General features: G+C 44.3%; 2 protein-coding genes, 1 long non-coding RNA gene and 1 other non-coding gene across 5 annotated transcripts; 2 read left to right on the forward strand and 2 right to left on the reverse strand.

Annotated features, from left to right (window-relative positions):
• Window positions 1-233: 233 nt before the first annotated feature.
• asb5b (ankyrin repeat and SOCS box containing 5b) lies at window positions 234-57,969 on the reverse strand. Of its 2 annotated transcripts, none has more exons than XM_067982518.1 (7): window positions 57,704-57,969; window positions 19,953-20,032; window positions 17,203-17,310; window positions 16,104-16,254; window positions 10,880-11,014; window positions 8,682-8,873; window positions 234-5,147 (listed from the first exon to the last, which is right to left on the reverse strand). In XM_067982518.1, exons 1-7 carry the CDS (start codon window positions 57,894-57,896, stop codon window positions 5,020-5,022), a joined length of 987 nt encoding a protein of 328 aa, XP_067838619.1. In that variant the 5' UTR covers window positions 57,897-57,969; the 3' UTR covers window positions 234-5,019. The 2 variants fall into 2 exon arrangements, with proteins under 2 accessions (XP_067838619.1, XP_067838620.1); XM_067982519.1 differs by lacking the exon at window positions 57,704-57,969 and adding an exon at window positions 41,376-41,534.
• Window positions 57,970-58,090: 121 nt separating this feature from the next.
• LOC137320752 (uncharacterized) lies at window positions 58,091-61,861 on the forward strand. Its single transcript, XR_010962640.1, has 3 exons — window positions 58,091-58,372; window positions 59,045-59,237; window positions 61,816-61,861. It is a non-coding gene; the product is annotated as an uncharacterized lncRNA (long non-coding RNA).
• Window positions 61,862-85,666: 23,805 nt separating this feature from the next.
• On the forward strand, window positions 85,667-108,802 carry spcs3 (signal peptidase complex subunit 3). Its single transcript, XM_067982520.1, has 5 exons — window positions 85,667-85,975; window positions 99,996-100,069; window positions 102,528-102,604; window positions 104,190-104,305; window positions 107,486-108,802. The coding sequence occupies exons 1-5, from the start codon at window positions 85,833-85,835 to the stop codon at window positions 107,616-107,618; spliced, it is 543 nt and encodes a 180-aa protein (XP_067838621.1). The 5' UTR covers window positions 85,667-85,832; the 3' UTR covers window positions 107,619-108,802.
• Window positions 106,635-106,724, reverse strand: trnap-cgg (transfer RNA proline (anticodon CGG)). The gene is given in 2 exon segments: window positions 106,635-106,670; window positions 106,689-106,724. It is a non-coding gene; the product is annotated as a tRNA-Pro (tRNA).
• Window positions 108,803-144,179: the final 35,377 nt, after the last annotated feature.

The following is a 144,179-nucleotide window of genomic DNA, read 5'->3' on the forward strand; positions in this document are numbered from 1 at the left end:
GGAACTCTCTCCCCAAAAAGCTACTGAGGCTGGGGGTCAATTGCCAACTTCAGAACTGAGTTTGATAAATTTTTGTTAGGCAAGGGTATTAAAGGTTACGGAACCAAGGCTGGTAAATGGAGTTAAGATACAGATCAGCCATGAACTAATTGAATGGCGGAACAAGCTCGAATGGCTGAATGGCCTATTCCTGTTCCTATGTAAGTGTCAAATAATGAATCATATCAGCTACATCTTTTAAACCATTTTTTATTCAAATGCATTGTGCCAATAGAATAATACAGAAGTTATTTTTAAGCAGTAAATGCACATGAACCCAATACACAGATTCCAAAATTGATAACCTTCAAAATGAAAGTCTTTTCATAGGATGTGCTGTTCAGACAGAGTGCCCGATAACTTTTAACAGACACCTTTATCACTATAATCCAGTGTTAATATATTACATTTTTTTGCATTTATGTTGTCATTTATTGATGAGTTTTAATTTGTACGTATGTTGTGTATTCACACATGCTGTCAGTATACAGGTGGAGAGTTTGTCCGTCCTGATTTTCTTAATATTATTATGATAATAGAGGGGAATTTCCTGGGTCTGGGGCCTGGTGCACTGAATCGCCTGGGCACAGCAAACATCAGAAAATCGGCGGGGTACCTTTACATACACGGGCTACCCAATTTTCCAAAATCGCTGCACCCATGTGATTCAGTGTTTCTCTGTACAGACCCGGGATAATCTCCTCTAAGAGCTCAATGGTTGTCCAGTTATTCCAACTGATATTTGGAGAGGAGGAGAATGTGGCTCAGAAAGCACATTTAAGCTCCAATGCTCTGTACCATAGAGTATTAGGACCCTGTTTGCGCTCATGATCTCCCCCCAGTGGAATTCAGTTGTGCCATCATGGATGATACTGAATGGAGGCGAAGCATTTCAAGGCTGAGATTGATAGTTTTTCGTTAGGAAAGGGTAGATCAGCCATGATCTGATTGAATGGCGGAACAGGCGTGAGGGGCTGAATGGCCTACTCCTGTGGGGAGAAAGACAGGGGAAATCAGAAAGTGGGACATCCCAGTAACCACTTAAACTGGAAAACAGGCAGGGGCCTGGGAGCAGATCTGGCCATTCTCTGGGCCAGGGTTTATGTATAGTGTGGGCAGACCTTTTAAAGACGGGAAGGGAGAAAATAATAAACATCCTAAAAAAAAACTTTTTAAAAATGAATGAGGAAGGAGACAAATTCCTACAACTACAAAGCAGGGTCAATTCTATGTAATAATATCACTGAAGCAGCAGTGGGAACAGTAGCAACTGCTGCTATGATAGAGCCAATTTTCCTTTGCTTTGTGCCCAGGGAATGATCAGTCCCCGGACACAAAGCAGAGGAAAACGGGGCAGAGGCCCCTGATGCTGGGTCTCCGTTCTCTTTACACTACCCAGTGATTTACTGAAGAGCCTCCTGGGAGGGTGTGGAGGGGGAGTATGTGGGGCGTAATGGTGGTGGGGAGAGGGATGTTTGCCTCAAGCAAGTGGAGCATAGAGCAGCCATGCAAATGAGACGAGACGGCATCACTGGAGCCTGAGGCCTAAATTCCTCCAGACACATTGGCTGGGTTCCTTAGGATGGTCAGCCACAAGAATGAGGCATTAGGCCTTGTGCCTGCCCCTCATCCCCTCTCAGATTGGAGGAGTTGAGAGTGCAGACAGTAAGGTCATGGAGGATCTGAAAAGATAGGCAACATTTTATTTATAAAACAAGCCCCTCCCCCTCCCCCATGGATCTGGATCTCTGGGCCTGTAGGTCTTCTGACTGCTGTTTTTGGCCAGCAGCCAGTAAGCCCCAAAGTCAGTGACTGTTAGTGCTGTTCGATTTCCACCCCGTTTCTGCCAGAGGTGGAACTGTGTGCCTGGGGCTCTATGGGCCTCGGTTAATGACCTGAACCCACAAACGTGGGTGAGTTTAGGTCATGTCAGGCAAGGCGCACTTCGATGGTGCTCCTTCTGACCCATACCCAGGGAGAGAAGAAAGGAAAATCATCCCTGATATCTCAGCAGTGGCGATATGAAACAAAGAAAGATTTGCATTTATATAGCGCCTTTCACAACCTCAGGACATCCCAAAGTGCTTTACAGCCGATGAAGTATTTTTTTGAAGTGCAGTCAATGTTGTAATGTAGGAAGTGAAGCAGCCAATTTGCACAGAGCAAACTCCCACAAACAGCAATGTGACAATGACCATATAATCTGTTTTTATAGTGATGTTGGTTGAAGGATAAATATTGGCCAGGACGGCAGCAGAGAACTCCCCAGCTCTATGTAAAATAATCCATATCTCCTATCGCCTAGGAAGTACTGTCCAAACTGCCCTCAGCTCTGATCAGTGCTAGCACTGGGGATAACTTTCTTGAGCGTTTTTAGCCATGTTGGTAGCACTCTTATCTCTGAGTCAGAAGGTTGTGGGTTCAAGTCCCAGTCCAGAGACTTGAGCATAACATTTAGGCTGATATTCCAGTGCAGTACTGAGGGAGGGAGTGCAGCCTACCTCAGTACTGCACTGGAGTATCAGCCTAGATTTTGTGCTCAAGTCTCTGGAGTGGGACTTGAACCCATAACCTTCTAATTCAGAGGCAAGAGTGCTACCAACATGGCTAACAACACTCAACACATTGTTTTGGACAGTACTTCTTAGGCGATAGGAGGTATGGATTATTTTACATAAAAAAACAAAGACAGAAAAAATTGGAAGTACTCAGCAGGTCAGGCAGCATCTGTGGAGACAGAAGTCAGTCAACTGACATTTGAGAGCTAAGACCCATCCTCAGGACTGGAAGTTATTTACAGACGAACAGCATTTAAAAAGGAACGGAGCAAGGGAGAAGGGAAACACAGGAAAAGAAATAGAATGAACTGTGAAGCGCTTGGATAGAGAACAAGAGATGGTTGAATGACAGAAGTGGCATTAGCAGGAGGCACATTAAGATAACTCAAAGAAATAAAAGGTATATACGAGACACATGGATAATTTTTCTCTCCTTGAGGTGAAACTAATGCATTCCGCCAAGCAACCCATCTGAGACTTGAAGAGACAATTCAACTGAGGCATTTGTGTTGGAGGGACTGGAGTCTCTGAGACTTGAACAGGTGGCTATCCTGTTGTCAAACCGGAGCAATTACCATAGGGCTGCCCTTTGTGGAAGCATCAGTTAGCATTCGCTTTCTTTTCTTTCAGTGTATGATTAATGGGTGCTGTCAGGCCTTATTATTAAATAGCCCTAAGCCCATCTATTTGTCTATCATTTTGTCCACAATAGTCGGGTAATTTGAATAAAGAATTTGCCTGAAAACATTGTTCAGTTCAAGTTACCAAAAGGTTCAGGGTGTTTATTTACTAACGCGCCATGAGTCGTAGGATGCGGGTTCACGCAGCTTATGTGTCCTCACATGGGAAAGGCTGTGCGAGCACCCAGTGAAGGCACCAAGTGGATTAAGGTCAATGCGGATTAAAATGGAGGTAAAATGGTGCTTCACAGGGAAGGAGAGTGGAAAATAGCAGAAGGTGAGTCACTTCAGGCCACTTTTACAAACCTTCTAATATTCAACAGAAGAGCAGCATTAGCAGAGGCCTGGGAGTAAGTCACCCCTCAGTGACGGGATAATGGATTATACAAAGGACCTAAATAAGAGAAAGTACATTTTTAAAAATATAGAAAAACAAAACTCTGGTATTTCCAGTATTTTGATGGTTGGCATTTGATTTGAACGTGTTTCAAATCACGAATAATTTTAACCTTATGCCAAGACAGCACTGGCATAGCAATAGGAATTCCAACTGTTCATGTGGTGGAGGTAATTTTAACCTAGCTCGCTGGGCGGGAAATCCACGGGATCGGGTGGAATGGCAGTTATAGACCCTGCTCAATATTACTCTCCATCGACTTCAACAGAGAGTAAAATCTGTGTAAATCCAGTGTTGCACTCGATTCCTTCAGTTTCTCGATGGGAGGGTTAGATTAAAGTTGCCCCCAGCTGTGGCAATGATTTAGCTTGTGTGTATTCATCTGTGCTGGTAACATCACTATGTTTGGGATGAAAGATTCAAGGTAATGAAGAAGGACTGAAGTTAGGTTGTGAAGGAAGTGAGATGGCCATGGAACTGTGACCAAAAGGAATTAAAGCAGGGAAAGAGGAATAGCCATACTGTGGGGGGAGAAATTAGTTTCCTGACAGCAACCAGCAGGAAGTGGCCATCTGGAATCAGACGTCCCAGATGCAGCTCGCTAGTCAGGGCCTTCTCAGAATTGGACGGCTCAGATGTCGAGCCGGGCCACAGGTAGGTCCTTTGCGGGGGGAGTGAGGGGGGGGGGGGTGTGCAGAGGTGGATGGGAGGGAGGGGTGCAAGCGCAGGCCGGAAGCAGTCTACAATATTGCTGTGAAGACAGGGGTAGACCATCCCTGCCCTTCCTGGCTCCACATTAAGTTAAGTGAAAAAACAAGCGGTCCCTTTAAGGACAACTGGTTGGGCCTCAGTAGCCCCTGAAAAAGTGAATGGAGCTTGTCCAGTTTTAGCTGAATTTGGCATTGTCATCCTAAAACAGGCATTATGCCCCAGGTTAGCATAGTCAAGAGGCCTAACGCCTGATTTAGGCGGGCGCCCCAGGTACTCAGAAGTCACCGATGCACTTCCGGGGAGGGGGTTTGCACCCAGAAATTGATGCCCCCCCCCACATGAATTATGAACCCAAACAACAGGCACAACGGGGACCAATTTCTCCCCCACTGTTCGCGTGAGAGAGAGGGAGAAATTCAATGACCTCACTGTGGGCTGGTGCGGGTCCAGTTTGTTTCAGAGTACTCCATAACACATTTTCTGCACAGTCTGTGAAGACAGCAATACATAAAGGCGTTACAACGATTTGCAAACTACATTGCAATAGTTTTAACAACTCTATATACAGAAAGGAGCAGAGTTGAAATCTTAAATCAGCTTCCCACACCGACTGTCGGAGTGAAAGGGAAGCAGTTTACTGATGTTGCAAAAAGTCCTTCAGTAGTTTCGGTAATTCCAGCTGTGGAATGAGTTGTAGGCGGGCTCTCCCAAGACAACCTCTAACACACAGGCGGCACAGCTGGCAGAGGGAGCTTGGCGTTGCTGTAATTGAAACATAGTGAGATGAAGTAGCAGCCAGAAAATAAGTTTCTCGTAGGTCATGCACACAATGTTGTAATATTAGGACACTGAAAGCCTGACAGTACTACTCAGAAATACACGAGATTGTAAAATGCGCATTCCCGATTTTCACCGCTCCACGATGGGCGGCCGTGCTTTCAGCTGCCTAAGCCTTAAGCTCTGGAATTCTCTCCCTAAACTTCTCTGCCTCTCACCTCTCTCTCCTCCTTTAAGACGCTCCTTAAAATCTACCTCTTTGACCAAGCTTTTGGTCATCTGTCCTAATATCTCCTAATGTGGCTCGGTGTCAAATTTTGTTTGATAATTGCTCATGTGAAGCGCCTTGGGACATTTTGCTATGTTAAATGGATTAGGCGAAGGCAATGATCTTAGGCCAGTAAGACCCTTGAGCTGCCTACTTGAAGGTGTGTGAGAGAAATTTGATTGATCTTCCCTCTTTCTACGTAGAAGGAAATGTGTGACCCCGGCTTGGCTCTTCCATCTGATAGTAAAGCCAAGATCCAGAAATCAGTGTGGGAGGGAGATTCCCTCTGTTACTAGATAGGAATGTTGATCATAGTACATTTTGCCCTACACTATAGGGCAAAATATAAATCAAGAAATAATGGGGGCTTGTAAAAAAGGTAATGCAATAATCATGGGCGATTGTAACTTTCATATAGATTGGACAAATCAAATTGGCAAAAGTAGCCCTGAGGATGAGTTCATAGAATGTATTCAGGACTGCTTCTTAGAACAATACATTGTGGAACCAACCAGGGAACAGGCCATTTTAGATCTGGTAATGGGTAATGAGACAGGATTAATTAATGATCTCAAAGTAAAGGATCCCTTAGGAAACAATGATCATAATATGATAGAATTTCACATCCAGTTTGAGAGTGAGGATCTTGGATCTGAAACTACTGTATTAAACCTAAATAAGGGCAATTACAATGGCACGAGGACAGAGTTGGCTATAGTGGACTGGGAAAACAGATTAGAAAGTATGACGGTGGACAAGCAATGGCAGACATTTAAAAAGATATTTTATGACTCTCAACAAAAATATCTCCTAGTATGGAGGAAAGACTCCACGAGAAGGGTGTACCAACCATGGCTAACCAATGAAGTTAAGGATGGTAACAAGTTAAAAGAAAAGGATACAATGTGGCAAAGATTAGTGGTAAGCCTGAAGATTGGGAAAACTTTAGAAACCAGCAAAGGATGACTAAAAAATTAATAAAGAGGGAGAAAATAAATTATGAGAGTAAACGAGCAAGAAATATAAAAACTGACAGTAAGAGCTTTTAAAATTGTATATAAAAGGGAAGAAGGTAGCTACAGTAAGTATAGGATCCTTAGAGGATGATACGGGGGAAATAATAATGGAAAATAAGGAATTGGCAGAGGCATTGAACAGATATTTTGTATCTGTCTTCACAGTAGAAGACACTAAAAGCATACCAATAATAGTAGATAATCAAGGGGCAAAGGGGAGGGAGGATCTAAAAACAATCACTATCACTAGAGAAAAAGTACTAGGAAAACTAATGGGTCTAAAGGCTGTCAAGTCCCCTGGACCTGATGGCTTGCATCCGATGGTCTTAAAGGCAACAGCTACAAAGATAGTGGATGCATTCGTTGTAATCTTCCAAAATTCACTAGATTCTGGAAAGGTCCCAACGGATTGGAAAACCGCAAATGTAACGTCCCTATTCAAGAAAGGAGGGAGACAGAAAGCAGGTGATTATAGGCCAATTAGCCTAACATCTGTCATTGGGAAAATGCTAGAATCAATTTTTAAGAAAGTAGTAGCAGGACATTTAGAGACTCAAAGTAAAATCAAGGAGAGTCATGGTTTTATGAAGGGGAAATCGTGTTTGACAAATTTATTGGAATTCTTTGAGGAAGTAACAAGTAGGGTGAATAAAGGGGAACCAGTAGATGTAGTGTATTTGGATTTCCAAAAGGCATTCGATAAGGTGCCACATAAAAGGTTATTGCACAAGGTAAGAGCTCATGGGTAATATATTAGCATGGATAGAGGATTGGCTAACTAACAGAAAAGAGAGTCGGGTTAAAGGGGTCATTTTCAAAATGGCAATCTGTAACTATTGGGGTGCTGCAGGGATCAGTGCTGGGGCCTTAACTATTTACAATCTATATCAATGACTTGGATGAAGGATGAGTGTATTGTGGCCAAATTTGCTGATCATACAAAGATAGGTGGAAAAGTAAGTTGTGAGGAGGACGCAAAGTGTCTGCAAAGGGATATTGACAGGTTAAGCGAGTGGGCAAAAATTTGGCAGATGGAGTATAATGTGGGAAAATGTGAAGTCATCCACTTTGGTAGGAAGAATAAAAAAGCAAAATATTATATAAATGGAGAAAGACTACAGAATGCTTCGGTACAGAGGGATTTGGATGTCCTCGTACACGAAGCACAAAAAGTTAGCATACAGTTGCAGCAGGTAATTTGGAAGGCAAATGGAATATTGGCCTTTATTTCAAGGAGGATGGAATATAAAAGCAGGGAAGTCTTGCTACAACTGTACAGGGTGCTGGTGAGACTACACTGGAGTGCTGCGTGCAGTTTTGGTCCCCTTATTTAAGGAAGGATATACTTGAATTGGAGGTGGTTCAGAGAAGGTTCACTAGATTGATTCCGGGTATGGAAAGGTTTTCTTATGAGGAGAGATTGAGCGGGTTGGATCCATACTCACTGCAGTTTAGGAGAATGAGAGATCTTAATGAAACATATAAGATTCTGAGGGGGCTTGACACGGTAAATGCTGAGAGGATGTTTCCCCTCATTGGGAAATCTAGAACTAGGGGGCATAGTCTCAGAATAAAGGTCGCCCATTTAAGACAGAGATGAGGAGAAATTTCTTCCCTCATAGGGCTGTGAACTTTTGGAATTCTTTGCCCCAAAGAGCGGTGGAGGCTGAGTCATTGAATATATTCAAGGCTGAGTTAGACAAATTTTTGATCAGCAAGGGAGTTAAAGGATATGGGGATCAGGTGGGAAAGTGGAGTTGAGGCCAGAATTTGAACAGCCTTGATCTCATTGAATGGCAGAGCAGGCTCGAAGGGCCAAATGGCCGACTCCTGCTCCTATCTCTTATGTTCTTATAGAATCATAGAGCACATAAGGAGGTCATTTGGCCCATCGCGCCTGTCCCAGCTCTTTGAAAGAGTTATCCAATCAGTCCCACCCCCCCTGCTCTTTCCCCGTAACCATTCAAAGTCTTTCCTTTTCAAGTACATATTCAATTCCCTTTTGAAAATTGCTACTGAATCTGCTTCCACCACCCTTTCAGGCAATGCATTCCAGATCATAACAACTCATTAAGTATAAAGAACATGGTTACAATTGTTGTGAGCTGCAACTGATGTCCTACCATTTCACAGCACGGTGTGTTGAGCAACAATGAGGTACACCCATCACAACACTTACACCCTCTCCTTCCTGATGTGGTATAGCATTTCAATTAGCAAATATAATCACTTTACCTTCGTAATGCAGAAGCAACCTATCCACTGGACTACTGGCGACAGCGACGTCAATGGGCCGCTTGGCTTCAGCATTTCTGGCACTATAGTCTGCTCCAAAGTCGAGCAACAATGTAACAATATCTGGATTGGATTGCCGGGCAGCAGCATGTAAGGGTGTCTCCAGATGTTTGCCTTTCTGGACATTGGCTCCTGCAGTTGGGATGCAAAGAAACACATGACACAACCTGTTTTCTTTCATTTGGGCAATGTACTTGGCCTTCATAGAACAGCAAAAGCTACAGTAACTCCCGAGTTGCAGCCCATGTTAAATAGGTCAAGCTCCTCCAGAACACCGGGGCCTCTTTCCTGTCACTGAAGCCAAATAGGAAAGATGAGCCCAAATAGGCCAACAAGACTTCTTCTGAACTTGTCATCTTATGAGCAATAGTCAATGATTCTTTCACACTTGTGGGGGAGACCAAAACTAGGGGCCATAAATGTAAGATAATCACCAATAGTATCCAATAGGGAATTCAAGAGAAACTTCTTTACCCAATGAGTGGTTAGAATGTGAAACTCGCTGCCACAAGGAGTTGTAGAGGTGAATAGTTCAGGTACATTTAAGAGGAAGCTGGATAAGCACATGAGTGAGAAAGGAATAGAAAACTTCTGACAAGATCCTACATGGCAGAGAAAGTGACTAGTTGGATCCAAAATTGGCTCAGTGGCAGGAAGCAAAGGGTAAAGGTTGTCTGGTGTTTTTGCGACTGGAAGGCTGTTTCCAGTGGGGTCCCGCAAGGCTCAGTATGAGGTCCCTTGATTTTTGTGGTATATATTAATGATTTGGATTTGGGCTTGGCCAAGAAGTTTGCAGATGATACAAAAATTGGTCGTGTGGTTGATAGTGAGGAAGGAAAGCTGTAGACTGCAGGATGATATCAATGGAGTAGTCAGGTGGGCAGAAAAGTGGCAAATGGAATTCAATTCAGAGAAGTGTGAGGTAATGCATTTGGGGAGGGCAAACAAGGCAAGGGTGTACACAATAAATGGGAGGATACTGGGAGGTGTAGAGGAACAAAGGGACCTTGAATTGCATGTCCATAGATCCCTGAAGGGAGCAGGACTGGTAGATAAGGTGGTTTAAAAGGCATACAGGATACTTTCCTTTATTAGCCGAGGCACAGAATATAAGAGCAGAGGGGTTATGCTAGAACTGCAAAAACATTGGTTAGGCCACAGCTAGAGTACTGCGTACAGTTCTGGTCACCACATTACAGGAAAGATGTGATTGTACTCGAGAGGGTACAAAGGAGATTTACGAGGATGTTGCCAGGGCTGGAGAATTTTAGCTATGAGAAAAGATTGGATAGGCTGGGTTTGTTTTCTTCAGAACAAAAGAGGCTGACGGGAGATTTAATTGAGGTGTGTAAAATTATGAGGGGCCCAGATAGAGTGGATAGGAAGAACCTATTTCCCTTAGCAGAGGGGTCAGTGACCAGGGGGCATAGATTTAAAGTAATTGGTAGAAGGATTAAAGGGGAGCTGAGGAGAAATGTTTTCACCCAGAGGAAGGTGGGGGTCTGGAACTCACTGCCTGAAAGGGTGGTAGAGGCAGAAACTCTCAACTCATTTAATAAGTACTTGGTTGAGAACTTAAAGTGCCGTAACCTACAGGGCTACGGACCAAGTGCTGGAAAGTGGGATTAAAGTAGATAGCTCTTTTTTGGCCGGCACGGACACGGTGGGCCAAATGGTCTCCTTCTGTGCTATAACATTTTATGATTCTAAGGATATGCTGATAGGGTTAGATGAAGAGTGGTGGGAGGAGGCTCGTGTGGAGCATAAACGCCGGCATAGACCAGTTGGGCCAAATAGCCTGTTTCTATGCATTAAATTCTAAGTCATTCTATGTAATGTAAGAATACCCCATACTTCAAAATTACAAATAACTAATCAGTTATATCTGCTAATTATTTGTAACTTTTTGTTATTGCAGTGACATTTAATCTTAAGCCCCACAAGAAATTGTGGAAATTGCTGCAATTGTTGAAGAACTGAATGGCCCCAGGCGGGCACTCTTCAGTAAATCAATTCAGGTCTTCAATGTTTTTCAAAGGGAACATAAAACACATGCATAATAATAATTAAATATCCCTCCTCCACCTCTCAGTAGTTATGGCAAGTAAATCCAAAATGGTAACTGAAAAAGGTCTCACCTGCATGGAGCAGTTTCTTAATGCAAAAAAACTGTTGATGGACACAAGCTACATAAAGGGGTGTTCCCTGGTGAGAGATGTCGAGGTCAATGTCCACACCCCAGGAGATCAACACTTGTATACATTCACTGCGACCTAGTTACAATATCATAGGTTTAGCAATACTGTGCCATTGGTTTAAAAAAAGGAACAAAATATTCATTTTATGAAATATAAACAGTTATGCATTGTTACTTCCTTCTATAGGCATCATTCAGGAGCATGTTATCCAAAGTTCAGATTTAATCCATCTTTGTGTATAATGTTCATTTCCTATAAGCATCACACTTACTTCCTGTCACATTTGCTTCCTGTCACACTTGCTTCCTGTCACACTTTAGCATATTCCCTGACTCAGTTTGAGCATGGGCAATCTGCTAATATTATTAAAAAATTAAGTGTCTGTCCATCACATGCCGTCTAATGTCAATTTTTGTATCACACTTTTAAAAACAAAGTATTAAGAAATAAAGGCAATAGTTTACAATGTACAGAAAAGCTCTCCATGACAGAAGATACCAGTGCCACAATATCTGATGTCTCTAAATTAATCTTGCCATAAACAAAGACAGGGCTCTGATCTCCATTCCATTCTGAATAGCAATTAATCTTTGAATGAACTCACCCAGTGTTTACTTAACATCAATTAGACTTCGTAGTGTTAAAGGGCACGTCAGGTTATGCACAGCTAGGAACATAGGACCAGGACTAGGCCATCTAGCTCCTTGAGCCTGCTCCGCCATTAAATTAGATTATTACTGATCTGTATCTTAACTCCATTTACCTGCTTTGGTTCCCTATCCTTTAATACCCTTGCCTAACAAAAATCTATCAATCTCAGTTTTGAAATTTTCAATAGACCTGGCCTCAACAGCTTTTTGGGGGAGAGGGTTCCAGATTTACACTACCTTTTTTGGGAAGAAGTGCTTCCTGACATCACCTCTGAACTAATTTTAAGGTTGTTCTAGACTCCCCCACCAGAACTACAACAACAACAACAACAACAACTTGCATTTATATAAAGTAGCAAAACGTCCCAAGGAGCTTCACAAGAGTGATTATCAAACAAAATTTGACACCCAGCTGCCTAAGGAGATATTAGAACAGGTGACCAAAAGCTTGGTCAAAGAGATAGGTTTTAAGGAGTGTCTTAAAGGAGGAGAGAGAGGTAGAGAGGGGGAGAGGTTTAGGAAGGGAATTCCAGAGCTTAGGGCCTGGGCAGCTGAAAGCACAGCCGCCAACGGTGGAGCGATTAAAATCAGGGATGCGCAAGAGGCAAGAATTGGAGGAGCGCAGAGATCTCGGAAGGTTGTAGGGCTGGAGGAGGTTACAGAGATAGGGAGGGGCGAGGCCATGGAGGGATTTGAAAACAAGGATGAGAATTTTAAAATCGAGACGTTCCCGGATCAGGAGCCAATGTAGGTCAGGGAGCACAGGGGTGATGGGTGAACGGGGACTTTGTCTGAGTTAGGATATGGACAACTAGTTTTGGATAAGCTCAAGTTTAAGGAGGGTGGAAGATGGGAGCCAGCCAGGAGAGCATTGGAATAGTCCAGTCTAGAGGTAACAAAGGCATAGATGAGGGTTTCAGCAGCAGATGAGCTGAGGCAGGAGCGGAGATGGGCGATGTTACTGATGTGGAAGTAAGTTGTCTTGGTGATGGAGCGGATATGTGGTTAGAAGCTCATCTCAGGGTCAAATAGGATGCCAAAGTTGCGAACGGTCTGATTCAGCCTCTGACAGTGGCCAGGGAGAGGGATGGAGTCAGGGACTAGGGAATGGAGTTTGCGGCAGGGACCAAAGACAATGCCTTCAGTCTTCCCAATATTTAGTTGGAGGAAATTTTTGCTCATTCAGCACGGACAAGCAGAGTGACAAATCAGAGACAACGGAGGGGTCGAGGGAGGTGGTGGTGGGTTAGAGCTGGGTGTCGTCAGCAAAGGAAATAGTTTCTCTCTGTCTATCCTATCAACTCCTTTAATCATCATAAGCACCTCAGTTAGATCACACCTTAATCTTCTCTACTCAAAAGAATACAAACCTAGTCTATGCAACCTATCCTTTCAATTTAACCCGATCAGCCCCTTTAGCTACACTTTAGCAGCTTTTTAAGGCAGGGAGGGAAGTGGCAAGGCAAAATGGTGTTGACACAGAATTCAAAAGGACAAGGGTATGGTGGCTGAATGATCGGCCTCTGATGATAGAGCAGAGGAAGCAGGACATAAGGATTAATTAGAGCTCATGGGGTGGAGGGGGCAGGGTGGCATGGCTTGAGAAGATCACTCAGATAGGGTGGAGCAAGAGCCTACAGGGATTTGAAGATGAAGACAAAGTCAATTCACTGGGACATAGAGGTCCAAATACACAGCAATATGGAAGGTGAATGGTTTGAAATTACCTTATCTTCAACAGGAGAGGAGAGGACTGGATGATGCATTGGGTTACGCACTGGCATTTAACTTCTGGGACTTGGTTTCAAATTCAACCCAAACTGATGGGATGAAAGTCTCCTCCCGGGTGACTGTAAGAGCCCTATGTGACATATGTTTGGACGGACTCAATCCAGTTTTTAGTGAGTGTGGGCCCACAGTACAAAACTATCCTTAACTTGTTACTCACGAAAACAGTTTAGGAATTGGAAAGCACAATTCTAAAAGGGGTAAAGGAACAGAGAGATCTGGGGGTATATGTACACAAATCATTGAAGGTGGTACAGCAGGTTGAAAAAGCGGTTAAAAAAGCTTACGGGATCCTGGGCTTTATAAATAGAGGCATAGAATACAAAAGCAAGGAAGTTATGATGAACCTTTATAAGACACTGGTTTGGCCACAACTGAAGTATTGTGCCCAGTGCTGGGTACTGCACTTTAGGAAAGATCTGAAGGCCTTAGAGAGAGTGCAGAAGAGATTTACTAGAATGATTCCAGGGATGAGGGACTTTAGTTACATGGATTGACTGGAGAAGCTGGGGTTGTTCTCCTTGGAATAGAGAAAGTTGAGAGGAGATTTGATACAGATATTCAAAATCATAGACAGAGTAGATAGAGAGAAACTATTCCCTTTGACGGAAGGTTCAAGAACCAGAGGACATAGATCTAAGATGATTAGCAAAAGAACCAAAGGTGACATGAGGAAAAACCTTTTTACACAGCGAGTGGTTAGTAACTGGAATGCACTGCCTGAGGGGTTGATGGAGGCAGATTCAATCATAGCTTTCACAAGGGAACTGGATAAGTACTTGAAAGGAAAAAAATCGCAGGGCTGCAGGGAGAGGGCGGGGGAGTGGGGCTAGCTGGATTGTTCTTGCACTGAGCTGGTATGGACTCAATGGACCTTCGGCCTCCTTCCGTGCTGTAACCTTTCTATGATTCTTATGATTCTATGTTATCACTCTGTTGCAGTCGGAGTGTTTTCCTGAAACTGGAGGTGAAGCAGATTGGTGTCACAGAGTAGGATGAGCTTCATTCTGCATCTAACTGGGCTATGTCTGGTCGCACTTCATATTGATACTGACAGAAACACCCCTAACACTAATAACATCCCTCACATTAATGAGCACAAAATATGTGGCTGGTTTACCCAATTGCTCTTTACTTCCTAAAACTTGAATAGCCATGAATAACATTTCAAAAGTAACACAGAATACTTAGTAAAATAAATTTTCTATAACTGGCCTAGCAAATAGAAGTATACAATATTCGCTTTGCAAACAGAATTTATTCTCATACAAGAAGAATGACTCATGTCCACTAGGTAATGGCTGCACATAGTGACACCGCTATTCCCGGCCAGAATGGAGATGATTGGGTAATTCCCCCGTCAATCCCACCAGGAGTGACTGGGATTGATTTTACGCACATAATTTGTATTAAGTAACTATCCTCCACTCACTGCATTTTGGTGAAGAAATCACCCTGCTTTTATCAGGAGACTTTGCTGCAGTTTCGGTCACGAGTTCTGTTTGCTGTAGTTCATAGACAATCTGTTTAAATAGACTCTGTAGACTGTTTGCTGCAGTGCGCTGTTTAAACAGATTCTGTTTTGCCGTTTTCTGAGTAAATAGACTTTATTTGCTGTAAAATAGACTGTTTGGTGTGTGTCCTGCCAAGAGTCCCGCCCCGCCTCCAACACATTGGCTGGCACAGTGGTGTCAATAGACATTCTGCTGGGGATTGGATTGAGTCTTCACAAACTCATCCAAATTGTCAATTTCAGCAGCAAGAAAAAGTGAGGGTAAAAAAACAAGGCCTGGATGTGAAGCCAGGCTCCCATGGTGAAAACATGATGCTGCAACCCAGAGGCTGATAATACAATCTGGATGCAGTGGAGCCAATATCCCTGCTCCTCAAGTGCTGCATTCACCTGCCCTGCACTGAACTGGTCTTCTGCCATAATGTGAGGCCAGGTCAGGGGGCAGGATTTGAGGCACAGCAGCTCACCCTTAATGCTGCCCTGCGTTAATTGTATCCATATGATTTATATCAATTAGTGTTAATTGTATTCAGGTGATGCGTATCAATTGGGGACTCTCGTATCCATTTATGAGAGCTTATCTAGGGTGTGGAGCGGGTAATGTGGAGATCTGTAAATAAAGGCTTGGAAGCAACTGAAGACCAGGCTCCAGGATTCTATCCTTCACCACCTGGCTATTCAATTTATTAAACCCTGGGGAGAAATGGCTGGGACATCACTAAGTTCAAATTGCTGCATAGAACGATACTGCTTTGGAGGTGCTTCTGCAGGAAGTTCCGGAAAAAGCCCCATGTGCTATTCTTGTTAGGTGAAGGTATCAAGGGATATGGAACAAAGTTGGGTGAATGGAGCTGAGGTACAAATCAGCCATGATCTAATTGAATGGCGGAACAGGCTCAAGTGGCTGTATGGCCTACTCCTGTTCCTATTTCTATGTTTCTCAACCGTGCACCTCAAAGCACCTTATGTTACCAACTTCTATAATGGCAAACCTCTACCTGTGCTTATTGTATCTATTCATGGCTGCCTTTGTGCGTTGTGATTGAAAGGCTTTTGTCTTTCTGCTTATCATTGGCATGCATTATATAATGTTACATCTCTATATGTGTGCTTAGAAATCTGTGTGCTTATAAAATGTTCGAACATGAAGGAAGTTAATTGAAATGTGAACAAATGAGAAAAGAAAGAATGTTTGTGCGAATCGATGACTGACCTTTGCTTGATGCTTCGTGAATGGCTGAAGCCCAACAGTCCTGTCCTTGTAGTTTGGCACCATTCTGCAATACGAGCTCTGCACAACTTGCACTGCCACTGGAACATGCACTGAATAGTGGAGTCACTCCATCAATAGTAGTGGCATTGACCTAAAAACAAATAGAGTAGGAAAAATATTAGTTATGCATTATATTGGAGAGATATTCTGCATGAATACATTGATTTGAATAAAATATAAGTTCCGATTGACTGGCCTGTGATGCTTAAGAAATGCTTAAAATGCTTAAGTATATGACTCAAATTGCTTCCCAAAGCAGATTGACCCCACTTATAAACAAGAAAGAAAGACTTGTGTTTATATAGTGCCTTTCATGGGTTCAGGACATCCCAAATGCTTTACAGCCAATGAATTATGGCAATCACCATTGTATTGTAGGAAACATGGCGGCCAATTTGTGCACAGCAAGGGTCCCACAAACAGTAATGAGATAAATGACCACATAATCTGTTTTAGATGTTGGTTGAGGGATAAATATTGGCCAGGACATCGGGGAGAACTCTCCTGCTCTTCTTCGAATAGCGCCAAAGGATCTTTTACATCTACCTGAGAGGGCAGACGGTAGAACTGAAATAAATGCAATATGCTGGCTGGAGAGCCAGCTCAAAAACTGCACCATTAAAGGAAAAATTGAGAAATGATGCTATTTTTGACAGGTAGTATCCCATGTGACTATTTATCTACAATTTAAATTTCTGCCTTCTTAATTCTGATTATCTGCATCCAAATGGAGCAGCAATCACAGCCAAGTGGCACAATAATGAAGCATAATTACGATGGTGTGGAACACTGGAACATTAGGAACAGGAGTAGGCCACTCAGCCCCTCAGGCCTGCTCCTCCATTCAATTAGATCATGGCTGATCTGCACCTTATCTCCATTTTTCTGCCTTTGCTCCATATCCCTTGATATCCTTACCTAACAAAAATCTATCAATCTCAGTCTTGAAAGCTCCAATTGTCCCAGCAACAACAGCCTTTTGGGGGAGCGATTCTGGTGATAATAATACGATTCATGTCCATCACGTAAAGTTACTTACATTGGCACCTGCTTCTATTAGGGCTTTGGCACATGCTACATGGTTCCCCAGACAGGCATCATGGAGTGGAGAAACATGATCTATCGTCAGTGTGTTCGCACTGTGACCCTGGAATACACAACGAAAGTTGCAATGGTGCAATTAAGAAGCTAAGAAAAATCTGCAGCTGTATCACAAAAAAAGTAACCTTTTTTTCACTACTTTAATTTTAAATAGTTTTTTTACTGTTCATCTCCCCCACCCCCAAATTAGCTGATTAGCATCCATGTAGGCAGAGCTCTCTTTCCGAATGATGTTTCCACTGTTCTTAGTTGAGAACAGATGTCTCAGTTGAGAAGAACAAACACACCTTTAAATGCAGCATGGTTAAAAAAAAGTGAGTTAAGACTGGGATTCAAACAGATCTTCTGTTGAGATTCCAAAACTTTCTTAAACAGCATGCTCTATCCAAATACATCCCCGGGTATAGCATCAAAATACAATCGGCAAGTACAGTAGTCAATCTACAACAAAAGTGCAATGAACAGGAGCTGTCCCAGTTGATGCACAGCAAGTACAGTTGATAGATATCGTGATAAGAAGATAATCTTCCTTCTTACATATTTCCTTTCATTTTAAAGTAAGCATATATGAAAGAAAGAAAGAAAGAAAGATTTGCATTTATATAGTGCCCTTCACGACCGCAGGACGTCTCAAAGCATTTTACAGCCAATTAAGTACTTTTGAAGTGTAGTCATTGTTGTAATGTGGGAAACACAGCAGCCAATTTCCACACAGCAAGGCCCCACAAACAGTAATAAGATAATGATCTGATAATCTGTTATAGTGATGGTGGGTGAGGGATAAATACTGGCCAGGACACCAGGGAGAACTCCTCTGCTCTTATTCACAATAGTACCATGTCCACCTGAGAAGGCACCTCGGTCTAGTATCTCATCCAAAAGCCGACACCTCTGACAGTGCAGCACTCCCTCAGTACTATAGTGGAGTGTCAATCTAGATTATGTGCTCACATCTCTAGAGTGGGATTATGAACCCACAACCTTTATGACTCAGAGGCAAGAGTGCTACCAACTGAGCCACAGCTGATATGGAAAAGGAGAAAAAAAGTCTGGTAGGACAGTGCTTTCTACAAAATCCTTAAAAAGAGGTTGTTACACAAGATTAGGGCTCATGGCTTTGGGGGTAATATATTAGCGTGAATTGAGGATTGGTTAACGGCAGAAAACAGAAAGTGGGAATAAACGGGTCATTTTCAGGTCGCCAGGCTGTAACTAGTGGGGTGTCACAAGGATCGGTGCTTGGGCCTCAGCTGTTTACAATATATATCAATGACTGGATGAAGGGACTGAGTGTAATGTATCCAAGTTTGCTGACTTTACAAAGCTGGGTGGGAAAGTAAGCTGTGAGGAGGACATAAAGAGGCTGCAAAGGGACATAGACAGGTTAAGTGAGTGGGCGACAAGGTGGCAGATGAAGTATAGTGTGGGGAAATGTGAGGTTATTCACTTTGTTAGGAAGAATAGAAAAGCAGAATATTTTTTAAAAGGTGAGTGACTAAGAAGTTTTGGTAGTCAGAGGGATTTGGATGTCCTTGTACACGAATCACAGAAAGTTAATATGCAGGTACAGCAAGCAATTAGGAAGGCAAATGGTATGTTAGCTTTTATGGCAAGGGGGTGGGAGTATAAGAGTAAGGAGATCTTGCTGCAATTATATAGGGCTCTGGTGAGACCACACCTGGAGCACTGTCTCCTTACCTAAGAAGGATTTACTTGCCTTGGGGTGGGGGTGTGGTGGTGCAACGAAGGTTTACTGGATTGATTCCCGGGATGGGAGAGTTGTCCTATGAGGAGGGATTGAGTAGGATGGGCTTATATTCTCTGGGGTTTAGAAGAATAAGAGTTGATCCTATAAAATTATTAGAGGGCTTGACAGGGTTGATGGTGAGGGGCTGTTTCCCCTGGCTGGAGAGTCTAGAATTAAGGGTCATTGTCTCAAGATAAGGGGTCAACCATTTGGGACCAAGATGTGGAAACATTTCTTCACTCTGATGGTTATGAATCTTTGGAATTCTCTACCCCAGAGGGCTGTGGATGCTGAGTCATTGAGTATATTCAAGCCTGAGATCGAGGGATATTTGAACACTAACATACCATTTGCCTTCCTAATTGCTTGCTGAATCAAGTGATATGAGGATAGGGCGGGAAAGTGGAGTTGTGGTAGAAAATCAGCCAGGATCTTATTGAATAAGGGAGCAGGCTTGAGGGGCCGCATGGCCTACTCCTGCTCCTATTTCTTATGTTCGTAAGTTCTTATGCTTTCTACCAATGTATAAGATGAGGGCCTTCATTTTAAACCCCAAATAACAGCTTAAATTTCCATCATATACACAATTCCCAATAGGGAATTCAGAAGAAACTTCTTCACCCAGAGAGTGGTAAGAATGTGGAACTCACTACCACAAGGAATAGTCGAGGCGATTACTGTAGATGCATTTAAGGGAAAGCTAAATAAACACATGAGGGAGAAAGGAATAGAAGGATATGTTGATAGGGTTGGATGAAGGGTTGATAGGGTTGTTGATAGGGTTGGACCTTTTGGGCTGAATGGCCTGTTTCTGTGATGTACATTCTTTGTAATTCTTTGTAAGTAGGGACAATGCTCAGTCCTATAACAAGTGCAAAAGTCTGATGGTCAAAGGCTCACGGAATAAGATGCATTAATCAACAAACTGTACAATCACTTACCTGTGCAAGCAAGGTTTTGAGGGATAGAAGGCGTCCCTGACTGGCTGCCTCATGTAGAGGTGAACGGTCAGCCCAAGAACCTTTCAAAAAGAAAATAAAACTATAAATAAAATAGTCAGAGTGGGTAAAAGGTTCTGGTGAACAGAGTTTCTATTACATGTCATTTGTACTGTAGGGTAACACCATCGCATCCATTTAGAGGTTTGGGTGGATTGAAAAAAATTAATTCTGGAAACATTCATTGCACTTCAAGATAGTTGAGTGAGTGAACTAAACAAGTAAACACTTTGTGACAACCTCCATCTTCTATTTTTGCTGCAATAGTTTGTTACGGTACACTAAACAAGATCACATTCATTGGTCATATCAATGTAATAAACAAAAGATACTTTTTATTGTAAGTTTTTTGAAATTATTCATTATTTCTGCCAAATTTCATGGTATCACAGTATGTTACAGCACAGTATGAGATATTCGGCCCATTGTGCCTGTGCTGGCTCTTTGAAAGAACTATCCAATTAGTCCCATTCCCCTGCTCTTTCCCCATAGCCCTGTACATTTTTCAGCTTCAAGTATTTATCCAATTCCCTTTTGAAAGTTATTATTGAATCTCCTTTTCAGACAGTGCATTCCAGATCATAACAACTCTCTGCGTAAAAAAATGTTTCCTCGTCCTTATTTGGATGTTTATCACTGATATTAATATTTCCCACAGCGCAGTGACTGCATCCATGTCAACATAAATAATTTTATTTAACAGATGATTTAAATCAAAACAAGTAGACAGAAAACAATTTAACTCAGTATCAATGCTGTTATTACATTCATCAGCTAATAGACCATTCCATTGTATGTACCACTATACATACAATTACCCTGAAGGCCATTTAAGTGAATATATTTGGGGTTTTTTTCTGTGTAACTAAGAGAAAGTTGTTGCTATCTTAGGGGAAAGTAGAATCATATGTCTTTTAAAAGATGTGCTTCATGAGGTACAGAAAATTCTGTTCTAACAATGATTTTCTTAACAATAATAAATTAAGGCACTCATACGTCAACAAAACTGTAAAAAAGATTTGAAAACTATAGGCAATCCCACACTTCCAGTTGGGAGATGTGCTCACAGGAAGTGCAATAGGGCTACGATATTATAACCCTGATTCTCCAACCTGTGCTCCCTCGGAGTACTGCTCCCTGCTGGGAGTGCAAGATCATGGATTATCCCTTATATCTTTGCTAATGGTTGGATGTTTTCAAAATAGAAGTTGATACAACACAGCAATTTCTGTGCTTCACCATTAAAAAGATCATCTATTGCTTCCCCTCCCCCCCCCCACCAATTTTCTCCCTTTTGGGTGTTGTTCCGCATGTACTGGCACCTCTCTGATACTTTATGTGAGTATGATGTGGAGATGCCGGTGATGGACTGGGGTTGACAATTGTAAACAATTTTACAACACCAAGTTATAGTCCAGCAATTTTATTTTAAATAAAATTTAAAATTGCTGGACTATAACTTGGTGTTGTAAAATTGTTTACAATTATGTGAGTAGCCATTCTTCATGTATGAGCCTAGTCAGTGATAACTAATAGGCAATTTGACCGTCGCAGCTGAGCCCAATCCTCTCTTAATCAGCGTCTAGACATGCTCACTGTTCCAGCAGGAATTACTGGATAACAAAAAGACACAGGAACCCTGGCTGAATTTTCCACTCCTCCAGCTCAGGGACACTGAAGTTAACTGCAATTCACCCACTGTCCATCTGAGATGAACTAATTGAATACGGAGCAGGGGATCAAAGTATTACACATGCAGTAAGTTCATCCACTGAGCCATTGGCAGAGCCTCAGAGATTTGCAGTTTTTAACAGAAGCAGCTCTGTTCAATTATACGCAAAAAAAAATGGACTAGGTTGGAAGGTAATTCAGCTAATCCAAAACTGATTTAACCATAAGCATCTGTCTGGTATTAGTTCTAAGTCAATTCACCACCTGCTCACTGTAAATTCGGGATGCGGCAATGCCAAGCGATCTCAATTCAAGAATTATTTTTTAAGGGACAGGAGGTAGGGGTATGACCAACAAAACTAGATCACAAAATTGGTATCTGACTGCCCCCTCCACATCCTTCACCCGACATATTTATATTGCACTCTTTTTCTGTGGTATATTTTTATGATGAACCAGGAAACATAACAACTGTAGACACAAAACAAACCTGAATCAATATCCAAGACAACCCCAGCTGCATTCCACACCATAGCATGATCCATCTCTAGTTGATTCATCTATGAGATTATTCACAGAGGAATATGTTAAGGTTTGGGAATTCCTGCCACACTGTAACTTTGGGGCCATAATTTGGTGTTTTATCACAATTTTGTAGATACAGACTACATGCTTTAAAAATATCATTAAACAATCTACTATCTAGATTTGAGGGTCCTGGTCTTCCTTGTTCTGTATACGGCCAAACGGAGATGATTATGTCACTCCCCCACCATTAGCATTACTTCTACTCTTTTTTAATTAAACAATAAGGAGACACTGGGTTGCCCCAGTGTCAACAAACAAAAAAATCTAACAGAGTTGCCCCCCTTTTAGAGAGGCATAACTAATGAAACGCAAATCATACAAAAAAAAGAAAGGAAACTTATCAAATTAAATAAGAATATTATTTGCAGTGTTGACTATGCACTCCAGTCCCTGCGGTGCCCACTGGCCGCGGAAGGCCTCAAGTGTACCAGCAGACACCGCGTGCTCCTCCGCCAGGGCCACCCGGGCACAGACAAGACCGCAGAAGAGAGGCAGGCAGCCAGAGCGACCCCTAACCCCATGGGCTGTGTCCAACCTGGACCATACTTCTATGGTTCAAGTAAGTATTTTTTTTTTGCTGTTGGGAATTGTAGTGGTATCTTCAACATATTTCATTTGTAACAAAGTGTATGTCTAATTATTGGCATTTGTCACATTAATGGTCATTTTGTGGCTCAGGCCCATGGACCCTGAGTGGGCCCCGTAGATAAATTCTCTGTTCTACTGTAGTCGTTATTTTTGCTAATAAAAGCACTTGGGGTAGATTCTGGCTTGAGCGATAGTGTGAAATGGGTGATAGCGAATCGGCAGCCCGTTTTACATCTCTCCCAATTTTTATTTTCATTGACTTCGCTATCATCCATTTTACACTATCGCACAAAGTCAAGATCTACCCCGTTGAGTCTGTATTTATATCTTGAGGGAGAGAGAAATCCAATTATTGCTGCAATGAGATTTGGACAAAGAAGTGACACCAGCTTCTTTCAGTTGTGTTTTTGCTGCCTTTCATGTTTCCAATACGAGGAAAACCGATGGCTGGACGCTTAAAGCATCCACCCCAACCTTGGCTAATGCATCTATTCCCCAAACTACAACATTGGCCTCCTAAAATCATTTCTTGAAAGGGGGAGCAAATTTGAAACATTGGCACAGAATTTTTTTTTGCTGTACTGCTGGGCGCAAATACCACTGAGATAAAAGCACAGGGCGAACGGAATGGATTGTGAACAGAGTTGGAAGTAGAGAATTTGGTGAGAGGGGGACTATGTTAAAGTAGTGGGTGAACTGAAATTAAAATTTAGTTTAAAATTTAACATAGAACTTTAAAACTTTAATAGAAACTGCAAGTTAGGTAGCAGTTAACAGAAAGTGCAAGTCAGTGGCCATTAACAGTTAATCAGCTGTAAGTGATTGTCTGAAAAGAGGGTAATTACTGGGAACTGGAAGCTGATTGAGCAGTTGTAACTACTGTTCTCAAAAGGTGTATAAAGTAGAAGGTAGCTGCTAAAGCACAGAGTGAACGGAGTGGATTGCGGACAGAGTGGGAACTTGAGAATTTGGTGAGGGGGGGAAATAGGTGTAGAGGGGGAAGGACAGTGAAGATAGAGGACGAGCTCTGAGAGCAGCGGAGGCGGGAGCGGGGACCGGAGTGGCAGAGGCAAGTCGGGGGTCGAAGGCCTAAAATCACTTGGAGCAGCGGAGGCGGTGAATCTTCAGGATAAATTCGGTGGGATCGAAAAAAAAATCAAGGAGTGACGTCACAGCATGGCAGGTAGGTGACTGGCTGGCAGAAGGCCTGAGAGTAGAGCGAGAGTGGGAGGCAATAAAATGGCAGCGGCAGAAGGCCCGAGAGTAGAGCGAGAGTGGGAGGCAATAAAATGGCAGCGGCAGAAGGCCCGAGAGTAGAGCGAGAGTGGGAGGCAATAAAATGGCAGCGGCAGAAGGCCCGAGAGTAGAGCGAGAGTGGGAGGCAATAAAATGGCGGCGGCAGAAGGCCCGAGAGTAGAGCGAGAGCGGAACGAGAGCGGGAGGCAATAAAACTGCAGCAGAAGGTTTACTCAATTGGAGTCAACTCACCACAGGCAGAAATTGAAAGAGTGATGCCACAGGACTGCAGATTGGTTGGTGAGTATTGGTGAATATTACTTTTTTTCTCTCTCTGTTAGGGCAGGGGTTTAACTAAGAGCTTAAATGAATAACTTAAACTAGATAAATTAATTTGTTAATAAAACTAAGAATAGCGAGAGATTAAAAACTCTAATAAAGTAAATAAATAAATTCTGGTTCGACAAGCAGGGCAGGTGGTGCGTTGTAACTGCAGCATGTGGGAGTTTGTCGAGAGCAACGAGATCCCCAGCAACCACATCTGCAGTAAGTGTCTGCAGCTCTAGGAACTTCGGCTCAGAGTCGTTGAGCTGGAGTCCGAGCTGCAGACATTGCGATGCACCCGGGAGGGAGAGAGTTATCTGGACACTTTGATCCAGGAGGCAGTCGCCCTTAGATTAGGTAGTAGCTTAGATTCGTTCAGTGGTCAGGGACAGAAGGGTGTGACTGCAAGTCAGGTAGGTATGGGGACCTAGGATCTAGTGATGGAGGAGCCTCAGTCCTTGACCTTGTCTAACAGGTACGAGATACTTGCTACCTGTATGGTTGAGAGCAAAGAATGCAGGGAAGATGGGCAAACTGACCACAGCACAGTGGTACAGGAGGCCATTCAAGTGGGGGGAGTAAAAAGGAATGTGATAGGGGCTAGTATAGTCAGGGGGATAGACACTGTTCTCTGCAGCCACGACCAAGAGTCCCAAAGGCTGTGTTGCCTGCCCAGTGCCAGGGTTAAGGGCATCTCCTCATGGCTGGAAAAGAACTTGGAGCATGAGGGGGAGGATCCAGTTGTCGTGGTCCACATAGGAACCAACGACATTGGTAGAACTAAGAACGGCATTCTGCTGAGACAGTTTGAGGAGCTAGGGTCTAAATTAATAAGCAGAACCTCAAAGGTAATAATCTCTGGATTACTTCCTGAGCCACGTGCAAATTGACATAGGGACAAACAGATCAGAGAGTTATATGCATGGCTCAAAGAGCGGTGTGGAAGACAGGGGTTTCGATTCATGGGGCACTGGCACCTGTACTGGGGAAAGAGGGAACTGTTCCAGGATGGGCTCCACTTAAACTGGGCTAGGACCAGCGTCCTGGCGAATTGAATAACTAGGGCTGAAGATGGGGCTTTAAACCAGAAAGGGGGGGGGGGGGAAGGGGTCAGGTGAGGGAAATTTAGAAATCTAATGAGAAAAGTCAAGGCAACAGAGGAGTGTAATGATTTGGGTAAAGAGAAGCAGAGTGTGGCAGGAAGGGACAGAGAGTTTACCAATAATAAAGCATCAGCAAGTAAGGTCAAAGCAGGAAAAAATGGTAAAAAGTCAAAATTAAAGGCTCTTTATCTGAATGCATGGAGCAATCATAACAAGACAGATGAATTAGTTGCACAAATAGAGATAAATGGGTTTGATCTAAAAGCCATTACAGAGACATGGTTGCAAAGTGACCAAAATTGGGAACTTAATATTCCAGGGTACATGACGTTTAGAAAGGACAGGGAGAATGGAAAAGGAGGGAGTGTAGCCCTAATAATAAAGGATGACATAAGGGAAATGGTGAGAAAGGATCTTGGCTCGGAAGATCAGGAAGTAGAATCAGTATGGGTGGAAATAAGAAATAACAAGGGGCAGAAAACACTTGCGGGAGTAGTTTATAGGCCCCCTAATAGTAGCTATACCGTTGGACAGAGTATTAATCATGAAATAATAAGAGCTTGTAACAAAGGTAATACAGTAATCATGGGGGACTTTAATCTTAATATAAACTGGGCAATTTAAATTGGCAAAGGTAGTTTGGAGAATGAGTTCATGGAATGCATTCGAGATGGTTTCCTAGAGCAATACATCATGGAACAAACCAGGGAACAGGCTATTTTAGATCTTGTATTGTGTAATGAGACAGGGTTAATTAGTAATCTCACAGTAAAGGATCCTCATGGGAAGAGTGATCATAATATGCTAGAATATCACATTGAGTTTGAGAGTGACGTGCTTAAGTCCAAAACTAGAGACTTAGAAACCGGGAGTGTACTACAGACTCCCAAACAGTCAGAGGGAGATAGAATAACAAATATGTAGGCAAATTTCTGAGAAGTGCAAAAACAGTAGGGCAGTAATAATAGAGGATTTCAACTACCCTAATATTGACTGGGACACAAACAGTGTGAAGGGTATAGAGGGCGCAAAATTCTTAAATTGCATTCAGGAGAACTTTTTTAGCCAGTACGTAGCAAGCCCAACAAGAGAGGGGGCAGTTCTGGATTTAGTTTCAGGAAATGAGGCTGAGCAGATGGAAGGAGTATCAGTGGCAGAGCATTTTGGTGGTAGTTATAATTCAGTTAGTTTCAGCATAGTTATGGAAAAGGACAAAGATAGAACAGGAGTTGAAGTTCACAATTGGGGAAAGGCCAATTTTACTAAGCTAAGAAGTGATTTGGCAAAAGTGGACTGGAAACAGCTACTTGAAGGTAAATCACTGTCAGAGCAGTGGGAGGCATTCAAGAAGATTCAAGGGGTTCAGAGTAAATATGTTCCCACAAAGAAAAAGGGTGGGGCTGCCAAATCTAGAGCCCCCTGGATGTCAAGTAGCATACAGGGAAAGATAAGGCAGAAAAGGAAAGCTTAAGTCAGGTACTGCGAGCTCAATGTTACAGAAAGCCTAGAGGAGTATAGAAAGTGCAGGGGTGAAACTAAAAAGGAAATTTGGAAAGCAAAGAGAGGACATGAAAAAATATTGGCAAGTAAAATCAAGGAAAACCCAAAGATGTTTTATAAATATATTAAGAGGAAAAGGATAACTAAGGAAAGAGTAGGGCCTATTAGAGACCAAAAAGGTAACCTACGTGTGGAGGCAGAAGATGTTGGTATGGTTGTCATTGAAAACTTTGCATCTGTCTTCACAAAAAAGGGGGACGATGCAGAGATTATAGTTGAGGAGGAGTGTCAAATATTGGATGGGATAAGCTTAGTGAGAGAGGACGTATTAAGGAGATTAACATTTTTGAAAGTAGCTAAATCACCAGGGCCGGATGAAATGTATCCCAGGCTGTTTAGAGAAGCAAGGGAGGAAATAGCGGAGGCTCTGACCATCATTTTCCAATTCTCACTGGATGCAGGCGTGGTGCCGGAGGATTGGAGGACTGCTAACGTTGTACCATTTTTAAAAAGGGAGCGAGGGATAGACCGAGTAATTACAGGCCAGTCAGTCTAACCTCCGTGGTGGGCAAATTATTGGAATCGATTCTGAGGGACAGGATAAACTGTCACTTAGAAAGGCACAGTGTAATCAAGGACAGTCAGCATAGATTTGTTAAGGGGAGGTCGTGTCTGACTAACTTGGTTGAATTTTTTGAGGAGGTAACAAGGAGGGTCAATGAAGGTAGTGCATTTGATGTAGTCTACATGGATTTTAGCAAGGCTTTTGACAAGATCCCACATGGCAGACTGGTCTAAAAAGTACAAGCCCATAGGATCCAAGGGAGAGTGGCAAGTTTGATCCAAATTTGGCTCAGTGGCAGGAGCATAGGGTAATGGTCGATGGGTGTTTTTGTGACTGGAAGGCTGTTTCTGGTGGGGTTCCGCAGGGCTCAATACTAGATCCCTTGCTTTTTGACAAATTTATTAGAGTTTTTTGGGGATGTAACTAGTAGGGTAGTTAAAGGGGAACCAGTAGATGTAGTATATTTGGATTTTCAAAAGGCATTAGATAAGGTGCCACATAAAAGGTTGTTACACAAGATAAGGGCTTATGGGGTTGGGGGTAACATATTAGCATCGATAGAGGATTGGTTAATAGACAGAAAAGAGAGTAGGGATAAATGGGTCCTTTTTCTGGCTGGCAGGCTGTAACTAGTGGGGTACCGCAAGGATCATTGCTTGGGCCTCAGCTATTTACAATCTATATTAATGATTTGGATGAAGGGACCAAGTATAATGTATCCAAGTTTGCTGATGATACAAAGCTAGGTGGGAAAGTAAACTCTGAGGAGGATACAGAGTCTGAAAAGGGATATAGACAGGTTAAGTGAGTGGGCAAGAAGGTGGCAGATAGAGTATAATGCGGGGAAATGTGAGGTTATTCACTTTGGTAAGAAAAATAGAAAAACAGAATATTTTTTAAATGGTGAGAAATTATTAAATGTTGGTGTCCAGAGAGACTTGGGTGTCCTGGTACGAGAAACACAAAAAGTTAGCATGCAGGTACAGCAAGCAACTAGGAAAGCAAATGGCATGTTGACCTTTATTGCAAGGGGGTTTGGAGTACAAGAATAAGGATGTCTTACTACAACTGTACAGGGTTTTGGTGAGATCTCACCTGGAGTACTATGTACAGTTTTGGTCTCCTTATCTAAGGAAAGATACACTTGCCTTAGAGGCGGTGCAATGAAGGTTCACTAGATTAATTCCTGGGATGAGAGGATTGTCCTATGAGGAGAGGCTGAATAGAATGGGCCTATACTCTCTGGAGTTTAGAAGAATGAGAAGTGATCTCATTGAACATATAAGATTCTGAGGGAGTTTGACAGGGTAGATGCTGAGAGGTTGTTTCCCCTGGCTGGAGAATCGAGAACTAGGGAGCATAGGGGTCGGCCATTTAAGACTGAAATGAGGAGGAATTTCTTCACTCAGAGGGTTGTGAATCTTTGGAATTCTCTACCCCAGAGGGCTGTGGATGCTGAGTCGTTGAGTATATTCAAGGCTGGGATCGATAGATTTTGGACTCTAGGGAAAATAAGGGCTATGGGGATTGGGTGGGAAAGTGGAGTTGAGGTAGAAGATCAGCCATGATCTGATTGAATAGCGGAGCAGGCTCGATGGGCCGTATGGCCTACTCCTGCTCCTATTTCTTATGTTCCTATGTAGTACCGTCCAGGAACAGTATTTGCCGAATCTGTAATAACAACATTAGTCAAATATTCCTCACTGCAACAGCCAGCGAATAATTTTATTGTACTGTTGATTAATGAAAATACGGAAGATGAATTCCATGGCAAAACCTATCAAAGGCAGCTGTCAAATCGGTGTGACTGTGTGCAGGTGTAGTAAGTTGGTGCGCCACTGCTTTGGCACAAAGTGTTACCGCACAGATCTATGTGGAGTTTCTCACCACCTGTGGGGTGCAGATACCAAACAGAAGGCCAATCGCTTCCACAACAGAGAGCAAGGGAAGGATTGGATCACAAGGTTACCCCTGGACGACTCCCAGCAGGTGTTACATGGCAGCGTTGGCAGACATCTGGGGACGGATTGTCCAGCCCCTTCCGCTGGCAGGGGATTGAGTAATGGGAGAAACTGATACACAAATCTATGTTCAAAGAGAAGGGAGAAATGTTAAAATTTCAGATCCAAAGATGGCAATGGATCCAGCTGTGGATCCCCAGTTTCAGGTCATATCATAGATTCATAGAATCATAGAAGTTACAACATGGAAACAGGCCCTTCGGCCCAACATGTCCATGTCGCCCAGTTTATACCACTAAGCTAGTCCCAATTGCCTGCACTTGGCCCATATCCCTCTATACCCATCTTACCCATGTAACTGTCCAAATGCTTTTTAAAAGACAAAATTGTACCCGCCTCTACTACTGCCTCTGGCAGCTCGTTCCGGACACTCACCACCCTTTGAGTGAAAAAATTGCCCCTCTGGACCCTTTTGTATCTCTCCCCTCTCACCTTAAATCTATGCCCCCTCGTTATAGACTCCCCTACCTTTGGGAAAAGATTTTGACTATCTACCTTATCTATGCCCCTCATTATTTTATAGACTTCTATAAGATCACCCCTAAACCTCCTACTCTCCAGGGAAAAAAGTCTCAGTCCATCCAACCTCTCCCTATAAGTCAAACCATCAAGTCCCGGTAGCATCCTAGTAAATCTTTTCTGCACTCTTTCTAGTTTAATAATATCCTTTCTATAATAGGGTGACCAGAACTGTACACAGTACTCCAAGTGTGGCCTCACCAATGCCCTGTACAACTTCAACAAGACATCCCAACTCCTGCATTCAATGTTCTGACCAATGAAACCAAGCATGCCGAATGCCTTCTTCACCACCCTATCCACCTGTGACTCCACTTTCAAGGAGCTATGAATCTGTACTCCTAGATCTCTTTATTCTATAACACTCCCCAACGACCTACCATTAACGGAGTAGGTCCTGGCCCGATTCGATCTACCAAAATGCATCACCTCACATTTATCTAAATTAAACTCCATCTGCCATTCATCGGCCCACTGGCCCAATTTATCAAGATCCCGTTGCAATCCTAGATAACCTTCTTCACTGTCCACAATGCCACCAATCTTGGTGTCATCTGCAAACTTACTAACCATGCCTCCTAAATTCTCATCCAAATCATTAATATAAATTACAAATAACAGCGGACCCAGCACCGATCCCTGAGGCACACCGCTGGACACAGGCATCCAGTTTGAAAAACAACCCTCGACAACCACCCTCTGTCTTCTGTCGTCAAGCCAATTTTGTATCCAATTGGCTACCTCACCTTGGATCCCAAGAGATTTAACCTTATGTAACAACCTACCATGCGGTACCTTGTCAAAGGCTTTGCTGAAGTCCATGTAGACCACGTCTACTGCACAGCCCTCATCTATCTTCTTGGTTACCCCATCAAAAAACTCAATCAAATTCGTGAGACATGATTTTCCTCTCACAAAACCATGCTGACTGTTCCTAATTAGTCCCTGCCTCTCCAAATGCCTGTAGATCCTGTCCCTCAGAATACCCTCTAACAACTTACCCACTACAGATGTCAGGCTCACCGGTCTGTAGTTCCCAGGCCGCCCTTCTTAAACAAAGGCACAACATTTGCTACCCTCCAATCTTCTGTAGCGGTGGATGATTCAAATATCTCTGCTAGGGGACCCGCAATTTCCTCCCTAACCTCCCATAACGTCCTGGGATACATTTCATCAGGTCCCAGAGATTTATCTACCTTGATGCGCATTAAGACTTCCAGCACCTCCCTCTCTGTAATATGTACACTCCTCAAGACATCACTATTTATTTCCCCAAGTTCCCTAACATCCATGCCTTTCTCAACCGTAAATACCGATGTGAAATATTCATTCAGGATCTCACCCATCTCTTGTGGTTCCGCACATAGATGACCTTGTTGATCCTTAAGAGGCCCTACTCTCTCCCTAGTTACTCTTTTGCCCTTTATGTATTTGTAGAAGCTCTTTGGATTCTCCTTTGCCTTATCTGCCAAAGCAATCTCATGTCCCCTTTTTGCCCTCCTGATTTCTCTCTTAACTCTACTCCGGCAATCTCTATACTCTTCAAGGGATCCACTTGATCCCAGCTGCCTATGCATGTCATATGTCTCCTTCTTCTTTTTGACTAGGGCCTCAATCTCCCGAGTCATCCAATGTTCCCTACTTCTACCAGCCTTGCCCTTCACTTTATAAGGAATGTGCTTACCCTGAACCCTGGTTAACACACTTTTGAAAGCCTCCCACTTACCAGACGTCCCTTTGCCTGCCAACCGACTCTCCCAATCAACTTCTGAAAGTTCCTGTCTAATACCATCAAAATTGGCCTTTCCCCAATTTAGAATTTTAACTTTTGGGCCAGACCTATCCTTCTCCATAGCTATCTTAAAACTAATGGAATTATGATCACTGGTCCCAAAGTGATCCCTCACTAACACTTCTGTCACCTGCCCTTCCTTATTTCCCAAGAGGAGGTCAATATGGAAGGAATTCAAAAACCAACTGGGAATGACGTACACATATTAACAATTGAAATGCGTTAAAAAGAAAAGCTGTGAATGTTAGCAATCAGAAATAAATACAGAAAATGCTATAATTCCAACAGCAGCTCAGTCAACACTTGAAAGAAGAAGATAGATTAATGTTTCGAGCGAGGTATGTTAAGCTGTTTATTCTGTTTTTAGTTTAAAAATATACATTCCCTTACAAATACAGAATGGGAAATGGTACATCAGGAGTCATGTAGCCAGGTAGGTTCCAACTGAGGTACCGATTGACTAATGAACAGATTGCTGAATTGGAACAATGCTGCCAAAAAAATCAAATCCTTGTGGACAATTTTCTCCTGCGTTCAGTGAAAGAGACTCAGAAGAAACCTCTTTGCATTGTTACGAGTCAAACACTGACAGAAGAGTAAAAATTGACGGTGTGAATAGGCAGTCGCAGATCTTGATGAGACATCAATTAAATTCTCAGTTCCTGTCACTGCGGTGAAAAGCTTAAAAGAACGTACTGGCAGAGATAAAGAGTAAATGTGACTGGTTTAAAAGCGGCTGCACAGATAATTTGGAAGCCTAAGCTTTATTCTGATTGTAATCCAAACTTAGCTAAATCCTGAATTTTCTTCCTCAGATAATGCATCTTACTACTTTTACAGTTCAAGTTAAAGTAGGATTTCTGATTAGTTGACAAAAAAGGCTTAACAATAAAATCAATACAGACCTTCAATCTGGTCAAAAATACATGACAAAATGCACTCGAGAATATTTTATACATTGAATGTCATTAATAAGGAAGTTTCAGGTCCTAGATACAGGAAGCTACAGTATGGTATTTGATAAATAAGCATTTCTTGTGGATTTTTTTTTAAAAAGTGCTTTAAATCATCAAGCAAGCAACACCAACAACTTTCCCACTTTCTTACTGTTCCAAACAAGACCTTAAGAAGTCTAGAGCCATGACTCAAATCAGTTCCCAGGCCTGACACAAATATTTTCAGTGGTGCCAGCAAAGACGGCGACCATGCACAACGGCTGTAGGCCGCTGTTGCTACGAGGCCCTTTGGTTGGCGTGTGGGCTGCTTGTGCTATATTTAGTGCTGAGCTCATGTAGCTTCATCTGGCAGACCACTTTCACAGCGTTTGGTGGCAGGCACAGAAGCCACTGCCTTTTGTAAGCTGCAATTATACAGACTATGCTGTGCTGTAGAAATAACGCAAGAGTACGATTAGTTCTACGCATGTTACACTCTCGCGCCACCTTCACCAAGCTCTGTACAAGGTACCTAGATCGCCATCTCCCCACGGCACCTCAAACCAGCAGTATGACTTGTCATCAGGGTTCATATCCAGACCAAGAGTTCTGTTAATTCTCTCTCAGCACCAGCGGACGGACTCTGCCCCCTTTCTGCTGCGACCAAGTTGTCATCAACATTCTCCATTTCATAGGAACTTTGACCCTTCGTAACCTTTGCTACAAAACTAAACGGCCCGTACTTTTCATGCTATTATTTCAGAATCCAAATACGAGGTAAACCATCTGAAGCGCATTCTGAGAAAATGGAATGTGAACAATTAACCATTTCAGGACAGGCAGCATTTCAATGCCAACTTTCAAACAGTGACAAGGTGTTACCCGAGCAATAGGAGTGAGCCTTTGGCCTAGTGGTTGTAATCCCGCCTCTGAGTCAGAAGGGTTGGTCCCCACTCCAGACAGCCCCGGTGGGTGGAGACTAGAAATATGGGGTTCAATATGGGGATCTTTGTGTTTTCACTGAAAATTCTTACTTTCCACTCAAAATTCTTCTGTTCACACATATTTAGCTACTTTGCGGACCCCCTCAAACTCATACCATCAGGATGGGGGAAGCCATGGCTGCATTCACCACTACATCCGAGAACGAGCAACATCACCAGCCTTGCCAGGCACGACGTCCACCTCCGCCATTTGGAGCTCCACAACACAGTGCTACGCCACAGGCACCTACACAACAGCACAGAGGGCAACAACAGAGAGGGGTGCCGCTTGAGGAGGCCCCATCCACATCTGCCACCCACATGGAGGAGGAGGAGGAGGAGGAGAAGGAGGAGGAGGGGGAACCCATGGGCAGAGCAACGGCTCACCTGGCTGCTCGTGAGGCCAGGGAGTCACTGATATGTGAACGGTTCTCCTAACATCACAAAGTGTGAACAGTCCAGACCTCATACCAGCTGGACAGAGCAGCGCCAACACCAGGCCGCCCACCCATCCCTGCACAAAACAGTCCCGCAGCTACATATACACCCACTGTAAAGTGACCCAATGGGTGGCATCAAGTGTCGCCATTCATGGTCAGTCAAAGTCAATCAAGAATGGGCAAGATGTGGCAGTAGTGGTGACAATCATAACATTTAATGTCACTTTAACAAAAACTAAATATAAATGAAAAACATGACTGTCTGTCAAACACCCTTGTGCATTCCCTTTGTGCTCACAAAACCTTCGCCTTTCTCTTCCGACTACTTCTACGTGGTGCATCCTCTGTGGCTGCAGCAGAGGTAGTGGCAGGTTGCTCATCTTCATGCCCTGACTGCTTAGATGCTTTGGGCCTATGCCCTCTGGGATCTGTAGCCCGCGAGGCCCCCTCCAAAGACTTCTCCACCTGCATCTGTGCAGGGGCAGACTCGGCCACCTGGAGAGGAGGCAGCATTGTGGGTACTGGTTGAGAGTGGGGCAACGGGTGAGACATGGGAGCGCTTTGAGTGGCGTCCCCACTTCCATGTCCCCTTTCACCATCATCCCTCCTCTGGGTCAGGGTCACGGTCACATCACTCTTACCACTCTGCTGGACAACAGTTTGGAGGACATGTGTGATGCCTTGTAAGGCCTGTGCTAGTGCATCCGTCTGCCTGTTTAAGGCGGCAGAATGTTGTTCAGCCTGAGTCCAAATGGCCGCTGTAAGGGCCTGAATGGATTTATTTGTGAGCCATGCTTGAAGCTCAATGGAGGCTAGCCTTCTCTCCATCACAGACATTCTCGCACTTACCTGTGACACTATCTCAGAGATTCCCTCACATCCCTGTGACAGTATCTCAGAGATCCCCTCCTGTACCTGTGCCACCATTCCACTCATGCAGGAGTTGGACTCCTCCATCCTCTGCACTATTGTGGAGAGTGCGTGTGGCACCTGTTCCAGCAACTCGCAAATGTGCTGCTGTCCCTCGATCATTCTCCTTTTAAAAGATGGCCTCCAAGGTTCCGCATCTGTGTCCAGCTGAGCAGAGCCTGGAGAAGAGTGCTCCTACCGACACGGACTCTCTGCAGCTGCCCCTGCCGCCAGTGTCTGCTCGTGCTCACATGTGTGTGGTAACTCACCAGGTGCCAACCCAACTAACTGAGGACTAGGACCTGCTGAGGTGTGAGTATCTGCGCTGGTGGATGGCTCGCTAGGATATGACGGTGCACCCTCAGAGGCCGGCTGGTTCTCTGAGGAATCGCCCTTTGCAGTCACAATGGTCGCTGAAGGCCCTGTAAGAGAACAGAAGGCAATATTAAGCATCATCACAGATGTGTCATGTTGCGATGAGCATACTGAGGTGCTGAAGATGGCAAGGCATGTTAACATCAATTCATATTGTGTGTGATGAATGTTAAATTTGTGTCACCAGACGTTTGTGGGTTGCCAGTCTCGCCGTCCCCGACAGACAGGCACTCGAGGATTCGGCTCAGTTCCGTGTCTGTAAGGACGACGATTTGTTGCGGCCCCCCTCTGGTCCTCGCCCTCTCCCGTGCATTTTGCGCTCTCTTCTCCTAGAAGGGGAGAAAGAACAGACGTGTGAGTGAGTGATGGTGAAGTGGCCAACCGATTAATGCATTGGTTTGGGTGAGGCTGACCATGAAAGAGATGCATCAGAGGGTGAGTATGAGGCAGAGCCATGACATTGGATCAGAATTGGGTTGAGTGGTAGTGGTGGGATGACTAATGGGGAGGTGAGGAAGTCCAGGTAAGTTGAGGATGAGCCTTAAGTGGGTGTGAGGAGTGATGTGATAGAGTAGTCTTGGCAGTGCAGAATGAGTTGGGGGGTGGGGGCGGCGATGTGGAGAATGTAGGAGAATCAATACGTGTACTCACTTTGGCTGACCTAGTTAGGTCATTGAAGCGTTTCCTGCACTGGATCCAAGTGCGGGAGATGTTGCAGCTGCTCATGACCTCCTCTGCCACCTCGAGCCAGGCCTTCTTGGTGGCAGAGGCAGGTCACTTCCTCCCGTCCACCGGGTAGAAGACATCACTCCCCCTCCTCCTCACCCCGTCCAGTTGCACCCGGAGTGAGGCATCATTGAATCTTGGAGCAGCCTTGCCCCTGTGCTGCTCCATTGTGGTGTGCGGGTGTTTGCTCCAGGAAAAGCCATTGGAGGACTACCCCTTTAAATAAAGCTCCTCCAGCTGACAGCTTGTGATGGGGGTGCACAGTCCGGCAAACCTAGAAGCCACATTAAGTGGCACCAATTGAATCAGGATCACGTGGGGAACGGACATTTTTTACTGGGCGGGTTACCCGCGCGCCCATTCACCCCCCACCGCCGCCATCCCACCTCCATTCTAATATCGGGGCCATGGTCTCTAATCACTGGGTTTGGCATCCAGCATCTGGACGGAGTAACCACTGGTTCAGTGGTACTTTGCTGCCTCTGAATCAGAATGGTTGGGTTCAACTCCCACTCCAGCCAGCCCTGGCGAGTAGTTTCCAGACTGCTGGCTCTGAATACTGGGTTGACATGCGGCGAGGTATTCACATCCAATGGGTGTGGGTGCCCACCACCCCCTCCCCATCGTAAGAGTAGTTTTTAGCCTCCGTTGCAGCTTACCTAGGAGAAGATACTCCGAAGATAAAAACCGTGAGGAAGGCAATGGGAAATCACCTTAGCTACTTTTTCCTAGTATGTGGCTCAAGAATCTCACATGTGAGACTTGAGTTAGGATCTGCCCTAGGGGAGAACACAACAGACATACATGGGTAAAAATAGAAGAAAACTGGATGGTTAAAGGATGGATAACAAAACACACATGACATGTTACACATTGCACTTATTCGATGAATTAATTAAGTGTAAGGTCTATTCTGTGAGCTATTAAAACTATTGAAAGAAGTACAAGAATAACTGATGCCTGATGCTACTAACACACAAGACAGTTGTTCCCATTAATCCCTGCGTTCTGGAATTCCCTTCCCAAACCCATCTGCCTTACCATTTCTCTGCTCACCATCAAACGTCTCTTCAAAACCTCTCTCTTTGACAACATCTTCACTCACATCCCCAGTTCGCACTCAGCATCAGATCATACCTCCCCAACCTTGTGACAGTGTTGAGAAGGCTTCTGAAAGTGGGGAGAAATATAGCAATGCAGACGGGTTTGGGAAGCAAATTCCAACGTGCAGGCATTAAAGGCAATAACTATCTTGAATGTTAGTGGCACCAGGCAATTGCTGTCCTTGAGTCACTTTGCTATAAGAAAGATAGCCTCAGGATATCTTAAAGCACTTTACAGCCAATTAAGTCCTTTTGAAGTGTAGTCACTGCTTTAATATAGGGAAACGCAGCAGCCAATCTGCGCACAGCAATGTCTCACAAACAGCATTGTGATAATGACCAGGTAATTTGTTTTTTAGTGGTGTTGGTAGGGATAAATATTGGCCACCATGTCCACCTGAGAGGACAGGCAGCGTCTCGGTTAAACGTCTCATCTGAAAGACAGTACCTTCAACCAACATTGCAGCACTCCCTCAGTACTGCACTGGGGTGTCAGCCTGGATTATGTACTCAAGTCTCTGAAGTGGGACTTGAACCCATGAGTTCATGAATCAGAGGTGAGAGTACTACCACCAATCCACAGCTAAAGGCATGACAGAACTGCACATATTTGTGGTTATTGTAGTCCATTGAGACCTTATTGCATATTTTCTGTCAATTATTGATATTGGAAGCTGGAAAGCAGAAATAAAGAAAAACAAAATAATCCAATCCCATTTTCAATATTTAATATTTATATATATTGCAGAAATGTATTACAACTCTAATACAACGAGAGTGCATCCTTTTTGTCAGTTTTATTTGGAAAATATGACTTAACATATTGTCAAACTCTCCGATAGTTTTAATACAAACTTAATCTCAGTGTTGTACACATATAAATTATACAAAGATTTATGTACGCACACCCCCAGGTCTCTCTGCTCCTGCATCCCCTTTAAAATTGTACCATTAAGTTTATATTGCCTCTCCTCATTCTTCCCAACAAAATGCATTGCTTCACACTTCTCTGCGTTAAATTATATTGCATTTACCATGTGTCTGCCCATTTCACCAGTTTATATCCTCCTGAAATCTGTTACTATCCTCTGTTTACTACATTTCCAAGTTTCATGTCATCTGCAAGCTTTGAAATTATGCCCTGTAGACCCAAGTCCAGGTTATTAACATATATCAACAAGAGCAGTGGTCCTAACACCGACCTCTGCGGCACACCTCTGTATACTTCCCTCCAGTCTAAAAAGCACTACTCTTTGCTTTCTGTCTCATAGCCAAATTTGCATCCATGCTGCATCTGCCCCTTTAATCCCGTGGGCTTCAATTTTGCTACAATGATCGAGGCTTTGATATAGGGGACATAAAATCAAAATTCGCAAGCACAAAAATAAGGAACATGGTTTACTGTGAATAGAATCATAACCAACTTCAGGAGAACATAGACATGTTGAATATTCACAATTCTGTTCAATTGTAATAAAAACATTGGTATGTCCTGCTCTGATGTAATTAGAGAGAGAAATGAAACAGCCAAGCAGTGTTCCTGCCTTCCCTTCTTGTCTCCCAGAGTCCTGCTGCACAGAAGTTTCCTGGAGGTTCAGTTGCTAAAACTGGTTTTACAACGGTTTTGGACTGAAGCTTGTACCAAGAGAAATGCAAATGAGCTTCCCCAGGAAACTGCCATATATCTCCCTCTAGAGGCCAGTGGCGAATCTAACACTTTTTTTAAAAGGTGCAACGGCAGTGTAAATCACATTGAGGAAATTCAGGGCCATTGACCTAGAAATCCGAAGGCGCTGCGCCCATTTTTCAGGCGCTAAATGGACGCCTAAGCCTCCAATGTGGCGGGCAGGTAATGGGCGCTCATTACGAACCGGAAACTTGCGTCCACCATATTGGTAGAGGCATCCAAAGAGCTATACAGGGCCCATGCCTGTAACAGGCAAATAAGGGGCTTAATGTCTGTTTGATGCTCCTTTTACCAAATTGGTTTGTCCAGAATGTAGCCAGTGCCGGGCCGGGTGAGTTCAGGAAAGTCAAATCTTTTTGTGGCCTAAACAGCGGTCCTTAAAGAGACCGCTGCAGGCCGCCACTAAAAAGGTAAGTTTTTAAAAAAATACTTACCTGAATGTGGAGCCTAAGTTGCAGGAGAGCTTTTCCCGGCTACAGTCCTGCAGCCCATTGCCGGTACCCGTTCGCCCTCCTCACTATGGCCTCCCTTCCCCTTTATGTACTTACCTGAGGCTGTAGCCAGAGAGGCAGTGGCCTGAAATTCCAAGTCTCTTTGCCAGTGAGCTGCCTAGGGATGCCCAGCAAGTGTCTGCAGCTCGCTGGTCTCACTTAAACGAGGCATGAGGGCCCAATATCGGGTGCGCCTCAGGCCTATCCGTTCAGGCGCAGGGCCAGATTGCACCGGCTAGGCTATTGTCTTTCTTGTACCGCCATGAAGTCAACATATATTGGCCCAGAACTTCCTCGGGGCCGCTGCGTCCCCTGAGTGACAATGACCTCCGTTTCGGGTCATTTCATGGTCTTCTGGACCATGGCCGCAGATTGGAGACTTCAGCGGATCCCATTTCTGCCTCTAAACGGACTAGGTGCACAGATCGGTCAGCAGATGTGGGAGAACCGTCACCACACGGACTACAGCGGTTCAAGAAGGCGGCTCACACCACCTTCTCAAGGGCAATTAGGGATGGGCAATAAATGCCGGCCTCGCCAGCGACGCCCACATCCCATGAACGAATAAAAAAAAGAAGAAAGGAAACAGGAGATGTGGGAGATCAGGTAGGGGAAGCCCTCCTGCCAGCCCCACCTCCTTGTGATGTCAGGGGCCTTTTATGAGGCAAACGGAATTTCCACCTGACTAAGATCCCATTGCAAATTCCTGGTGGCTTCTCTTGTGGATGGAGACTCTGGGTGTCTGGGTCCTAACAGATTTTTCCGGCCCCCCCCCCCCCCCCCGTGCTTCTGCCTGCCTTAGCCCCCTGCTCCACCTCCCCCCACCCCCCCAACCCCTGCCACATCATGCCCCAGGTCCTGATGAAATTCAGGGCTCTTTACTTTAATTGGGTTAACGCCCTGCTATGATCACTGAGATACGAATAAGAGACAAATTAGCTGAGTATTCACACCCTAGCATCGTGTGGCATAATTCCAGGGTCTTTATTCTCTCCAGGGCTTTACTCTGAATGCACTCAAAATCTCTGGTCCTGAAACTGCGAATGTGAGATATTATCATACAAATGCTTAACAGCAGTCTGTCTAATTCCTCTAATTGTAGTGGAGGTGTTAACCCATTAAACGAGCTGGTGCACCACTAAAACGAGTAAGGAGTTTCAGACTAAAGTGTTCATAAACTATTCGCGCATGGCTTAATTTCAGGGCCCCTGTATTTTGCTGAAAAGTAGTGGTGGAAGAGCACAACGGGAATGCTAATTTGTATGATTGGTAAATAATGAAACACGCACGTGCTCTGTCAATGCTCCTTGGCAAGCGAACTCCTGCCTTCACCTCGCCTGTTAAAACTGAAATATGTTTTCAATACATGGTGTTTCCAGGTTTTTACCAGTGTTTTGGGGATCACGTTCCATGATTCTGTCTGTTTTTTTCCCTGAAAACCAGTGGCCTTGCCTAACTGTATGCCAATTCCATTATGTTCACTGCTGGAGGCGTTGACTATAAATCTGGGCCAGGGCCAAATCAGGAAGGTACACATTCACACCACTGTATGATTACTGTGATGAAGGGGAAGGGGGCATTCTAACCTTTGACACTGCTCTACAGTTCCTTGGGTCTGTGATTTCACAGAGGCTTCAAATCTGGCTGCAAAGTTCTACCGGAATACGTTAGAATAGGCCAAGCTATTTCCCTAGGTGTAGGGAGATATTTACCTGGCTTTCGACCAACCGTATTATTCCTATGAGAGACCAGTGATTCAATAACACAGTCACAGTTAAGTAGTATATCTTCATGTGGAGTTTGTACTGACCTTGGCTGGTGAGGATGCCCCAGACTGTCTTTTTCTTGCTGGAAGACTCCTCGGGACTTTCTAAAGGCCTCTTGTGCATAAACTGATTAATGCAATGACTCTGAACTGAGGTGTTGTTGGGCATGTTTACATTAGCTTTCCCTGCAGCAAACCTTGACAGCAGAGAATTGCTGGTGTGTGTGTGTGTGCATGGGTGGAGGGAGTGGTTTAGCTCGGTTTTGCAACACTGATTGGATGCCTGAGTATTTTTATCCCAGGGTTATTAAAGGGAGCATTTTGGCTTGGAGTGACAGCACAGTCAGCTCATTCAATCCTGCTTGATGTGCAGGAGTAGCTGGCTTGTGCGAGAGAGGAATTTCAATAATGCACAGATACGCCATTTGGAAAATGCAACAGTAAAGAACAACCCTGGCTTTTTAAATATAAAATCCTGTCTCATTAATGCTCACAGACTTATCATGAACTCTAGATCACGATTAACCCTGAAGGACTTGTAATATTAGATGAACTGCTAGGTGGAGTCCTTGAGGTTTAAAGAAATAATCATTCTGAGCTAAAGAAGTTAATGGCTCAAAGCCTAAAGCAGATTAAATTGCACAGTTCCAAAAACACAGAGGGTACAAAGTCCAGTTAATCCACAAAAACAACGTATGTTTAAAAACAAGTCCTTCAGATGCAGTGAGACGTGTGTTTGTGTACCACTGATTCCCTGAGACTTCAAGGCATATTTCCCTCCATTTGCTAACGTTAGCAAAAAAAACGTTGGCAAATGCACTTTACACTCCTGATGACTCTTCTACCAACATTAAAGAATGGAGGAAAATGTGTTCAGACATTGGAGCAGGGCAGCCCTCCCCTGCTGCTCAAGTTCAAATCGCCACTCAACTGAGAGGAAGCTCCCATGCTGCTTCCAAACAACAAGTGGGGAAAGAGGGAAGATTTCTTCTGGTTGCTATGTGTTAATGAAAAGAAAGAAAGACTTGCATTTATATAGGGCCTTTCTTGACCTCAGGATGTTCCAAAGCACTTTACAGCCAATGATGTACTTTTTTTGAAGTGTAGTCACTGTTGTAATGTAGGAAACACGGCAGCCAATTTGTGCACAGCAAGGTCTCACAAACAGCAATGATAATGACCAGATAATCTGTTCGGGATAAAATTAACAGTCCCTTGGATAAGCGTGGATTAATTAAGGAAAGCTAGCACAGATTTGTTAAAGGTAAATCATGTTTAACTAACTTGATTGAGTTTTTTGATGAGGTAACAGAGAGGGTCGATGAGGGCAATGCGGTTGATGTGGTGTATATGGACTTCCAATTGGCCACAAGTGCTGCAAAATAGGCTTGACATCAAAGTTGAAGCCCACGGAATAAAAGGGCAGTGGCAGCATGGATCTGAAATTGGCTAAGTAACAGAAAACAGAGAGTAGTGGTGAACGGTTGTTTTTTGGACTGGAGGGAGGTGTTCCCCAGGGATCAGTACTAGGACCATTGCTTTTCTTGATATATATTAATGACTTGGACTTGGGTGTACAGGGCACAATTTCAAAATCTGCAGATGAAACAAAACTTGGAAGTGTCGTGAACAGTGATAGACTTCAAGAGGATATCGACAGGCTGGTGAAATGGGCGGACACGTGGCAGATGAAATTCAATGCAGAAAAGTGTGAAGTGATACATTCACAAGAACGAGGAGAGGCAATATAAACTAAAAGGGGTGCAGGAACAGAGAGATCTATATATGTGCACAAATCGTTGAAGGTGGCAGGGCAGATTGAGAAAGCGGTTAAGAAAGCATACGGGATCGTGGGCTTTATAAATAGAGGCATAGAGTACAAAAGCAAGGAGGTTATGATGAACCTTTATAAAACACTGGTTCAGCCACAACTGGAGTATTGTGTCCAGTTCTGGGCATTGCACTTTAGGAAGGATGTGAAGGCCTTAGAGAGGGTGCAGAAAAGATTTACGAGAATGATTCCAGGGATGAGGGACTTCAGTTACGTGGATAGACTGGAGAAGCTGGGCTTGTTCTCCTTAGAGCAGAGAAGGTTGAGAGGAGATTTGATGGAGGTATTCAAAATCATGAAGGGTCTAGACAAGGTAGGTGGAGAGAAACTCTTCCCATTGGTGGAACGGTCAAGAACCAGAGGACATAGATTTAAGGTGATTGGCAAAAGAACCAAAGGCGACATGAGGAAAAACTTTTTTACACAGCGAGTGATCATGATCTGGAATGCACTGCCTGAGGGGGTGGTGGAGGCAGATTCAATCATGGCCTTCAAAGGGGAACTGGATAAGCACTTGAAGGGAAAAAAATTGCAGGACTATGGGGCTAGGACAGGGGAGTGGGGCTATCTGGATTGCTCTTGCAGAGAGCCGGCATGGACTTGATGGGCCGAATGGCCTTCTTCCATGCTGTAGCCATTCTATGATTCTATGATTCTATTTTGAAACTGGTTGTCAGCTTTTGCTAGTTTTCTCGGTGGTTACTTATACCACCGATCCCAATCGCTGCTCATCCCTGATGCTGCTGCTTTGTCCTGTGACCTCACTTTGTGCTGCAATTGGGAGTTACAGGTCTTGGGATAAATCAAGAATTCCTGCCTGCAGCTCAGAATCCAATTCCAGAATGAAGCAACAACAATAGGGTGCAAGCAGCCAGAACCAGTAGTAAGGAGCTCATATTTATTTCCCTACAGTTCTTATGGATTAAACATTTGTCAGTTGCGAAGTTAAAAAAAAGAAGTATTTAAGATGAAGTAGAATGCACCATGTTTACTGCAAAAGTTTTCTGGAGGAGAATTCCCCCTCCCTCACCCTCCCAACCGCCCTGACTCTTTAAAAATGTGTGCGTCATTGGATGTTGGGGAGAGGGAAATTAGAGGAAGCGTACAATTTTAAAAGTGTTGCCTACACTCTTGGGTTCTTTTAAGAACTACATTGTGGATTGTTGATTGATTCTAGGATGCCTGGAGTGTTTTGTTTCAAGCCGTATAGGTCACAAGGCTCCTCCCTATTTTATTGGTATCGTTCTCTCAGGAGATCCATTTAAGCCCTGGTGACTTTGAGAATCAAGGAACCTAATTGGTTTAAATCAATGACGTCAAATTTGGCGTTGATCACAAGTTGGGTACACGTTGATGAGGAAATGTGATTGCTGTAAACACTCCAATAACCTAATGTTCCTTATAAGCTCTGTTGCTCTGTACTGCATTCGTTACTAGGCTACTGCTGCAACTACTCCATTAAGAATAGCATAATAGATAGGAATGTGGCTTTACTTACTCCTTAAGACCACACCTAGAGTACTGCGTACAGTTCTGGTGCCCTTATTTAAGGAAGGACATACTTGCATTGGAGGCAGTCCAGAGAAGGTTCACTAGGTTGATTCCGGGTATGGAAGGGTTGTCTTATGAGGAAAGATTGAACAGGTTGGGTCTATACTCATTGGAGTTTAGAAGAATGAGAGGAGATCTTATTGAAACATACAAGATTCTGAGGGGACTCGATAGGGTAGATGCTGAGAGGATGTTACCCCTCATGGGGGAATCTAAAACTAGGGGACATAGTCTCAGAATAAGGGGTCGCCCGTTTAAGACGGAAATGAGGAGAAATTTCTTCTCCCAGAGGGTCGTGGATCTTTGGAGTTCTTTACCCCAAAAAGCTGTGGAGGCTGAGTCATTGAATACATTCAAGGCTGATATAAACAAATTTTTGATCAACAAGGGAGTCAAAGGATATGGGGAAAGGGTGGGAAAGTGGAGTTGAGGTGAAAATCAGATCAGTCATGATCTCACTAAATGGCTCGAGGGGCCAAATGGCCTACTCCTGCTCCTATCTCTTATGGTCTTATGGTCCTTAATAATTGAATACACAGGTTAAACAGGTTCTTGTTGGATATAATATTTATCCAATGGGTGAATCTGACAACAATATTTCATGAGCAATAAATGCAACAAAGACGTATTATGATAATTGACTCATTGGATAAAGATAGTAGGCTAGGACTCTGATAAGTTCCCATTTAATATCATGATTTATGTATATACATAATGGTATGATAGCGTAAAGGAGAAAATACATTGTGTGATTCACTGGTGTAAAGTAACCCAGAGGGACAGTTGGGATTTTTGCCAGGTTACTTAAGTTAGTAATAGAGCCCGAAAGAATAATATCCAAGAGGACCATGGACCCAAGCCATGGTGTAATGTTTTTATATGGACAATGATCATTTCATGACACACAAATATATCGGGGGAACTGTTGTTGGTTTTTCTTGTATGGACTGTGATGTTGTACCATTCGGCAAAATAGAATATTAATTGAATACTCAAAATTTTGGTCTTACTGCAGTTCAATAATATATATCTCATTTGGCATGTGTCTTTAGGCCACGGAGAAAATCTCTAACATACCCAATGGGCTTAAACGTCTCAGTCAGTGAAAAACAACCAATCAAAAGCTATTACTATTCTCATTATTTTTTAAAAAACAAATTCTCTTTGGAAAAACTTTTGCATTTACTTAAATTTAATCAGAATACAACCAGAAACCGCTACAAAAAAGCCAATCAAATCCCTGAGAAAAGTCAATTAAACAGCCTGTTGATTTCCCACCCATCCCCATGTACCGCTAAAAATAAAAATATTGATATAATAATCATATAAAAAAAATTAAACAGTCCCAAAAATAAAATCGCTAAACTTCTCCATCCTACTTTACAAATTCCATCAACAAATATCATTGCCCGGGGGTCTCCCCTTTCTCGGGGGTCTCAGCCTTGCACTGTTCTGTTCCCAGGGCTTCAATTTTTCACCTGTGCCTCCCTGGATTGACTTTCGGTGTTCTCTAAAGGTCAGTGCCCATCAAGGCCTCTATTGAGCCTCTGTACATGCACAGGATATCAGTGCCCCTCAGTTTGTGAGCATGCTCAGCATTTTCATCCACCGACCATGATGGCACTTTCTGTTCCTGGTGGCCATGAACTCTCATGCCAGCAGCCATGAGTACCCCCCTTTTTTTGTAGCCAGCCAGGGATTTTTTGTTGTTGTTCCCAGTTGCTGTGAACGCTTCGTCTCCTCCCAGCATCTCAGATTTGACCTTGTCCCCTCCCTAAACCTTTTTGCCTCTCCACTTCCATCTCTTTCTTTAAGATCCTCCTTAAAACCTAACTTTTTGACCAAGCTTTTAATCACCCCTCCTAGTATCTCCTTCTTTGGCCCGGCATCCAGTTTTTGTCTGGTTACGCCTCTGTGAAATGCTGTGGGATATTTTACTATGTTAAAGGCGCTATCTAAGTTGTTATTGTAGTAGTAGTAGTAGTAGCAGTAATAGTAGTAGTAGTAATAATTGTAGTAGTAATAATAATAGTAGTAGTAGTAGTAGTAGTAGTAGCAGGATAAGTAGCTCCTCAGGTAGGATGCCTACGTAATTCTGAGAAGGACTTTAATTGATAGAGACAGGGTGGCCACTTCCTTCATGAAAAGTGTTTTTCCATCTTTTGTTAGGGAGGTCAGCAAAGGATCACAATTGATAGAATTAAACAGGCAAACCTTTCATTAACTAGTTGAAAGTCTCTGTACTATTTAACAACTCGGTGTCACTGCCTGCTTCTGTACATGACTCTCATTTGTGAATAAATCTGTTGCAAAAACGTATGCCATGACTGATATCAATTGTCTTCTGAAATGACTGGTTGTATAGTGGAAATCCTATTTGTAATCCAGAGACAAATAAAAAAGTCTATTGTTCACTAGAGCACATTACTTTGCACACAGGTTCTCCCTTTGTGAATGGGAGGCATGGGCTTATCCATAGCAGCTGGCTTTTGTGGTGGTCATGAGAAAAAGTATCTAGAGAAGCCAAAATCATAATCATGTAATAAGTAAAGTGCCTGGCAGTCTTTTAAAGGGAGAGAGAGAAAAGAGTGGAAGATAAGAAGAAAGAGTGACAGAATGCAAAGTGAGAATGAAAGACAATTTCAGAAAAAGAGAACTTCTTTTTCATCCCTGAATAATACAATGGGAGATCAACTAGTGCTGAACAAAAATTATAATTGTCACAGACCCCTTCATTATATTTTTTAAAACTTAAATAGTAAAAGAATGCATTCTTCCTGGTAAAAAATTATAGTGAAAATCTCTTAAAATCTTGAAGGTGATTTGAGCTGGTTTCTTTGATCTAGAGAGATCACAGCCAGATTAAAACCAAAGATTTTCTTGCCCAAACTGTGGTTGATCCGATCACACCTCCACCATAACCTTCACAACAAGTAATCTTTCTGATGCAATGTATCCATGGTTATCGGTCGGAAGACTGGAGATGTGAAATAATTTTTGATTCTATCACTTCAAAGGCTGTGCAGTGTAGCCTTGAAACATGAAAACAATTTGCTGTTAGTCTAGCACCCACATCAACCAGCTTTACAATTTTTAAATCAAGGACATCCAGTATGAATTAATTATTTCTGTACTTGGACCAACTAATGTGTGTCCTTAGGTCAGTTGTGTGAAAATGGAGGATCTGAGTTGGATCAGAACCAATCTAAAACATTTACATCAAAAGTTCTGAGGAAATGATATGGTGCATGTGGCATATAGACGTCAGCTGTAGCTCAGTGGTAGCACTCTGAGTCAGAAGGTTGTGGATTCAAGTCCTGCTCCAGAGACTTGAGCACAAAATCAAGACTGACATTCTTGTGCAGTACTGAGGGGCTGCTGCACTGTTGGAGGTGCTATCTTTCAGAGCCATTAAACAGAGATGTCTGCCCCCTTGGGTGGATGTAAAAGATCCCATGGTACTGTTTTGAAGAATAGCAGGGAAGTTCTCCCCGGTGTCCTGGCTGATGATCTGGTCATTATCACATTGCTGTTCGTGACAAATTGGCTATCGCGTTTCCTACATTACAACAGTGGCTACACTTCAAAAGCACTTAATTGGCTGTAAAGCACTCTGGGATGTCCTGAGGTCATGAAAGGCGCTGAATAAATGCAACTCTTTCTTTCTTTTCTTTTTATACAAAGATCTATTATATCTTCCCTGGAATTGCACTCGTATCTACAGCTGAGTGATATATTGAAAGTGAAGGGAAAGGAGAAAACACAAAAAAATGAAGGGGCAGTGATGAAATATGAGGAGGAAGTTAATATAATAAGGATGAGCAAGATGAATATAGGAACAAAATGAAAAGCTTAGCATTTATTTATTTGTGATATTGGGCTATGAGGCTTTTGGTTTCATATATTTTCCTTAATTTATTCCTTTCCCATTACACTGGCTAAATTTCCAGTTTGCATTCCCAGCATTTACCCAGAAATGCATAAAATTACTGAGGAGAAAGTAAGTAGGGCCAGAGGAAAGCCATGTATACAAGGAGAAACTACATTTGGATATCACCTAACATGTGTGGATAGTCTGCATACCAATGGTCATCTCTTTTGTCAGTACCGGGCTTTGGTATGTGTAGGATTCAAAGGAACAAAATAACCCAAAGCCCAAAGGAGTCATTTTTAAGTACACTTTAATTAGCCATCCAAGTAGTGATCAAGTAAGCTGTGAGATTATGAAAATGCTCCAACAAAGAGTCTTTGGATTTCAGACGGATTCTTTTGATTCTTACCTGGAAAAGAGTCAAGTTGCCACTCAGAGTATTAATAGAATGATGATCTACTTGCAATGTGAGGCAACAAGAGAATATCTGGTGACTGTCAGAGCCCAACAACTGCTCAGTCTGCATTGGGAAATAGAGTTCGGACATTTGTGGTAACTGGCAATAAAAGTATTACCAAGTTGCTTCTGACTCATTGCACAACATGATAGCTTAGTCAATCATAAGAATGAAAGCACAAACATATCATCTGGCTATATATTAGTAGGAGGCTTTTATGAGGCTATTATAAGGCTACTGCAGCATAAGTAACTTAATTCATTGCCAGTGTTGTTCTGTGATTGATTTGACCACATATCCAATAGACGTTTAGATATGACATTAAAAGAAAAAAGGCACATATTCATATGGCACCTCATTACATCTCTCAGAAACATCTCACAGTAATTCACATACAACGACTCACTTTGACATGCAGCGAGTTGTTCCTATGTTGGCAAATGAGGCAGATCTTTTGCGTACAACAAGATCCCACAAGCAACCATGAGATAAATGGCCAATTATCTTTTTTGTGGTTTGGTCAAATGTTGGCCAGGGCACCTGGAGAGTTCCCTGCTCTTCTATAGTGGTAGCACTCTTGCCTCTGAGTCAGAAATGGTGGGTTCAAGCCCCACTCCAGAGACGAGCACATAATCTAGCCTATCACTTCAGTGCAGTACTGAGGGAGTGCAGCACTGTTGGAGGTGCTGTTTTTCTGATTAGACATTAAACCAAGGCCCTGTCTGGCCCCTCTGATGGATGTAATAGGTGGCACGATTTAAAGAAGAGCAGGGGAATTTTCCTAGTGTCCTGGCCAACATTCATCCCTTAACCAACACCACCAAAACATATTAGCTGCTCATTTACCTCATAGCTGTTTGTGGGGCCTTGCTGTGCGGAAATTAGTTGCTACATTGCCTACACCACAACAGTGTCTACACTTCAAAAGTAATTCATTGGCAGTGAAGCAGTTTGGAATATCCTGAGGGCTTGAAAAGCACTATATAAATGCACAAACTTTTTTTTCTTTAAATAATGCCAAGGGATTATATTTTTTGCTAATTAAAATGAGGAATGATAGTTCTGGGGAAATAGAATTCTTCCTATTGCAGGCATCCACTGTCAGCATGAAACAGTCCCAGGTCAGGTATAACACAGCCAGGTGTAGGGTAAAGGGTCTCTCTTCTCTGCTCAACAACATGCCTCGGTCCCAATATCAGAATAGAACCTCCTATTTTTCCTCTTCCCACATCATTCATCCTGCAGTCTCTCTGAGTCAGAGTGCCAATTAGTGTCTTTTTTGTACTGTAGACGCATGTCCACCAGGATTGAGACCGCCCAAACTCATTTCACACAGAAGCCTTACAGCTAGCAGACACTTGAGACTTTGGGCCAGATTTTGCTGAAAAAATAACAGTGTCTGAACGACTCACCATTAGTAATTTGCAAATCGGCCAGCAATTTGTAGTGAGGAAGAGACACCCCATGGCGAATTGCCACAAGTTGCTGGATGATTTACGCCTCTCCACCATTAGCTTTGTGAAAACGGCATCTCGCCCTTAACCTCCCTGTGATTTTCATGAAGTTGCTGCATTTGCACATTAACTGCCCATTAAACTCACCCCAGAAAGTTAAGTCGAGTGATTAACAGTGTACGTACCCTTTTAACAATGTGATAATTATTAATGACTATGAATCAACCTCTCTGGCCCAGAAAGTGAACAATTATAAGTATTGTAAACAATTTTACAACACCAAGTTATAGTCCAGCAATTTTATTTTAAATTCACAAGCTTTCGGAGACTTCCTCCTTCCTCAGGTAAATGTTCAGGAGCTCCTTGAAGCCTACGCATTTATACATATAGAACAATACATGGTGTTTACAGACTGCCCCTGCAACTGCCCGTTGCCAAGGCAATCACCGTGTTCAGACAGAGAGGTGTCACCTGCAGAACCCCCGAATACACATTCAACAAAAAAACAAACAGGGAAAAAAAACAGAGAAAAAAAACAGAGAGAGGCAGAAACATCCGGAAGGCAGAGAAAGCCAGCAAATGTATAAGTATGGAGTCTCATTCCTTCAGGTTGTGAATTGTTTTAGGAGATTTTAAAAATGTCAAATTTTAAATTTTAAATGTTTTTCTTACTTTTCCTTTCTGTCTCTTTTTTTCCCTCTCTCTTAATCCAATCTTTCTTTCCCTCTCTTCCTCTACCTGATTTGACATTAAATTCACCCTCTTTAATTCACCTTCCTTCTCAGTCCTTCCCCTGTTTATTTCTCACTGCTTAAATCTCATGGGTTAAGGAGATAGACTGTTTGTCCCATTGTTCACCAAGGTCCAGATGCCCTGTTGCCCTCTCTGCACCATTATCAGGTCGCACTTCCAGCAACTTTTTGGGCAAAAAAGTTTGAAAACCTAAGCGTGCACGAACAAGTCCAACTAGCAGGACACGCCACAAAATCTGACCCATTGATCCCCATCGGATTGGGGAGATTTCACAAGATTAAAACATAATTACAGATGAGGGAAGACCATTCGGCCCATATTAGTTCATGCATCCAGAAGCAGCTTACAGTTTCCCCATTGCCACATCCAATTGCTTCTTAAATACATCCAAAGTTTTTGTTGCCACCACTCTACCAGGAAGTCCACTCCAAGTGTTGATCACTCTCTGTGTGGAAAAGAACTTCCCTAAATCAGTCATAAAGTTATCTTTTACCAGTTTAAACCTATGTTTCCTTGTCCTACTCCAACAATTTGATATAAAGTAATATTCCAGCTTTACATTTTCCATACCATTTGCTATCTTATATACCTCTATAAGACACTTCCTTTCCAGGCAGAAAAGCCAGAATCTCTCCAGCATTTCTTGGACCTCAGCGATCAGCCTCATGGTTTTCTTCTACACTGCCTCCAACACTTGAATGTCCTCCTTGTGCCTCAGCGACCAGGACTGGACGCAGCAAGCAAGGTGCAGTCTAACCAAAGCACTGTACTTTTTGATCATAACTTCCTCTGACTTTTGTTTTGGCTGTATAGTACAACATTCTATTGGCATTGTTGAGTGCTGCTCTGCATTGGTTGGACATGTTTAGCATCAAGTCTACTAAGAATTCCTCGGTCTCTTGAACCCAGATTGCCAAGGTGAAAGACTCGCTGCTCCAATCAGTTCCCCCAATCATGGGAATCTTTAATGGTCACCTGAACCACTGCAACAGGCAGACAAAGTCTTGGTTTGAAGTCCCACGTGAAGGTTGGCCTTCTTACAATTCAGCACTCTCCTTAGTGCTGCGCTGTAGCGTCAGCCTAGATTATGCACAGGAGTGGGATTTCAACTCACAATCAACTGACCCAGAAGCAAGAGTACCACCAACCGGCCAATCTTCAATCAACAGATATATAAAGATTTTGATGGGGATGTGACCTCTTGATCCATGATAAACTGACACGAGCTGGTAAGTGGACATATGCCGGCTGTTTTGTATGTGCTATTTCCAAATTCTATTCTTTCTAATATCTGTCCATTGGTCTAGTTCAGTAAAAAATATTTTCTTCATTACCTTGTTCTGAAGGTAATTATTATTTTCTTCCCTTGCCCTCTCAAAGCTCACCAACATGAAGTACCCCCGATGAATGCTCCAAGGCCTCTGCCACTCTACGAGAAGTGTGGCACAGGGTGACTCTGTCTCTGGCTTTTCCTCCATCCCATGAGGAGGAGCCCAGCAGTTACATCAAAGCCAAAGATGGTAACTCACCTTAGGGATTGAAAGTCCATAGTATTTTGTTTTTTTTTGGCACACTAGGGTTGCCAACCCTTCAAGATTGGCCTGGAGTCTCCAGGAATTAAAGATTAATCTCCAGGAAACTGCTGCGAGCAACCCAAGAGAAAAATCATAAATTGTATGTTGTTTTCATTTTCTTTGAGCACTTTCATTTATTAGTTGCACAAATATTGGAGATGGGAGCATTGGCTGTTTGACTGGCAGTCAAGAATCATCTAATCGAGTAACAAAGAGTCTGTTCACTTTACACTTGGTGTGGGAAGGCGGTGCGTTGCAAGGATGGACATGTTGGGCGACCAATGGTGGCAATGTGGGCGTGGGGCAGTTGGAGGCGAGAGATCATGTGATGAAACCTTCAGGAATACGTCCAACCAGAGTTCACAACCCTATAGCGTACTGGTTAATACACTTGTGGAAATTCTTATATGTACTATTTTTATGAAGACATTAATCTAACCATGCTAATAATTTTGGTAAAATAGCAGATGCACAAACCTCGATTTTAATGGTGCGGGGGGAGAGGTGGGTACGGTGCATGAGAGCCCTGGTAGTGGGTGGTGCACCCGTGAAGCCTGGGGACGTGGAGACCAGGCTGATCGTTACAACCAGGCCTCAATTATATAAGTTTTCCAGGACTCCCGCCCGATCCAGACAGGATCCACTACCTGGCCGACGGGCAGGAGCCGGAATTCGCTGGCTATCAGTTGAGGGGGGAGGGGTGCTCTGGATACGATCGGGAGAGGGGAGGAGCCCAGGACAAAGGAGGCGTAAGGCTTCTTTCTGAGACTTAGAATCATAGAATCATAGAAGTTTACAACATGGAAACAGGCCCTTTGGCCCAACATGTCCATGTCGCCCAGTTTATACCACTAAGCTAGTCCCAATTGCCTGCACTTGGCCCATATCCCTCTATACCCATCTTACCCATGTAACTGTCCAAATGCTTTTTAAAAGACAAAATTGTACCCGCCTCTACTACTGCCTCTGGCAGCTCGTTCCAGACACTCACCACCCTTTGAGTGAAAAAATTGCCCCTCTGGACCCTTTTGTATCTCTCCCCTCTCACCTTAAATCTATGCCCCCTCGTTATAGACTCCCCTACCTTTGGGAAAAGATTTTGACTATCTACCTTATCTATGCCCCTCATTATTTTATAGACTTCTATGAGATCACCCCTAAACCTCCTACTCTCCAGGGAAAAAAGTCTCAGTCTATCCAACCTCTCTCTATAAGTCAAACCATCAAGTCCCGGTAGCATCCTAGTAAATCTTTTCTGCACTCTTTCTAGTTTAATAATATCCTTTCTATAATAGGGTGACCAGAACTGTACACAGTATTCCAAGTGTGGCCTTACTAATGTCTTGTACAACTTCAACAAGACATCCCAACTCCTGTATTCAATGTTCTGACCAATGAAACCAAGCATGCTGAATGCCTTCTTCACCACCCTATCCACCTGTGACTCCACTTTCAAGGAGCACTCTAGCTCCTCTTGGCCCACAAGGAAACCTAAAATAAAAATTTCCAATTCAGGGCGTATGTGACTGGCCTCATTTTAACTACCCCACCCCACCCAGTTTTTGTCAGGCGGGGCAGTTAAAATTAAGGCCACAAATTTTATTCATGCTTTAACTAGTAGAATGTCGACCCCGTCAATTGGAAAATCAGTGGCGAACTTGTACTACTTAATTCTTGACAAGGGCCCAAAATTCCTCTTTTAACAAAAGAAGTCAGATTGTTTGCTTTTCTTTGTAATTAGTGACGTTAATGAAATTGCTTTAAAATGGGCAATTTCGATAAAAGATATTTTGTTATTCGGCCACCAATTACACAGGAAAACAAATTTTCTTCTGTTGGTCAATGAAAGACGAATTTCACACTCATAAATCATATTTAAAAAATGTACAAAATCGCACGGCTCTGGCCTCAGAGGAGAGCCAGAATAGGGTTACAAAATTGCTCCTAGAAACTCTGTGCTCCTATCTAGTGAGACTCCATTGCAATTTCTCTAAGTATTGGGATCAGCGTCATACTTGCAGCAAGATTTCTATACACTGCTAATGGATGGATTTTTATATTTGAGCCTATTTAATCAATAGCTAAAAAAGCGTAACAGATCTATTTTATAAAGGGGATATTATGAGCTCACAACCTATGGCTCACTATTCCAGTATCATAACCACTGTACACCTTAGCTTGCATGTTAGTGTTATCCTTGTTATACTTATATCAGGAATTGTATTAGGTAATGAATGGGAAGTCATTTGGGAGATTGGAATGTTATGCATGGATGAAGTAGACATTTAACTGGATGTTGAATGATTGGAAAATTTAAATATTTAGCAGAGAAAGGCTTAATTAATTAATTAAACAGATGATTTTCTCATTGTCGGTGTTGAGATGTTGGTTGGTTGGAAGGAAACAAATAAACTACTTTGCATTGTAATAAAAATGTCAGTATATTTTGTGAGCTGTGTATTTAAACAAGCCGTTGTCTGTCAATGATAGTGGTAATTGTCTGCCATTAGATTTCATTGTACTGAAATTAAAGCCTGCGCACTGAGTTCAAATGTGTATCTTTGTGCTGAATTTCATGAACATTACTAATGTTGGTACTTCATTTTGTTATTTTTATGATCTTTTCAGTTAGGAGAAACTTAATAGAGAACTTGAGGGCATCAACCTGTGGCACTTGGTGTCACAACAACAACAACAACAACAACAACAACCACCACCACCACCATTTATATAGCATCTTAAAGGAGGAGAGCGAGATTGAGAGGCAGAGAGATATGGAAGGGAATTCCACAGCTTAGGCCCGTAATGGCATAAGGCACTGCCGCCAATGGTGGGGCGAAGGAAATGGGCAATGAACAAGAGGCCAGAATTGGAGCAACGCAAAATTCACGGAGGGTCGTAGGGCTGGAGGAGGTCACAGAGATAGGGAAGGGCAAGGCCGTGAAGGGATTTGAATACAAGGATGAGAATTTTAAAATTGAGGCGTTGGTGGACCGGGAACCAATATAGGTTGGCGCGCACAGGGGTGATGGGTGAACAGGATTTGGTGCAAGTCAAGATACGAGCAGCAGAGTTTTAGATGAGCTCAAGTTTATAGAGGGTGGAAGATGGGAGGCCGGCCAGGAGAGCATTGGAATAGTCGAGTCTGGAGGTAACAAGAGAATGGATGAGGGTTTCAGCAGCTGATGGGCTGAGGCAGGGGCGGAGACGAGCGATATTACGGAGGTGGAATTAAGCAGTCATGTTGATGGAGACAATATGGGGTCGGAAGCTCAGCTCAGGGTTAAATAGTATATCAACAATGTTTTCGTTTTTTCTCCTAAAACTATCTTTTTGTGACAGTATTAGTGTAACTTTGCCTCACAAAAGCAAAAATGTATGGCCAGACAAAACAAAATTAGTTATTAGTTTCCTGTCTCCTCTCCTGAAGGTGTTGACTCCATGCTGGTCTAGTTCTACAGCTACCCTGCGGTACCTCTTGTAAGTAACCATTGCTCACGTGTGAACCTTGACAGTGAGCATTGACAGGTTATTGAACGACAGGGGGAAATCAACAGCAAGGCCTACTCCTGTGCCCCTCTGACGCCGCCCCCCCACCCACGACACACACACCCTCACTTCCAACTGAATAGTTCCGAATAGAAATCAGGGCAGGAACCCTAGCTGATTTTTGTTTCTCCTTCCTAACCCAAGAGTGTCCTGGCCAATCGTAGCACCTTTATTGCCACCTGCTTGAGGTTAAGAAACTCAGCACAGACCAGGGATCAAACCTTGCTCTATATGCCTCAGTTACCCGCTCAATAAGATCATTAAGCCAACAGGGTAGCTCCATTGACTTATTTTAAAACAAACTTTGAGGAAGTTACACACACAGACTATCATGGTTTTAGAAACTTATTTTTTTCCAGAACATCTCACAATGCTAATAGTTAATAGAGGTAAATCGTTATTTTTAACTTGGTTAAATCAGGATAAATTTGGATAATTATTTTTTTGTCTATCTTGTTTGGCATTACTGAAAGTACTGAATCAACTATTAGCTATTGCATTTGTCTTTTCATGTGCCTTTCATGTTAACTTGAACATTTAAGCCCTTTATGTTTGGGACATAAGGGTTCAAATGCTTAACACATTCAGATGACCTTCCCCTGTCTGCTATTTTAACAGAGGGGCTAATTTTAAATGGGTCAAAGCTCTGTTAGAGGAATGTCATATGAACAACCTGAGGTAATTTTAAACTTTATTTTCAATGTTTTACTATAAATTAATTCTGGTTCCCGACAACAACAAAAAAACTACAAGAATTGTAGTTGACCACCGATGGTATATATAATGTAATTAATTAATTAAAATAAATGCCTTGATTTTATTTAATGTATGATTTAAACAGCAATGATGGCTTATGCATTCACAATTTTAAATTTGATTAACATAAAGGAAGTGTATTTGCCGCATATCACCATTCTATATGTGTTGCCTCACTATTAAGAATGAGAATGAATACAAAGATAGAGCACAGAAAATATCACATCATTTACAAAGAGCAACGAGGGAGGGGATGGCAACCACAGTATCAAATATGGATGGCTCCACAGCAGACGGCCTGACCAACACTTGGCAGGCACTGCAGGAATGTTGAATGTCAAAAACAAATGCCAGAACTCAGTCAAAACTTTGCGCAAAGTGAGACTTTTTTTTTAGCGCTGCAACGTAGAAAAAAGTTTCACTGCGGCGACAAAGGAAGATGCCGAGTGCACGTAGCATATCGAGCGATACTTCTTTGCTTACTGTTGCCTTCTCTTTCCTGACACGCTGAGGAAAGACGGTAAAATGATGCCTAAAATAAAACCAGACTCGGCGAGGCAGCCAAACCCGAGCTTACCTTGTCCTTGAGTAGCTCCGTAAAATTCTGCTGCTATCCGCGCTGCTTCCTTGCGGTTCCCTTTGACGATGTAGAAGTGGCTCAGGATGGCCAGGCTGATTTTCACAAAGAGCTTGAAGCAGAAAAGTGAAAATATCGTGAAGTAGGCATTGGCCAAGTGCTGGGAAAAGCGGTAGCTTTCCACACCAGTCATTGCTTCCAGTCGGCTACTGTAACCGTTTTCATGTGAACTCTGACTTGCTCCAGAAGCTCACTTAACAGCTGGGTCCTGACAAATTAAGTATCAGGTGGTCATGACAGTGCCTGCTTAAAATCTATTTGAGGTATATTTGTCATGGAGAGTTTTGTTTTTTTTGGTCAATATACTGTACTAATCATGCTTGTAGGCATTAGGTTACTCATATGATAAAACAATTTATACTGCAAACATGACTATTTTTACTGCTCCCGGTATACTATTAATAGTCGCAAAATCAAGAATGAACTGAGTCATCTCCATACGTCAAGATCTTGGAATGGTGTTAAAGATTATCCAAACAAATGACTTACGCCATTGAGGTCTTCATAGAGTCACGGGGCTTTGAAAGTTGCAGGTGGAAACTAAGGAAAGCATTATCATTGGTGCAATGTGCAGTATATACGAAGAAACAACACCGTAGCAACAAGCAGGCAAGTAGAAATGTGTTCCTAAAGTCTACTTGTCTGATCATCCAACTAGTGGGTCTACATAAAAACAATAACTGTGTATTCAAAGTAATGCAATGTATGCAGAGTGTTGAGACATTGCTGAAAGATGTGATAAGGTGCTCTATAAATACAAGTCTTTCTTTGTCTTTATTTAGTGTTGACAAAAGTCTGACAAAATATTTTAAATACATTTTGAAGCTTTATAAAGGCTGGAACAATATTCGCCTCTGTATTTGCCAGGGGACTTCTCCCCAGTGTCCTGGCCAATTATCTATCCCTCAACCAACACCCAAAAACAGATTATCTGGTCATTATCACATCGCTGATTGTGGGACCTTGCTATATGCAAATTGGCTGCCGCATTTCCAACATTACAACAGTGGCTTCACTTTAAAAATACTTCATTGACTGTAAAGCGCATTGGGACATCCTGAGATTGTGAAATGTGCTTTATAAATGCAAGTCTTTCTTTCTTTCTGTATTCAAATTAGCTTCTAAGAAATGACAAACCTATGTGGCAGCCCTTTTGTGAACTGTAGGTGCTGAAGGTGGGTCTCCTTTTGGCATGCCCAGTAAGGATGAGTGAAATGGGAATCCTGGACTAAGGACAGTTGAATGCATAATATATGAATACAGCCTTTCTTGTCCCCTCAGGAAACTGCTCTTCATCCTCCTAATCTGGAATTCCACTTCTGGCCACTTTTTGGCCGCTGCAAAATAGCAGCTGGAAGCAAGATGGTCGTAAGAAATGGATTTGGAAATTAAATTTTGGAATGTGAAAAGAAAAATCAGGTCCAAACAGCAACAAAAATGAATGCAGCAGTAAAAATACAGATAAAGCAAAACAGTAAGTAAAAAAAAATGTAACTTGCCAATCAAAACTTTAAATGCCATACTCACGTTAAGAAGCCTACTTCAAGCCTCGTAAACACCCCTATGCCCGTTTCAAATTGGCATGAGTTTACACTTTCCATGGTTCTAATATCCATCCTACAACAGGTTGCCCAAAACTGCAAGCAGTAGCCCAACTGTGGCCTAACCAACAGCATATACAAATTCAACAACAGTTGTTTGCATTTATATTCAATAACCCTAGTATAAAACCCAGATTCCCATTTGTTTTTTATATGGCCTTTTCAACCTGCACTCCCACTTTTAAAGACCTTCTCATTCCATCATACTGTCTCTTGATACATTTCGATTGTGTTTTCCAAATAGTAACAATCCCAATAACTTTTCCTGTTGGCTCCCAACAATGTGGCCATAGTGTGTCATTTCTATCTTCATAATCAGCCTCATCATTTTTCCTCTTGCGCTAGTTCAAGGTCCTTCTAAATAATCATTCTCTTGTCAGCTAATTTTCAGCATATTGTCTGCAGCTTTGACTCTTTCAATTAAACAAGAATGAAGCAAAAAAGCTGCAAATTAGCAGTGAGGAACGTTCAGCTTTAATCCATGTCTGCTTAGGGTTAGGGTTAGGGTAGGGTTAGGGTTAGGCCATTCAAGCTGCTAGTGAGTTCTTGTCTCACTGATCCGCAAATTAAGTCCCACACAAACCTTCCAATCATGTTGATATCTGTACAGGCCTTCATAAACCTTCACAAATTTCACAAAGTATCAGTGGTGGCTTAACACACTTCTGCTCTGAGTCATAGGCCCAGAAATTCAGGCCCATCCATTTTTGGGTATGCGGGGTACATTCCCCTGCTCCAGAATGGTGAGGTCCGAGGTTCCCCAGATAGTGGGCCTTGGGCCTTATTATAATGGAGCCGGCACAATGCAACATTCCACCGGTGAAGAGCAGTACAAAATCGGGTTGCTGAGCAGACCAATTTCTAGGTCATATAGTTTGGGAACTGATGGCAATCTACTTGAACCGGTACGGTGCTGTTACACTGGCACTCATTTAGTTTGAATTCTTAGAGACCACTGTCAACGAGGCAACTCCTTGCTCTTAAAGAATGCTCTCTTAATTCTTCAAGTCGCAGGGGTCGATTTTAACCCTATCCGCCCAGCAGAAACCAGGCACGTTGGCAGTTAAAAAACGAGAGGGCTACTTACCCGCTTGTAACTCGACACTTTCCCGCCACTGCCGATTTTAACCTGCAGGCGGATGAGGCGCCCGTGTAAAGCGGGTGGAGGCCTTATGAATTTACGCCAATCGGGTGTCCTGTTATGTCAATAGGCCTGAACAGGGAATGGAGCCGTGGTTTTCCCGCCAGAATGAAGCACGTTCCCTGCTACTCTGCTGGTAGAAGGGGCCCCCCAAGGTAAGTGTAGCTCTTTCCTTTGTGGGGCCAAGAGGATCAGGAGTGCTCCTCTTGACCCTACAAGAAAAGTCGCAGCCTCCCCTGACCAGATCTCCCCCTTCCCCCCTCCCCCCCACAGAGCCCCTTCCCTCCCACGAGACCATCCCAAAATCCTCTCCCTGCACCATTGAAGTGCAATCTGGCCAGGCGGCCCCCGACCACCAAATCTTTCCCTGCCGGAAGCCGCTCTGTGCCTTTTTCCCGTCCATTCCGATGGCAATTAAATGAGGCCCGGGAGTAAAAATACCTCCAGGCCTGAAACTAGAGTCAGACAAATAGATCTTCAATTCTGCCGCCAGGATAAGAAAGACAGATTTAGTAGGGAGTTGGTTCATGAAAGGCAGTCTCCCTGGAATCCGAAATAAATGAGAGCCAATGTGAAAGCTCTGCGGACTTTGAGGCCATTTTTTTTCTGAGGCAAATATAAATCCAAACCCAGAGACCTCTCCCGATACTTGAACCAGTCACTCTAAAAAATATTCCTTTAATAACCGAGCTGCATAGTCCAATCTTTATACCTGTGCAATGATGGTGATATTGTTGGTGAAATTCCTCTTTTCCTTTTCCTCTGCAATTAACAATCACTAGTGAGCTCGCATTCTCAGAAATCGCACATTTCAAAACCGCGTGTTCCAGCGATTCTGTTGCTGCTTCATTAATTACACAGAGAACACTGCATCCTCCTGTGCTTTTTTTATATTAAAAGAACAACTTCACTCTTTAATAATCAGGGATTTCAAAATTACACCTTTAACAACAAGAAGTTGAATTTATATAGTGTCTTTAACATAGTAAAACATCCCAAGGCATTTATATACCTTTGTGTACGAAAAGACCTTGCCAACAGTTGACCTAAGTATCAATAGGGAGTTTAAAGTCAGAAGCTTATTCTACCAGTAAAAGTATTATGATGTGCTAATAGGGATCAACCTCTCAACACTTCTTTGCTAATTAGTAAATCCACTGGCAATACATCCTTCAATTCATAATTTGCTTGCTGAAAGCCTTAGAGTAAAAATCTATTCTCTATTACACTAAAATGATTCTCGAACCTCAGTCTATGGGCTACGTTACACAACTTATATTTGCCTATGCTTTTTGACTTTTTTATTCCAGAGGATACAGTACTGCTGGATATGAGCATGCTCGTGTAACTTTGTAAGTCTTAAGAAACTTTAATAGCATCTGATGTTATCTAAAAAATTGTATCCCACCATCAATATCAAATTGCTAGCAGTTAGAGGGAACACTCTCTGGTCACGCCAAGGGCTAGTTCCTGGGCGTGCAGATAATGATAGAATAAAGTCATCTAACCTTACAGAATGACTAGGGTATCTATACAGGGCCAAGGCTTGACTCAGAGCAGTTTACATGTTATAGGAAAATCTCTGCAATGTTAGACAGGGGCTATCTTTGGGCATTCCTTACAAGACATGCAATGAAGAAATATAAAAAAGGTTTGCGCTGCTCATCAATGCCACATGGGGGCAAATGCCCCACACAGCGTGGCACCCAAATATAGGGCAAATTTTATGAATTTGCGCCCTTACAGAGAAATTAATGGATGAAAATATCCTGTATGGTTTATTGCCCTATGCATCCACATTCCCAATATGCTCTCCTGACAGTCAAAGCTCTGCACCTGGAGCATGAATTCATAAAATTACCCCTCGTACAGTCCCAAAAAGGCCTGGTTTGAGACTACAATGACTTTCTGGCATATTAACACTCCAATTGTGAAGTGGAAAAAATTGTGCAAAGTTCCCATTTCTGGACTATTATACTGAGAATCTAGCAAGAATTTAAATATTTCTGGTTTCTTAAATCATTCCTTAGGACACCAAAACAGCAATGGGTTTGAAATTCCTCCGTACGTCAGATATCCAGTATTGGATGAGAAGCAATTGCATCCAATTAAACTTTGGGAAGACTGAGGTCATCATCATTGGTGACCTATTCGACTCTAAGCTAAGCTTCATTATCCCATATCCTCTCCATTACAAAGGCCGTCTACTTCCACCTCCGCAACATCGCCTGCCTCCACTCCTCCCTCAGCACATCTTCTGCTGAAATCCTCATCCATGCCCTTGTCGCCTCCAGGCTCGGCTGTTCTAGTTCTCTCCTGGCCGGTCTCTCATTCTCCAATATCTGTAAAATACAGCTCATCCAAAGCTCTGCCGCCTGTATCCTATCTCGCACCAAGTCCTGCTCACACACAGTAAAACGTCCCAAGGCGCTTCACAGGAGCGTTATCAGACAAAATTTGACACCGAGCCACATAAGGAGACATTAGGACAGGTTGGTCACAGAGGTAGGTTGTAAGGAGCGACTTAAAGGAGGACAGAGAGGTAGAGCGGCGGAGACGTTTAGGGAGGGAATTCCAGAGCTTAGGGCCTAGGCATCTGAAGGCTTGGCAGCCAATGGTGAAGCGAAGGAAATCAAGGATCCACAAGAGGCCAGAATTGGAGGAGGGCAGAGATCTCTGAGGGTTGTAGGTCTGGAGGAGGTTACAGAGATAGGATGGGGCGAGGCCATGAAGGGATTTGAAAACAAGGATGAGAATTTTAAAATCAAGACGTTGCTGTCTGCCCATTCTTGCAGCCAAGGCATCTTGGGTTATCATTTTAAATGTCTTTTTGATGATGCTGTGCAGGAATAGATACCATTCTTCGGCTTGACGCAGCTCCATCAAATGGTCAAGTCAGGTGTTACAACATATTTCAATGTGGTAGTTAGTTACAGAGCCAGAAATGGCACACAAGGCAAGCAGCACACTCTTGTTATTTAAAATATTCATTAAATATGCAAAATTGTTACAATAATACAAACTTTATTAATAGATCACCAGCCTCCAATAAATAATTAAAGGAAAAAATACTTGCATTTATACAGCACCTTTCACCACCTCAGGATGCCCCAAAGCACTTTACAGTACTTTTGAAGTGTAGTCACTATTGTTATGTAGGAAACACAGCAGCCAATTTGCACACAGCAAGATCCCACAAACAGCAATGTGATAATAATCAGATAATCTGTTTTAGTGATGTTGGTTGAGGGATAAATATTGGCCAGGGTATCAGGAAGAACTTACCTGCTCTTCTTCAAAATAGTGCCATGGGATCTTTTACGTCCATCTCACATGCAACAGGCTATCATTTTTGCATCAAAGCTACACCAAGACCTTACTCTGATTCGCTACAATGTAATACGACATCCTCCATCATATCATAGTGCCTAATAACTGGATGTTCTGTGATTAGCATTTCAATTTCAGTTGTGACTTGGTCCCAATGCAATTCCTTTGTCTTCCAGATATTTTAGTGGTTCAGTTCCAGTCAACAAACGTGGGAGACTTTGAAAGAAGTGGTTGAGTGAGCAGACACCATTTGGTTTTAGGTATCTGTAGGATAGCTTCAAATTTCTTCGGATTTGGTTTCAGCTTATCATGGGTTAAAAAACGCTCTATGTACAGCATTTCTGGAAGTCACAAATTAAGTTTGTTCACAAATTCAGCTGCGAGCTTCTCTCATGGGCATCCTCAAGAAAATGATGGAGATTCTTCCCATAGTGTGCTGTACCACTCTTGAGAATAATATTAAAGATTTTTATTTATTCTGATGTGCAATGACATACTAATGACTATGATGTGGAGATGCCGGTGATGGACTGGGGTGGACAAATGTAAGGAGTCTTACAACACCAGGTTATAGTCCAACAGCTTTATTTGAAATCACAAGCTTTCGGAGCTTTCCTCCTTCGCCAGGTGAGTGACGAAGGAGGAAAGCTCCGAAAGCTTGTGATTTCAAATAAAGCTGTTGGACTATAACCTGGAGTAGTAAGACTTCTTATACTAGTGACTGTGTACATAGTTAATTAGGACAATTTTGTAGTTGTGTGAGTAAATTATTGTTTTGTTAACGAGAAATATTACAGAAGAGCTATACATAGGGCACTGGTTAACAACTGATATGTTGAGACCAGATCCAAAAAAAACTGAAGGTATCCTACAGATGCCTAAACCAAATGATGCTTGCTCAGCTTTGGCCCAGTCGTAACATGCCCACTTCTGAGTTAGAATGTCATGGCTTCACAGCCCTGCTCCGGAGAGTTGAGCATATTATCGAGGCTGACAGTTCAGTACTGAGTGCTGTACTTTGGAGGTGCTGTCTTTTGGATGAGATGTTAAACTAATTCCATTGCACTATTTGAAGAAAAGCACTTCTACTCAGTGTCCTGGCAAATGTTTATCCCTCAACAAACATCACTAAAACAGGTTACCTGGCTAAAGTGTCAGTTTGGATTATTAGTATCACTCTCACCTCCGGATTATGAAATTTATGGGTTCACGTCCCATTCCAGGAATTTGAGTATATAATCTAGGCTGATACTTCAGTACTGATGGGATGCTGCATTTTTAGAGGTGCTCTTTCAAATTCAATGATAAACCCAGACTCATGGCACTTTTTTTTAAAGATCAGGGAATTCTGATCAACACCACTAAGTTAGATTAACTGGTCTTTATACTGATAATTATCTTTATTGTTATTTGTGGGAGCTTGCTGTGTGCAAATTGGCTGCACTTTGAAAAGTAAAACAAATATTTTTCACAATCTGAATGGTGGTACTATTTTACATTTAAAATACACTTACCCATTAACGTGCGGAAGACGTGAAGTGTAAAAATGGACACAGAGGATGGAGCAAGGCATGAAGCAGATGCTGAGAAAGGTGCAGGGTGCTGAAAAGCATGCAGAAGAGGGTGCAAGGTGTGAAGGGGATGCAGAGGAGGGTGCAGGGTATGAAGCAGATGTAGAAGAGAGTACAGGCTGTTGACAAGCATACAAAGGAGGATGCAACAACAACTTCCATTTCTATGGTGTCTCAAATGTAGGAAACATCCCAAGGTATTTCAGAGGCAGAAAGGATGGCGACCAGGAGTAGAAGAAGAATTAGGTGAGGTGACCAAAAGTGAAATCAATGGGTTATGTCTTGAGGAGACTTTCGAAGGCAGAGAGGAATATAGCAAGGAGATTATGATGAGAGTTCCAGAATATGGGGCCTAGACAGCTGCAGACTTCCTCACCAATGGTGAAATGGAGGAAAGAGGGATGGAAAGAAGGCCAAAAAGAGAGAAGAGTGGAGAGATCCAAATTGACATGCGGTGATGAGGAAATTGCAGAGGTAGTATGAGACAAAGCCATGGAGGGTTTATAAAGAAAACAAGAATTTTGAATTCAATGCATTGGGGGACAGAGAACGAATAGACATTGGTGAGGACAGGAGTGATGCAGGAGCAACTTGGTGTGGGCTAGTCTTAGACAAGTTGGAGTTTGTGCAGGGTGGAGCATGGAAAGCCAATGAGGAAACTATTGGAGAAGTCATGCCTGGAGGTAACAAAGCCATAAATGAGGGATTCAGCAGCAGTGGGGATGAGGTTATTGTCGAGGTGGGTGATATTGCAGAGATTGAAATAGGCCATCTTGGTGATGGATAGGATGTGGGACTTGAACGTGGACCTGAACAACTGGGTTAGGAGGTATAGTTTTTGGTGGGAGCTGAACGGCATAGCTTTGGACTGGGTGATGTTCCTTTGGAGGAAGTTTTGGTTCATCCATGACTTGATGTTAAACAAGTAGTCAGTTAGCTCTGGAATCAAGGGCAATGTTGGAGAGGAGGAGCTGGGTGTCATCATCATACATCTAGAAGCTGATTCCGTGCCTATACCTGGCATTGATGAGGCACAGCATTTAGAAGAGGAAAAGGAACCCTGGAACATTCCCTAGATGACTGTGTGGGGTGGGAGGAGAAGCCATTGAAGGAGGTGGGTCGGTTGCATCGGGACAGGGAGGAGTGGAACCAAGTGAGGGCAATGTCATGAAGGTAGACCACGGAAAAGGTACAGTGGAGGAGGGTGAAATGGTCAACAGTGTCGAACACGGTGAAAAAGTCAAGGAGGCATAATGTGAGGATGCAGAGTGTAAAGAGAAGCAGAGGAGAGGCTGAGAAACTACCCATAGAGAGAAAGTTCTGATGAAAGGTCATCGACTTGAAATGTTGGACCCGGATTTTCTGGAAAGAAAACGGTGAGGCTAACAGGGCTCATCGTTATTCATGTGCAAATCGAACAGTAACTTATGGTGACCACACATGCGCAGTTAAATGTAGAAATCTAGAAGTTGCTGGCCGAGGTGCGATACTCCTCCAAAAGCTGCGCGAAAACGGCATCTCGTCAGCTGGCTCCTCATTATGCATGAAGTTCCTGTACTTACCTCAGAGAAACGGACTAAATTCGCCAAACAAAGTTTGGGCTTATCCATTCCAGTGTAAGCACCCTTTTAATGATGTGGTAAGTCTTAACTACTGCGAAACAAGTGGCACTGAAAATTAACTTTTACAAGTGTGGAGTCTCACTCCTTCAGGTATTAATTATTGTTGGACGTTTAAAAAAAAATAAAAAATGTTTTGTTACTTTTTCTTTCTGGTTCTTTTTTCTCTCTCTCTTAATTCAATCTTTCTTTCACTCTTTTTATTTCGCTTTCTGTACCTGATTTGACATTGAATTCACTATTCTATCTTACACTTCCTGGTTCAGCCTCTGCTCGGCTCATTAACAATTCTTCAATCTGATTGCTTAAGGAGATACACAGTTGCTTGCCCTGTTCACACAAGTCCCAGATGCCCTGTAGAAGGTGCTGTGCTGAATGGATCTAACTGTCTTTTATAAACATATAAATAGTAAAAGGGTAGTCAAAGGAAGGGTGGGGCTGATTAGGGACAAAAAAGGAGATCTTCTTGTGGAGGCAGAGGGCATGGCTGAGGCACCAAATGAATACTTCACATCCGTCTTCACGAAAGAGGATGCTGACATTGTAGTAGTAAAGGAGGAGGTAGTATAGGATTTTGGATATGATAAAAATAGATAAAGGAGGTACTTAAAAGAGGTACTTAAAAGATTGACAGTACTCAGTATTTCGGCAGAAAAGTTACCCGGTCCAGATAGGATGCATCCTAGGTTACTGAGGGAGGTAAGGGTGGAAATTGCGGAGGCTCTGGCCACAATCTTTCAATCATCCTTAGATATGCGGATAGTGCCGGAGGACTGGAAGATTGCAAATTTTACACCCCTGTTCAAAAAAGAGAGATAAATCCGGCAATTACAGGCCAGTCAGCCTAACGTCAGCAGTGGGGAAACTTTTAGAGGCAATAATCTGAGGCAAAATTAATTGTCACTTGGAAAAGTGTGGGCTAATAAATGAAAGTCAGCACGGATTTGTTAAATGAAAATCATGTTTGACGAACTTGATTGAGTTCTTTGATGAAGTAACGGAGAGGGTTGATAAGGGTAGTGCGGTTGATAGTGTGTATATGGAGTTTCAAAAAGCATTTGATAAAAGTACCACATAATAGACTTGTTAGCAAAATTAAAGCCCATAGAATTAAAGGGATAGTGGCAGCGTAGATACAAAATTGGGTAGGGGACAGAACGCAGAGAGTATTGGTGAACGGTTATTTTTCAGCCTGGAGGGAACTATACAGTGGTGTTCCCCAGGGGTCAGTATTAGGACCACTGCTCTTTTTGATATATATTAATGACCTGGACTTGGGTATAGATGGTATAATTTCAAAGTTTGCAGAGGACACGAAACTCAGAAATGTAGTAAACAATGTGGAGGATAGTAACAGACTTCAGGAAGACATAGACAGACTGGTGAAATGGGCAGACACATGGCAGATGAAATTTAACATAGAGGAGTGTGAAGTGATGCATTTTGGTAGGAAGAATGAGGAGAGGTAATATAAACTAAATGGTACAATTTTAAAGGGGGTGCAGGAACAGAGAGACCCAGGGGTGCACATACAATAATCTTTGAAGGTGGCAGGACAAGTTGAAAATGCTGCTAAAAAGGCATACGGGATCCTGGGCTTTATTAATAGAGGCATAGAGAACAAAAGCAAGGAAGTTATGCTAAAACTTTATAAAACACTGGTTAGGCCTCAGCTGGAGTATTGTGTTCATTTCTGGGCACCACACTTTAGGAAGGATGTCAAAGCCTTAGAGAGGGTGCAGAAGAGATTTACTAGAATGGTGCCAGGGATGAGGGACTTCAGTTATGTGGAGAGACTGGAGAAGCTGGGTTTGTTCTCCTTAGAACAGAGAAGGTTAAGGAGAGATTTGATAAAGGTTTTCGAAATCATGGCCGGTTTTGATAGATTCAGTAAGGAGAAATTATTTCCAGTGGCAGAAAGGTCGGTAACCAGAGGACACAGATTTAAGGTGATTGGCAAAAGAGCTAGAGGCGACATAAGGAAACATTTTTTTACGCAGCAAGTTGTTATGATCTGGAATGCACTGCCTGAAAGGGTGGTGGAAGCAGATTCAATAGTAACTTTCAAAAGGGAATTGGATAAATATTTGAAGAGAAAAAATTTACAGGGTTATGGGGAAAGAGCAGGGGAATGGGACTAATTGGATAGCTCTTTCAAAGAGCTGGCACAGGCACGATGGGCTGAATGCCCTCCTCCTGTGCTGTACCTACTATGATACTATGAACTTATAGGAACTTGCCGTACAAAATCTTATAGTCTATGGGCAAGTGCAAGTGTAACGAATGGCGCGCTGCTCATAGTATAATCCAGTCCATTAACTCTGTTTCTCTCCACAGATGCAGCCTGACTTGCTGAGTGTTTTCAGCATTTTGTTTTTATTTCGGATTTCCAGCATCCGTAGCATTTTGCTTTTGTTTTTATATTATATATATATATATATATAGAGAGAAAAGTGCAGTGTATCCTCAAGAGGGTGCTGGGTGCCTGCTTTTGGGTTTCTTGAGCTGTGTGCACTAATGGGAGCTGGGTACTATGTATAGAGTGCCTGATGCTGGGTTATTGGTGTTTTCTGCAGGGTATTGTGTTCCTGGTGCTGTGTACAGGGTGAGGAGTCCCTGGTGCTGTGAACAGGGAGGGGAGTTCCTGGTGCTGTGTTACTGGTGCTGTGTACAGGGTGCAGAGCTCCTGGTGCTGTGTACAGGGTGCAGAGTTCCTGATGCTGTGTTCCGGGTGCAGAGTTTCTGGTGCTGTGTTACTGGTGCTGTGTACAGGATGAGGAGTTCCTGGTGCTGTGTACAGGGTGCAGAGTTCCTGATGCTGTGTTCCGGGTGCAGAGTTTCTGGTGCTGTGTTACTGGTGCTGTGTACAGGATGAGGAGTTCCTGGTGCTGTGTACAGGGTGCAGAGTTCCTGATGCTGTGTTCCGGGTGCAGAGTTTCTGGTGCTGTGTTACTGGTGCTGTGTACAGGGTGAGGAGTTCCTGATGCTGTGTACAGGGTGCGGAGTTGATGATGCTGTGTTCCGGGTGCAGAGTTTCTGATGCTGTGTACAGGGTGCAGAGTTCCTGATGCTGTGTACAGGGCGCGGAGTTCCTGATGCTGTGTACAGGGTGCGGAGTTGATGATGCTGTGTACAGGGTGCAGAGTTCCTGGTGCTGTGTTACTGGTGCTGTGTACAGGGTGCAGAGTTCCTGGTGCTGTGTACAGGGTGCAGAGTTCCTGATGCTGTGTTCCGGGTGCAGAGCTCCTGGTGCTGTGTACAGGGTGCAGAGTTCCTGGTGCTGTGTTACTGGTGCTGTGTACAGGGTGCAGAGCTCCTGGTGCTGTGTACAGGGTGCAGAGTTCCTGATGCTGTGTTCCGGGTGCAGAGTTTCTGGTGCTGTGTACAGGGTGCAGAGTTCCTGGTGCTGTGTTACTGGTGCTGTGTACAGGGTGCAGAGCTCCTGGTGCTGTGTACAGGGTGCAGAGTTCCTGATGCTGTGTTCCGGGTGCAGAGTTTCTGGTGCTGTGTTACTGGTGCTGTGTACAGGATGAGGAGTTCCTGGTGCTGTGTACAGGGTGCAGAGTTCCTGATGCTGTGTTCCGGGTGCAGAGTTTCTGGTGCTGTGTTACTGGTGCTGTGTACAGGATGAGGAGTTCCTGGTGCTGTGTACAGGGTGCAGAGTTCCTGATGCTGTGTTCCGGGTGCAGAGTTTCTGGTGCTGTGTTACTGGTGCTGTGTACAGGGTGAGGAGTTCCTGATGCTGTGTACAGGGTGCGGAGTTGATGATGCTGTGTTCCGGGTGCAGAGTTTCTGATGCTGTGTACAGGGTGCAGAGTTCCTGATGCTGTGTACAGGGCGCGGAGTTCCTGATGCTGTGTACAGGGTGCGGAGTTCCTGATGCTGTGTACAGGGTGCGGAGTTGATGATGCTGTGTACAGGGTGCAGAGTTCCTGGTGCTGTGTTACTGGTGCTGTGTACAGGATGAGGAGTTCCTGGTGCTGTGTACAGGGTGCAGAGTTCCTGATGCTGTGTTCCGGGTGCAGAGTTTCTGGTGCTGTGTTACTGGTGCTGTGTACAGGATGAGGAGTTCCTGGTGCTGTGTACAGGGTGCAGAGTTCCTGATGCTGTGTTCCGGGTGCAGAGTTTCTGGTGCTGTGTTACTGGTGCTGTGTACAGGGTGAGGAGTTCCTGATGCTGTGTACAGGGTGCGGAGTTGATGATGCTGTGTTCCGGGTGCAGAGTTTCTGATGCTGTGTACAGGGTGCAGAGTTCCTGATGCTGTGTACAGGGCGCGGAGTTCCTGATGCTGTGTACAGGGTGCGGAGTTGATGATGCTGTGTACAGGGTGCAGAGTTCCTGGTGCTGTGTTACTGGTGCTGTGTACAGGGTGCAGAGTTCCTGGTGCTGTGTACAGGGTGCAGAGTTCCTGATGCTGTGTTCCGGGTGCAGAGCTCCTGGTGCTGTGTACAGGGTGCAGAGTTCCTGGTGCTGTGTTACTGGTGCTGTGTACAGGGTGCAGAGCTCCTGGTGCTGTGTACAGGGTGCAGAGTTCCTGATGCTGTGTTCCGGGTGCAGAGTTTCTGGTGCTGTGTACAGGGTGCAGAGTTCCTGGTGCTGTGTTACTGGTGCTGTGTACAGGGTGCAGAGCTCCTGGTGCTGTGTACAGGGTGCAGAGTTCCTGATGCTGTGTTCCGGGTGCAGAGTTTCTGGTGCTGTGTTACTGGTGCTGTGTACAGGATGAGGAGTTCCTGGTGCTGTGTACAGGGTGCAGAGTTCCTGATGCTGTGTTCCGGGTGCAGAGTTTCTGGTGCTGTGTTACTGGTGCTGTGTACAGGATGAGGAGTTCCTGGTGCTGTGTACAGGGTGCAGAGTTCCTGATGCTGTGTTCCGGGTGCAGAGTTTCTGGTGCTGTGTTACTGGTGCTGTGTACAGGGTGAGGAGTTCCTGATGCTGTGTACAGGGTGCGGAGTTGATGATGCTGTGTTCCGGGTGCAGAGTTTCTGATGCTGTGTACAGGGTGCAGAGTTCCTGATGCTGTGTACAGGGCGCGGAGTTCCTGATGCTGTGTACAGGGTGCGGAGTTCCTGATGCTGTGTACAGGGTGCGGAGTTCCTGGTGCTGTGTTCCGGGTGCAGAGTTCCTGGTGCTGTGTACAGGGTGCAGAGTTCCTGGTGCTGTGTTCCGGGTGCAGAGTTCCTGGTGCTGTGTACAGGGTGCAGAGTTCCTGGTGCTGTGTACAGGGTGCGGAGTTGATGATGCTGTGTACAGGGTGCAGAGTTCCTGGTGCTGTGTTACTGGTGCTGTGTACAGGGTGCAGAGTTCCTGGTGCTGTGTACAGGGTGCAGAGCTCCTGGTGCTGTGTACAGGGTGCAGAGTTCCTGATGCTGTGTACAGGGTGCAGAGTTCCTGATGCTGTGTACAGGGTGTGGAGTTGATGATGCTGTGTACAGGGTGTGGAGTTCCTGATGCTGTGTACAGGGTGCAGAGTTCCTGATGCTGTGTACAGGGTGTGGAGTTGATGATGCTGTGTACAAGGTGCAGAGTTGATGATGCTGTGTATGAGGTGCAGAGTTCCTGATGCTGTGTACAGGGTGCAGAGTTCCTGGTGCTGTGTACAGGGTGCAGAGTTCCTGATGCTGTGTACAGGGTGCAGAGTTCCTGATGCTGTGTACAGGGTGCAGAGTTTCTGGTGCTGTGTACAGGGTGTGGAGTTCCTGATGCTGTGTACAGGGTGCAGAGTTGATGATGCTGTGTTCCGGGTGCAGAGTTTCTGGTGCTGTGTACAGGGTGCAGAGTTCCTGATGCTGTGTACAGGGTGCAGAGTTCCTGATGCTGTGTACAGGGTGCGGAGTTGATGATGCTGTGTACAGGGTGCAGAGTTCCTGGTGCTGTGTTACTGGTGCTGTGTACAGGGTGCAGAGTTTCTGATGCTGTGTACAGGGTGCAGAGTTCCTGGTGCTGTGTTACTGGTGCTGTGTACAGGGTGCAGAGTTCCTGGTGCTGTGTACAGGGTGCAGAGTTCCTGGTGCTGTGTACAGGGTGCAGAGTTCCTGGTGCTGTGTTCCGGGTGCAGAGTTCCTGGTGCTGTGTACAGGGTGCAGAGTTCCTGGTGCTGTGTTCCGGGTGCAGAGCTCCTGGTGCTGTGTACAGGGTGTGGAGTTCCTGATGCTGTGTACAGGGTGCAGAGTTCCTGGTGCTGTGTTACTGGTGCTGTGTTCCGGGTGCAGAGTTTCTGATGCTGTGTACAGGGTGCAGAGTTCCTGGTGCTGTGTACAGGGTGCAGAGTTCCTGATGCTGTGTACAGGGTGCAGAGCTCCTGGTGCTGTGTACAGGGTGCAGAGTTCCTGATGCTGTGTACAGGGTGCAGAGTTGATGATGCTGTGTACAGGGTGCAGAGTTCCTGATGCTGTGTACAGGGTGCAGAGTTCCTGATGCTGTGTACAGGGTGCAGAGTTGATGATGCTGTGTACAGGGTGCAGAGTTCCTGATGCTGTGTTCCGGGTGCAGAGCTCCTGGTGCTGTGTACAGGGTGCAGAGTTCCTGGTGCTGTGTTACTGGTGCTGTGTTCCGGGTGCAGAGTTTCTGATGCTGTGTACAGGGTGCAGAGTTCCTGGTGCTGTGTACAGGGTGCAGAGTTCCTGGTGCTGTGTACAGGGTGCAGAGTTCCTGGTGCTGTGCACAGGGTGCAGAGTTTCTGGTGCTGTGTACAGGGTGCAGAGTTCCTGGTGCTGTGTACAGGGTGCAGAGTTCCTGATGCTGTGTACATGGTGCAGAGTTCCTGGTGCTGTGTACAGGGTGCAGAGTTTCTGGTGCTGTGTACAGGGTGCAGAGTTCCTGATGCTGTGTACAGGGTGCAGAGTTCCTGGTGCTGTGTTCCAGGTGCAGAGTTCCTGGTGCTGTGTTCCGGGTGCAGAGTTCCTGATGCTGTGTACAGGGTGCAGAGTTCCTGATGCTGTGTACAGGGTGCAGAGTTCCTGATGCTGTGTACAGTGTGCAGAGTTCCTGGTGCTGTGTTCCGGGTGCAGAGCTCCTGGTGCTGTGTTCCGGGTGCAGAGTTCCTGGTGCTGTGTTCCGGGTGCAGAGTTTCTGGTGCTGTGTTCCGGGTGCAGAGTTTCTGGTGCTGTGTTCCGGGTGCAGAGTTTCTGGTGCTGTGTTCCGGGTGCAGAGTTTCTGGTGCTGTGTTCCGGGTGCAGAGTTCCTGGTGCTGTGTTCCGGGTGCAGAGCTCCTGGTGCTGTGTTCCGGGTGCAGAGTTCCTGGTGCTGTGTTCCGGGTGCAGAGTTCCTGGTGCTGTGTTCCGGGTGCAGAGTTTCTGTTGCTGTGTTCCGGGTGCAGAGTTCCTGATGCTGTGTTCCTGGTGCTGTGTTCCGGGTGCAGAGTTCCTGATGCTGTGTTCCGGGTGCAGAGTTTCTGGTGCTGTGTTCAGGGTGCAGAGTTCCTGATGCTGTGTACAGGGTGCAGAGCTCCTGATGCTGTGTACAGAGTGCAGAGTTGCTGATGCTGTGTACAGGATGCAGAGTTGCTGATGCTGTGTACAGGATGCAGAGTTGCCAGTCCTGTGTACAGCGTGTCATGTTACGAGTGCTGTGTACAGTGTTGGGGCTCCTGATGCTGCAGACAGTATTGGGACTTTTGATGCTCCACACACAGTGTCGGGCTCCTGATGTTGTACACAGTGTCGGGGCTCCTGATGTTGTACACAGTGTCGGGGCTCCTGATGTTGCACACAGTGTCGGGGCTCCTGATGCTCCACACACAGTATTCGGGCTCCTGATGTTGCACACAGTGTCGGGGCTCCTGATACTCCACACACAGTGTCGGGCTCCTGATGTTGTACACACAGTATTCAGGCTCCTGATGTTGTACACACAGTATTCGGGCTCCTGATGTTGTACACACAGTATTCAGGCTCCTGATGTTGTACACACAGTATTCGGGCTCCTGATGTTGTACACACAGTATTCGGGCTCCTGATGTTGTACACACAGTATTCGGGCTCCTGATGTTGGACACACAGTATTCAGGCTCCTGATGTTGTACACACAGTGTCGGCCTCCTGATGTTGTACACACAGTATTCAGGCTCCTGATGTTGTACACACAGTATTCAGGCTCCTGATGTTGTACACACAGTGTCGGGCACCTGATGTTGTACACACAGTATTCGGGCTCCTGATGTTGTACACAGTATTCGGGCTCCTGATGTTGTACACACAGTATTCGGGCTCCTGATGTTGTACACACAGTATTCGGGCTCCTGATGTTGTACACACAGTATTCGGGCTCCTGATGTTGTACACACAGTATTCGGGCTCCTGATGTTGGACACACAGTATTCGGGCTCCTGATGTTGTACACAGTATTCGGGCTCCTGATGTTGTACACACAGTATTCGGGCTCCTGATGTTGAACACACAGTATTCGGGCTCCTGATGTTGTACACACAGTATTCGGGCTCCTGATGTTGTACACACAGTATTCAGGCTCCTGATGTTGCACACACAGTATTCGGGCTCCTGATGTTGTACACACAGTGTTCAGGCTCCTGATGTTGTACACACAGTATTCAGGCTCCTGATGTTGTACACACAGTATTCGGGGCTCCTGATGTTGTACACACAGTGTCGGGCTCCTGATGTTGTACAGACAGTATTCGGGCTCCTGATGTTGTACACACAGTATTCGGGCTCCTGATGTTGTACACACAGTATTCGGGCTCCTGATGTTGTACACACAGTATTCGGGCTCCTGATGTTGTACACACAGTATTCGGGCTCCTGATGTTGTACACACAGTGTCGGGCTCCTGATGTTGTACACACAGTATTCAGGCTCCTGATGTTGTACACACAGTGTCGGGGCTCCTGATGTTGTACACACAGTATTCAGGCTCCTGATGTTGTACACACAGTATTTGGGCTCCTGACGTTGTACACACAGTATTCAGGCTCCTGATGTTGTACACAGTATTCGGGCTCCTGATGTTGTACACACAGTATTCGGGCTCCTGATGTTGTACACACAGTATTCGGGCTCCTGATGTTGTACACACAGTGTCGGGCTCCTGATGTTGTACACACAGTATTCGGGCTCCTGATGTTGTGCACACAGTATTCAGGCTCCTGATGTTGTACACACAGTATTCAGGCTCCTGATGTTGTACACACAGTATTCAGGCTCCTGATGTTGTACACACAGTATTCAGGCTCCTGATGTTGTACACACAGTATTCGGGCTCCTGATGTTGTACACACAGTATTCAGGCTCCTGATGTTGTACACACAGTATTCGGGCTCCTGATGTTGTACACACAGTATTCGGGGCTCCTGATGTTGTACACACAGTGTCGGGCTCCTGATGTTGTACACACAGTATTCGGGCTCCTGATGTTGTACACACAGTATTCGGGCTCCTGATGTTGTACACACAGTATTCGGGCTCCTGATGTTGTACACACAGTATTCGGGCTCCTGATGTTGTACACACAGTATTCGGGCTCCTGATGTTGTACACACAGTATTCGGGCTCCTGATGTTGTACACACAGTGTCGGGCTCCTGATGTTGTACACACAGTATTCGGGCTCCTGATGTTGTGCACACAGTATTCAGGCTCCTGATGTTGTACACACAGTATTCAGGCTCCTGATGTTGTACACACAGTATTCAGGCTCCTGATGTTGTACACACAGTATTCAGGCTCCTGATGTTGTACACACAGTATTCGGGCTCCTGATGTTGTACACACAGTATTCAGGCTCCTGATGTTGTACACACAGTATTCGGGCTCCTGATGTTGTACACACAGTATTCGGGGCTCCTGATGTTGTACACACAGTGTCGGGCTCCTGATGTTGTACACACAGTATTCGGGCTCCTGATGTTGTACACACAGTATTCAGGCTCCTGATGTTGTACACACAGTATTCGGGCTCCTGATGTTGTACACACAGTATTCGGGCTCCTGATGTTGTACACACAGTGTTCAGGCTCCTGATGTTGTACACACAGTATTCGGGCTCCTGATGTTGTACACACAGTATTCGGGGCTCCTGATGTTGTACACACAGTGTCGGGCTCCTGATGTTGTACACACAGTGTCGGGCTCCTGATGTTGCACACACAGTGTCGGGATCCTGATGTTGTACACACAGTATTCGGGCTCCTGATGTTGTACACACAGTGTCGGGCTCCTGATGTTGTACACACAGTGTCGGGCTCCTGATGTTGTACACACAGTGTCGGGCTCCTGATGTTGTACACACAGTGTCGGGCTCCTGATGTTGAACACACAGTGTCGGGCTCCTGATGTTGTACACACTGTATTCGGGCTCCTGATGTTGTACACACAGTGTCGGGCTCCTGATGTTGTACACACTGTATTCGGGCTCCTGATGTTGTACACACAGTGTCGGGCTCCTGATGTTGTACACACTGTATTCGGGCTCCTGATGTTGTACACACAGTATTCGGGCTCCTGATGTTGTACACACAGTATTCGGGCTCCTGATGTTGTACACACAGTATTCGGGCTCCTGATGTTGTACACACAGTGTCGGGCTCCTGATGTTGTACACACAGTGTCGGGCTCCTGATGTTGTACAAACAGTATTCAGGCTCCTGATGTTGTACACACAGTATTCGGGCTCCTGATGTTGAACACACAGTGTCGGGCTCCTGATGTTGTACACACAGTATTCAGGCTCCTGATGTTGTACACACAGTGTCGGGCTCCTGATGTTGTACACACAGTGTCGGGCTCCTGATGTTGTACACACAGTGTCGGGGCTCCTGATGTTGTACACACAGTATTCAGGCTCCTGATGTTGTACACACAGTATTCGGGCTCCTGATGTTGTACACACAGTGTTCGGGCTCCTGATGTTGTACACACAGTGTTCGGGCTCCTGATGTTGTACACACAGTATTCGGGCTCCTGATGTTGTACACACAGTATTCGGGCTCCTGATGTTGTACACACAGTATTCGGGCTCCTGATGTTGTACACACAGTGTCGGGCTCCTGATGTTGTACACACAGTATTCAGGCTCCTGATGTTGTACACACAGTATTCAGGCTCCTGATGTTGTACACACAGTGTCGGGGCTCCTGATGTTGTACACACAGTATTCAGGCTCCTGATGTTGTACACACAGTATTCGGGCTCCTGACGTTGTACACACAGTATTCGGGCTCCTGATGTTGTACACACAGTATTCGGGCTCCTGATGTTGTACACACAGTATTCAGGCTCCTGATGTTGTACACACAGTATTCAGGCTCCTGATGTTGTACACACAGTATTCAGGCTCCTGATGTTGTACACACAGTATTCGGGCTCCTGATGTTGTACACACAGTATTCAGGCTCCTGATGTTGTACACACAGTATTCGGGGCTCCTGATGTTGTACACACAGTATTCGGGGCTCCTGATGTTGTACACACAGTGTCCGACTCCTGATGTTGTACACACAGTATTCGGGCTCCTGATGTTGTACACACAGTATTCGGGCTCCTGATGTTGTACACACAGTATTCGGGCTCCTGATGTTGTACACACAGTATTCGGGCTCCTGATGTTGTACACACAGTGTTCAGGCTCCTGATGTTGTACACACAGTATTCGGGCTCCTGATGTTGTACACACAGTATTCAGGCTCCTGATGTTGTACACACAGTATTCGGGCTCCTGATGTTGTACACACAGTATTCGGGCTCCTGATGTTGTACACACAGTATTCAGGCTCCTGATGTTGTACACACAGTATTCGGGCTCCTGATGTTGTACACACAGTATTCGGGCTCCTGATGTTGTACACACAGTGTTCCGGCTCCTGATGTTGTACACACAGTATTCGGGCTCCTGATGTTGTACACACAATATTCGGGGCTCCTGATGTTGTACACACAGTGTCGGGCTCCTGATGTTGTACACACAGTGTCGGGCTCCTGATGTTGTACACACAGTATTCAGGCTCCTGATGTTGTACACACAGTATTCAGGCTCCTGATGTTGTACACACAGTGTCGGGATCCTGATGTTGTACACACAGTATTCGGGCTCCTGATGTTGTACACACAGTGTCGGGCTCCTGATGTTGTACACACAGTGTCGGGCTCCTGATGTTGTACACACAGTGTCGGGCTCCTGATGTTGTACACACTGTATTCGGGCTCCTGATGTTGTACACACAGTATTCGGGCTCCTGATGTTGTACACACAGTATTCGGGCTCCTGATGTTGTACACACAGTATTCGGGCTCCTGATGTTGTACACACAGTGTCGGGCTCCTGATGTTGTACACACAGTGTCGGGCTCCTGATGTTGTACAAACAGTATTCAGGCTCCTGATGTTGTACACACAGTATTCGGGCTCCTGATGTTGAACACACAGTGTCGGGCTCCTGATGTTGTACACACAGTATTCAGGCTCCTGATGTTGTACACACAGTGTCGGGCTCCTGATGTTGTACACACAGTGTCGGGCTCCTGATGTTGTACACACAGTGTCGGGGCTCCTGATGTTGTACACACAGTATTCAGGCTCCTGATGTTGTACACACAGTATTCGGGCTCCTGATGTTGTACACACAGTGTTCGGGCTCCTGATGTTGTACACACAGTATTCGGGCTCCTGATGTTGTACACACAGTATTCGGGCTCCTGATGTTGTACACACAGTATTCGGGCTCCTGATGTTGTACACACAGTATTCGGGCTCCTGATGTTGTACACACAGTGTCGGGCTCCTGATGTTGTACACACAGTATTCAGGCTCCTGATGTTGTACACACAGTATTCAGGCTCCTGATGTTGTACACACAGTGTCGGGGCTCCTGATGTTGTACACACAGTATTCAGGCTCCTGATGTTGTGCACACAGTATTCGGGCTCCTGACGTTGTACACACAGTATTCAGGCTCCTGATGTTGTACACACAGTATTCGGGCTCCTGATGTTGTACACACAGTATTCAGGCTCCTGATGTTGTACACACAGTATTCAGGCTCCTGATGTTGTACACACAGTATTCAGGCTCCTGATGTTGTACACACAGTATTCGGGCTCCTGATGTTGTACACACAGTATTCAGGCTCCTGATGTTGTACACACAGTATTCGGGCTCCTGATGTTGTACACACAGTATTCGGGGCTCCTGATGTTGTACACACAGTGTCCGACTCCTGATGTTGTACACACAGTATTCGGGCTCCTGATGTTGTACACACAGTATTCAGGCTCCTGATGTTGTACACACAGTATTTGGGCTCCTGATGTTGTACACACAGTATTCGGGCTCCTGATGTTGTACACACAGTGTTCAGGCTCCTGATGTTGTACACACAGTATTCGGGCTCCTGATGTTGTACACACAGTATTCGGGGCTCCTGATGTTGTACACACAGTGTCGGGCTCCTGATGTTGTACACACAGTGTCGGGCTCCTGATGTTGTACACACAGTATTCAGGCTCCTGATGTTGTACACACAGTGTCGGGATCCTGATGTTGTACACACAGTATTCGGGCTCCTGATGTTGTACACACAGTGTCGGGCTCCTGATGTTGTACACACAGTGTCGGGCTCCTGATGTTGTACACACAGTGTCGGGCTCCTGATGTTGTACACACAGTGTCGGGCTCCTGATGTTGTACACACTGTATTCGGGCTCCTGATGTTGTACACACAGTATTCGGGCTCCTGATGTTGGACACACAGTATTCGGGCTCCTGATGTTGTACACACAGTGTCGGGCTCCTGATGTTGTACACACAGTATTCGGGCTCCTGATGTTGTACACACAGTATTCGGGCTCCTGATGTTGTACACACAGTATTCGGGCTCCTGATGTTCTACACACAGTGTCGGGCTCCTGATGTTGTACACACAGTGTCGGGCTCCTGATGTTGTACAAACAGTATTCAGGCTCCTGATGTTGTACACACAGTATTCGGGCTCCTGATGTTGAACACACAGTGTCGGGCTCCTGATGTTGTACACACAGTATTCAGGCTCCTGATGTTGTACACACAGTGTCGGGCTCCTGATGTTGTACACACAGTGTCGGGCTCCTGATGTTGTACACACAGTGTCGGGGCTCCTGATGTTGTACACACAGTATTCAGGCTCCTGATGTTGTACACACAGTATTCGGGCTCCTGATGTTGTACACACAGTATTCGGGCTCCTGATGTTGTACACAGTATTCGGGCTCCTGATGTTGTACACACAGTATTCGGGCTCCTGATGTTGTACACAGTATTCGGGCTCCTGATGTTGTACACACAGTATTCGGGCTCCTGATGTTGTACACACAGTATTCGGGCTCCTGATGTTGTACACAGTATTCAGGCTCCTGATGTTGTACACACAGTATTCGGGCTCCTGATGTTGTACACACAGTATTCGGGCTCCTGATGTTGTACACACAGTATTCAGGCTCCTGATGTTGTACACACAGTATTCAGGCTCCTGATGTTGTACACACAGTGTCGGGCTCCTGACGTTTTACACACAGTATTCAGGCTCCTGATGTTGTACACACAGTGTCGGGCTCCTGATGTTGTACACAGTATTCGGGCTCCTGATGTTGGACACACAGTATTCAGGCTCCTGATGTTGTACACACAGTATTCGGGCTCCTGATGTTGTACACAGTATTCGGGCTCCTGATGTTGGACACACAGTATTCGGGCTCCTGATGTTGTACACACAGTATTCGGGCTCCTGATGTTGGACACACAGTATTCGGGCTCCTGATGTTGGACACACAGTATTCGGGCTCCTGATGTTGTACACAGTATTCGGGCTCCTGATGTTGTACACAGTATTCAGGCTCCTGATGTTGCACACACAGTGTCGGGCTCCTGATGTTGTGCACACAGTATTCGGGCTCCTGATGTTGGACACACAGTATTCGGGCTCCTGATGTTGGACACACAGTATTCGGGCTCCTGATGTTGTACACACAGTGTCGGGCTCCTGATGATGTACACACAGTGTCGGGCTCCTGATGTTGGACACACAGTATTCGGGCTCCTGATGTTGGACACACAGTATTCGGGCTCCTGATGTTGGACACACAGTATTCAGGCTCCTGATGTTGGACACACAGTATTCAGGCTCCTGATGTTGGACACACAGTATTCGGGCTCCTGATGTTGTACACAGTATTCAGGCTCCTGATGTTGGACACACAGTATTCGGGCTCCTGATGTTGTACACAGAGTATTCGGGCTCCTGATGTTGGACACACAGTATTCGGGCTCCTGATGTTGTACACAGTATTCAGGCTCCTGATGTTGGACACACAGTATTCGGGCTCCTGATGTTGTACACAGTATTCAGGCTCCTGATGTTGGACACACAGTGTCGGGCTCCTGATGTTGGACACAGTATTCGGGCTCCTGCTGTTGTACACACAGTGTCGGGCTCCTGATGTTGTACACACAGTGTCGGGCTCCTGATGTTGGACACACAGTATTCAGGCTCCTGATGTTGTACACACAGTATTCGGGCTCCTGATGTTGTGCACACAGTATTCAGGCTCCTGATGTTGTACACACAGTCTTCGGGCTCCTGATGTTGTACACACAGTCTTCGGGCTCCTGATGTTGTACACACAGTCTTCGGGCTCCTGATGTTGTACACACAGTATTCGGGCTCCTGATGTTGTGCACACAGTATTCAGGCTCCTGATGTTGTACACACAGTATTCGGGCTCCTGATGTTGTGCACACAGTATTCGGGCTCCTGATGTTGTACACACAGTATTCGGGCTCCTGATGTTGTACACACAGTATTCGGGCTCCTGATGTTGTACACACAGTATTCGGGCTCCTGATGTTGTACACACAGTATTCGGGCTCCTGATGTTGTACACACAGTATTCGGGCTCCTGATGTTGTACACACAGTATTCAGGCTCCTGATGTTGTACACACAGTATTCGGGCTCCTGATGTTGTACACACAGTATTCGGGCTCCTGATGTTGTACACACAGTATTCGGGCTCCTGATGTTGTACACACAGTATTCGGGCTCCTGATGTTGTGCACACAGTATTCAGGCTCCTGATGTTGTACACACAGTATTCGGGCTCCTGATGTTGTGCACACAGTATTCAGGCTCCTGATGTTGTACACAGTATTCGGGCTCCTGATGTTGTACACACAGTATTCGGGCTCCTGATGTTGTACACACAGTATTCGGGCTCCTGATGTTGTACACACAGTATTCGGGCTCCTGATGTTGTACACAGTATTCGGGCTCCTGATGTTGGACACACAGTATTCGGGCTCCTGATGTTGGACACACAGTATTCGGGCTCCTGATGTTGTGCACACAGTATTCGGGCTCCTGATGTTGTGCACACAGTATTCAGGCTCCTGATGTTGTACACACAATATTCGGGCTCCTGATGTTGTACACACAGTATTCAGGCTCCTGATGTTGGACACAGTATTCGGGCTCCTGATGTTGTACACACAGTATTCGGGCTCCTGATGTTGTACACACAGTATTCAGGCTCCTGATGTTGTACACACAGTATTCGGGCTCCTGATGTTGTACACACAGTATTCGGGCTCCTGATGTTGTACACACAGTATTCGGGCTCCTGATGTTGTACACACAGTATTCGGGCTCCTGATGTTGTGCACACAGTATTCGGGCTCCTGATGTTGTACACACAGTGTCGGGCTCCTGATGTTGTCCACACAGTATTCAGGCTCCTGATGTTGTACACACAGTATTCGGGCTCCTGATGTTGTACACACAGTATTCGGGCTCCTGATGTTGTACACACAGTATTCAGGCTCCTGATGTTGTACACACAGTATTCGGGCTCCTGATGTTGTACACACAGTATTCGGGCTCCTGATGTTGTACACAGTATTCAGGCTCCTGATGTTGTACACACAGTATTCGGGCTCCTGATGTTGTACACAGTATTCGGGCTCCTGATGTTGTACACACAGTATTCGGGCTCCTGATGTTGTACACAGTATTCGGGCTCCTGATGTTGTACACAGTATTCGGGCTCCTGATGTGGTACACAGTATTCGGGCTCCTGATGTTGTACACACAGTATTCGGGCTCCTGATGTTGTACACAGTATTCGGGCTCCTGATGTTGTACACAGTATTCGGGCTCCTGATGTTGTACACACAGTATTCGGGCTCCTGATGTTGTACACAGTATTCGGGCTCCTGATGTTGTACACACAGTATTCGGGCTCCTGATGTTGTACACAGTATTCGGGCTCCTGATGTTGTACACACAGTATTCGGGCTCCTGATGTTGTACACACAGTATTCGGGCTCCTGATGTTGTACACACAGTATTCGGGCTCCTGATGTTGTACACACAGTATTCGGGCTCCTGATGTTGTACACACAGTATTCGGGCTCCTGATGTTGTACACACAGTATTCGGGCTCCTGATGTTGTACACACAGTATTCGGGCTCCTGATGTTGTACACACAGTATTCGGGCTCCTGATGTTGTACACACAGTATTCAGGCTCCTGATGTTGTACACAGTATTCAGGCTCCTGATGTTGTACACAGTATTCAGGCTCCTGATGTTGTACACACAGTATTCAGGCTCCTGATGTTGTACACACAGTATTTGGGCTCCTGATGTTGTACACACAGTATTCAGGCTCCTGATGTTGTACACACAGTATTCGGGCTCCTGATGTTGTACACAGTATTCGGGCTCCTGATGTTGTACACAGTATTCGGGCTCCTGATGTTGTACACACAGTATTCGGGCTCCTGATGTTGTACACAGTATTCGGGCTCCTGATGTTGTACACAGTATTCGGGCTCCTGATGTTGTACACAGTATTCGGGCTCCTGATGTTGTACACACAGTATTCGGGCTCCTGATGTTGTACACAGTATTCGGGCTCCTGATGTTGTACACACAGTATTCGGGCTCCTGATGTTGTACACAGTATTCGGGCTCCTGATGTTGTACACACAGTATTCGGGCTCCTGATGTTGTACACACAGTATTCGGGCTCCTGATGTTGTACACACAGTATTCGGGCTCCTGATGTTGTACACACAGTATTCGGGCTCCTGATGTTGTACACACAGTATTCAGGCTCCTGATGTTGTACACACAGTATTCGGGCTCCTGATGTTGTACACACAGTATTCGGGCTCCTGATGTTGTACACACAGTATTCAGGCTCCTGATGTTGTACACAGTATTCAGGCTCCTGATGTTGTACACAGTATTCAGGCTCCTGATGTTGTACACACAGTATTCAGGCTCCTGATGTTGTACACACAGTATTTGGGCTCCTGATGTTGTACACACAGTATTCAGGCTCCTGATGTTGTACACACAGTATTCAGGCTCCTGATGTTGTACACACAGTATTCAGGCTCCTGATGTTGTGCACACAGTATTCGGGCTCCTGATGTTGTACACACAGTATTCGGGCTCCTGATGTTGTGCACACAGTATTCGGGCTCCTGATGTTGTACACACAGTATTCGGGCTCCTGATGTTGTACACACAGTATTCGGGCTCCTGATGTTGTACACACAGTATTCAGGCTCCTGATGTTGTGCACAGTATTCGGGCTCCTGATGCTCCACACTGTGTCGGGCTCGGCCCCCCGGACCCGGCCGGTTGTTTCCTGGAGGCGCCTATTTGTGGCGGACCGAGACAGGAAGTGCGGCCTGTCCGAGCTCTCTCTCCCTCCCCGCTCCTCCCGTGTGTTGCAGTCGGTGGGTCGGTGCGGGCCGCGGCTGCTGTCACTCTCTCCCCCGCCCCCCCCACCCCTAGCTCGCTGTCGTAGGGTGTCCAGTATGAACACGGCGCTGTCCCGGGCCAACTCGCTCTTCGCCTTCTCGCTGAGTGTGATGGCGGTGCTGACCCTCGGCTGCTTCATCACCACCGCCTTCAAGGATCGCACCGTCGCCGTCGACATCCAGGTCTCCAAAGTCATGTTGTGAGTAGGGGAGCGGCTGGAGGGAGTGGGGGCGGGCCGCTGTACTCCCGTGTGTCCGGGGGTAGGGAGGGAGGGGGATCGGAGGGAGGGTGGAGGGTGAGGGGGATCGGACGGAGGGAGAGGGAGGAGGAGGAGGGGGATCAGAAGGGGGGAGGGGGATCGGAGGAGGTTGAGGGGGATCGGAGGGTGGGGGATGGGGATCAGAAGGGGGGGGAGGAGGATCAGAGGGAGGGTGGGTGAGGGGAGAGGGGGCTCGGAGGGAGGGGGCGAGAGAGGGTGAGGGGAGGGGGATCAGAGGGAGGGGAGGGGGAGGAGGGGAGAGAGGGTGAGGGGAGGGGGATCAGAGGGAGGGGAGGGGGATCAGAGGGAGGAGGGGAGAGAGGGGGAGGGGAGGGGGATCAGAGAGTGGGCGCTGCTGGCCGTGGGGAGGGGGAGTGCCTGGGGTTGGAGGAATGGGTCTGGGCGGAGGCCGGGGTGCGGATTGAATGTTTCTGGAGTGTGAGGCTCCTCTAACAACTTCTTTGCACCGATTCCCCTTGGCCTTTCCCCATTTAGACTGTTTTCTCTCGCCCTTTTCTTCTCTGGTCCTTTTCCCTCCATCTCTCTTTGCCTCTTTCTGTTCCTGGCCATGTTGTTCCCCCTCCCCGACTGCTCTCTGCTGATTGTCTTTGTACACGGAGTCTCTTTCAATCTCTCTCCATCTGATGAATGCATGATTGTCTTTCTCTTTTTATATATAACAAGCTCCTCAATCTTTCTCTCTGGTCCGTCTTCCCCTTCTGATGTCCTATTTTTCTCTGTCTTTTATTTGTGTTCTTTGTGTTCACACTCTCTGCCTGTCTGCTGAATGTTTCCACTGGTCTCCAGTGCTTTACATGGACATGGACCTCTCAGCCTTTCATACACCCCTGTATGCTCAACATCGCTTTCCTGATGTAGAGTCTCTCTCTAATAACAGGTTCTCCTTGTGTGTGTTTGTGTATTTTTCTCTCTCTGGGTTTTTGACATGTTTTGTTCCTCGATTAATTTATTTTTTTCACCCGGATGCTTGCAGAGTGCTTACTGCGATCTGACCTAACTTGCCATTGCGAGGAATGCATAGATAGTTACGTGCACTTTTTAAAAATTAGTCGTTGCATTCTTTACTGCGACTTAAATGTACGCAAAATGTATTTTTTTTAACTGATCTGACGAGTGAAACGCCAAAAATTAACACAAGTTGCTCGAGAGATTTGTAAACTGGGTTGAAAGTTTGTGTCTGCCTTTCCTTTGTGCCATATGGTAACGTTGACCTCCCTGTAACAGGAGTGGCAACCTTTACTGTAGCTACTTAACACTCGGGGAACCTAAACCTGCTACAATTGTATATTGGCAGATCTGAACCAGATCTGCATTTATTTTCAACATGTCGTGGTTCGTGTTCAAAGCACAACTGCGGTTTCATTTCCGTTGTAGTACCTGCCAATCACTGCTGTCCACGTTTACACGAAGGCAGCAGCAATACTGCAGCTGCTGTGTGACCCACATGGAGGTTATTATGGGGTTGTATGAAGATAAAAGTGCAGTGATACCGTTCACCCTAATCTTGTGCTTAAATTGCAATTTTTAGACTATCTTCTGTTTACATTTGGGTAACAAAAGGTGAATGGACTGGCCAAAATTGTCCCAAATATTCATAACTAAATCATATACATGGCACAGGACTGATGGCATTCTTGCAGATTATTTTTTTAATGGTCATTCTTGTCTTTTTTTTTTAATTAAAAAAAGCAAAGAAAGGCTGCAAATTTGAAACGAAAATAAAATAATCTATGAACAGCTATTGCCTGTTAGTTTGCCTTGTGTCCTAATTTAGTAAGTCGCATATTTGTGTCACCTCGCTAGGTCTGTTACAAGAAGTGAAACTTTTGTGCAAAAGTTTTGTAGCTCAAACAGAAGGTATATGTAGATGAAAGATGCACATTTTAAATGGAGGACTTTACTAATGCTTTGACTGCAGTGTGGTTCCTGAGTTGTCATTGACTTTTCAGAAGGGAAATATGAAAACTAGACATTGTGAAGTTGGTATGTTGTGCATGGTATAAACTGTCTTCAATTGTCAGTATGGCAGAACTAGCTGAATTCAATTCAGAAGCTTAGGTTGTCGCCAGTAAACTTTTTTGATAGTTGGCCATTTTGAATTTTAGCCTCTAAGTATTAAAATCTACTGTAGACTAGATGCTTGTGTTCACACAAGCTGTATGATCAGTTTGGTTGCACAGTATGTAATTGCCTAACTAATACCTTTATCACCTCAAGGCTTGATTTCTCTGTTAGTCTCCTTGCTCTACCAGCTTTTATTCTTTCTAAACAGTAATTTATCCAGAACATCGAAGTTCGTGTTCTTGCCTACATTATGGTTTACTCTCCCAGCATTTCAGTTCTAACGACGCTCCACTGGTTTTCCACAGCCCTGGTCTTCACTTTCAAATCTCTCCACAGGATCACCCTCCTTCCTCAGTGATCTCCGCATATATGTTCCTGTACTGCTGTGTCACCAACTTACTCCTTGTTCTTCACTCCCTCGTTGGCCACTGTTCCTTCCGCCACCATACCCCTGTAACCCTGCCCTCAGCATCTCCATCGTGTCACTTCAGCCCTGCTTTCAAAAGTCTCCAAAAGACCCTTCTCTTCAACTATGCTTTCGCCCCAGCCCCCCTTTTTTTCCCCTCCTGCACAGTGTCCACTCACTCACTGACCTGCACAGGGCTTTGAGGCACCTTTCTGTATGTTGTGTTACAGACATGTAAGGTGGTTATATGTGCATTGCTTTGCCATGGATATCATTTCACCTGGAATTCATACCATGTGTTTTGCACTAGTAATGGTATGCTGTCACGAGAATGGAGTAAGTGGGAAAATAGAGTCAGCAGCAGTTGTAGAAAGGAGGACATTTAGGGAAAAGCATTTTTTGGATCCAAAGCATAGGCGTGCATCAGGGGAAGCTTCCTCATGGCCTCCTAGTTTTTGGTGTTGGATGATGACTGAGGAAGGCCAAAAGAACTTTTAAAATTGAATGTAAAACTGGTTGCAGATATTAAGGGGGCCACAAACCATGAGAAGCTTCAGTTTGTGGTTATGGAACTTCCTATGCTTAAAAATGTTTGATCCTTTAGAACTATAAACTAACTTATCTTTGAAGCCCATGTTTCAGTGCATTAGTGGAAAGATCTGTTTGTCATGTCTATCCAGAACTTTGTATCTCTGCCACTTTTAATCTCTTTAGCACTTTGAAAATGGTGTAGAAATTGATCTGTATACAGAGGGCATATTTTGAGTGCAGGGGTAAAGCATGTATTGCTAGCTAAGTTAGGGGTACCTAATTTTTCCTATTGAATTTGTTGAAACATATGGCTCGGTATCATATATATGACTAATTCATTGCAGTCACATGGGATGATTTGGGTCACCTTGTCACATGCTCTCCATAACATTGGTGTCAGTGGAATTAGTGTGTTTTTGACTTTAAACGTGATCGCTTCCAACAAGAAAATGCTCAGCCACTTTCTGCAGCCTTCAATAGCACGGTATTCACCGTATCGCCTGCAATCTTGTGGGTCACCATTAACCCGAAGCGTTAACTGGACCAGCCATATGAACACCGTGGCTAGAGGGTGTTCTGTGACAAATGGCTCATTTACTGACACCTCAATGCCTCACCAACAGCTACATGACTCAAGTTAGGAGTGTGATGAAACGCTCACCACTCGCTTGAATGTTTTTCCTGCTGGACTCAATCTGGAGGTGCAACACCATCCAGGACAGAGTAGTCTGCTTGATTGCCCATGCCACTGGATTTGATAACCATCCCTATCTCCAAGTACCCCTTCAAGTCACACGCCGTCCTGACTTTGATCATGTATTACCATTCGTTCATCATCGCTGGGTTAATATTTTGGAATTCCCTACCTAACATCATTGTGGGAGCACAGTCACCACAAGGATTGCAGTGGTTCAACGAGTGTGATGATGGGCAATAAATGCAGCCTTGCCAGCATTCCCCACAGCCTGAGAATAAAACAAAAACATAGCGGTGTTCCCCAGGGATCTGTACTGGGACATCAGCCTTTTATGATAAATATGATTTGGATGAAAGAATGCCCAAGTTTGCAGATCACACTTAGTTAGCTGGCACAGTATGTTGTGTAGTTGGGAGCAGGAAGTTACAAAGAGACACAGGCAGACTGAGTGAGTGGGCAAACTATGGCAGATGGAGTTCAACGTTGGGAAGTGTGAGGTCATCCACTTTGGATCCGAGAAAGACAAATCGGAATATTTTCTTAATGATGAGAGACGAGGAACTATGGAGGAGCAAAGGGATTTAGGTGTCCATGTGCATAGATCACTAAAAGCTAGCGCACAGGATTGGAATACAAAAGTGAGGAAGTCGTGCTTCAGTTGCACAGAATTTTGGTCAGCCGGAGTATCACGTTCAGTTTTGGGCACTGAACCTCAGGAAGAATGTATTGGTCTTGGAGGGGATACAGTGCAGATTCATCAGAATGATACCAGGGCTTAAAGGGTTAAATTAAGAGGACATATTGCATAAACATAGCTTGTGTTCCCTTGAATTTAGACGTTGAAGGATGATCTAATCGAGGTCTTTAAAATGATTATGGGATTTAAAAGGTCGATACGGAGAAACAATTTCCTCTGGTGGGGGAAATCCAGAGCACGGGGGCATAATCTTAAAGTTAGAGCTAGACCATTTAAGAGTGAAATCTGAAAGCACATTTTCACGTAAAGGCTAGTGGAAAACTCTTCCCCCATTGCCGGCTCAGTTGAAATTTTCAAGACTGAGATTGATAGATTTTTGTTAGGTAAGGGTATCAAGAGATGTGGAGCAAAGACAGGAAAATGGAGTTGAGGTATAGTTCTGCCATGATCTAATTGAATGTTGGAACCGGCTCGAGGGGCTGAAAGGCTAGGAACAGAAGAACAGGAATAGGCCAAACGTGTTGTAGATGTTTGGAAACTGTCCCTTCGTTTCCAAGACCTCAGTTCCAATCCAGCCCTCGCTGATGGGATGAACTCCTCCTCTCTCTCCTGCCTGTAAACATCCACACCATGTGAGTTTGGATAGTCTTGGTCCAGTTCCAGTCGGCTGAAGGCACAAAATTGGCACTTAATTTGGAACTAAATGAACAAGTACACTGAGAGAGGCCTTAGGAATAGGTGGCTTGGGAAATGGAAATGTCACACTAACAATGTGACTGTGCTTAAGACATGTCAGAGGATCTCTGCATCTAACCCTGACTTGCTGACTGTGGGTCCCTGAAATGTATTCTGTTTTCCAGCACTCATTACAATGACCTCTAAAATTTAAAATATTTAGAAAAGTGGCAGTGCTTGTGTCGTCGGGACAATTTTTCCGTCTCTTTAGAAGTATGTGTGTAGATAATTTCCAGTTGCTCCCTTATCATTTAGCAAACTTCATTGAAGTACAGTATGGCTGACCAGCCCTCATTGGGACAACGCCCCTAATGATTGGTACAACAGCTGTCTGTTGCACCATACGAGATTCTCTCACGTACACCGGCTTTGTTCCATTGGGGCCGTATTGTGTGTAGAGTTTGAGTTTCTTTTTTACGTGGCCAGTTCTTTAGGTCATCTAAAAATGCCCGCCAGGTTTGCCTTGGGGACTGCGCTGATGGCCTTTTTATTTAAAGGCTGCAGCTGTTTGCTGGTATTGTTTTGATCCCAAGTCTGAGTAGTTCAAAGTCTTTGAGTCAGTGGAATAAATATTGGAATATATTTTGGAAAACCTGTGGAATGGTACTACAGAGGTCATGTGGTGCAGTGGGAGGTAGCATTGTCCAAAATATCAGGTACTATTTGTGTAGCCCAGCTGTTCCATCACACCGGGGCCATGGCGACAACATCTCATGTGGTCCGGCTTAAAGGAAAAAGATCAATCAAGATAAATTCAAATTCTGCTGTAGTTCTTAACTAATTTCTAAATGACAGCAATCCAACATCAGTGAACCAGTAGTGCACAATGAGTAGGAAATATTTGAACATTTAGAGAAAAATTAACAAAAGTACCAGACAGGGAGCACTGCTTGACCATCTTTATTCCCTAGGTGAGCGTAACACTTCATAAAATATAGGACATACTGAATCTAAGCACTTACTAAGTGATGGCTTTTAATCCAACTGCAGATTTTCCATAAGTATGCATCTAGTGAAGCAAATGGAAACAGTCTTGAGAATTATTTAAAATGTCATGAGTAGTTCCTGGATAAAATCAAGTAGAAATGGATAATAAACACTCACAGGGAAATGTCACTATGGCCCCAGTGTGATCAAACAACTACGCTGCACAAATAGTACCTGATAATCACACAATTAACTGCACAGTGACAAGTTACACACCGACTTCTCAATAAAGCCTTCAGGCTCACTTTAAGGCTTCAACAAAAACAGCATTGTTAGAACATCAAACGACGATAGCAGCTTTCATTGGTGCTCTATATCCTAATAGGAAACATAGGAACAGGAGTAGGCCATTCAGCCCCTTGAACCGATCCCTTCAATTAGATCATGGCTGATCTGTACCTCGACTCCATTTACCTGCCGTTGCTCCATATCCCATCGACACAACTTGCTGTGCCTCCTAACTTAATGTGTTCTGCAAACTTGGATATACAACTCCCTATCCTTCATCCAAGCCATTAATATATAAGATGAAAAACAGACTCCAATACAGATCCTTGGGGAAACATCACTTCTCTCTTACCTGCCAATCAGAGAACATTCACTTTATATTATTACATATCATGATGAGAGTTTGTATGCTTTCATGTTTTTGTGAATATTTCTGGAACGCTTTCAAGGTCAGTACCCAGTGTTGGCATGAAGCCAACTTGCAGGTCAGTAACAGCAGGGTACAGAGAAAAGACTCCTTCCGTCTACCCCATCCCAACCTTTAGAGCACCCCCTGCTGCACTGCTGTGCATTTTTCCATTTCCCACACCAGCCACATTATGGCCACTTTGAGCTTGCTAATTTGTTTTGATGCAGCCCACCAGAATTTAAGTTGAGACGACACAAGGACACGGGGAACACAAAGTGTGATTGACACCGGGAACTCAATACTACGGAAAGCTTAGAGGAGTATACAAAGTGTAGGGGGTGGTGGTGTGTGTCAGCTTCACCTCTGACTTCTGAGCGGTCCGAATCGCTCCCACTCCCTGGGTTCTAGACCTTGGACTTATTTGGGGGTTGTGACAAAGTGCAGCAGACAACTGGTTTTGGTGCAAGAAACTTTGACCTTTATTCAAGAGAGGAAATACAACACAACAATCTTAACACTCTAATAAAATGGGGAACACTTCAGTACACGCGAGGGAAATTACAGTAGAAAGATACCTCACCCCTCCCAATCCCACTGTACTAGCTAAGTTGGACTCTAAAGGACCAGGGATAATGCTCACCAAACGAAACCTTGACAGTAATTCACCCAGAGGTAAGTCAGAAATAGATTGTAGAGTGGAAACTTTGCGGATCTTCGGTTTTCTCCCGAGTTGGTTTTCTTTGGTCGCGGTGGCTCAATATTACCCGGTTGGTTGGTGGTAATATTCGGTTGGTTGTTTCGTAAGGCCCTTGTTGCCGCGAGGTGTCTGATGGTCACTGGGACTGTTGCTCTGGTTTCTTCTTGTGTGTCGGCCTGCTTCTAGAGCTGCTGTCCTTCCCTGTCGAACTGCTTTCCTTGTTGTCTGCTGGAAACTGCTCTTCTTTCCAGACACAGGCAGAACCAAGACAAGCAGCCCACCAGAGCCAGCAAGCCAGAGAGAGAGAGTGAGAGCTTTCGCCTTGTGGATGTCTCTCTTACAATGGTAAACAATTTTACAACACCAAGTTATAGTCCAGCAATTTTATTTTAAATTCACAAGCTTTCGGAGATTTTCTCCTTCCTCAGGCAAATGTTTCAAGAGCTCCTCTTACATCTCTTACAATGCTCTGTTTAAAAACAGTACTTACAAAGCCCTTTGATGGCTTTTTTGATGGTCCCAATCATATTGCAAATTGTTTCTCCCAATGGGTCATTGTTTTAATTCTGATTTAGAGCTTGTCACATAAGGCTTCCTTTTGTATCCAATGTCCTAGGTGTTGGTGGTTTTGCTTTAAAAACAAAGGCATGGCCCCACGATGTCTGGAACAGTTACCTCTTTTCAATGGGGGTGATTGTCAACCCCCTGCTGTCCGTTTTGCATTAAAACAGAGACATGTATGAAGCTCCACGGTGTGTGTGTTGTTGATTTCGTCTGGTGACCTCTCACCTATCCTTCCATCTTAGGATTTTAGTCAGGGTCCACAGTTTTTCCATACTCAGGGAAAACGTGAATTTCTTTAGGGTTTTTCTCTGAGTTTATTGGGGGATCTGTGAATTTTGAGAATCTTACAGGGGTAAAGTTAAAAAGGAAATTAGGAAAGCAAAAGAGGGCATGAAAAAATATTAGCAGGTAAAATCAAAGAAAACCAAAGATGTTTTATAAATACATTAAGAGCAAGAGGATAACTAACGAAAGAGTAAGGCCTATTAGAGACCAAAAAGGTAACCTATGTGTGGAGGCGGAAGGTGTTGGTATGGTTCTTAATGAATACTTTGCATCTGTCTTCACAAAGGAGAGGGATGTTGCAGGGATTGAAGTTGAGGAGGAGGAGTGTGAAATATTGGATGGGATAAAGATGGTGAGAGAGGAAGTAATAAGGGGATTAGCATCTTTGAAAGTGGATAAATCACTAGGGCCGAATGAAATGTATCCCAGGCTGTTAAAAGAAGCCAGGGAGGAAATAGCGGAAGCTTTAAAATCATTTTCCAAACTTCACTGGATACAGGCGTAGTGCCGGAGGATTGGAGGACTGCTAACGTTGTACCGTTGTTTAAAAAGGGAGCGAAGGATAGACCAAGTAATTACAGACCAGTCAGCCTAACCCCGGTGGTGGGCAAATTATTGGAATTAATTCTGAGGGACAGGATAAACTGTCACTTAGAAAGGCACGGATTAATCAAGGACAGTCAGCATGGATTTGTTAAGGGGAGGTTGTGTCTGGCTAAGTTGATTGAATTTTTCGAGGAGGCGACAAGGAAGATCGATGATGGTAGCGCAATTGATGTAGCCTACGTGGAATTTAGCAAGACTTTTGACCAGGTCCCACATGACAGATTGGTCAAAAAAGTAAAGGTCCATGGGAATGTGGCAAATTGGATCCATAATTGTCTCAGTGGCAGGAAGCAAAGGGTAATGGTCGACGGGTGTTTTTGTGACTGGAAGGCTGTTTCCAGTGGGGTGTCGCAGGACTTCGTACTAGGTCCTTTGCTTTTTGTGGTATACATTAACGATTTGGACTTAAATGTAGGGGGCATGATTAAGAAATTTACAGATGATACAAAGATAGGCCTTGTGGTTGATAGTGAGAGGAAAGCTATAGACTGCAGGAAGATATCAATGGACTGGTCAAATGGGCAGAAAAGTGGCAAATGGAGTTCAATCCAGAGAAGTGTGAGGTAATGCATTTGGGGAGAGCAAACAAGGCAAGTGAATACACAATAAATGTGAGGATACTGAGAGGTGTAGAGGAAGTGAGGGACCTTGGAGTGCATGTCCACAGATCCCTGAAGATAGCAGGACAGGTAGATAAGGTGGTTAAGAAGGCATATGGAATGCTTTCCTTTATTAGCCGAGGCATAGAATATAAAAGCAGGGATGTTGTGCTGGAACTGTATAAAACACTAGTTAGGCCACAGCTTGAGTACTGCGCACAGTTCTGGTCATCATATTACAGGAAGGATGTAATTGCACTAGAGAGGGTGCAGAGGAGATTTACAAGGATGTTGCCAGGACTGGAGAATTTTAGCTATGATAATAGATTGGATAGGCTTGGGTTGTTTTCCTTGGAGGAGGCTGAGGGGCGATTTGATTGAGGTGTACAAAATAATGAGGGGCCTAGATAGAGTGGATAGGAAGGTCCTATTTCCAATAGCGGAGGGGTCAATAACCAGGGGGCATAGGTTTAAAGTGATTGGTAGAAAGATTAGAGCGGAAATTAGGAAAACATTTTTCACCCAGAGGGTGGTGGGGGTCTGGAGCTCACTGCCTGAGAGGGTGGTAGAGGCAGAAACCCTCAACTCATTTAAAAAATACCTGGATGTGCACCTGAAGAGCCGTGACCTGCAGGGCTACAGACCAAATGTGGGAAAGTGGGATTAGGCTGGGTGGCTCGTTTCTCAGCCAGCGCGGACACGATGGGCCGAATGGTCTCCTTCTGTGCCGTAAATTTTCTATGATTCTAGAAAACTAGTTCCTTGTGGGATCCTTGTAGCCAGCAAGGAGGAGAAACTTTCATCCCATTAAGCATGGCCAGATTCTTTTCAATTTATTGTTGTATGGAGATACTTGCACATCATAAGATTATGATAATGACTGGTCACAAGAATGTATTGTTCAATAGTGTTTTATACTATTTATCAGTTTTTTCCAATGGTGTAATCAGAGTGTATGTATAATGATAAGTAAAATTCACAGTATGTGTTAGCCTGTTATATGTATCTCTTTAGTGTCATTAATTAACCAGCCTAGAAATTAAATAAAAAGAGAAAATGCTGGAAATACTCAGCAAGTCGGGCAGCATCTGTGGAGAAAGAAACAGAGTTAACGTTTCAAATTGATGACCCTTTTGTCAGAACTGGAAGAAGTTGAAGATTAGACTGTTTATAAGCAAGTACGGAACCAGGGAAAAGGGTGGGGGGATGAAGGGGAGAGGAGGAAAGAACAAAAGGGAAGGTCTGTGATAGGGTGGAGGGCAGGAGTGGTTAAATGACAAAAGGGGATGATGGTGCAAGGCAAGGAGGGTGGTAATGGGACAAGTAAAGAAACAAAAGATGGGTCTAGAGGAGCTGTAAATGGCAACAGCAGAACCATTACCAGCACCTGCTGTCTGAAAAAGTGGGAGCAGTGGTTATGATCTGAAGTTATTGAAATCAATGTTGAATCCAGAAGGTTGTAAAGTGCCTAATCGAAAGATGAGGTGCTGTTCCTTGAGCTTCATTGGAACAGTGTAAGAGGCTGAGGACAAAGAGGTCTGAGTGGGAGTTGGACGGGGAATTAAAACGGCAAGTCACCGGGAGCTTGGTCACGCTTGCGGATTGAGTGGAGATGTTCAGCAAAGCAATCACCCAATCTCTCTTTTGTCTTCCCAATGTAGAGGAGACCGCATTGTGAGCAGCGAATACAGTATACTAAATTGAAAGAGGTACAAGTAAACTGCTGTTTCACCTGGAAGGAGTGTTTGGGGCCGGAAAGAGTAGGTGTTGCATCTCCAGCACTCGCACGGGAAGGAAAGCGGGTGTTGGGGGTGATGGAAGAGTGATCCAGGGTGTTGTGGAGGGAGCGGTCCCTTCGGAATGCTGAAAGGGGAGGGGAGGAGAAGATGTGTATGATGGTGGGATGGCGCTGGAGTTGGCGGAAATGATGGATAATGATATGTTGAATGTGGAGGCTGGTGGGGTGGAAGTTGAGGACAAGGGGGACCCGTATCGTGGTTCTGGGGTGGGAGGGGACGGGGTGAGGGCAGAAGAGTGGGAAATGGGACGGACACGGTCGAGGGCCCTGTCAACTACGGTGGAGGGGAATCCACGGTTGAGGATAAAAGGAAGACATATCGGAAGCACTGGTGTGGAAGGGGTCTCTATCTCATCTTTCCATAGACACCTAAGATTTCACCCCCTCTCCCTCTCCCTCTCCCTCCCCCCCCCCCCCCCCACTAATCTTAGCGCCTAACTGGCCTTTGAATGACTTAATTTTTTGCCTCCATTACCCTACCCAGGAGACCATTCCAGGTATGAATTATCTTTGTGTAAGAAAAAAAGTGCTTTATGATATCAATCCTGAACCTGCCTTCTATCAGTTTACGTCTCTTGCCTTGTTCTACAGTCAAGGTTTAACTTGAAATAGAGTTTGCGATTAATCTTTTTCTATTCCATTTATTATCATTGTATTCCTTCAAGATTCATTTTACTCATGTCCTTTCAAGGCTGAAGAGCGTTGAGTGTTCTAACCTTTCTCGTAACTTAGTCCTCTGACACAGGGAATCAGCTGCCTTCTCTTTCAATTCACTACCCCCACACCAGCTTAAAAAAAGCTAACTGATTCAGCTGGTTAAATCGGCCATTTATTGCAATGATTTGCCATGTGGACTGTTTGATGGGATTATCAGGACATTGACCAACAGACATGTTTTTATTGTTTGAGGCACCATTTCTCATCCTGTGTGGATTAAGGGTACCTGCAGGTGAGCTAATTGGCTTTTTTAAGGCTCGGTGCAAGAGGCATGTCCTGGAACACTAATTGCATTATTTATATTGCAAATTGTGATTAAAATTTTTTTTAAGCATGGTGCAAAAACTCCAGTGTATAACATGCATAACAATTGCATCTACATAGTGCCTTTCTCAGCCTCAGGACATCCCAAAATGCTTCACAGCCAATTAAGTACATTTTTTGAAGTGTAGTCACTGTTGTAATGTAGGAAACGAGGCAGCCAATATACGTACAGCGAGGTCCCACAAACAGCGATATGCTAATGACCAAATTAGCTGAGTTTTTTTAGATGTTGATTGAGGGATAAATATTGGCTAGAACACTGGGAGAACCCCCCTTCTTCAAAACAGTGCCATGGGATCAATTTAACATCTCATCCGAAAGACAGCACCTCCGTCATTGCAACACTCAGTACTGCACTGGAGTGTCAGTCTAGATTTTGTGCTCAAGTCTCTGGAGTGGGGCTTGAACCTACAACCTTCTGACTCTGAGGCAAGAGTGTTACCACTGAGCCACAGCTTTGGATCTGAGTTGTGTAATTGGATAACTCTTTTAAAGAGCCAGCACAGGCATGATGGGCTGAATGACCACCTCCTGTGCTGTATGATTTTATGATTGCACAAATGGATTCTACTGTGACCGCAGTTCTGAAGGACTGTGGCTGCGTTAGGAGTGAATATTGAAGTACACATGATATCTTTGCTGATGTCTGAATGTTTGCAGTACTACGCACTAATTACTGGAAGCTGCGGTTTATTGTGAATACATTTGTAAAATGCAAACTTATAGTGAACTCAATTACTGAAAACTGTACAGCCTCAGAGTCGAGGGATTGCTATGGTGTGGTTGTGTAATAACCCATGCGTCTATATTCTTTGGTTTGCAAAGAAAAGTAAACAACTTGTGTTGAAGTTGGCAGGGTTATGATTAACAGTGACCTTGTGCAATGAAGGCAGTGCTGGATCTTTTGATAGCCTACGTTGAATTAATTTTTCACCCTGACAGGTCTTGGGAAATTTCTGGTGTTGCTTGATTAAGTTGCGCTGCTGAGACTTCAAGTTGTACCATATGGAGTAATTTGGGATGCAGACTGTGTTAAGATGTATACACACTTAATACTGATCACACTACATTTTAACAAAGGCTGCAGCATTTGAAAAGGAAATAATTGCAGGGCTATGGGAAAGAGCTGGGGAGTGGGACTAATTGGATAACTCTTTTAAAGAGCTGGCACAGGCACGATGGGCTGAATGACCTCCTGTGCTATATGATTCTATGATTTCACAAATGGATTCTACAGTGACTGCTTATTTCAACAATGAACGTGCTGCCCCAATTGAGAGAATCTCACTGGCACGGTTTAATCCAAAAATAGACTCTGAGATGCAATGTTGATTGCATATAGTTTGAGGAGAAATTTGAGATATTGGAACTATTTCCACTAGAGCAGAGCAGTCTGTAATGGGGCTTGAACCCACAACCTTCTGACTTAGATGAATGTGCTACCAACTGAGCCAAGCTGAAACCTAGTTACAGTGCTGCTCAGTCCCGTATTCAATGTGTATTGTAGAAGGCTGTCTTTCTACACAATATTTAGTAACTATTAAAGTGTCTTGAATGTGGTTTAAGTAATAAGTACTCAAACATTTTTATTGCAGGAAAAACGTGGAAGATTTTACGGGTCCCAGAGAAAGAAGTGACTTGGGATTGATCACGTTTGACCTATCTGCAGATATCCTTTGAATTTTTTTTTGCATAAACAAAACAAAACACTACAGATAGCAGACTGGAGTTACAGTGACATTTTTAATAATGATTGTATTGAGCAGGTGCCCAAATGATCCCAAAATTTAACAATCACTACACTAGCAGTTGAGCAGTTCGAGTAGTGCAGTGAGAGTTTTAAGTAGCTCATCAGTAAACAGCTTTTTTCACTGCTTGAACTGCCAATGAATGCTTCCCTTCATTTAATTAAAGTCTGCTGAAGCAATGTTAAAAGTTGATGTTAAAAGAATGTCTTAATTCAGATATAACTTGGAGTGCCTGGCCTGTTCATCTGCTCAAGTGCCAGTGAGCAGCACTGGGAGCAAGCGATCCTGTCGCATTTGAGTTTAACTTTTGGTCATTCTTCCTTTGTCCTAGTACAAACTGTTCAGTACAGCCAACAGAAAAAGAAGCATGCTAAATTTGGATGAGAATTGATCAGTATAGTTGATCCTAAAAATGGTGATCGTTCAAAGCAGATTCCCACTGTGTTCAAAATACATTTGCATGGAGTGAACTTGCTGTTCCGAGAATGGTTGGTGCCGCAAGGAAATGTCATGTGGCCGTGAAACCACTGCAATCGGGAGGGAGCCACAACCTGTTTTTGTCGACCATTATACGAAGAAAGCACAGCACGGTGTACTATTGAGTATCTATTCAACTTATTTATAGTTGGAGAAATCATTTGTTTGTTTAAGACTAGAATCACATAGAATTTATAGCACCGAAACAGGCCATTCGGCCCAGCTGTCTATGCACCACATGCGCCTCCTCCCACCCCTCTTCATCTCACCCTATCAGCATAGACTTCTATTCCTTTCTCCCTCATGTACTTATCTAGCTTCCCCTTAAATGCATCTATGCTATTTGCCTCAACTACTCCATGTGGTAGGAAACTTCATCAAAGTACCACATTCTAACCACTCTGGGTAAAGAAATTCCCCCTGAATTCCCAATTGGATTTATTAGTGACTATCTTATATTTATGACCCCTAGTATTGGACCCCCCCCCCATAAACAAGCATTTTCTCTACGTCTAGTAGATCTCCCGTAAAGATGGTTCCAGGTTTGGTTTACAAAAGGTATAGCTACAGCGCTGGGTCAGGTGGGACTGGGAATGCAGAGTCCGCTGGACAGGAGGAAGAAGGCCGCAGAGATGGGACAAGCTGAGGAGTCCGCTGTCGGTAAGGAGGGTAGATGTAGGGGACAGTTAGAAGCACGGGGTTCCACCTTTGATACTCCCCACAGCAACAAAACTAAAGCGGCAAAGGACGTTGAATCCAAACGTGGAACTTTTAATGGCCGCTTCTCTTAAGGTTCTGTGATCTGATTAGTTCCTGTCAAGCACATGACAGATAACACCATCCCATTAGCCAGGAGGAAGATACAAATTTAATCTCACAGACACAAAACTTTTTAATGAAATGTACTTCTTTCTGCATTCCCAACCCTAGCTTGTCCACATGAGCTTTCTACATTTCAAGTAAAATCCTTTGAGTACAAGGGAGTAACTTGTATATTGATGCATCACTTACTCAACTGCAATTTGTGCAGAGTAACCCAGAACTCTTCAGTTGTAAGTCAGGGTCTTTGCATCCTGATGCGTGTAGCATTCTCCTGAAAGTCTATTAGTAGAACGATGAATGGGGAAAATCAACAAAGTGTAGGAAAAGGATTCATTCTGTTTTGTACCTATAAAAAAATCCTGCTAAGTACAGTAATGGGTTCAGGGTCCCTCTGGCTACAAACATTGGAATCCAGAATTTGTAGTTCACTCATTCTTAATATCGGCCAGAGTTTCCTCTCTGGGTAAATGTTTGCAGCTATTAAGGGGAAGAGAAAAACCGTCACCAATGTGACTATACACTAGATTGTTTAGGAGCTGAGCAAGGGGCAGTGTTAATAGAGTGCTCCCGATTACGGATGGTAATTTCAGACCCATCAGTTAGAATGGAGCCGGAGTTTCTGGTTGATATGAGTACATCTACCTCACCTCCTTGTGCAGGATCTAAAGAGAACTTTCAATTACCAATGTCTTGGTGACAAATTAGTCGCACACAATTGAATGGTGGGTGTGGCTAAACGACGGTAAGAGAAGCAGATCAACGGTAAGAGAAACGGATCAAAGTACTTTGTTACTTTGCCACCTTGAGGGGATCTGGCTACATGCAAGCCGTGGAAATATGGTGAATATACTCGTGAAGGTGCTTTAGAAAACACAATTGATACAGCAATTTGGAAACTGTTGCCACTAATTCACATCCCTGGCAGCAGCCTTCTCCACAGAGAATTTTATAATGGCTCCCTTTTTGACTGATAAGAATGTTTTGCACAGTGGGAATTAAAATAGCTGCAATCTTTGTTACCTTTTGCCAGTTTGATAACCTTGTTCTTGCTGCATGTTTTCTTCTTTAACTGCTTTCTACATTTGAAGGCAATATTTGACTGGAATGTCAAGCAATTGTTTCTTTATTTATCAGCTGAGTACAAAACTAAGAATAATGTAAGTATGTTTTCTAAATGAAGTACTGTTCAATAGAAAACTGGAGAATAATCTTTCAGATACTCTATACCACTGGCTAATTTGGTGCAATTTGTATAATCTGACACTACCGTAAAGTTGGAAATTAGTATATGTGGCCTTGAGACTTGGGGGGAAAACAAATTATGGAATAAGGAAACTTCACAACCAAAGAAGGGGGAGACTTTCAACATAATGGTAGGGAGGAACTGCAAGAATATCGGGGCCAGATGGCTGCCTTCTGTACTGTAACCTTCAATGGCTGTCTAGGTCCCCTCTTGTCATATTGCTCTTTTTGCATTATATTAGTGGTCCCGTGGGGTTGCTTTCAAACAACAACAACTTGCATTTATACAGCGCCTTAAATGTAGTGAAATGTCCCAAGTCGCTTCACAGGAGCGATTATCAAACAAAATTTGACACCGAGCCACATAAGGAGATATTGGAACAGCTGACCAAAAGCTTGGTCAAAGAGTTAGGTTTTAAGGAGCGTCTTAAAGGAGGAGAGAGAGGTGAGAGAAGTTTAGGGAGGGAATTCCAGAGCTTGGAGCCTCGGCAGTTGAAGGCACGGCCGCCAACGGTGGAGCAATGAAAATCGAGGATGTGCAAGAGGCCAGAATTGGAGGAGTGCAGTGATCTCGGAGGTTTGTAGGGTTGGAGTAGGTTACAGAGATGGGGAGGGTACAGAGACCTGTTGCCTCCGTGTACCACATTTCTTGATTTACTTTTCTTCCACCTCTCAATCACCCATGATTCCCATTGCTAAAAGGAAAGGTATCTGTCTCTGCATTTAAACTGCAGACACAATGATAATTCAAGACCGATGAAGACGTGGGTCTCCGAATCGGTTAGGACTGTACTTCAAATACACGTATATCCGATTCATGATAAGGCTGTTAAGACTGTTAGAATTTTTGGGCTTCCACCAGGTGTTTTTCTCCCATTTACTGCCGAGGGTCACTCCATAAGAGCCACTCCTATCAGCATATAGGCTACAATCCACATAGAGTGAGTGTTCACAAGGCAGCCAATTAGTTTTGCTTAATCCTCTGGAAGTGTCATTAAGTTTTGGAATGCACTTTACAAACTTTAATAAAAAGTTTAATGTTGAAAATAAATGTTAAATTGGTTAACAGAATCTTTACATTTGTGTTTTTATTATCTGGTGATTACTATAAAGTGATCGGTAAAGTCTTGTGAATAATTTCATTATTTCCATTCACTTCCATTTAATTTAATGGGGTATAATTAAATTGCACAAGTCTGATCCGTAAGCAGTTACAGATCCTTGGGGCCAAATGTATGGGTGATGCGATTAAACTGTCCATGTGGTGGAAATACTCAGTAAGTCAGTCCCCATCTATGGAGAGAACAGATGAGTTAAAATGTTTCAGGTGTGGACACCAGGACTGAACTCCGTACAGATGTAGTCTGACCGGCTGAGTGTTCACAGCATTTTCTGTTTCAGCATCCAAAGCTTCTTGTAATCATTATGTTGGACTGTGTGTACTAGTGCTGATCACGATGTCGTGTTCTTAAGTTATTTAAGCTCTTTTTGCAAACGCAGGCACTGAACCAAGTCGTTCTCTGGGACAAGATTGTTCTTCGAGGAGAGAAGACAAAGTTGGATTTGAAAGATGTGAAGTCAAAATATTTCTTCTTTGATGATGGAAATGGCCTCAAGTAAGCAATTTACACACATCTATCCACTAAACTTTTCACCTTGATGTAACAGCATTTACAAAACTTTGCAGCTCTTTAAATCAGTCGTGAGTGTTTGAATGAATGCTCTATCTATATTGTGTGAATGACAGAGTTTTTCCACAAGTGAGGCAAACCAAACCAAATGATTTACAGTTGTCACAGGCAGGAGTAAGATAAGAAAAATTGACATAAAAATAGAAGATGCTGGTAAAATACAGGTCCGTCAGCATCTGAAAACACATTATTGCTTTGGTGGGCCCTAGGCTGAAAGTGTTCTGGCAAAAGGTCCCACTGGAAATGTTATCCTGTGTATTTATGACATTTTCTCTCTCTTTTTAATTACAGACAGGAGTGGATTGTGTAGTTGCTTCCCTTCCCCAATCCTTCTTTGTGTATGTGGCCAAATATTCATCGCCGTATTGCGGATTTAATTTACACAAGTGCTTAATATTAAAATGCCACAAAAAGCTGCCACAGTAACTCTGTATCGAGCATTAATCCGCACTATTTGGGGGGATGTTTTCCTGCCCCACCGCTCAGCCTGTGGTGTGATTAAAGCCGCAGAAAAATGTACACATTATTGTTACTAGTTTGTGTCCCTTGGTCTGTGCTGAGTTAGTTACTCTTGGCTGGGAATGTGTTACAGAGTGCTACAATTGGCCTCGGCTCCCCTGGTATAGCGAGGGGGTGGGGTGGGGGGTGGGAACAATCAAGGAGGGGAGAAAGCAGCGCGAATTCCCAAAGATTCCCGCTGGGAAGTGAACATGTGGATAAGATCAGACTCAGCTGTAATGTTCCTCATTTCTTGACTCTCGGTCTAAATAACCTGAAGTTCTCTGTGACTAATGAGGCAGTGAAATATCATCTGTGGAAGTACATCCCAGCACGGGTCAGTGCCTTTACACTAAGGAAGATGTTTGGAGAGTGGGGGTAAAATAAATGTTAAGTCATTTGTACTTGCAGTACCAGCAAGGACCTCCTGGTGCCATTGCTGCGCTTATAGAAGTTACCATTCCCAATAGCTCCACCAACTGGTGTTAATAGCCAAGATTTTGAAGCCATTGTACTCTTGATCCCATTTATTAATTTATTTCAGCTAACTTTTGAAATGTAGAAGTGCATGTACAATGTGTGGCGTCTATAGTGTGGGTTATATTTTTAATGATCTTTGAGCAGAAGATTGTATTATAAGAACATAAGAACATAAGAAATTGGAGCAGGAGTAGGCCAATCGGCCCCTCGAGCCTGCTCCGCCATTCAATAAGATCATGGCTGATCTGATCCCAACCACAAATCTAAAGAACACAAGAAGTCGGAGCAGGACCCGGCCACATAGCCCCTGGGCCCTCTCCGCCACCCACAGGGCATTGACCGATCCGAACTCAGCTTCATGTCCAATTTCCTGCCCGCTCCCCATAACCCCTAATTCCCTTTACTTCTAGGAAACTGTCTATTTCTGTTTTAAATTTATCTAATGATGTAGCTTCCACAGCTTCCTGGGGCAGCAAATTCCACAGACCGACCACCCTCTGAGTGAAGAAGTTTCTCCTCATCTCAGTTTTGAAAGAGCAGCCCCTTATTCTAAGATTATGCCCCCGAGTTCTAGTTTCACCCATCTTTGGGAACATCCTTACTGCATCCACCCGATCAAGACCCTTCACAATCTTATATGTTTCAATAAGATCGCCTCTCATTCTTCTGAACTCCAATGAGTAGAGTCCCAATCTACTCAACCTCTCCTCATATGTCCGCCCCCTCATCCCCGGGATTAACCGAGTGAACCTTCTTTGTACTGCCTCGAGAGCAAGTATGTCTTTTCTTAAGTATGGAGACCAAAACTGTATGCAGTATTCCAGGTGCGGTCTCACCAATACCTTATATAACTGCAGCAATACCTCCTTGTTTTTATATTCTATCCCCCTAGCAATAAAAGCCAACATTCCGTTGGCTTTCTTGATCACCTGCTGCACCTGCATACCAACTTTTTGATTTTCTTGCACTAGGACCCCCAGATCCCTTTGTACTGCAGTACTTTCCAGTCTCTCGCCATTAAGAAAATAACTTGCTCTCTGATTTTTCCTGCCAAAGTGCATAACCTCACATTTTCCAATATTATATTGCATCTGCCAAATCTCCGCCCACTCACCCAGCCTGTCTATATCCCCTTGCAGGTTTTTTATGTCCTCCTCACTCTCTACTTTCCCTCCCATCTTTGTATCATCTGCAAATTTTGATATGTTGCACTCGGTCCCCTCCTCCAAATCGTTAATATAGATTGTAAAGAGTTGGGGAAAGGAACAACACAGAAGGGCTCGTCCGGGATTTGAACCCGGGACCTCTCGCATGTTACTCAGTTGAAATTCCCGAAGCGAGAATCATACCCCTAGACCAACGAGCCGCTGTTTAAAAGACAGTGTAGCACTCCCTCAGTACTGCACTGCGAGTGTCAGCCTGGATTATATGCTCAGATCCCTGGAGTGAGACTTGAACCCTCAACCTTCTTGACTTACAGCTGGGAGTGCTCTAGCCCTATAACCTACGTGTACTGTGGTGATGCTGGTAAATAGTTAGTAACACAAGAGTTAAAAGTGATGCAGTAACTGCACGTTACACCAAAGACAAATGTTCTGAAATAGTCTGCATTCGAACATCTGTGTGTGTTGGAATGGATTCTTTTAAATAAATAAAACCGCTTTAGAAACTAATGTGTCTCCATGTGCAATGACAAAATTTTCCCCTTTATTCAAAATTATTGACCCTGTAGATTTTCTGCTTTCAACTTGCCAACCTAATTGTACGTTCTTCCTTGCTAAGTGTTTTTGAAACTTACCAATCTTTTTAGTTCACAATAATAACAACTACTTGCATTTATATAGCACCTTTAACGCAGAATGTCCCAAAGCGCTTCACAGGAGTGTAATCAGGTAAAATGTAACACTGAGCCACATAAAGTGATATTAGAACAGATGACCAAAAGCTTGGTCAAAGAGGTAGGCATTGCTGGACCAGGAGCCAATGTAGGTCAGCTAGCACAGGAGTGATGTGTGAACGGGACTTGGTGCGAGTCAGAAGTTCAGTTGCAGTTCATCTGATCTACATGTGTAAATGCTTGTGTTGTCCCAATAAAATAGTCATACATTTGGTGCTTTCTTTTGACAGGGGAAATGAAAACATCACTTTGACTCTGTCCTGGAACGTGGTCCCAAACGCTGGGATTTTGCCTCTTGTAATGGGTTCAGGTCACCGTTCTGTCGCCTTTCCAGATTCCTACGAGATGACAAAGAGCTATTGAACTTTGACTATTTTCCTTTGTTATAGTACCTTTTATTGTTGTAATTTGAAGCTCATAACTCGGAACATATTTTTATATCCAAATATCATGTCTGTGTGGCTGGGGTGAAAAAATCTGAAAATTCCCCCAAATGAAAATAAAATGGGTGACTTTTGTATTTTTTGTAACAGGCGCACAAGAAATCTTTTTGCATTGTAATGTTTTATCTGTGTTCAGATTTAATTCCCATTATATAACTTGAGTTGGACTGCACTTGATGGGGGAAGATTTTTTTCAGCGCGCTAAATGTAACGCAGTCATGAACACGTGGGTGTCATGATTGTCACACCTCGTTCCCAGGAAATCTTTTCCCCCCCAAGTGTGGGAAACATTTTCTCCCTAAAGTATTTAATTGTTACATTGTTCATAACAGACCTTGGCAATGTACTGTTTACACCACAAGCTCCATGCATTTTTCTTTCAAAAGCCTATATTCTTGTGTTATTTCTTTGCCAGCCATGACAGTTTAGGTCTAATGGGGAGGGGAGAAATTCTGTTTTAACTGCTGTGCTTTCTCCGCTTCCCTAGCCCTAACCAACAAAAAACGGCCACTTGACTCAATTTGCATCTTTAAAGAAAATGACTGCCTCCCTAGTAATTATGGTACTTATTAATTCCTCCTCCAACTTCTAAAGCTCTAGTCATGACATTTGTTATGCTCACTGTAAGAAATCCCTGTTTATTCAGCAGGGTAAGGATTTTCTTTTTATTTAAAAAAAATTGAATCCTAGTCCTCGCAAATGTAAACGGATTGTTTTATTTGGGACTGTTCTTTTCATGTTTTTCTTTGCTGTATATTAAAGACACACAAAGTAAATTGAAGCATGAGTATTTATATCGAGTATTCTAAAGACATTAACTGCTGGAGTCCGAACTTGTATCTTACAGCACAACAGCTTTTCTACTGTATAATTACTGTGAATTGCAACAAAAAAATACAGCAATGTGCATATTCTGTAGAACAGAATATATTAAATCCTTTTTTTGTGGTATATTTTGTGATGCTTTGCAAAACATGCTGTACCTGGATGGGTATTGATAGTAGAAAGCTGGGCCTGAGGAAGATTTTTAAACTGATTACGGTTAGGGTGACTGTGCTAGCAAATAATGCATGTGTTTGAATAAAGGGTTTCGTTTTTATTTTATCCGTGAAGAGTTAACAAGTTGTGACTTTTTTTCTTACTGCTCGCCCCTTCCCCTGTAAATTAAAGGATGCTAGACAAGTACCAGGCCATCTGAAGTTCTGCCTAATGTTTCACGGCTTCGTATCCTGGGCTGATCCTTGACGCTCAGATTGTGTATGTTGTCTTCGTGCTTTGGCTTTGTCTATATTGCAGTGACTGATATTTTAGTGCTGCATCTTGTAACATTGGAGCAGTCTGAAATTGAATAGCAAATACATTTTGTGCACTGCTGTAACACTAAGGCAGTTTTTTTTTTATCTTGTGTAATTTGCTTCTTGTTAGTCCAAGTTATATTTGTTTTGCCGAGCTTCCATAGAGAGACAGTCGAATGCCCGAAAGCTAATCTCAACATGCACTTAAGATTTTCCACATTTTATAAAATAGATTTTATAATTATAATCCCCATCTTCTCCCCTTTGTGAATGATTCATGCTCTGAACTTTGGCAGACAGCGGATATTTCGATGGCTTGAGGTAGCTTGTAGGAGATGCTGACATTGACTTGTGGAATTCCATTCATTTTCTTCCTGTTGGCAAGGCACTTTGTCACCTGAGCATGCATGGTCGAGATAAGCAACTTGGCATCTGGTGGAAGCTTCAGTGTGATTATCTGAGGCTGGGATTTGAACCAGAGTCTTCCAGCCCTTAATATCACACCATGTTGCTCTGCAATATCCATAGAATCATACACGACAGAAGGAGGCCATTTGACCCATCGTGTCTGTGCTAGCTCTTTGAAAGAGATATCCAATTATTCCCAAATATCTTTGTTTACACTGGTCTATTCCTACCCTTAATCTTAAAGCATATGCAAGAAAAGCTTGAGTGAACACTGGATTCTGACTTGGGTGCAGGTTTACATTTGGTATGTTTTACACAGGTTTTCTATATTAACACCCTTTTGGGGACTTATTCAGCTCATTGGATTGCAGATAGACCTTACACTGGAGTTCATTCAGACCCCTCACTTAAAAAAAATAATTTGGCTCACGTTAGCAATGTTCAGCATTAGCCTAAAAGCCAATGGTTTAGTATTGCATATATACTAATGCAAACTGAATTTCACACTGGTTAGAAAGATGTCTCTTCTTAATTGGAATGTTAAAAGTATTTAAAGCAAAAGAACATGCAAGTAATTACTTCTTTAAAAATAAAAGCGGGGGTGGGAGGAGGATGCATTTACTTTGCACAGATATCGTACATACAACTTTGGTATTTTTGGAGACGAGGCGAACAGCTGGTTCCATGAGTCTCCAGTTTGATATTTCTGATAAGAGTTCTAAAAACTTTCATTTGATCTCTCTTTCCCCCTGCCCGATTCTGCCTTGATGATAAATGAGGGAGACATTGCTGCAAATAATATAGGGCAGTTTCTACTGGAACCTTTCAAAAGCAATGTATCAGAGGATGTGCCATCAATCCTTTTCAACTAACAGCCTAATCTTTAATTTCTATGCCTGTTACTAATTACAAGCATTTAGTGGCGGGGAGTTTTTTTTAGGTGGGGGTGGGTGGAAGAGCGATCCAGAAGTGTTGGTCGAAACTGCTGAAATGCTTTCCTGATATCATGTGACCAGCAGTCAGTGTTATCAAAAGGTGCCGTTTAAATAACTTATGGATATGAGCTAGGAATGTGGTGCTCATGTCAAACTTCAAGCATGTTTTTTTTTCCAATAAATCAGATTCCATTTTAATAGTTTGGTTTTTCTGACCACCGCATTTAACCCCAGTACTTTTTTTTGGGTATAAATCAAGCTGTGAATTTGCTTTTCTCCAACAAGCTGTATTCCTTAAACGTTGCTATTAGGTGAAGTAAACGTTCCCTGGGTAAGGACAGGTATGAAGTATGAGCAGCACCGAAATCTTGCCAGAAATCCGCATTTTTTTCTTAAAAACTTCGAGAACCACCTTGTAGACACACAGCTCTCAACGAATAGTATTTGCATTCTACATTTGCGGTGAGATTGAAACTAATCGACACACGTGTTGTACAAAAATATTAGTGTCAACCTTGAAATTGTAACACTTGTTGTATGTGCAACTCACCACCAATGGGTGTCACTATTTCTCTTTTTTTTGCCCTCACTGGATAATATATTTATTTCTGGTGAAGTAAGGATTATAAATCGAATTATTATATATGATTTTTTTTGTCAATTTGTTGGCAAAAGGTTCACCATACCAGAAGTCCATTTTGTGTTTGAATCTATACTTTTGCTGTACATTGTGTACCAAGAGAAGGAACTGTTTTAACTTTGTTCTATGTTTCAGTGTTCTTGCAATGCAATGATTGCACATACTAAGCTTTCTACAAATGTCTATTTTCATGATGAATATTTTTAATCATCGGTTGTGGTTTAATTACAGCTATTGGCTAGAACATTTTTGAGCAGTTCAAGAATGCACCAGCGCCAAAAGTAACGGAAAACATTCTCTGTTCAAACCTTTCAAAGTCACTCAGCGCCCAACAGGATTGGAGGCCACAGGAAATTCTGAAGATGACAAAAAAAGACTGAAATAACGCAATTAAACGCTTTGCTTGCCTCCATTTTATTGTCTGATTCTTCCTTTTATTTTCTTTAAAATCTGCACATTGAAATGAGCAATTATCAGCTTCAAGTAAACTCGGATCAGCCCAACACAGGTTAAATATAGGATAGTGCTGCGCGGACTTGCTCAGCAGGACGTCCTAACCCCAGCCTGAGAGGAGGACTCTCCACATAACTGGAATTTTTCCCTTCCATTTCCCGCACCACCCATAAATTTAAATTGTGTGTCATTCCTGGCAAATTGTGTGCAGTTTTGAGCTCAATCTGACACACAACTGGGTTGAGAACTCAAAAGTATGTTTCATGAAACATTCTAAAATAATAGATCGAGAGCATAATGTGCATGAATATAAATTATTGATATGCGATCAGCTGGACTTGATTTGAATGGGTGATGGGGCCACCCACTTTTATCTCTTCTTCAGTTGCTTTTCCAAGGTAGGATTGGTAAAGTAATCTCTAATTTTCAAAAGTGAGCATGATTATGGATGGATGTTTTGTTCACTAGCTTTAATTAGGGATTAAATGTACTGTTTTTTTTAGATAATTCATAACATGGATTTGATCCTCTGTGGCAGTCACTGGTGCATTATCCATCATTGCACTCCATGACCACTCCACCATGTTTTTACGTAGAATTTGCAGCACAGAAACAGGCCATTCGGCCCAACTGGCCTCTGCCGACGTTTATGCTCCACACGAGCCTCCTCCCACCTTACTTCATCTAATCCCATCAGATAACCTTCTATTCCTTTCTCCCTCATGTGCTTATCTAGTTTCTCCTTGAATGCATCTCCGCTATACGCCTCAACTACAGGCAGAGTCCACCCTCCTCCTTCTGCACAGTTATCCATCACTGAGAGACTGTCCTAGCATACATCTACTCCTACCTGCCTGCCTGAATACAGCCCGCAAATCTCCAGCGATGGCTATTCCTCCAGCGCTGTATAGTCACCCACAGTCTTCCAAGAATCCATCCTTAGTGCCGACACATTCCTCATTCATATGGTACCATATATGATGCAGACACCCAGTTTAACCTCTTTGTTACTTCTCTCGAACCCATGATCCACTTCTGAACTATTGAGTAACAATTTTGTCCAACTAAACTGTGGAGAGACCAATCATCATTTTCAATCTGTGCCATAAACTTTGCTTCATTGATTCCATCCCCTCCCCAGCTATTCACTCGGGATGAACCAATAAAGAACAAAAAAGACTTGCATTTATATAGCACCTTTCATGACCTCAGGACATCCCAATGCGCTTTACGACCAATGCAATGCAAAAATCTTGGTGTACTATTTGACCCCGAGCTGAGCTTCAAACACTACATCCTATCCATTACTGGAACTGCTTATTTCCGTCTCTGTAACATTGCCTGCCTCAGTTCCTCCACTACTGAAATCTTTACCCATGCTTTTTACCTCTTGGCTCAGTAGGGCAGAATTGCAACCCAGCACCCGGGCAGAAAACATGTTGCAGATCGGTTGCCCGTTCTATAGCAGGCAACTGATCTGCCACACCAGTTTTATGCCTGGGTGGCAAGTTGAAAATCTAATGATTTCCTTACTGGCTTTGCATGCTCTATTCTCCACAAATTCCCAATCGGTCCAAAATGTCAATGCATGTATCCTGTGTCTCAGTATATCCCGTGTGAATTCAATGTAGGCAAATGTGAGGTCATCCACTTTGGATCAAAAAAGGGTAGAACAGGGTACTTTCTAAATGGTAAAAAGTTAAAAACAGTGGATGTCCAAAGGGACTTAAGGGTTCAGGTACATAAATCATTGAAGTGTCATGAACAGGTGCAGAAAATAATCAATAAGGCTAATGGAATGCTGGCCTTTGTAGAGGACTGGAGTACAAGGGGGCAGAAGTTATGCTGCAGCTATACAAAACCCTGGTTAGACCGCACCTGGAGTACTGTGAGCAGTTCTGGGCATCGCACCTTTGGAAAGACATATTGGCCTTGGAGGGAGTGCAGCGTAGGTTTATTAGAATGATACCCGGACTTCAAGGGTTAAGTTACGAGGAGAGATTACACAAATTGGAGTTGTATTCTTTAAAGTTTAGAAGATTAAGGGGTGATCTGATCGAAGTTTATAAGATATTAAGGGGAACAGATAGGGTGGATAGAGAAAAACTATTTCCGCTGGTTGGGGATTCTAGGAGTAGGGGGCACAGTCTAAAAATTAGAGCCAGACCTTTCAGGAGTGAGATTAGAAAACATTTCTACACACAAAGGGTTGTAGAAGTTTGGAACTCTCTTCTGCAAACGATTGCGAAATTTAAATCTGAGATAGATAGCTTTTTGGCAACCAAAGGTATTAAGGGAAATGTCCCAAAGGCAGGTATATGGAGTTAGATCACAGATCAGCCATGATCTTATGAAATGGCGGAGCAGGCACGAGGGGCTGAATGGCCTACTCCTGTTCCTATGTTCCTATGTGCTCATCACCCTGTTCTTGCTGACTTACATTGGCACCCAGTCCCATAACACATTAAATTTAAAATTCCTATCTTCAAATCCCTCCATGGCCTCATGACACCCCATGTCTGCAGGTTCCTTCAGTCTTATCTGCCCCTCCCTGCACCATTTGGTCCTTTGATTCTGGTATTTTGTGCATTCTCCCCCCCCACCCCAATCCCCTCCCCCTGGCATTAGTGGAACTACTTCCATAAAACCTCCACCCTGTATCTCTTCACCTTTTATAAACCTCATAACACACCTTTTTGACCAAGATTCTGTTTACACCTAATCCGTTCCTTCAGAGCTTGGCATCTATTTCCTTATGTAGTCCTATTTTATCCCCCTTCCCTTCTCCCTGAACTCCTTAAAGCAACTTGGGATACTTTCCACGTAAATTTGCTATATAAATGCTGTTTGTTTATAGAAGTTAATGAAACTTGCACTCCCCCCCTCCCATTTATAAGCCTGATAGGTTCTCGGATCCCAACAGTTTTCATAAAGGTTCCTCAGGTAAGAATCTAGGTTCAACATGTGTCTCACTCCAAATGAAAACGATTTTCCACATCGTTCACCTGAGGAAGGAGGTAGCCTCCGAAAGCTTGTGAATTTAAAATAAAATTGCTGGACTATAACTTGGTGTTGTAAAATTGTTTACAATTGTCAACCCCAGTCCATCACCGGCATCTCCACATCATAGAATCATACAGCATAGAAGAAGGCCATTCGGCCCATTGTGCCTGTGCCAGCTCTTTTTAAGAACTATCCAGTTAGTCCCACTCCCTGGCTCTTTCACCATAGCCGTGCAAATTTTTCACCAATTCCCTTTTGAAAGTTACTATTGAATCTACTTCCACCATCGTTTCAGGCAGTGCATTCCAGATTGTAACAACTCGTTGTGTAAAACATTTTCTCCTTATCGCTCCTCTGGTTCTTTTTTTACACACTAAAACACAACTTGATGGTTTTAAATTAGCAATGAAATCTAGCTTTAAAGGTCCTTATGTATGAAGGTCTCCACAATTCTGTTGACTCAAAACTTAATTGCTATAGAATGTTTCCGTGCTCAAGGGTTGCCAACTTTAAATAAACTCATAAGAGGTCATTTTCTGCCACTTGTGCTATCCCTGTTAATCAGTGAATACAGTGGAAAGGTCAAATAATGGAAGAATGCAGTGGAGATGCTTGATAAATCAATCTGCAAAATGCCTTACAGCACAAATCAGGAGGCACGTGAGAATCTAAGCCTTCAGCATCTAGTCACAGCTATTTGTCTTCAAGTAGGGATGTGAGGATTAAGCTTAGGTTCGACTGCAAGGCTTCTGTTCTTCAATACGGGTTAAGAAATGTATCCAGACGCAAATTCTCACCACCTCAACACAGGCTCAATTCACCCAATAGCCTTCTTTTGTGGTATAACATTGTATGATTCAATGACAACATCTCCTCACTTGGGGTTGGATATCAGTGCTCCAAGATGACTTAATATTAAAAAAATGTTGGCAGTGCTGTTTCAACTGTATTGGTGCATGTCACTACCAGCGATGTCCTAAATGAGGGAGAGGCAACACCAGGATCCTGGCTTTTGATATAAAGCAACAGCACCTGTATATTCTCATCCAACCTCTAGACCTGCAGCTTATGTATGCCGTATGGCCTTCTTCTCTATGATTCTATGACAATTGGGCCAACGGAACATACAAATAACCTTCTGGAATCATACGGCTATGTCTCTACTCTTCCAAGCGATTACAAGTGGACAGAGTTTGATCAATAGCTTTGATACAGTACGTGAAAACAGCCATCTCAGAACGATGGTCAGCATGAGTTTCAGAAGAGTGGAATATTGTACTTGGCCTCTGTTTATGGTGTTGTGGATCTGCCAGAAAGCACAAAGTAGCAGTTAAAACAATGGAAATAGAGGAAAAGGATTTGAGCTAATGGTTAAAGGTTAAGAAAGTAAAGGCAGCCATATCAACAATATGTTATGAAGTGAATTTAAAACTGGAGCATTAGTAATTGGTGAAACTGTTCTTGAACTGGTGTCTTTTTTAAGGGTGCATTTACACTATGGGCTAGAAATTGGACTTGTGCCTGCAATGGGCGGCAAGCTAGTGTTTGATCCCCACGCTGGCTGTGGACACCCAGAATCAGCTTGCTGGTACCGATTTAAGCCAACTACGATGCCAGCAGAGACAGTCAGGTAGGTTCTGCGAGGGGGAGAAGGTAATGTTGAAAGGGCGTGAGCCTGGGCCGGCAGCGGTCTTCAGTTATTTTGTGGGGCCAAGAGGAGCACTCCTGGCTCCTGCAAGCTTTTGGGCCTTTTTTCAGCTGCTTCCAAAAGAAAGAAAAACTTGCATTTATATAGTGCCTTTCACGACCTCAAGACATCCCAAAGCTCTTCACAGCCAATGAAGTAGTCACTTGTAATGTAGGAAACACGGCAGCCAATATGTGAACAATAAGCTCCCACAAACAGTAATGAGGGAATGACCAGATTATCTATTTCAGTGATGTTGATTGAGGGATAAATATTGGCCAGGGCTCCCCTACTCTTTTTCGAAATTGTGCCATGGGATCTTTTACGTCCACCTGATAGGGCAGACGGGGCCTCAGTTTAATGTCTCATCCAAAAGACAGCATCTTTGACAGTGTAGCACTCTCTCTGTACTACACTGGAGCGTCAACCTATATTTTGTGCTCAAGTCTCTGGAGTGGGACTATGAATCCACAACCTTTTGACTCAGAGGCGAGAGTGCGACCACTGAGCCACGGCTGACACCATAAGGACCATTGGCTTGGCTGGTCTAGACCTGGAAGAACACGTGGCCGCGCAAGTTCTGCCTAGCTACTGTCCAATTTCACATTGGGGTCCTACATTAAATAGTTGAATAACCAAATCAACCTGCAGGCGCCTGGGGCAACTAAAAGTCACCTGATTCAAATTCTTGTGAGGCGCATTTCTAGAACCAATAGGGCACAGGAGATCACAACCCGATTTTGGACTCCGTTTTCCAAATTTCACGGCCGATAAACGGGTGCATCGATATCTAATTTCTTCCCCGAGGATTCTATGGGGGGAATCTCCAGAGAAACGGCATAAATAGAGTTACGGCAGGAAACTAATGGTAGCTCAACTGAATTTCGGACCCAAGATGTTTCGTATTGTCATGAAACAGGTTCAACATCTCATTGATAATAAATCTGTGTAATGTGCGTTCAGTGTTCAGGCCCAAACTGACTCTGACACAAAGTCCCACCTTTGAGGAATCTCGCTCCACTCCTGTCTGCTGGCAGGCCAGACACTGACTCCAGATTCATGCTTTATTTATATTGCAACTGCCGCCTGGTTGCAAAGCAAAATGGTATTGCACTGACCCGTACAGTTACAGTGTAAATGCATCGTAGTAGCCTTAAATAGTGCTGACCCCGATAACAGAGTGAGATGGTACTGGGTGGTATTCTGTGCTGATTTTGTGATGTAATTCCAGAGAGAAAGGTCAGACTAGAGTATTTTTTAAAAAAAGAACTTGGAAAACAGAGGGAACTATGCTTTTAATGTTGTTCTAGTTGCACTCAGCAAGAATCAGAAAAGTGGCTACAGTTGGATGCGTTAATAAAGCCTTGTATTATTGGCCGTGTACAGCAGTCCAATAGAAACCATTAACTAGCCCCAGGTGTGGCTATACGACATCATTTTAGCCACATGCATTTAGTTTAGTAGAAAACGCCGTACACATAATACAGGTAAATGTATTTCATGTGTACATTTACTTAACAAACATCTACCACCATTCAGTAACCAAGGGAGTAAAGCATTCGCCACATCTGGATTCCCAATTTGCCACATGTGGCTGGTGGCTAACGTATTGGACGACATTGGTGCACAGTACACTTTAGAGATTGCCTAGTAGTCTCATTGCAAAAGTAGTTGTGGAGATTAAGTAGGACATAGACTATCCCACAGGTGGTGGTGATCTTTTTAACAGACAAACTACAGTATGAGATGATCACCGCAACACAGATATTATTTGTTTCCTGTTTAAAGGGGAGCTGCATTCATGTGAATTTTCATAGAATCCTAAAGGGAGCTATTAGTATACTTGCTGGCGTCTTGTCATCCTTTGTCCCTGTGTCTAATACATTAAATTGCTGGCCAAAGACAACCTGGGAGCTGACATTGTAATCTAGAATTTCCCCTCATCTGCGATATTGCGAAGTCTGGGCGTTGCCTACATCCTTCTGTCCTCATTAAGGATATCCCAAAGGGGAGAAGAGTTTACATGAGATTTCTCTTCCCAAGTTGCTTGACCAGGTTTGAACTGTAAAACTAGACTGACAGATGCTGGTAACTATAAACATCTCCCTGTTATAATATGCAAAGGTATTTGGCCCTTTAATTGCACAGTAAAAGCTATTGAAAATTACTGAAAGGGTATGAGGCTGTAAATGGTTTTCTATCTGAAGTGTCACCAATCTTTGATTTATTAATCAAAGCATTAAGCTTACATTTACTTTAAATAGCATTTGTTAATTTCAAGTTCCCACGGTGAACTATTATTTTCTGTGTAAAAAACACATAAGACCACTGATAATTTTTTTGCTTTGCTAACTGCTTGACAGGAATCAGTCGGGAAAGGGTAGCAATGGACTCACCGATCTAATCATGGCCCAACTATGTAGAAGTGTGGATGTTTGCAAAAATAATCAGAGTAATCTGCTCCAGGGGTCCAGAAACTGAGAGCAAAACTTGAGTGGTGTATGAGTGTCACCCAAACCCCCACAGTTAAATTAGACAACTTACTCGCCCAACTATCTATAACTTAACGCCTATGGACTTAAAATTAAAAGCCAACGGCAGTTAAGTTGCAGCAGAAGATTGATGATTGGGAGGCTGTTGTGTCACTGTTGCAGAATAACAATTCACAGAAAGGTACAATGAGGGAATTATTTTGTAGTTTCAAAGTGGAATTTTATAAGAGAATTAAAAGCCTTATACTTCTATGTGCTGTTGCCACATGTCAGATCATATCTTAAATTACTCAAGTATCACTTGTGGTTTATAAGCGCCTGGCCCTCTGTTTTGCGTCCTTAAAAGCATTCCCGTCTTTCCGAGATTAAATAGGGATCTTCGATGTGCATTTTGAAAAATTAGTTCACTGCATGTGTCATGGTCAAAAACTGCATGCGCATAAAAAGGTGTTGGTGGTTTGAAACTGTAGGATAGATAAAGAGTTCAGACCCTGGCAGGTAAGTCTAAGAGAAAGTTTAATCTTTAGGATGAGACCTTTAATCAGAACTGATGTGTTAGTTGCTGATGGGCCTACTGTGCATTCCTAACATTGTGTACTTTGGCTTCAGTATTATCCATTTAACAAATTCAGTTCTGTGTGAGGCAACCCAGTATTGATACAAACATCCAACCTGCTCATTAGATGCTGCTGCGTCTCCTTTGCCTTGCCCTCCCTTGAAGATTTTTTTTTGACTGGTCCAAATTTCATGTGACCAAAAATGACTGGCGTTCAAGAAGTGCTCAGAAAAAGGGGCCTGGATGGTTTGGTATTTGGGATTTTTCAATCCCTTCCTGTGTTTAAAGGATAAAAACATCTTGGCTCAAGTCTAAAAGCCGCAAATAATATTACTTTAGGTATTTAGCATATTACTAATTTGCAGTCTCAGGGTGGCTGCAATGTAAATCAGATCCATCCATGCAGTCCTCCGATATCTGAAGGTTTTTAGAACCCAAAGTTGGTATTACCGAACAACCACAACTTGATGTATCTTATCTTTACTCCTACTTTTTTCAACCTTGGTGGTGTCCTGCACTATGGGCCCTGTCCCTTCAACTAACTGTCTCAAACAAAGGGTACATTGGTGTTTGGCCATTGGAGACAGCAGAAAAATACTTTGTTTGGCTTTCAAGGGCACACCCATGTTTTTAAAAATTCATTCTCGAGATGTGGGCATCACTGGCAAGGCCAGCATTTATTGCCCATCCCTAGTTGCCCTGAGAAGGTGGTGGTGGAACTCGTTCTTGAACCACTGGCAGTGGTTTGATATGACTGAGTGACTTGTTAGGCCACCTCAGAGGGCAGTTGAGGCAACCATGTTAATGTGGGACTGGAGTCACATATAGGCCAGACCAGGTAAGAACAGCAGGTTTCCTTCCCTAAAGAACAACAGTGAACCAGTTGGGTTTTTACGACAGTCCGAGAGCTTCATGGTACCAGGTTTTTCTTAAAAACTGAATTCAAATTCTCAAACTGCCCTGGTGGGATTTGAACTCACATAACCACTAGGATTATTAGTCCAGGCCTCTGGATTACTCATCCAGTAACATAACCATTACCCCTAACCCTAACCCTAATGCACCACTCCCGTTGTTGTTGCCTTTGTTTACAGTGGGAGTAGTAAATATTTTTAGAAGCCACTCTGTCACCTAATCTGAAAGAATAATCAGGCTTGCATCAAAACATAAAATCTCAAATTCACGACTGTACAAATTGTTTGACAAAAAGTATGGCAAAAACATTATCAACTCAGATGTAGTTGAAGTACTGTAGTCAAGATCCGCAACCTAAAATTGCATTGACATCGCTAACTAACATTATACTGCTGCCGCATTGGGTTCCCATCGTAGATTGGGGTTGAGGTATATGGTTGAAGGTGAGTAGAGGAAGTGATTCTCATGATATAATTGGTGTTGGTGCTGATGCAAGCTGCAGAAAGTGAAATAGATTGACACTTCACAATACTTACACTCCTCACTTTGAGTATTTAGATGCCATGGTGCACCCATAATCGGAGATAAGGGAGCTTTGTACAAAGCAAAGACTTAGAAGCAAACTACATGGCCACAAAGAGACATATCAAAGAAAGTACATACTTCCCAAGGCCTCTAGGCAGAGGTCCATTCTGTAAAGTTGTGCTGAGGTAACACTCACCAAATTGAGTCGCGTCTTATATCGGTTCTGCAAAGGAGTCAAGGCCCATCTTTATTTCTGTGTAATTGGACACGAGTTCATCTTTGAAATCTTCTTAAGAATGTAATCCATCTGCAGGCGAGTGCTTAAGGTAACTCACTGGAGTAAGTTGTAGAGTTGCCTTGAACCGCAAGCAATGGAACACCTGATTTTATGCGAATTGAAATTTTACAAAATTGAAAGCAAAAATATCCAACCAATATACAAGGTTTATTAGATATTAAAAAACTTGCTTGAGCCAATTTGTCCAGTTTAGTTACTTATAACCATCCCTTGGAATGACTGCCACTGAAATACTATTTACTGGAACATTCATTTTTTTAAAAAGATGAACAAAATTAGTGATATCAGTTTTTCATTAAAAAGCAAGGATGAGAAAAGCAGATACAGCTCTTAAGTTGAACTGTCCAGGCTTCCCTTAAGGAGCTGAGGATATTAATTACATAGAATTCCATAGAATTTACAACACAGAAACAGGCCATTTGGACCAACTGGTCAGTGCTGGTGTTTATGCTCCCCACGAGCCTCCTCCCACCCTACTTCATCTAACCCTATCAGCACACCCTTCAATACTTGTCTCAAGAACCCCTCATGTCCTTATCTAGCTTTCTCCTAAGTGCATCCATGCTATTCGCCTCAATTACTCCAAATGGTAGCAAGTTCCACATAATTGTTGAGGTATATCATCATCATCCATACTGAGGGGTATATGTTCCCACTGGCATGCTCTCACTAAATTTCTCTGGGATTAACCTGGGTAAGTGGATTGTCACCTGTATTATGAGCGTATTAAGTATTTGCACAGGAACAGTGCTGGTCTGAAAATATATCCCTGAACCTTTGGGATAGGTAGGTTTCATTATTGCATTGAGTTATTGAGGAGTTGGTTAAAACAGATGCTAAATATTGTTTCTGTTTTTAGAAACCTATTCATAGTGTAATGATATCTCAATTTGAGTATGGGAATGTAGAGATGTTCCCTTAACACAGGGAAGGGCTGCATCATTGTTGCAATCAGGCAGTCGGCTAATTAAGCATGAGAATAACACACATATAAATGAACATTTCATAATCATCGTTAGGACAAGTGATTTGTCTCAGTGCAACATGTGGCAACAAAACAAGAATTTCTGCACCTAACACCTGTAGCATCATTTGCCATCCAAGTACTGCCATTTTATATAAGGAGTCCTGCAGATAGCGAGAATGCCAGTTACTGACTAGATCTGAACATTAATAAATCACTTGTCATTCAACTAATATTAAATAACTTACTCCCATTGATTAGAGGAGGGAAGGGAGATGGATTTGTTGCTCCTGGAATCTTATATCAAGGTTGCTATCCCCCCTCCCCTGCTCCCCCTCCATTGCAAAATATTTTTAGGAGGAAGTCTGTTCATGTGTTGGGGATCATTTTTAAATGTTTTGCACCTGGTGGGGACCCTCACCCGTGGGAAACACATATGGGAATTTTAAGTGCGTGTTTTGCATGATTTTCCAACCATTTAAACAATTGGTCAGAAAATCACGTGTAGCCCACGTCCGTATTTCTGATGAGTGCTGCTGGTGGACAAGGGTCCCTGTCGGGAGCAGAGAACTATCCCTATTAACTCTTGGTGTTCTTTTGTTGGGCTAGTAAGAGCTACTCGCTCGTTCACTTAAAACAAGTACAAACATTGACAGTTTAAATTAGTAATAAATGTGAACCTTATTTGTGTCAATGCATTAAAGAAAGAACTTATGTTTATAAAGCGCCTTTCACGATGTCCCATAGTCCTTTGCAGCCAAGGAAGTACTTTTATTTTAAAGTGTACTCGCTGTTATATTGTAGGAAGCACAGCAGCCAATTTGCCCACAGCAAGGTCCCACAAACAGCAATGAGATAATGACCAGATAATTTGTTTTTCAGTGATAAATATTGGCTAGGACACTGGAGAGAATTCCCCTGCTCTTCTAAATGCTGCCATGCAATCTTTTACATTCCACCTGAGAGAGTAGACAGGGCCTCGGTTTAGCATCTCATCTGATAGACGGCACCTACTGAAGATGCAACACTCCCTCAGTACTGCGCTAGAGTGTCGGCCTAGATATTGTGTTCAAGTCTCTTGATGTTGGACTTGAACTCACAATCGTATGACTCAGAGGCAAGAGAGCTACCAACTGAGCCATAGCTGATCCCTAATTAGTGGAAGTTACTCATTCAATCAGCCTACAGCAGCTATAAAAATCAAGGGGCCGATTTTCGGATGGCCAAGCGGGTGCGTTGGGGGCAGGGGGCTCCTAAAATGGCGGAATCCTGGAGTACGTTCGGGTGCGCGCACAGCTCCCGAAAGCGGGACTCCCACTGGCAATTAAAGCCGGTTTAGATAGTTAGTTAGATACTTGAGGTACTTGACAGACCTCATTGAGTGGAGATTTTGGCAGGGGTGCAATTTTGAAGGATCCTCAGCGTGTTTCCTGTGCTGTGAGAAACACTTCCTGTTGGAGCAGACGTGTTTCAGCCAGCAGCCAGTGGGAGATGCAAAGGATTATTTGACAGGTGGGGGGAAATCATCATGAATTGAGCAGGGCACTCTGTCACTTCAGACAAAGCTTTGACTGCAACACCTTTGTCTTTCCACTCAAAATTATTAATTTATACCCTAAACTCTGCTGTGCAAACACATTTACCTATTTTGAGGACCCCCTCAAACTCACACGATCAGGATGGGGGGGTGCCATAGCTGCATTCACCACTTCATCTGAGGACAAGCAACATCACCAGCCTCGCCAGGCACACCGTCCACCTCCACCACGTGGAGCTCCACAACACAGTGCTGCGCCACAGGCACCTGCACAAAATAGCTGTGCAACTACACATACACCCACTGTAGGGTGACCCAATGGGTGGCATCAAGTGTGGGTGTTCATGGTGAACCTCATGAAAGGGACTTATTACACAAGCCAGTCAAGAATGACCAAGACGTGGCAGTAGTGGTGACAATAATAATATTTAATGTGCCATTAACAAAAATCAAATATAAATAAAAAACATGACAAACCGTCAAACACCTTTGTGCATCCCCTTTGTGCTCACAAAACCTTCGCCTTACGCTTACGAGTACTCCTACGTGGTGCTTCCCCTGTGGCTGCAGCAGAGGTAGTGCCAGGTTGCTCTTGTTCATGCCCTGACCGATTAGATGCTTTGGGCCTACGCCCTCTGGGTTTTGGTGCCTGTGAGGGCCCCTCCAATGACTGCTCCACCTGCACCTGTGCAGGGGCAGACTCGGCCACCTGGAGAGGAGGCAGCATTGCGGGTACTGGTTGAGAGGGGGGCAACGGGTGAGATAAGGGGGTGCTTTGAGTGGCGTCCCCACTTATATGTCCCCTTTTGCCATCATCCCTCTCCTGGGCCAGGCTCACATCACTCCTACCACCCTGCTGGACGACAGTTTGGAGGACAGATGTGAAGCCTTGTAAGGCCAGTGCCAGTGTATCTGCCTGCCTGTTTAAGGCGACAGAAAGTTGCTCACCCTGAGCCCGAAGGGCCGTTGTCAGGGCCTCAATGGACTCATTGATGAGCCGTGCTTGAAACTCGATGGAGGCTAGCCTTCCCTCCATCGCAGACATTCCTGCACTTAACCGCAACACTAGCTGAGAGATGCCCTCACGTCCCTGTGACAGTATCTCAGAGATTCCCTCCTGTACCTGTGCCACCATTCCACTCATGCAGGAGTTGGACTCCTCCATCCTCTGCGCGATTGTGGAGAGTGTGCGTGGCACCTGTTCCAGTACCTCGCAAATGCGCTGCTGCCCCTCGATCATTCTCCTTTTCACGGATGGCCCCCAGGGTTCAGCATCTGTGTCCCACTGAGCAGAGCCTGGAGACTGACGCGGACTCTCCACAGCTGCCCCTGCCACCAGTGTTTGCTCGTGCTCACGTGTGTGGTGACTCACCATGTGCGACCCCAACTAAGTGAGGACGGGGACCCACCAAGGTGTGTGTTTCTGTGCAGGTGGATGGCTCGCTCAGATGTGACGGTACCCCCTCAGAGGCCAGCTGGTTCTCTGAGGAATCACCCTCCGCCGTCACGGCGGTCGCTGAAGGCCCTGTAAGAGAACAGAAGGCAATATTAAGCATGATGATAGATGTTGAGGTGCTGAAGATGGCAAGGCATGTTAACATCATTTGTTATTGTGAGTGCTGAATGTTAAAGTTCTGTCACCAGATGTTTGTTGGGTGCCAGTCTCGGCATCCCCGACAGACCGGCACTGAAGGGTGTGGCTTAGTTCCAGACCCTCCTGCTCCGCGTCTAGTGAGGACGAGCAGATGTTGCGGCCCCCTTCCAATCTTCGCCCTCTCCCGTGCATCCTGGGCTCTCTTCTCCTATAAGGGGAGAAAGTAGAGAGGCGTGAGTGATGGATGGTGACATGGCCAACCGATGAATGCATTGGTTTGGGTGAGGCTGACCGTGAAAGAGATGCATCAGAGGATGAGTACGAGACAGAGCCATGACATTGTATGAGGATTGGGTTGAATGGGATGAGTATGGGGAGGTGAGTAAGTGCAGGTAAGTTGAAGATGAGGTTTGAGTGGGTGTGAGGAGTGATGTGATAGAGTAGTGTTGGCAGTGCAGAACGAGTTGTGGGATGGGGGTGGTGATGTGGAAGACGGAGTGTAGGAGAATGAATAAGTATATTCACTTTGGCTGACCTAGTTAGGTCATTGAAGTGCTTCCTGCACTGTATCCATGTGCAGGAGACGTTGCTGCTGCTGGTGACCTCCTCTGCCACCTCCAGCCAGGCCTTCTTGGTGGCAGAGACGGGCCACTTCCTCCCGTCCGCCGGGAAGAAAATATCCCTCCTTCTTCTCACCCCATCCAGTAGGACCTGGAGTGAGGCATCGGTAAATCTGGGAGCAGCCTTTCCCCTGGACTGCTCCATTCTATAATTTTGGTTCTTTGCTGCAGGAGCAGCATTGGAGGACTGCCCCTTTAAATAGGTCTCCTCCAGCTGACAGCCTGTGATGCGGGTGTGCAGTCCACCCACTGCGCAGGTTGACGACGGGAAACCCGAAAGCCACTGTAAGTGGCTTCAATTTACCCGCGATCGCATAGGGAACGGACGGATTTTACTGGGCGGGTTACCCACGCGCCCAGTCGCCCCCCTGCTGCCATCCCGCCTCCCTGGTAATATCGGGGCCCAACAGTTTGCATTAGTAACAGACACATTCCTTAGAGGCCATCATTTAAAAAAATTATTTATAGTTTTTCATTGTAGTTGTAGAGAGATCCTGTCTCCACTGATACTTGGTATGCTACTAACCATGACTGTTGTACTCCTCACAAAATGCAGCCACTTTTCCCTGCATACATCACTTGATAAAATTACAACCAGTGGTAACCCTTGAACTGAATAAAAACGGGAAAGTTGCAATTTTCTGATCATCATCAAATATATTTGCTAATGTCTGTAAATTTACATTTCCATGTCCCTTTCATTTCCCCCTATCCCTTTCCCTTTTATTGCCATCCATTTCCCCCTACTCTTTCCTCTTTATTGCCATCCATTTTCCCCTATCCTTTCCCCTTTATTGCCATCCATTTTCCCCTACTCTTTCCTCTTTATTGCCATCCATTTTCCCCTATCCTTTCCCCTTTATTGCCATCCATTTCCCCCTACTCTTTCCTCTTTATTGCCATCCATTTTCCCCTATCCTTTCCCTTTTATTGCCATCCATTTCCCCCTATCCTTTCCCCTTTATTGCTATCCATTTTCCCCTATCCTTTCCCTTTTATTGCCATCCATTTTCCCCTATCCTTTCCCCTTTATTGCCATCTATTTCCCCCTATCCTTTCCCTTTTATTGCCATCCATTTTCCCCTATCCTTTCCCCTTTATTGCCATCCATTTTCCCCTACTCTTTCCTCTTTATTGCCATCCATTTTCCCCTACTCTTTCCTCTTTATTGCCATCCATTTTCCCCTATCCTTTCCCTTTTATTGCCATCCATTTTCCCCTATCCTTTCCCCTTTATTGCCATCCATTTTCCCCTACTCTTTCCCCTTTATTGCCATCCATTTCCCCCTATCCTTTCCCCTTTATTGCTATCCATTTTCCCCTATCCTTTCCCCTTTATTGCCATCCATTTTCCCCTACTCTTTCCTCTTTATTGCCATCCATTTCCCCCTATCCTTTCCCTTTTATTGCCATCCATTTTCCCCTACTCTTTCCTCTTTATTGCCATCCATTTCCCCCTATCCTTTCCCCTTTATTGCCATCCATTTCCCCCCTGTCCAATGCCCTTTATTGCCCCCCCCCCATTCTGCTCCAACCTGAATACTCCTGCTCTTGGAAGGGATTCTGGCTGCTGCATACAGTCGGCAGGAACTCTTTTTCTTGCGAGATTTCCTGTACAGTAACGAGCAAACTTTCCATTAACAACAGAACTCTAGTAGGAGGGGAAAGGGGCCTGGTCTGTGTTTCTTTTCCTTTTTTTAGCAAACATTGGCACACTGACCAGCCCCCTAAACTGCTGATTGCCAATGTGAAATGTTGACAATTGCCATGGATGCCATTATCAGTTCCATCGGGCCTCTCTCAAGCCTGTTAGGAACATAAGAAGACGAGCAGGCCATTCAGCCCCTCGAGCCTGTACCGCCATTAGATCATGGCTGATCTGTGTCGTAACTCCATTTACCTATCTTGGTTCCATATCCCTAAATACCCTTGCCTAACAAAAATCTATCAATCTCAGTTTTGAAATTTTCAATTGACCCCCAGCCTCAACTGCTTTTTGGGGGTGAGTTTTCCAGATTTCCACTACCCTTTGTGTGAAGAAGTGCTTTCTGACATAACCCCTGAACGGCCTAGCTTTAATTTTAAGGTTACGCTCCCTTGTTCTGGACTCCCTCGCCAGAGGAAATAGTTTCTCTCTAGTTACCCTATCACATCGTTTAATCATCTTAAACACCTTATGACAGAGGGAAGGTCAGTGAGCCCTAGGGTTAGAGTTGTGAATTATGAGGAAACTCTGGAGGCACTTGGGTTTTTCAGTCTTACAAGTAGATGTCTGAGAGGTGAGATTATAGTGGTATATCAGATAGCAAACAGTATCAAGAAGGTAAATGTGGAAAATATGTTAAGCTGCAAGAGTAGGAAAAGGAGATATAGGTTCAAACTAGTAAAAGGTAAATTTAAGACTGATACTGGGAAGTTTTTCTGCACACAAAGAGTGATCAACATGTGGAATGGATTCCTGGATAGAACTGCAGAGGCAAAAGTCCTGGAATTATTTAAGAATGAATTGGATGCTGCAATAGGGGGACTATTCTGGATGGATGAACTAAGATGAGACGGAGGGATTCCCTCATCTATAGATATCTTGAGATCATATGATTTATATTACACTCTCAGCAGAACTGCTCACTGTTTTAATAAATGGTTCACACGTTCTCAGAAATTCCAGATTTAGCTCTAAAATGCAGACAGGAATTGCCACTTGTGGTTGCCAGAGGCAGTGAAGAGGAAGGCACAGTACCAGACTTGCAGGGAGACATTGGTGATATCCAACGTGATGCATGCCAATTGGAATGGATTTCATACTGGTATGATTGGCAATATTTAACAAGGCTTATTTTTTTATTATTATCGCTGTTCATTAATCTGATGTTGTTGCCTTAAAATGCACAACTATGTCAAATCTGCCTTAACCTATACACAACATTAACCTTGATTGACTTATCTAAGGGCCTTGGAATTCACTTCAAGATGAAAATACAAAACAAAAATTCTGCTGCTAACAAGTCACGACTATCCTCTGCACAACGAGTGCATTGTATTTTAGAAAGGGAAAAGCCAATTTGCTTGAGGTATATTGGGCATATTAATATAAAGCAGCCACATGACTGTCAAAGTTATAAATCGTTCTTTCATCATTGTAGGTTGTAGACTTATCAGAATTTGGTACATGCTGAAAACTGCAAAGGAATGTCTACACAGAGTTTATTGATTTTGAAAGATTAAAACAGTATTTTTTTTGCAGCCTTACAAAGTTTTTTTTCATCTTGGAGTTAACTAAAGCTGACATTTATGTCATTAAAATTTGTAAGTCCTTTTGTAAAGACAGACCGTTACAATTTCAGATTCCCTTTTATTTCATTCATGGGGTGTGGACATCACTGGCAAGACGAGCATTTATTGCCCATCCCTAATTGCCCTTGAGAAGGTGGTGGTGAGCCATTTTCATCAACCACTGCAGTCAGTGTGATGAAGGTTCTCCCACAGTGCTGTTAGGAAGGGAGATCCAGGATTTTGACCCAGCAACGATGAAGGAACGGCGATATATTTCCAAATCAGGGTGGTGTGTGACTTGGAGGGGAACGTGCAGGTGGTGGTGTTACCATACGCCTGCTGCCCTTGTCCACCTAGATGGTAGAGGTCGCGGGTTTGGGAGGTGCTGTCGAAGAAGCCTTGGCGAGTTGCTGCAGTGCATCTTGAAGATGGTACACACTGCAGCCATGGTATGCCAATGGTGGAGGGAGTGAATGTTTAAGGTGGTGGATGGGGTGCCAATCAAGCAGGCTGCTTTGTCCTGGATGGTTTTGAGATTTTTGAGTGTTATTGGAGCTGCACTCAACCAGGTAAGTGGAGAGTATTTCATCACACTCCTGACTTGTGCCTTGTAAATGGTGGAAAAGCTTTCGGGAGTCAGGAGGTGAGTCACTTGCTGCAGAATACCCAGCCTCTGACCTGCTTTTGTAGCCACAGTATTTATGTGGCTGGTCCAGTTTAGTTTCTGGTTAATGGTGACCCCCAGGATGTTGATGGTGGGGGATTCGGCGATGGTAATGCCATTGAATGGGGAGATAGTTAGACTCTCTCTTGTTGGAGATGGTCATTGCCTGGCACTTGTCTGGTGCAAATGTTACTTGCCACTTATCAGCCCAAGCCTGAATGTTGACCAGGTCTTGTTACATGTGGGCACGGACTGCTTCATTATCTGAGGGGTTGCGAATGGAACTGAACACTGTGCAATCATCAGCGAACATCCCCATTTCTGACTTTATGATGGAGGGAAGGTCATTGATGAAGCAGCTGAAGATGGCTGGGCCAAGGGCACTGCCCTGGGGAACTCCTGCAGTGATGTTCTGGGGCTGAGATGATTGGCCTCCAACAACCACTGCCATCTTCCTTTGTGCTGGGTATGACTCCAGCCAATGGAAAGTTTTCCCCTGATTCCCATTGACTTCAATTTTACTAGGGCTCCTTGGTGCCACACTTGGTCAAATGCTGCCTTGATGTCAAGAGCAGTCACTCTCACCTCACCTCTGGAATTCAGCTCTTTTGTCCATGTTTGGATCAAGACTGTAGTGAGGTCTGGAGCTGAGTGGTCCTGGCGGAACCCAAACTGAGCATTGGTGAGCAGGTTATTGGTAAGTAAGTGCCACTTGATAGCACTGTCAACGGCATCTGTTTCAAAAAATCACTGCTCCATTGCAGTGACTGGTTCAGTCTACGTTAGACGACATGAACTTGTGTACTCTCAGTGCAGTGAACCAAGGCAGTATCATTTCCCAAAGTATTTATTAGGTGTACTCTCCCTCCTTCACAGCCCGTGGCCTTATCAGCTTGCATCCATTCAGACGCCTACATATTCATAGAATCATAGAATCATAAATCACAGAAGGAAGCCATTTGGCTCACCGTGCCTGTACCAGCTCTTTGAAAGAGCTATCCAATTAGTCCTACTCCCCTGCTCTTTCCCCATAACTCTGCAATTTTTTACTTTTTAAGTAGACATCCAATTCCCTTTTGAAAGTTACTATTGAATCTACTTCTTCCACCCTTTCAGGCTGTGCATTCCAGATCATGACAGCTCGCTGCATAAAAAATTTCTCCTAATTTCCCCCCTGGCTTTTTTGCTAATTATCTTAAATCTGTGTCCTTTGGTTACCGACCCTCCCACCAGTGGAAACAGTTTCTCCCTATTTACTCTATCAAAACCCTTCCTATGTAGCAACATTCCTTAACCTTTAATGCATTCGACATAATACCTTTCCCTTGCTGTTGTTTCACTGCAGTGTGGAAGTAATTCCCCCAGTCGTCAGAGGTTCTGGGAAAGGAAGTTTCGGAAAAATGGCTGGGAACTTCTTCAAAGTGCATTCTCTTTCTTCCTGCTTCTGCGACGGTCTTCAAGGCAGTAGAGAGGGAAGATGAGTTGTTGGCTTTTCCATTGCTTCTGTTGAGCACGGATGGTTTTGTTTTGTAGGGTGGGTTCCCTCCCTACATTTTGTTTTCCCTTCTTCTCCCTCTCCCCTCCAACCCACGACCCCACCTCCTGAAACAGACGTGGCCACTGTTGCTCTTCAGTTAGTGGCCCAGCCAAGGGTCAGTTAAATTTCGCCGAGGTTGTGTAACGAGGTCTGTCAGCCAAAACAAACGCTTTGAATCCAGTTTCCTGAATTCAGGTAGGGTTGCCGACTCTGGTTGGACGTGTTCCTGAAGGTTTCATCACATGATCTCTTGCCCCCAACTGCCCTACCCCCATATTCCCACCATTGGTCACCCAACACATCCATCCTTGCAATGCACCACATTCTCACACCAAGTGCAAAGTGAACAGATTCTTTGGGGTCGATATTAACCTCCCACAATGTGCGGGAGAGGGTCAGGGGGAAGAAGTGGGTAAAAAATTAAAAATCAGAGAATGCGACCCCAACCCATCGTATACGCACCTGCCGCCATTTTTAAGGCAGTGGGTTGCAAGCCATGTGGATGTCCCATCTTGGAGAGGCGGAACACTTCATTATAATATTTAAATCAGGCTCCTACAGTGCAGGTGGGAGCCTGATTTAAATTTAACAGTTGCTGCCGGTTTTCCCATGGCTCGGGGACCCTGACAGCGAAAGAGAGGCAAGAGCTGCCAGCTCCACAAGTTAAGTGCTTCTTAGTGCACTCCTTGTGGGCCAGGAGGAGCAGTAGTGCTCCCCCTGGCCTCTCAATCAAATCTTCGGCCTCCCTTCTGCCGATCGCGGCCTCTCTTTGCTCCTGCGATCAGCAATCCTCCCCTCCACCTCCCGATCTTCGGCCTGCCTCGTGATCGGTCGACCGCTACGCCCCCCCACCTCCAACCCACGACCTTCCACTCCTTCCCTTGCCATTGCCGGGATTTGGCCCCACCCCCCCACCAAGCCCTGATCTCTCCCAATTACCGGGAGCCATCCCCAATGGTCCCTGGCTGCGGCCTCCCGCAGCAGGCTTTCCCAGCCGGCAGCCGGGTGGGAAACGGAATAAAAAAATCATAATGAGGTCCTGCCATTAATATCGGAAGGACCTCCGCCTCCCCAGGATTTCCAGGCTTCGCTCCCGCTCCCTCCCCGCCTCCCAATAAATATTGGGGCCTTTGCTGCTCCATTGGATGATTCTTGACTGTCATAGAATCATAGAAGGTTACAACATGGAAGGAGTCCATTTGGCCCATCCAGTGCATGCAGGCTCTATGCAAGAGCAATCCAGCTAGTCCCACTCTCCCGCCCTATCCCCGTAGCCTTGCACATTTTTTCATTTCAAGTACTTATCCAGTTCCCTTTTGAAAGCCACGATTGACTCTGCCTCCACCAGCCCCTCGGGCAGTGCATTCCAGATCCTAAACACTCGCTGTGTAAAAAAGTTCTTCCTCATGTCACCTTTGGTTCTTTTGCCAATCACCTTAAATCTATGCCCTCTGGTTCTTGATCGTTCCGCCAATGGGACCAGTTTCTCTCTATCCACTCTGTCTAGACCCTTCATGATTTTGAATATCTCTATCAAATCTCATTTCAACCTTCTCTGTTCCAAGGAGAACAATCCCAGCCTCTCCAATCTATTCATGTAATTTAAGTCCCTCATCCCTGGAATCATTTCAGTAAATCTCCTCTGCACCCTCTCTAAGGCCTTCACATCCTTCCTAAAGTTTGGTGCTCAGAACGGGACACAATACTCCAGTTGTAGCCGAACCAGTGTTTTATAAAGATTCATCATGACTTCCTTGCTTTTGTACTCTATGCCTCTATTTATAAAGCCCAGGATCCTGTCTGCGTTTTTAACCGCTTTCTCAACCTGCCCTGCCACCTTCAACGATTTATGCACATACACCCCCAGATCACTCTGTTCCTCCACCCCTTTTAGAATTGTGCCCTCTAATTTATATTGCCTCTCCTCATTTTTCCTACTGAAATGCATCACCTCGCATTTTTCTGCGTTAAACTTCATCTGCCACGTGTCCGCCCATGCCACCAGAGTGTCTATATCCTCTTGAAGTCTATCGCTATCCTCCTCACTGTTTACTACCCTTCCAAGTTTTGTGTCATCTGCAAATTTTGAAATTGTGCGCTGTACTCCTAAGTCTAAGTCATTAATATATATCAAGAAAAGCAGTGGTCCCAGCACTGACCCCTGGGGAACACCACTGTACACCTCCCTCCAGTCTGAAAAATAACTGCTCACCACTACTCTCGGTTTCCTGTCATTTAGCCAATTCTGTATCCATGTTGCTATTGCCCCCTTTATTCCATTGGCCACAATCTTAATAGCAAGCCTACCATATGGTACTTTATCAAACGCTTTTTGAAAATCCATATACACCACATCAACTGCATTGCCCTCATCTACCCTCTCTGTTACCTCATCAAAAACTCTATCAAGTTGGTTAAACATGATTTGCCTTTAACAAATCCATGCTGGCTTTCCCTAGTCAATCCACTCTCGTCCAAGTGACTGTTAATTCTGTCCCGGATTATCGTTTCCAAAAGTTTCTCCACCACCGAGGTTAAACTGACTGGCTTGTAGTTGCTGGGTTTATCCTTACACCCTTTTTTGAACAAGGGTGTAACATTTGCAATTCTCCAGTCCTCTGGCACCACCCCCATATCTAAGGATGTCTGGATGATTATGGCCAGTACCTCCGCAATTTCCCCCCTTACTTCCCTCAGCATGTTAGGGTACATCCCATCCGGACTAGGTGATTTTTAGCCCATCCAGTATCTTAACAATATCTTCCTTACTGAGACTCTGGCAGCATCTTCTTCCTCAGTAAAGATCGATGCAAAGTACTCATTTAATATCTCAGCCATGCCCACTGCCTCCATGAGCCGATCTCCTTTATGGTCCCTAATCATCCCCACCCCTCCTCTTACTACCCATTTACTGTTAACATGTCTGTAGAAGACTTTTGGATTCCCTTTTATGTTGGTCGCCAGTCTATTCTCATACTCTCTCTTTGCCTCTCTTATTTCCTTTTTCACTTCCCCTCTGAACTTTCTATATTCAGTCTGGTTCTCACTTGTATTATCAACCTGACACCTGTCATATGCCGCTTTTTTCCGCTTCATCTTATTCTCTATCTCCTTTGTCATCCAGGGAGCCCTGGCTTTAGTTGCCCTACCTTTCTCCCTCGTTGGAATGTACCTTGTCTGTACCCGAATCATCTCCTCTTTAAAGGCCGCCCATTGTTCAATTACAGCTTTGCCTGCCAATCTATGATTCCAATTTACCCGGACCAGATCTGTTCTCATCCCACTGAAATTGGCCCTCCTCCAATTGTGTATTTTTACGTTAGATTGGTCTGTGTCCTTTTCCATAGCTATTCTAAACCTTATGATACTATGATCGCTGCTCCCTAAATGCTCCCCCACTGACATTTGCTCCACTTGGTCCACCTCATTCTCTAGAACAAAGTCCAGCAATGCTTCCTTCCTCGTTGGGCTGGAAATGCACTGGTCGAGAAAGTTATCCTGAACACATTTCAAAAATTCCTCCCCCTCTTTGCCCCTTATATTATTGTTATCCCAGTCTATATTAGGATAGTTGAAATCCCCCGTTATCACTACTCAATGGCTTTTGCACCTCTCTGTAATTTCCCTGCAAATTTGCTCATCTATATCCTTCCCACCAGTTGGTGGTCTATAGTATACACCCAGCAGTGTAATGGCACCTCTATTGTTTCTTAACTCTAGCCAAATAGATTCTGTCCTTGACCCCTCCAGGACATCCTCTCTCTCCAGCACTGCAATATTCTCCTTAATCAATACTGCCACCGCCCCCACCCCCGCCTCCTATTTTTCCTTCCTTACCTTTCCTGAACACCTTGTATCCAGGAATATTTCGTACCCAACCTGCCCTTTCTTAAGCCAGGTCTCCGTTATCGCCACAACATCATATTCCCATGTGGCTATTTGCGCCTGCAGCTCACCAACCTTGTTTACCACGCTTCGTGCGTTCACACACATGCGCCGCAAACCTGTCTTAGACCTTCTTGTACTCTCTCTTGGTCAGTCAAACAGTCAATTTTTCCATCTCCAATATTTTTAAAACGCATAAATGGAAGTGCTCAAAGAAAATGAAAACAACATACGATTTTTTTTATGCCCCAATGATTTTTCTCCTGGGCTGCTCGCAGCAGTGTCTTGGAAATTAATTTTTCATTGCTGGAGACTCCGGGACAATGCAGGAGGGTTGGCAAACCTTAGATTCAGGTTATTATAAAGTTGCAACTGTCACCGATAAAGGCCGCAGATAAGGGATAAGAAACTTTATAGACGGTTTTGCTTAACCCATTGTTTTTATTAACCACATATAGTGAAGGGGGAATTGCTCTGATCACAACATGTAGCAAAATGATAAAAGTGTTCTTTTTGAACACATTTACAATGTTGCTACATATAGCAACCAAAGCAATTCTCCGCCACTGATGTTCAGCAAATCTGTGTGTCAGCTTGGATCAGTGGTAGCATCCTTGCCCCCTGAGTCTGAACGATGTAGGCTTAAATCACACTTCATGGACTTGAACGTATAATCTAGATTGCAATGTTCTAAGATGCTGGGCATTAAATTTGGGAGCGCCCACTTTTGGGCATCCCCCTTGGCGCAGCGTTAATCCCCCCATGCACAAATGGTGAGGTCCGAGGAGCCACAGATATTGGACCTTGGAGCTTATCATAATGAAGAGAGCAGCGGGTGGAGGTAAGTGGTCCAAGTTAAGTGGATCAGGGCTTTGGCATTGCTGTCGGGTGTTTGGTGAGGGAGATTGAGGGGCGGGAGGAAAGGAGGGAAATCGAGGGGGCTGGAGGTCGGGGCTGGGGTGGTAGTGAGAGAGATCGAGGGGCCTGGAGGTCAGGGTTGGTGGGGGAAAGAGGGAGGTCGAGAGGCCAGGAGGTCAGGGTTGGTGGGGGAAAGAGGGAGGTAGAGAGGCCAGGAGGTCAGGGTTGGTGGGGGAAAGAGGGAGGTCGAGGGGCCAGGAGGTCGGGGGTGGTGGGGGAAGGAGGGAGGTCGAGAGGCCAGGAGGTCAGGGTTGGTGGGGGAAGGAGGGAGGTAGAGGGGCCAGGAGGTCGGGGGTGGTGGGGGAAGGAGGGAGGTCGAGAGGCCAGGAGGTCAGGGTTGGTGGGGGAAAGAGGGAGGTCGAGGGGCCAGGAGGTCGGGGTTGGTGCGGGAAGGAGGGAAGTCGAGAGGCCACGAGCTCGGATGTCGGGGGTCTCTGGACCAGGAGCGACGGCGATTGTGGTGAGTACTTACTTTTTTTTATTGATGCTATGTTTTGGGTTGGTTTTCCCTGGTGATGGCTGCCTCAGGTCAAACTAAAGTTGCAGCAAGGACCTGAAGCAGGCTTTAGGCGACTTATTTGCATATGAAAATGGCCTAACTCCTGCTTTATGTCCCTGCCTGTCCTTACCCAATATGGCGGACAGCGGACTTCCAATCGGAAGTATGGGCACGCTTCCTGCCCGCTATTTTGGTGCCTGAAAAATGAATGCTACTTGGCCCAATTTAGCCCTGCTGTCTTCTACATGAGATTTAAACTGAGGCCCAGTTCAGCTGGATTTAAAAGTATATATCTATGGTACTATTTGGTACTATTTAAAGAACGGCAACATTCATTCCTTTACCGACACCACTAAAATAGATTAATTGCTGTTTGCAGGACCTTGCTATGTGCAAATTGGCTGCTGCATTTGCCTACGTAGCAACAATGACTACACTTCAGTAGTAAATTGAATATGAAGCAGCTTGGGTCCTCCCAAGGACATGAAAGGCAAGTGTAAAGTTATTTCTTTCTACATATCTGGTTTCAGGTCTCTGAGATATGCAATATGGCTTTTGGTATTCTGTCATTTTGTAAATGACAAAAGTGTTTTGCAAGTATATTACATTTTATTTATGAACACATGACTTAATGCCATAGATCTCAACACAATTCGCCATGCCATTACTTGCATGCGGTGATATTGTGACAGATGATGTGTGCCGTACATTATATGGTTCTCTCTCTGGCTCTTCCCCTTTCCCAAAGGAAAAGGAACTGTTGGGTAGTAGCAAATGAACACTTAACACTTAACACATTTGAAAGAAATTCCTTTCTCCACTGGAGGTGTTAGCACATTTAAAAGAAATGGGTTATAGCCTGCATTAAAATGGCAAACAAAGGAATTTCATATGATCGCACTGAATGTTCCAAAGTTACTATCCCACAGATGAATTTCAAGGCCAAAGTGTTTGGCCAAACCTGTTTTTGACAATGACAATGCCCCTTTAATTTCCCTTCCTCAAAGGAAAAGCAAGCCATTCCACCAACACACGTACCTCTAGATATTTATAACAACACGTTACTATTTTTGATTATACCAGAAGTTTGGGGAGGCCCATTGCTGTCTGGCAGCTGCTTTCTACATTGTTTAACCTTTCAAGGTCTAAAAGGCACATTCCGTAGATGACCTGCTAAAAATACCCAAGTGACTTTTGTGCAGTGTTTGTCAGTCACACAACAGATGGTGTATGTTCGGTTTCAATAATGGTATGTTTGGCCTCTGACTGTTATAAGTCATGAGGCTTATAAAAGTACATATTGCGATAGTAAAATTAGTGTGAAGTAGAAAATGATTGATGTATGCCAATGTTATTTACTCTTCCCAAGTTTGTTCACTGGATTAAAATGCCTCCTTTATAAGAGGCAGTAACCTGATACATATTTCCACTTTACACTGACTCATAAAGAAGTATTTTGAGAGCTGTCTACACTACTTTGTTGCGCTGCACTTCATTGTTAGAAATCTGGATAAGATCATTCCCGGCTGGCGGAGCTTGTGGAACATTATTCCATAGGACTGCTCTTTCAACTCCAAAATCCAGGTTTAAATCAAGCTCGGACAAAGGTTATGGTGATATTTCCTCTCGGTTGGGGGATCAAAAATCAATCAACTCAGTTCCAGGTGGACCTGTGTTGATGACATAAAACTGCTCTGAATTTCCATTTGAATCAGTGATGTTTTCCAGTAAGAAGCTAACAGGGTGAATGTGATTAGCCGAATGCAGCACAGTGATGGAGTAGGAGGCAATTCTTGAGGCTGACATTGACATCCATTTTAAATCGTTCCTCAGTTGCAAGCTGCCAATGTTGTATTAACCTCTCAATTACCCAATGACCATCAAAGTGCAGAAAGGTATTGACCCTTCAAAATTCACGTTCATTTCCTTGAGGATGTATGAGGATCATGTTACAAAACTGTAGCTGGAAAAAATCATAACATGTATTCATAATCTGGAAATTTTGTATGTCATGGTGTATGGTTTTAATATATTGCATTCTTGGTCTGTCACAACCTGCATATCTTAAACAGATGTTTTAACTTTTTATAATGGTTGAAATAAAAATCATCTAAAATTACTTTACAGTAAGTAATACTATCTTTTAACTTGCCCAAAGTAGTTCCTACAATGGCTCAGTGAGTTAGTCCAGTAAACAGCTGACCATACTAAACCATTCAAAGTTCAATCTCTGGTGCAGTCCCCACTGCATATTGAGTTAGCTGATCTTAGCTGAAGAGGCAGCAGGGCATATAATTGATCTCACTGTCCTTGGTCAGAGAAGAGTTAAAAATATCCATATGTCCTGCTTCTGATTGCTAACCAGTGAACCCTTCTGGAAGTGTCTGTGTGTGTGTGTGTGCATGCACCAAGGTGAGAACAGGATAGACCTTTGCTTTGAAACAGCCCTAATCAACGCCATAAATGATATCCTGTGTGTGTGAACATGGTGCATTTGTCCTCCTCGACCTCTCTGCAACCTTTGACATGGTTGACCCTCCTCCAACCCCCTCTTCTGCACTGTCCAGTTTTGTGGGACTGCCCTTGTTTGGTTCCACTCTTAACTATTCAATCATAACCAGAGCATCTCCAGCAATGGCTTCTTTTCCCGCCTCGATGCCATTACTCCTAGACTCCACAAAGGATCTATCCTTGACTGCCTCCTCTTCCTCATCTACATCCTGCCGCTTGGTGTCATCATCTGCAGACATGGGGTCAGCTTTCACATGGACGATATGGCACTACCTCTCCACCGGCTCTCTTGACCCCTCCACTGCCTCTGTGTGTTCGTCTGACATCCAGTCCTGGATGAGCCACAATTTCCTCCATTTAAACACTGGCATGACCGAAGCCATAGTCTTTGGTCCACTTCAAAATACTTCATTGGCTGTAAAGTGTTTTGGAACCTTCTGATAGGCACTATGTAAGTGCAAATCTTTCTTTGTAAAGTACAGGCAGCCAAAAGGAAGATGGACAGATATATAGCATTTTAATACATCTCTCAGAAAAGTCTCGAAGCACTTCACATGCAAAGAATTATTCTGAAGTGCAATTACTGTTGTTATGAAGTCAAACACAGCAGCCATTTTGTACACAGTAGGATCTCACAAATTGCAATGAGGTGACCGATTTCCTGCTCTTCTTCAAAACGTCCAATGAGATCTTTAACGTTCACCTGAACCAGTAGTCAAGATCTAAATATCTCATCCAAAGGATGATGCCTCTGACAGTGCAGCATTCCCTCAGTACTGCACCTGAATGTCAGCCTAGTATTATGTGCTCAAACACTACAGTGGGGCTTGAACAATAACGTTCTGGCTCAGAGGCAGGAATTCTACTAACTGAACCAAGCTGACAGATTATTATTGATATTAATCATTACTTTAACATAGTTTGGCCTGTGGCTCTTTGGTACTTGAAGGTTATCTTGAGTGAGCAGCACTTCAGAACCCATGTGATTGATAACTTAATTGACAAGTTTTAGCCAGCACATAGAATCGATCTCCTATGAAAAGCTTTGCATTCAGTTTGTGGTCCAGCTGTTTAGAGGAAATTTTTACATAGCTCTAGAGACAGTGGGCTCGATTTTAGGAGCGTGTTTCCGGCGGGTTCCCAGCGGGATGGCCCCGAAAATCCCGATCTCCGGTCACGTGACCGGATCGCGACGAAATCCCGGCCACTTCCGGGTACCGCGCTGACGTGCGGGGCTGCGCGCGCAAGCCCCGCTGGTGGGAATCCCGCAGGCAATTAAAGCCAGCGGGGTTCCACTTGAGAGTACTTAACTTGCTCGTTGTGGTCAGTTAATGAGCTGAAGCAGCTGTCAAAAGAGGAAGCGTGGGATTTTAGGTTCAAGGCAGTGAGTTTCCCACACTGGGGGAAACAGTCTCCCTCCAACCAGGCGTGTTGCAGCCAGCAGCCTGTGGCAGGTGCCAAGGTGCGCTCCACGGGGGAGAGCCCTCACCCACGCAGGAGGCCACCGCGTCACATAGGGCAACCCCTGCCCTCCACCACCCCCCGCCAAGCCAGAGGACAGACCGACACGAAACCGCAGCCCCAGTCCGAGGAACCACACACCTACCCTGCACAACCCCTCAGACCAATACCTGCCAGTTGGGTGGTGTGTGGAGACCCTCGGAGGAGGAAGAGCATGACCAGCACCAGCAGCCTCGCAGTCCACGCCGTCCGCCTCAGAGACGTGGATCCCCCCAACACGGTGTTGTTGCACGCCCACCTGCACAGCAGGAGGGAGGGCTACCGCAGAGAGAGACGCGTCGCAGAGGGCACTACCCTCGCCACAGGGTCCACAGACCGAGGCGCAGCTCCCCGGACCTCTCCGAGCAGCAGTGCACAGGGAGGCGCAGATTCGCTCGACATGTAGTCGTGGAGATCTGCAGCCTCTTTCATGCCGAGCTGCTCCTGGCTGGCCCCAGCACCAACTGCTTACCTGTCGCTGGCAAAGTCACCACTGCCCACCACACCTTCTCCTCCGCATCCTTCCAGGGTGCAGCCGGCTACACCGCCGATGTCTCTCAGTCGTCTGCGCGGACGAGCCCTGCAAATACACCTGCACCTACTCTGCAGTAACATGATGGGTGGCATCAGTGGTGGGTCCTCATAGTGATACCCAGGAGCGGGCATTATTGGACACAACGGACAGGATTCGCGGAGACATGGCAGTGGTGGTGTCAATATAATGTGTGCTGTTTGTTGCTCTGAAATTCAATATGGGTAACACCCATGACAAACCCTCAGACACCCTTGTGCACCCCCTTCATGCTGACGAGACGTTTGCCTTACGCTGCCTACTGCACATATGTGATGCATGCCCTGTGGCTGCAGCACAGGTGGTGGCAGGTTGAGTGAGGCTGGCCGTGAGGGAGATGCACGAGAGGGTGAGTATGGGATGGAGCCATGAGATTGTATGAGGATTGGGTTGCGTGTTAGTGGCAGGATGAGTACTGGCGAGGTGAGTAGGTGGAGGTAAGATGAGGATGGGGTGTGAGTGGGTATGAAGGGTGATGTGACAGAATAGTGTTGGCGGTGCCGAAGGAGATGTGGGGTGGGGGCAGTGTTGTGGCAGACGGAGTGTAGGGGAAAGACTTCGTGTTCTCACTGTGGCGGACCTACTGCGGTCATTGCAGCGCCTCCTGCACTGTATGCAGGTGGGCCATATGTTGGTGGCGCAGGTGACCCCCTCTGCCACCTCGAGCCAGGCCTTCTTGGTGGCAGAGGCAGGCCGCTTCCTCCCGCCCGCCGGGGGGAAGATCTGTGTCCTCCCCCTCCTCCTCACCCCATCTGATGATAGCTGGGGTGAGGCATCATTAAACTGGGAGCAGCCTTCCCCCTGGGCTGCTCCATGCTGTAATTTGTCCCATTGGTTGCAGCATCTGTCAGTGGAGGACTGCCCCTTTAACTAGAGAGCCTCCAGCTGACAGATCGTACTGCGCATGCGCAGCCCGACCGACGCGCAAGCCAGCGCCGTGGACCCCGGAGGAGCAGGTAATTGATTCCTATTAGGGTGATGCCTGCTACGATCGCGTGGGCAACCCACTAATTTCGCCGTCCGCGTTTTCGACGCTCCCGGAGGACCACCCGCCGGGAACCCGCAGGCCTGTTAAATTCGAGCCCAGTGGGATAGATCTTGACTTTGTGCGATAGTGTAAAAGAGGCGATAGCGAATTGACAGCTTGTTTTACAACTCTCCCGATTTTTATATCTATTAGGAAATAAAAATGGGGAGAGATGTAAAACTGGCTGCCGACTCACCATCACCCATTTTACACTATCGCACGAAGTCAAGATGTACCCCAGTGAATTGGTTTGTGGTGATGCCAATTGATACAATGCCTTTTGATCAACTACAATTTGATGGCTCACTTTTTGTAACCAAGAGCTTTTAAGATATTTCAAGTGGTTGCAGTTATCTGTCATTGAGCAGTGGCAGATCTGCATATGGAAAAGCGATACGAGTTACATTGTTGTCACATTCAATTATAGCAAAACTAAGCAGACAGCTCCACTTGTGTGACTGCCCGATAAGTAAATTATTTCTGTTGAGTAAATTGAAACTGAAAATCTGAAGCTTTATCCGTGGGTGCTGACCATATTTATTTTTGTTAAATTATTTATAGCCGTTTAACTGTGAACTTTTCTCAAAGACTACACATTTTGTAATAATTACGGCCTAAAATCTAAATTATAGGAGAGTTGATACTAACTGCTAAAACGGGTTTGTTTTGGGAAAACTTGCATTGTAGGTAAAAATATTTTACAAAGTACATAGAATTTACAGCACAGATACAGGCCATTCGGCCCATCTGGTATATGCCAGTGTTTATGCTGCACATGAGCCTCCTCCCTCCCTACTTCATCCAACCCTATCAGCATACACTTCTATTCCTCTCTCCCTCATGTACTAATCTAAATTCCCCTTAAATGCATCTATGCTATTCGCCTCAACTACTCCTTCTGATGGCGAGTTCCACATTCTAATCACTGTCTGGGTAAAGAAGTTTCTCCTGAATTCCCTATTGGATTTATTAGTGACTATCTTATATTTATCACCTCTAGTTTTGGGAACATCTTCTCTACAGCAACCTTTTCAAACCTATTCATAATTTTGAAGACCTCTATTAGGTCATCCCTCAGCCATCTCTTTTCTAGAGAAAGAAACCTGTTCAGTCTTTCCTGATAGTCACTAAAGTAGTGAAAATTTCGACTGATGGGGAGATGTGGGAAGAGAATTAGTAGTGAGTGTAAATGAAGGGGGGAGTTTTAACTCCCCTCCCCCCACCCCCCCGCCATTTTGTGGCAACGGAGCGGGTGAGCAGTTAATATGAAGCGGGGCCATTTACCGCTCCATTCCGCCAATCCCACAAACTTAACGCCGCTGGTTTTGGCGGCAGAGGAGGCGCCCAGCGGTCTAATGCGGGAATCTCGTGCTTTAATGCTAATCTGGGCCCTATGATGTTAATAGGACCCTGACGGCATTTTAACTGGAGCCTGAGCGTGGACGGCTGAAGCAGGTCGGCAGCTCGTGGGAAGGACAACGGGGCCCTCGGGGGAAGTGAAAAACTTTCCTTTGTGGGGCCAGGAGGAGCAGGAGTGCTCCTCCAGGCCCTAGATGGAAAATGGCAGCCCGCCCTTACCCTGGACTCCTCTAGACCCTCCCGAAATCCCCCGCCCCCCACTTCTGGGCAGGAGGTGGAACGACGGCATTTAAATGATGCTAGGAGTTAAGATACCCTGGGCCTGAAACTTAGGCCAAGGAGCGTGTTTTACAATTGCTCTGCCCACTGCCCTCCCGAAACTCGCTCCGGGTTAAAATCGACCCCTAAGCATTTAAAATACTCCAAACCATTGACATTACTTAGCATTCTTACAAAATTCCTTGCTACTGTTTAAAGGATGTCATTTGGCACAGCAGACATTTTTGAGTGCCTGTATTGCCTTTAAAGTGATTTTTCCAAAGGATCGGGGATGCTATAAGAAGGCTGAAATATTTTAAAGAGATTTGCAGCAAGGAATTTTAATTGGGCGCCTGGGTAAACCAATGCTATGAATGCCACAGCCTTTTAAATTCTTGCAATGTCTTAATGTAATCTTCCTCATCTGGACACAGGGATCAAAGCCAATGTTCCCTCAACCTTCTTTAAGCTGGATGAAAGTGGTTCCCCTGCTGGACTTTAATTCAGTTAAGACAGTTGCCGGGTCTTTGCAAAAAGATGCTTCAAGTGAAAGACTC

Source organism: Heptranchias perlo, chromosome 4 (assembly GCF_035084215.1).
Source record: "Heptranchias perlo isolate sHepPer1 chromosome 4, sHepPer1.hap1, whole genome shotgun sequence".
NCBI classification, from domain to species: domain Eukaryota; kingdom Metazoa; phylum Chordata; class Chondrichthyes; order Hexanchiformes; family Hexanchidae; genus Heptranchias; species Heptranchias perlo.

Excerpts from the sequence above, each read along its gene's own strand:
- asb5b (XM_067982518.1), bottom strand. The coding sequence starts at position 57,896 with ATGACTGGTGTGGAAAGCTACCGCTTTTCCCAGCACTTGGCCAATGCC. Across the intron at positions 20,033-57,703 it reads CGGAGCTACTCAAGGACAAG|GTTCTTGGGCTGACCGTTCA; the intron begins GTAAGCTCGGGT and ends TCTTTTTGAAAG. Across the intron at positions 16,255-17,202 it reads TAATAGAAGCAGGTGCCAAT|GTCAATGCCACTACTATTGA; the intron begins GTAAGTAACTTT and ends ATTTGTTTTTAG.
- spcs3 (XM_067982520.1), top strand. The coding sequence starts at position 85,833 with ATGAACACGGCGCTGTCCCGGGCCAACTCGCTCTTCGCCTTCTCGCTG. Across the intron at positions 85,976-99,995 it reads CAGGTCTCCAAAGTCATGTT|GAAAAACGTGGAAGATTTTA; the intron begins GTGAGTAGGGGA and ends TTTTTATTGCAG. Across the intron at positions 100,070-102,527 it reads CACGTTTGACCTATCTGCAG|ATTTGAAGGCAATATTTGAC; the intron begins ATATCCTTTGAA and ends ACTGCTTTCTAC.